General features: G+C 42.4%; 8 protein-coding genes across 41 annotated transcripts in view; 4 read left to right on the plus strand and 4 right to left on the minus strand.

The window, feature by feature from the left end:
• Positions 1–3,340: 3,340 nt before the first annotated feature.
• Positions 3,341–15,547, minus strand: LOC115345234. 21 transcript variants are annotated; one of them, XR_003924762.2, is made up of 6 exons: positions 15,066–15,188; positions 14,190–14,537; positions 13,998–14,107; positions 5,065–5,163; positions 4,511–4,571; positions 3,955–4,394 (listed from the first exon to the last, which is right to left on the minus strand). XR_003924762.2 is itself a non-coding variant. In XM_041125117.1 (5 exons), the coding sequence occupies exons 2-5, from the start codon at positions 14,352–14,354 to the stop codon at positions 3,591–3,593; spliced, it is 621 nt and encodes a 206-aa protein (XP_040981051.1). In that variant the 5' UTR covers positions 14,355–14,537; positions 15,422–15,547; the 3' UTR covers positions 3,341–3,590. The 21 variants fall into 21 exon arrangements, 14 of the variants coding, with proteins under 14 accessions (XP_040981051.1, XP_029879565.1, XP_040981050.1 ...); XR_003924763.2 differs by having other exon boundaries at positions 14,241–14,537; positions 15,066–15,186; XR_003924761.2 differs by having other exon boundaries at positions 14,211–14,537; positions 15,066–15,186.
• A 2,418-nt stretch (positions 15,548–17,965) lies between these two features.
• On the minus strand, positions 17,966–36,983 carry LOC115345230 (G protein-activated inward rectifier potassium channel 1-like). Of its 5 annotated transcripts, XM_030023696.2 has the most exons (5): positions 36,595–36,983; positions 35,601–35,772; positions 29,101–29,307; positions 22,385–22,601; positions 17,966–20,542 (listed from the first exon to the last, which is right to left on the minus strand). In XM_030023696.2, the coding sequence occupies exons 1-5, from the start codon at positions 36,855–36,857 to the stop codon at positions 19,941–19,943; spliced, it is 1,461 nt and encodes a 486-aa protein (XP_029879556.1). In that variant the 5' UTR covers positions 36,858–36,983; the 3' UTR covers positions 17,966–19,940. The 5 variants fall into 5 exon arrangements, 4 of the variants coding, with proteins under 4 accessions (XP_029879556.1, XP_029879558.1, XP_029879555.1 ...); XM_030023698.2 differs by lacking the exon at positions 35,601–35,772 and having other exon boundaries at positions 36,465–36,983; XM_030023695.2 differs by lacking the exons at positions 35,601–35,772; positions 36,595–36,983 and having other exon boundaries at positions 29,101–29,779.
• On the plus strand, positions 29,929–64,947 carry MPP3 (membrane palmitoylated protein 3). 8 transcript variants are annotated; one of them, XM_030023690.2, is made up of 19 exons: positions 29,929–29,995; positions 40,253–40,367; positions 41,607–41,725; positions 42,204–42,281; positions 44,841–44,921; positions 45,459–45,596; positions 46,566–46,647; positions 48,133–48,218; positions 49,667–49,741; positions 50,788–50,984; positions 52,788–52,852; positions 54,012–54,032; positions 55,744–55,785; positions 56,228–56,392; positions 57,094–57,174; positions 58,545–58,638; positions 59,440–59,548; positions 60,443–60,565; positions 61,509–64,947. In XM_030023690.2, the coding sequence occupies exons 2-19, from the start codon at positions 40,343–40,345 to the stop codon at positions 61,689–61,691; spliced, it is 1,764 nt and encodes a 587-aa protein (XP_029879550.1). In that variant the 5' UTR covers positions 29,929–29,995; positions 40,253–40,342; the 3' UTR covers positions 61,692–64,947. The 8 variants fall into 8 exon arrangements, with proteins under 8 accessions (XP_029879550.1, XP_029879549.1, XP_040981046.1 ...); XM_030023689.1 differs by lacking the exon at positions 29,929–29,995 and adding an exon at positions 35,612–35,720; XM_041125112.1 differs by lacking the exon at positions 29,929–29,995 and adding an exon at positions 35,612–35,720 and having other exon boundaries at positions 61,512–64,947.
• A 210-nt stretch (positions 64,948–65,157) lies between these two features.
• CFAP97D1 (CFAP97 domain containing 1) lies at positions 65,158–71,803 on the minus strand. The gene is made up of 5 exons (XM_041125098.1): positions 71,762–71,803; positions 70,648–70,765; positions 67,670–67,820; positions 66,625–66,646; positions 65,158–66,313 (listed from the first exon to the last, which is right to left on the minus strand). The coding sequence occupies exons 1-5, from the start codon at positions 71,801–71,803 to the stop codon at positions 66,059–66,061; spliced, it is 588 nt and encodes a 195-aa protein (XP_040981032.1). The 3' UTR covers positions 65,158–66,058.
• On the minus strand, positions 69,242–78,587 carry LOC115345235 (ras-related protein Rab-18-B-like). 2 transcript variants are annotated; one of them, XR_003924767.2, is made up of 8 exons: positions 78,401–78,587; positions 78,272–78,327; positions 77,970–78,031; positions 75,791–75,863; positions 74,700–74,815; positions 73,750–73,816; positions 70,223–72,821; positions 69,242–69,541 (listed from the first exon to the last, which is right to left on the minus strand). XR_003924767.2 is itself a non-coding variant. In XM_030023716.2 (7 exons), the coding sequence occupies exons 1-7, from the start codon at positions 78,463–78,465 to the stop codon at positions 72,646–72,648; spliced, it is 615 nt and encodes a 204-aa protein (XP_029879576.1). In that variant the 5' UTR covers positions 78,466–78,587; the 3' UTR covers positions 69,242–72,645. The 2 variants fall into 2 exon arrangements, 1 of the variants encoding a protein (XP_029879576.1); XM_030023716.2 differs by having other exon boundaries at positions 69,242–72,821.
• A 57-nt stretch (positions 78,588–78,644) lies between these two features.
• DUSP3 (dual specificity phosphatase 3) lies at positions 78,645–90,434 on the plus strand. 2 transcript variants are annotated; one of them, XM_030023718.2, is made up of 3 exons: positions 78,645–78,853; positions 85,294–85,520; positions 89,133–90,434. In XM_030023718.2, exons 1-3 carry the CDS (start codon positions 78,732–78,734, stop codon positions 89,336–89,338), a joined length of 555 nt encoding a protein of 184 aa, XP_029879578.1. In that variant the 5' UTR covers positions 78,645–78,731; the 3' UTR covers positions 89,339–90,434. The 2 variants fall into 2 exon arrangements, with proteins under 2 accessions (XP_029879578.1, XP_029879579.1); XM_030023719.2 differs by having other exon boundaries at positions 78,666–78,824.
• A 1,011-nt stretch (positions 90,435–91,445) lies between these two features.
• Positions 91,446–101,684, plus strand: SOST (sclerostin). The gene is made up of 2 exons (XM_030023704.2): positions 91,446–96,836; positions 99,731–101,684. Exons 1-2 carry the CDS (start codon positions 96,617–96,619, stop codon positions 100,150–100,152), a joined length of 642 nt encoding a protein of 213 aa, XP_029879564.1. The 5' UTR covers positions 91,446–96,616; the 3' UTR covers positions 100,153–101,684.
• A 16,802-nt stretch (positions 101,685–118,486) lies between these two features.
• The window catches only part of MEOX1 (mesenchyme homeobox 1), a 23,189-nt gene continuing 32 nt past the window's right edge, over positions 118,487–141,643 (plus strand). Inside the window, exons 1-4 of the mRNA XM_030023703.1 lie at positions 118,487–118,770; positions 133,815–134,317; positions 140,038–140,210; positions 141,075–141,643. The exon at positions 141,075–141,643 is cut by the window's right edge and continues 32 nt beyond it. Coding sequence (XP_029879563.1) covers positions 118,724–118,770; positions 133,815–134,317; positions 140,038–140,210; positions 141,075–141,197 — 846 coding nt within the window. The 5' untranslated portion in view covers positions 118,487–118,723 and the 3' untranslated portion in view covers positions 141,198–141,643. The remainder of the gene's footprint in view (positions 118,771–133,814; positions 134,318–140,037; positions 140,211–141,074) is intronic.

Genomic DNA, 141,643 nt, shown 5'->3' on the forward strand with positions numbered 1-141,643 from the left:
CGTACGGACCCTGCAGTGCACCTCGGCAGTCTGACCTGCTGCGGACTACGAGGAGGGATCCTTCCACACCCGGAGAGGCAGGCTCTCTCTTGCCTGCAGCGGGAGGCAGCTGCCGGCTGGCCGGCCTTCCATTTCTTCTTCTCTACCTTTCTCTGGCCTCTCCAGCTTCAGCCGCAGCAGCTCCTGCCCACAGCCGGTAAGTGCCCCACCTGTCCCTTTGTGCTCCGGCGCCCGCGCAGAGAGGGAGGCCAGGCAGAGACAGCCCACGCAAGCCTGAGGCTGCTGCAGTCGACGGCATCCCCAAGGGAGGAAGAGACAACCATGCCCTCAGCGCAGCCTCTGCGAAAGAGAAGCATCGACTCATTACCGCAGATCGCCCCTGGCCAGAGCCCCTCCTTCTGCAGAGGCTTCTGGAGATGCAGTGAGGGCCAGCTTGCTGCCCTCACAACAGGGCTCGGGGGCTGCCTGCGGCCACAGCACAGGCTCCAGGGGAGGGGCTGGAGCTGGGGGCAGCCGCACGGGCCGAGCGGGGCCGGGGGCGGCACCGGGGGAGCTCTGGCGACTCGGGGAGGCGCCCGCTGGCCGCGCCTGGGGGGTGCGCGCCTCCGTCCCCTCTTCCCTTCTACCGGCGGCTCTCGGGGAACTCCCCGGCCCGGCTCGCCTCCGGCGGAACCGGGAGCCTGCCGCGGGGCGGCCGCTTCGCAGCTTCCCTGCCCGGCAGCCCCGGGCGGCCAGCGGCAGGAAAGGCACCCCCCGCCCCCGCCCTCGCCCTCGCCCCCCGCCGGAGGGGATCGCTCGCCTCACCGCGGTCCCGGCCCTCGCCCGCTGCCACGCTGCTCCCGGGGAGCGCGCGTGCGCCGGAGGGGCGGGAGCCGGCGCGCGACCGCCGGCCTGCAGTACCGCGCTTTGGCCACAAGGCGGGGCAGCAGCTGAGGCGGCGGCGGCGCCTGCTGCTGCGCAACCTGGGCCGTGCCCGGTCGCTGCAGTTCCGCCGTCTTCGGCCACGAGAGCGTGCAGCAGCAGCGAGCGGAACTGGCGCGACGCGCGTGCCCAGGGGCGGCGCCCCGGTGGCTGGCGGTTCCGCGCTTGCGCGCCGAGCAGCCCGCCGACAACCGCGCGCCTTGTGGGCGTGCAGCGGCGTTTCCTTACCGGGAGGAAGCAACGAGCGCGGCGGCACCTCCCGCCGGTGCCGCATTGCCGTTACCGTCGGACGGCACGTGCAGGACAGGGGCAGCCCCGCGCACTCGCAGCCTCCGAGCTGCAGTACCGAACGTTGGTCGCAGGGTGGCAACTGCCAGGGCTTGGCGCGGCGCACCAGCGCGCATGCGCGGCTCCCAGCTGCAGTACCGAACTTTGGTCAATAGGGGGCGGAAGAGAGCGCTGGCGAAACGCGCCGCCACCGCGCATGCGCGGCTCCCGAGCAGCTGCACGGCGTCGTGGTTGCCAGGCAACAGCAGGAGGGCAGCCGAAACGCGCCACCGCGCATGCGCGGCTCCCGACCGCCAGTGCCGCGTTTTGGTTGCCAGGCAACAGCAGCAGCGCCGTAAAGCGCGCGGCCGCGCATGCGCGGTTGCCGAGACGCCGTGTCGCGCTGTGGCTGCTAGGCAACAGCGGCGAGGGCCGTAAAAGGCGCATCGCGCACGCGCCCCTCCCCAGCTGCCGTACAGCACCTTGGTTGCCAGGCAACAGCAGCAGCGCCGTAAAGCGCGCCACCGCGCATGCGCGGTTGCCGAGACGCCGTGTCGCGCTGTGGTTGCTAGGCAACAGCGGCGAGCGCCGTAAAAGGCGCACCGCGCATGCGCGCCTCTCCAGCTGCCCTACACCGTTTTGGCTGCTAGGCAACAGCGGGGGCCCAGCCACGCGTGCCACCGCGCATGCGCGCCTCCAGAACGCAGTTCCCGCCTTCGCTCGCCGCGCAGCAGCATCCGCATCCCTGCAACGATCCTCTTCTGAGCATCAGCTGCAGGAGAGATGACTGACAGCTCAACCCAGTACAGACCAGCCACAGGCGGTAACTACTTACTGGGGGCACGGGGCTTACATTGCCCTGCCCTTTCCCCGCTCACAGCCCGGGCAGTCACCTTCATTGCCTCCCTTCCAAAAAGCACCCGAGGGGCCGGAGCGGTTACAGCAGTCAAGCACAAAGAACAGACAATTCGGGCGGTCGCTTCTGTCCCTGCCCCCCCACCCCATTATCTAGACAGGAGAAGCAGCACAGGGAACCTGCAAGGGCAGGGGGGACGGGGGGTTCCCCTGGACCAAGCCCCAGGGACTGCTGTATCCGTCTGCACGTGCAGCATCAGGGTTGTGGGAGGGACAGTAGCCAGTCAACAGATGCTGGCGAGAGATTAAAAAAAAAAAAAAATATAACGCCTGGTGCAGGTGACAGCCTGAAGGCAGGCCACAAGAGACCCAAAGCTGCTTCGTGCCGGGGGGCAGCTCTGTTCAGCAGGAAACGGCGCATCCCAGCGGACCAGATGCGAGCGGCCCACCTGCAAGCGAGCGATACCCTGGCGATCCTGGGGCTCTGTTGGGGTGGGGCGCACCTTTCCTCACCTCTGTGCTATCACAACTCTGCTCTCCTAATCCTGCACGCACGCAAGGCTTCTTGTGCGGGGCTTGTCTCTTATCGAAGAGATGCTGCACGGTGTTACTTACCGCCCCGCCCTCCGGCGTGCAAAGTAATTAGACGTGAAGCAGGGAAAGCAAAGCGGCGCGTCGGGATAGCAGATGTTCTCGGCAGATGACCGCAGAGCCCTCGAGGTTCCATCTTTGCTCCCTACAGGAGCGTGGCTCCGCACCCCTTGCCGCTCCCCCCAGCAAGCGTCACGATTGCCCTTTGCTGTCTGCAACGTGCAGCACCCGCACGGCCCGAGTACTGCTGCTTACGGAGCAAGAGGCGCTCGCTATAAAGCGGCAATGAAGAACAAGGACGGCCCGTCAAGATGGCAGGAGGAACGCAGAGAGCCTCCAGCATTAGCCAGGCAGGGCTTGCGACTCACCTCGTGTCGTGGTCTAACGCCAGCCGGCAACGAAGCCCCACGCGACCGCTCACTCGCTCCCCCACCCCCAGTGGGACGGGGAGACAATCGGAAGGGTAGAAGTGAGAAAACTCGTGGCTGGAAACGAAAACCAGTTTAATCATTAAAAAGAAACAACAGCAACAACTTGTAAGGAAAAGAAGAAAAAAAATGACAGAGAATGGGGGTGCAGGCAGCATGCCAGGGGTCTGGAGCCTGACAGATGATGGGGGGGGGGTGGTGTGGCATATGGAGGAGGGAAAGGGGGGGGGGGGGGCGAGGGCAGGAGATAGGAGAGCAGGGCACGCGGGGGGGGAAACAACTCGCACGGGTTAAAAACTCGCGTGGGTGAAGGGGGCGGGCCGGAGCAACGGGGGGCACATGGGGGAGAAACACACAAGGGGGGAGGGTAGGTGAGGGTACAAAGGTGCATGGGGGGACACGGGCAGGGATGACCTACCCCAGGGAGTCCACCCAGGATGATCCACAGCAGGTAACTCACCTGGGATAACGCGCAACAGAGAATCCACACCAGATCATCCACACTGGGAGGACCCCCAGCAATGCCCCTCAAACTGCCTGTGCTTCACCCCCCATCTTCCCCAAACTGGGGAGCTTTTGCTTTTTCAAAATGCTCAGTTTGGGGTGTGTTTCAGTGCTTTTCCACAACATAAAAAGGGGTGATCTTTTGGTTGTGGTTTTGCGCATGAAAATGGAGTGGGTTTTTTCCTTTCCAGCTGCACAGATCCAGGCGGATTTGCCTTTCCCAGGAGTCCCAAATTCGTTTGTTTTTTTCCGTTGCAGACCCAGAATCAGGGGGTTTGGGGTTGTCCTGGTTTCGGCTCAAATAAAGTTAATTTTCTTCTGAGTAGCTGGTACAGGGCCATTTTGGATTTAGGATGAGAATAATGTTGACAACACACCGATGCTTTAGTTGTTGCTAAGCAGTGTTTATACTAAGTCAAGGACCTTCCAGCTTCTCATACCACCCTGCCAGCGGAGGCTGGGGGTGCACAAGAAGAGTAGCTGAGCTAAAGGAGGATTCCAGGTAAACAGGTCAGCTCGAAATACACCACCTCCTTTAAAAGTTAAGAGTGATTTGAACACTTAAAATCAGCGTTTAGGCTAATTGATACCATTTTCAACACCTTCTTAGCATACAAGTAAACACTCTTGCCGGCGTTGGAAAACGTCTCTGCCCTTCCTTACAGCACTGCTGCAGGGAGAGAACCCCGGGAGGCTGCGGGACGAGGTTGTACGCAATCAGAATCTACGCTTACGGATCCACCACAACAGCTACAGTCCTTGCGCTGCTGCTGCTGCTGCTTTGCATCTTGCTCGTTTGGTGAATAAAGCTGAAAGTGAAGTGGAAAACTTCAGAGAGCAAAATGAAACTAAAGAATAAATCTCAATAATTCACTTTATACTAAAAAGGTGCGCCCATGTTTATATAAATCCAACAAAAATACATTATTGAAGCAGTAACTCACCAAAACCACCTCAGGACTCACTGTCACTAGTTACAAGGCTGCTAATGCTTCCTGGGAAAACCTGTAAAACACACGGAAGCGACGCCAGTTTGTCCTGTTTTGTCCACGTCTCTTCTTTGACCTTGATTGCTTTTAGTACAGGTGCTAGTTATCTCAGTAAGGTTTTCAATACTCTTATAAGATATTTTTAAAAAACTCATTGACTGCAAAAGCATAAAGCTTTTATTGTGAAAACAAAGCCCGTTTCATCTGAACAGCTGAATTCTTACGAACAGTTTCCTCCCTCTTTTAGTACAAAATTATTTTCATGGTATCATTTACTAGTAAGCACACAGAAACAGAAGATTATATGCTTTCAGGAAAAGGAAACAGACGGAGGGAAGTAAACTTTGCACAGGCATAACATGCTCCAGAACAGACCTTAGTTTTAGTATTCGTATTAAAATATTTCACAGAAAAAATGTGGAAGGAGAGTTGGCACATTCTTAATGTTACCTTTAAAGTCCATACTACAAGTACCTCCGGAAAAATGCAGACACACATCATAGGCGTACCTTGTACTTGCAGACCACTACGGAATCTTTCCATCTGTCTTGTACTTTCACGGCAGAAGAAAGGGCAACCACAGTGAAATGGTGGCAGCTGACATCCACCTGAGGGAGGGTAAAAAAAAAAAAAAAAAAGAAAACCACTTTAGCATAAAACTGGGTAGGAATCCAAAGCTGCCTTTTTTTGTGAAGGTTTGTGAAGACAGTACAACGGAGCAGAGCAAAAAGTATTTTTGCATCATCTTCGGTACAGTTCTTGACACAGGCCACTAGAGCTTTTGCGTTTTTTAGACAACCATGCCTTTTTTTTTTTTCCTTATTGACTCATTAGCAGGTTTAGTTTTAGACTAGAACTCACTTTCCTAGATACACGCAGGTGACAGACAGAGAGACCTACGTACATTTTCTCAAGCCTTAGTATAGCCAAGACTTCCTCACCCTATACATCACAAGTTGAGTATTTTTGCTAAAGAGCACAGCAACACATCTGTCCTTGCGAACTGCCTCGTTGCAAAAAAGGAATGATTTTTTCCAGGCCGTTGCTCCAAACGGTCAAGATCTTTTAAAACCGCAGTTGCGCCACCAAACCCGCTCAGGGTCCCTGCTAGCTTTTGACTGCCCTGACATTTGACAGGCACACGCTCCATTCCATCTTCCCACAGCAAAAATACGTTAACGCTCTCGGACCCAGAGCGCAACCCTACAGATGTCCACACACACACACGCACCTTGCCGTTTTGATGAGGAGCCACCGAGCATCCCTGCGAGCACAGCCGCACGCGCCAGATTGGTTTCACCTCCGCCGCGACTTACCGGTTTCGGTGAATGTAGTTTCTGACGCTTTACACCGAAAACCGCATCTCGATGCTTCGCCCCAGTAGAAACGACCCATCGCTAGAACGCTACAAAAATGCAGTAACACAAATTGCAAACCCACAGCAGCAACAGCTCCAGAATTATTTAGACCAGGAACAAGGGAGAAAAATAAAACAGCTTCATCTCACGCTCAGGGGAGCGGCAGACAGAGAAAAGGGTTGGCACTCTGAGCCCTTACAGAAAACGGGCATTCTCCTTCCATTCCTCAGCCCGTCCGTTAAGGTCTCAATACCGCAACACTGCTCTGGCAACGTCGAGAGTAGGGAACAACAGCCCTGCCGCTGGACTTGCCACTGACCCATGCTATTTACCGTAGCAGGACGCGTACGCAGAGGGACACCTTTTGCCACACACAACCCTGAACTTCCTAAAAATTTACGTTTACCAAAAAAAGCCATTTGGAACATATTGCCAAACAACATTTGGCAATAAAGCTTTGATGCGTTTGACGCACGCAAATTTTTGGTCACTCGCTATTTGCTTCCTGTTGCTGCTGCTGTTCTTCCTTCAGAAATTCTACTTGTAGCCAAGTTATTCACTACTGGTTCAAGCATTTGCCTTCCTGGTATTACCAGCACATTCACAGAGGCAAGTAACTTAATTGCTCTTCTACAATTATCCAAACGACAATTACAGCCATGAAAGAGGAGGAGAGGTCAGGCAGCAGAAGAGCTCTGCAGGCTGGCACCAGTCAATATTGCACTCTTTTAAAAACAAACAACAACAAAAGAAAACCGTGACCCTGTAGCTTTTTTTTTTTTTTTTTTCCCTCTTTCAGAGCTCATCCCTGCCTCAGCATTTTGTCTCGTCAGAGCATGAAGCGCAGGTGATCCGCACCCTGACAACTTTTGTGTGTGATGAATGCCTGTTCAGAAAGAGTCCAGATCTGCAAGACTGGTGTCATTTTTACGGTTTTAATCATCATAACTCAAATTTGATTTACTCACGCATTTGTGAGGAAACTAATTAACTTTTAGACATTGCCTCTCCTTTTTGGGGGTTGGGGGAAATGTGTTAGAGACTGAAAAAAAATGTGATTCAGAGCTCCCAACCATGACGGAGTGGTGGAGAAATCAATGAAAGCAAAGACCAACAGCAGCAACATCAACTGAAAGTTGGCTTTAATTCCGGTCACGTACTTAAGCGACTCTCCAAGTCTATGCCTCGGTCCTATGAATGACTAGTCCTTTTTTGGAAGGACAAACTTTTTTTACTTAAAAGTCCTAGACTGAAGACGCCACTGAACAGACTGGGGATTGTGCCATGGTACAACATGCCATCAACACTCTAATGGAAAGAAAAAAAAAATCAAATAAAAATCAAGTTTAAGTACCAGTTTCCATCATGTTTCACTCATTACACTTCTACTGGCATCTAGGTGCTCAAAAATGAACTACAGGGACACCACATATTCCTAAAAATTCAGTTATACGTAAAAAAATAAAAGGCTATTTCCAACTTGCCCATAAAATCAGTATGAACAGGGAGAAGAGAAACACTTGACCCTAAAGAAGCTAACAGGCAGCTCTGAATTTACCAGACACGAAATTTCGTTCTTTCACCTGAAACAAAAACATATCAAGGGACCAGTTCAGGAACAGGACATGATCTGTTAACAGCAATTTCTCCATCAGCTTTTCTGCACTAGCAGCAAATTTGCCTTTTCTGTGCGTTTGATGTGGAGCATCTGTAGTGCCCTTGAACTTGCAAATGTTTATCTCCATTCCCCCAGCCCGATACATGCTATTACCTGAGCAGCAAACGGAATTAAACCATGCAGAATTTTCTTCATGTGACACGGAAGGTGACACGTGGAAAAGAGGAGACAAAAAAATGAACCTGTTTGTCACACCCAGCCAACGGTGAAAAGACAGGGGAGGATTCTGCCGGAAGGGCTCTCCGCACCCCAGGAGCTCCCACCGGCCCGTTTCTCTCCCCTTTGCCCGGTACCGAGGGGACGACGACACCTCGCCCGCACCCCCTCGCAGCGGGGGCTGCCCCAGCAAAGCCGGGGGACCCCCACCTTGCTTCTGCCCGCGGGAATGGACCAGGAGAGACCCTCCACGCAGAGAGAGGAGCGTGGCGTGGATTGCATCCCCGAGGGAAGAGGCCGGGCTCCCCGCTGGCAGAAGGACGGCTTGCCTCCCTGCTGCTCGGAGCTGCTTGCTGCGGACAGCCCTGCCTGCGCCCGGCCGCTCTTCGGCCGTGACGGGAGCACAGTCCGACCAACGGATGCTCCAGCAAAAAGACGCTCCAGGTAATCGCGGCTCCTGCTCGTTACAGCCGCAGGTAATTCTGCCTCTGGCTAATGCACACTCCAGACAGCAGACACCCCACCTCGTTCCAGCTCCCACTTGCTACAGTTCTGGCTCGCTGAAGCCCCAGCTCCGCGCTGAAGCTCCGGCTGATTTCAGCTGTTTCTCCTTACAACCTCCAGCTATGTGCAATGGTCTGGGCTTTCGATATGGTTGTGTATCAACTGCTGTCAAAACTTGACCATTAGGATTAAACATCAAAGTTATACGCTGTATAAATATTCATTAGTTTGTGCAATTAATTACTTAACAACTATTCTAAGCAGCATAGAAAGAAGAGCTGGACTCAAAGAGAGCACGTGGGGTCTGAAAAGCGCCTTTCCTCCCAGAGACCATCGCAGATGTTGAGTTCAGCCTGCTGCGCGCCGGCCTCCTGAACTTTGGCGTCCGACACAACCAGACCCCCATCTCCGGGGAGGGTCCACACACCCTGCCCAGCCCCTGCTTTCCCCCGCAGCCCCCAACACCTTCCCACCCGCCTGCCTCTCACCCGCCTGCCAAACCAGCCAAGCCAGCTTCCGCTTTTGGCCCCCACACCAGCGGACTCGGGGCCCGTTTGGGAGCCAAAAACCCCAGCTGCCGAGCCTGTTCTCAAGGCCCAAAAACGCAGGGCCGGACCTCTGTTTCTGGGCCCAAAGCCGCGCAGCTCGGTCTGTTTCCGAGCCCCAAAATCAGCCGCACGGGCCTGTCGTCAAGCCCCGGGAACAGAAAACTTGTTCTCCATTTCTGACCCTGCAGCGCCCACGGGTGACACCGAGCGTAGCCACCCCACAGCCCCGCACCCCCGGGGCCCCACGCGCAGTTTTGGGGAGTGCCCGCGACCTGCGGAGGGCCCGGCCCCACGCCTCTGCGGGGCAGCCCCAGCACAGGCAGGGCGTCACTTCATTACTGCCGTTTCAGGCTTTATTTCCCCGGCGTCACCGCCAGCGCCGGGCGTGCACCCCAAACGCCCCAGGCGAAGCACCCCCGCGGGTAGCCACGCCCAGCCACCCCCAGCCCGGACCCGCTCCAGGACCCCCCGCCGGCAGCAGCCGGGGCCCTTCCCCGCCCCTGCGGGCACAGGGACCCGCCCGCCGCCGCATGAGCCCCCCCCCCCCGGGCCGCCGCTGCCCGACCCCGCCGGGAGCGGCAGGGGCCGCCCGGCCCCAGCGAGGAGCAGCTGGGGACGGGATGGGGCCGCCCCTGCCCCTGCTCCCCCCCGGCCGGCCCCGGGCTCGGCCCCGAACCCCCCCCGCAACGACCCCGGGGCAGCTTCCGCCCCCGCCGGCCCCGGGAGAGCAGAGCCCGGACCCGCCCGCGGAGGCTCCGGCCGGGGATCCCACCTCCGCGACCCGCCGCGCCTCCCCCGGCCCGAGGCGGCTCCCGCTCCCTCACGGAGCGGAGCGGAGCGGAACGGAACCTGGGGCAGCCGCTGCCGCTCTGCTGGGCCCGCCCAGGCGTCTCGGCTCCGCCCGTGTTCAATACAGCGACGGGGAGCAGGACGGAGGGCTGGGAAGCGAAAAATAAAACAAGGGAACAGAGAGGGAAAGAAAGAACAAACAGGGTCAGGGAGAGAGAGGCAAAGAGAGGGCGGGGACCAGGACAGCGGGGAATATATACACAGAGAAGGACAAGGAGTGGGACACAAGTTTGCAGAGAGAGGTACAGGGAAGCGGAAAGAATGACAGAGAAAATGAGGCGAGTGGGGAGCAGGTCAGAGAGCTGGAGAAAGACAAAATACTGCTGGGGAGCAGCACAGGAGGAGAGAGCCAAAAGGGATGAACGGAAAGCAGGGCAGTGGGATGCAGACAGCAAAAATAATGATCCGCAACAAGACAGAGGGATTGACAGAGAAGTAAGGGAGAGGGAACAGGACAGAGGAATGGAAGGAAAAAACACTGATGAGCAACAGGACAAATGGATGTAGAGAAAAGGGAGGAGGGGAAAGGAAGGAGGGAGAGAGAAAAAAAAGATGGGGATAGAGCGTGGGACATGGAAAGACAAGAAGCTGGATAAGGAACAGGACAGAGGGACTGAGGGTGGTGGCGAGGAGGGAACCAGATGTACATTAAGACAAGAGATGGAGAAGGGGAAAAAAACAGTGATGGGCTGCTGGACAGAGACAGATGAAGAAAAAGCAGGGCCAGAGTAGGGAAGAGAGAAAGGAAAAAAGGGACAGCTGGCTGGACAGGGGGTTATAACTAGAAACAATGAGACAGGCAGCAGGACAGAGGCATAAAGGCAGAAAAACCAGGGAGAGGAAGCAGGACAGATGGTGAGAAAAAAACCAAAAAGGGCCAGGGAACAGGACTGAGAGATGGAGAAAGCAGCATTACAGGCAGAGGGATAGAGAGAGGAAAGCACAGGCTGGAAGGACGGGGCAGGGGGGAACAATGGATACAGATTAAGATAGAGTGACAGAACCCAGACAGACAGCAAGAGAAAGAAAAAACCAGTGGCAAGCAGCAGGCCAGAGAGGGGGGCAGGAGGAAGGACAGAGGGAAGGAGAGAGGGATACAGAAGACAAGTGAGGGACAGGGAGCAAGAAAATGGGATACAGAGAAAAAAAAAAAAAGAGGGATGGGGAGCACGACACTGGGATAGAGAACAAGAAAGAGCAACGGGGAGAATGACAGGGAGATGGAGCCAGAGGAAGAAGAGGGACCGAGAGCAGGACAGAGAAATGGAAAAGGAAAATTAGGGATGGGAAACAGGACAGACGGGTCCTGGAGAGACAACGAGGGACCCAAGTATAATGACAGAGAAGGAGGGAGGGAGGGAGGGAAGGACGGATGGCGAGCAGCACAGCAGGATGCAAAAAGAAAGAGAGGAGTGGGCAGTGGAGCAGAGAAATGGAGAAAGAAAATAGTGGTGGAGAGCTGGAGAGAGAACTAGAAAGAAAAATAAGACAAGGGAGAAGACTGAGGAGCAGAGAGAGAAAGGAAGGTAGAAGGATAAGGTCAGAAAGGTAGAAAAATCAAGAAAAATAATAAGGACGAGAAGCCCTGCAAAGAGATGGCACAAGAAAACATAGGGTCAGTGAGCAGGACAGAGGGATAGAGATGGAGGGGGAAAGGAGAGGAGGGAGGAAGGAGGACAGGGACAGAGTGCAGAACACACAGACAGAGAGAGAAAAAGCACAGGGAACAGCAAAAAGGGATTGAGAAAGAAAGAAAGGGTCAGATCTGTACAAAAAGACCAAGAAGGGAAAATTAAAAAAACAGCAATGGGCTAGAGGACAGAGGCAGAGGAAGATAAAGGGCCAGGTAGCAAGAAAGAGGAGGAGATAAAGGGAAAAAGTCAGAGCTGGTTGGACAGGGAGGTATAGCAACAAATGACCAGACAGGCAGTGGGACAGGGAAATAAAGACAGAAAAACCAGGGACAGGAAGCAGAACAGAGGGACAGTGAGAGGAAACAAGGGGCAGGGAGCAGGACAGAGGTGGAGAAAGAAGCATTGGGGCAGAAGGATAGAAAGAGAGAAGACACAGGAAGAGGGATGGGAGCCAGGGGTGGGTGGGGACAAGGAGCAGGACACAGATTGTCAGAGGAAGACAGGGAGCAAGACAAGGCGATACAGAGAGAGAAAAAAGGGACAGGGAGGCAGGACAAAGTGGAAGACAGGCAAAAAGAAGAGACGTGGACTAGGACAGAGATGGAAGAGAAAAAGCCTAAGATGGGCAGCAGGACAGATAGCTGGAGAAGGGAAAAAAGCACGGAGCTGCAGGACAGAGATGGATTGAGAAAACACAGTGACAGGGAGCAGGACAGTGACAGAAAACAAAAAAAAAACAAAGAGGGAACAAGACAGAGAATGGGGGGAAAGGCAAGGAGGAGGACAGAGAAACAGAAAGAGAGTGAGAGGGATAGGGAGCAGGACAGAGAGATGGAGCAAGAAAGGAAAGAAGGATGGGAGGCAGAACCAAGGACGAACCAAAGAGAGACAAGGACGGGGAGCAGGACAATGGGATGGAAGAGGAGAAAAAAATAGTGATGGGCTGCAGGACAGAGATGAAGGAATTAAAAAACAGACACAGGGAGCATGACAGAAGGACAGAGAGAGACAAAAGGGACAGAGAGCAGGCCAGCATTAGAGGGGAAAAAAACAACAGTGATGGGCAGCGGGAGAGAGATACAGAGAAAGTAAAAAAAAAACTGAGGAAGACAGAAGGGAGAGAAGGGACAGCTAGCTGGACGGGGGGATACAGTTAGACAGGATAGGAGAGGGAATGGGACAGAGAGAGAAAGACAGAAAAGATAGTGAGAGGAAGCAGGGCAGAGGGACAACAAGGGGGGAAAAAAGGGACAGGGATGTGGACAGAGATGGAGAAATAGGCAGCAGGGACAGAGGAAAAGAGACAGAAGGAGGGACAGGGAGCTGGGCAGAGAAAGAAGAATCAGGACAGGGGCAGGACGGAGATAAAAAACTGGGATGGTCAACAGGACAGAGAGGAATATGAATATAGGCAGGGAGCAGGACAAACGGACAAAGCAAGAAACGACAGGACAGGAAGCAAGACAGAGTGACAGACAAGAATAATGACAAGAGACAGAGAAAGACAGAGACCGTGAGAAGCATAGGGGGTTGGAGAAAGAGAGACAGGTATTAGGAGCCCTGCAGAGAGAGGGAGGGTGAATTAAAAAGGGCCAGGGAGCAGCACAAAGGGTCAGAGAGAGTAAGAGATGAACAGGAAGGACGGGGACAGTGAAATACAGAATAAAAAAACAAAACAAAAAAACCAAAAAAACCCAGCAACAGCGAGCAAGACAAAGGGATAGAGAGAAAAAAAGAAGGAAGGAGAGAGAGATAGGAAGGCAGGGACAGAGCAGCATGTACAGGCACAGAGAGGAAAAGAATGCCAAGGAACAGGCCAGAGAAATCGTGGGGGAAAAAGAGACGGATGCAGATCAGGACAAACAGATGGTGTCATGGTTTAACCCCAGCCAGCAACTAAGCACCACACAGCTGCTCACTCACTCCCCCTGACCCAGCGGGATGGGGGATAGAATCAGGAAAAAGAAGTAAAACTTGTGGGTTGAGATAAGAATGGTTTAATAGAACAGAAAAGAAGAAACTAATAATGATAACACTAATAAAATGACAATAGTAATAATAAAAGGATTGGAATATACAAGTGATGCACAATGCGATTGCTCACCACCCACCGACCGATGCCCAGTTAGCCCGAGCGGCGATTCCCCCAGCCCCACCCCCCCCAGTTTATATACTGGGCATGATGTCACATGGTATGGGATACCCTGTTGGCCACTTTTAGTCAGCTGCCCTGCCTGTCCCCCCTCCCAACCTCTTGTGCCCCTCCAGCCTTCTTGTTGGCTGGGCATCAGAAGATGAAAAATCCTTGACTTTAGACTAAACATTACATAGAACAACTGAAAACATCGGTGTGTCATCAACATTCTTCTCATACCAAACTCAAAAACATAGCACTATACCAGCTTCTGGGAAGACAATTAACTATCCCAGCTGAAACCAGGACAGATGGGAAAGGAAAAAAAAACACCTATGGGCTGCAGGAGAGAGACAGAGGATGAAAAAAAGGAGGGAGAGGGAGCAGGACAAGAACCCAGAGAGAGAAAAAAAAAAGGGAGCAGTCAAACAAGAAATAAAGGGAGAGAGGAAGAAAGAGCAGGACAAGAGAATAGGCAGAAGAGGAGAGGTACATGGAAGCAAAAAAAAAAAAAAAAAAAAAATCACAGCAGCTTGAGAAAAAAAGGGCCAGGAGAGGGGCAGGGAGGGACTGGGACTCACCACAGCTCTTGCTCTCAGCACTGCCAGAAGCCTTTGCCAGTTCAGATGTTTCTTTCTCCTTCTCTCCTCCCTTCCTCTCCTGTAAATCCTGTTGCTTGACTGTCCTCCACCTAAAAGAATACATGGATGTATCACAGCTCTCATAAGACGAGGCTTCTTAGACACGTAGCCTCGCACACTACGTGGCCGTACCGTGCTGTTGGTGATGCTTACCGACCCTGTGGTGCACGTTGATGGTCTGACCTGCTGTGGACTATGAAGAGGGATCCTTCCGCACGCAGAGAGGCAAGGTCTCTCTTGCCTGCAGTGGGAGGCAGCTGCCAGCCGGATGGCCTTCTGTGTCTTCTTCTTTAACATTCTCTAGCCTCTCCAGCTTCAGCAGCTCCTGCCCACAGCCAGTAAGCGCTCCGCCTGTCCCTCTGCGCTCCCGCGCCGCGAGGAGAGGGAGGCCAGGCAGAGACAGCCCACGCAAGCCTGAGGCTGCTGCAGTCAACGGCATCCCCGGGGGACGAACGGACAACCGCACCCACAGCGTGGCCTCTGGGAGAGGGAAAGAGGCAGCAGTGACCGTTATTACCGCAGCTCGACCCTGGCCGGAGCCCCCTCCTTCCGCAGGGGCTTCCCCAGACGCCGCTCGTTCCCCGCGCCGCTGCTAGCGGCACCCACGTTGAGGGAGACTCGAGAACACCGCAGGGCCGGCTTGCTGCCCTCACGACAGGGGTCGGGGGCTGCCTGCGGCCACAGCACAGGCTCCAGGGGAGGGGCTGGAGCTGGGGGCAGCCGCACGGGCCGAGCGGGGCCGGCGGAGGCTGCGGGGGAGCCCTGGCGACTCGGGGAGGCGCCCGCTGGCCGCGCCTGGGGGGTGCCCGCCTCCGTCCCCTCTTCCCTTCCACCGGCTCTCGGGGAACTCCCCGGCGCTGCCCTGGCCCGGCTCGCCTCCGGCGGACCGGGAGCCTGCCGCACCGGCCGCTTCGCAGCTTCCCGGCCCGCCGGCCCCGGGCAGCCAGCGGGCAGGAGGCACCCCTCGCCCTCGCCCTCGCCCCCGCCGGAGGGGATCGCTCGCCTCACCCGCGGTCCCGGCGCTCGCCCGCTGCCGCCGAGACCCGCGGCCTGCGCGCCGCCACGCTGCTCCTGGGGACCGCCCATGCACCGCCCTCCGACGGCGCGCCGGAGGGGCCAGAGCCGGCGCGCGAACGCCGGGCTGCACTTCCACATTTCGGCTACGAGGCGGCGGCGGCGCTGCTGCTGCGCACCTGTGCCGTGCCGGCGCTGCAGTTCCGCCCTTCGGCCACGAGGCGGCAGCAGCAGCGAGCGGACGGCGGGACGCGCGTGCCCAGGGGCGGCCCCGGCGCTGCGGTTCCGCGCTTTGCGCGCCGAGCGCCCGCCGACACCGCGCGCCTGGGGCGGCAGCGGCGTTTCCTTACCGGGAGGAAGCAACGAGCGCGGCGGCACCTCCCGCCGGTGCCGCATTGCCGTTACCGTCGGACGGCACGTGCAGGACAGGGGCAGCCCCGCGCACTCGCAGCCTCCGAGCTGCAGTACCGAACATTGGTCGCCAGCAGGCAGCAGCGAGTACGGGAAAAACCCGCCACCGCACATGCGCGCCTCCCCAGCTGCAGTACGGACCTTTGGCCGCCGGGCAGCAGCATCCCCGTAACGATCCTCTTCTGAGCATCAGCTGGATGAGACATGACTGACAGCTCAGCCCAGTATAGACCAGCCAAAGGTGGTAACTACTTACTGGGGGCACAGGGCTTACATTGCCCTGCCCTTTCCCCACTCGCAGCCCGGGCAGTCATCTTCATTGCCTCCCTTCCAAAAAGCACCCGAGTGGCTGCTCCTGTCCACGCCCCCCACCCCATTAGCTGTGGAGGAGAAGCAGCACAGGGAACCTGCAAACGGCAGGGGGCAGGGGTTGCCCTGGAGCAAGCCCCAGGGACTGCTGCATCGGTCTGCATGTGGCATCGGGGGTGTGGGAGTGACAACAGCGAGTCAACAGATGCTGGAGAGAGATTTTTAAAAAAACAACACAACACAGGTGACAGCCTGAAGGCAGGCAGAAGAGACCCAAGCTGCTTTGTGCCAGAGGGACAGCTCTGTTCAGCAGGAAACGACACGTCCGAACAGACCAGATGCAAGCAGCCGACCTGCAACTGAGCGATACCCTGGTGATCCTGGGGCTCTGTTGGGGCGGGCGCACCTTTCCTCACCTCTGTGCTATCACAACTCTGCTCTCCTAATCCTGCATACAAGGCTTCTTGTGCAGAGCTTGTCTCTTACCTAAGAGACGCTGCACGGTGTTACTTACTGCCCTGCCCTCCAGCGTGCAAAGTAACTAGACATGAAGCAGGGAAAGCAGAGAGGCATGTTAGTATATTAGATGTCCTTAGCAGATGACCACAGAGCCCTGGAGGTTCCATCTTTGCTCTGTACAGGAGCATAGCTCTGCACTCCTTGTTGCTCCCTGCCAGCAAGCATCACAGTTGCACTTTCCTGCCTGCAACACACAATACTTAGTAGGCTGGATGGGCCATTCTGCCAATGTGTCATGTGAGCATCTCAGTTCCTTTGGCTGCCTAATTTGCCTCCTTAAAACAAACACTTCAACACTCGGTTTCTTTAATTCAGACCCCTCTAAAGATCTCCTGGCCTGCAAGCCATTTTCAGCTAACACCACAGCTGAAATACAGCACTGGTAGAAATCTAGCTGTCGTCTTGCTTTGATGGCAAAAGGCTTCTGTAACTTGAATCCCTGATTGTTTTGGCATCAAGACTGCAAGGCAAGAAATATGCCTCCACTTGAACAAGACACCTGCCAAACAGCTGTGCAGTGATACGTGGCTGCCTGTGACTGACACCTTTTTCTGCTAAAACCAGAGCATGGTTCCATTGTGAAGAGCCACGGGCAGTGCAGAAAGTACCTCAGCTTTCCCTGCACCGGGTCCCCAGAGAACAGCATCTTACTCTGACTGGAGCATGCAGCAGCCTGTTTTCATCCCAGCCCCTTGCCCTTGAGAAAGCGGCTGCCTGTAGGAGCGGCAGAACCGCTGCGGCCCAAGGGGAAAGGAATGACACGGTGTAAAGCTCTCCAGGGTGCCTGTGTCCCGTGCAGAGTCGATGACCTCAGCAGCCTGTACACAGGGCCACGCTAACAACCTGAGAAGGAGTCACTGGTGGCACCACTGACCCCGCAGTCACACACGACTCTGCAGTCAGTATAGGCCCCTTGGTGTCCCACTGGGGCCACGCAAAGCTGGCTATGTTCTTTCTCCTTGCCCTCCTGTATCTCTGGGCACCCTGTTGAGTCATTTTGCTTGTAAGAGTTTGCTTTCCTACTCCTTCATCCTTACTCTCTTCCAGAGCAAATACACCCCTCCAGGAGTAAGAGTAATAGTAATACTGTTATGAGAGATGCACTCTGGAGCCCTCAGTCTCAGGAAGACATCTTTCTGCTTCATGCAGTAGGAACAGAATCACCATACAGCTCCCAGAAGTACTTCGACAGTTTTTTGTCACAGACAACACTGCAGAAAACCACCATACAGCTTGCAAGCTCTCATATAATACATTTAGAGCATGAAGATTCTGCTTAGCGCTGAGACTGGTCTACAGGAAAGTCACGGGAGGCCACAACTAAAGCTACTCTGCAGCTATAGGAGAGCAGCCCAGAACTGGGAAAACTAAAAATAGCTTAGGACCATCCTCTAGAATGCATAGCACATAATACTACTGCCTTACATCTCTGACAGTTGCATAACATGTGCAGAACAGCCTTTCACTTAACTACTTGGAAAAGAAGATACAGGGTACTTTCGCTCATTGTTTCTGTGTCTGTTAGAAATGCACTGAGCTGACTGACTCACAAGAATGCTTGAGACCCAAGGTGGATGTAATTCTACTTTATACTAATTTTGGCTGTTCTGAAGAGTGGGGAGAGTCATCATCCATCAAGACTTCATGCTGTCATCTAAATAGCCCATACTAATACATTTAATAAATGAAAATACAGATTTCAGCACATATATAATGTTGAAATTGATGTTGAAAAACAAGAACAACAACAAGCAAATCTGACTCCTGTGTAAAATACCACCTTCCAGTTTCACACCGTAGGCAGGAAATCAAAAGCAAGAAATAGCGATTTATGCAAGCCAAGCCATCCCTGGCTTGGATATATCACTTTACCTCTCTGTTCTAGTCATCGAGGCATGTGTTGCCAATTGGTATGGCCACAGCAACCCCTTTTAAATTTGACTGAATTCTGTCCCTGTAACAAGAGCAGAATTTGATCCTTCTGTTGGGGAGTGCTCTGCTGGTGATAAGCACCGTATATGCTAAGGTACTGAACATTGCATTTTACAGAATAGCAAGTTCTGATTATGCTTGCTCACTACCAACCAGAAAAAGATGACCTCTTTCACAGACTGAGATGGACAGCAGAATAGCTGAGTAGTAACGCAGTTATTCTGAAGTGTAGAACCCCAGGAAATCTAAGAAAGTCCAAGTCTAGTTCTCACCATTTCCTGATGATCAGTAAGGCAAACAGTAGTTTCAGTTATGCAAGATTTGTTTCAAAACCAGAAAAGCATTTTTCCCTCTTGTTCAAGGCCAGTCCCTAGAAAAAGCTATATGACACTTTAAAGAGATACCGAATACCAAAACACCAACACCTCTGTGCAAATCTTCACTGACATCTTTTTGGTCATTTCCACGGATACAGTTGCCATATTCCAGGGATGATCTTCTAAAATATTCATTCAGGCATTGAAAGTAAATCACCATTATTAGCAGAAGCACTTTGAAAGAATGCTCCATTACATTCAAAAACATGAAAGCCCTCTCCCAGCTGCACAATTAACATGTTACAGACCTGTGCTGCTTTTTCTTTCAGTGTATTAATATAACTATGTTAAAAGAGTTCTACCCTGCAATAAACTGCATAATATTATAAATGTCAGATCTACAAAATTAATGAGAATCATACATAAATGGAGAAGGCAAATGTAACCAAAAAAAAGAGCAATATCAAAGACCCTATCATTCATTAGTAAAACTCTGAGATGTGCACATACCATTGTCCATTCCTGTAATGACTGAGCATTATCTAGCACTTTGTTTTTATTTACTTAGGAGATGTCTCCAAACTAAAATTTCATGAACTTGAGATATGAGACATACCATTAAGTTGAGCTACTGACCTCAAGTTCCTTTCACAGTTGAGTGGTGATACGGTCATTAAAATTCAACATTTGATCCACCTGATCGAATGCTGGGGTCTAATTTTGGACAGGATAAATGATCCTCGTGTTTATGAGAGCTCATTTGAGTCAACTGACACAAATGGCTATTGCAAATTGCTTCCTTTACCTGAATGACAATGAACGGAATTCTGGGGGCACAGAGCTGGCACACCACAATCATTGAGAAAGAAGGATGCATGCCACTAGGCTGCACAGGAAGGCCACCTTCCAACAGGGTCATTGAGAGAGAACTGGGCTATGACCAAGCAGCATCACAGATTCTTCCTGTGTTCTGCTGTTCTATACATCAGCAACAGTCCAAGATCTGAGCTGCACAAAATTGTGTTCCAGCTGGTTTTACACCCTTTTTGGCTTGATGTCTGAACATTTCACTCTGCAACTAAGGATCTGGTCCTTGCTTCGTGAAAAAGCATCTGCATATGTGGAAGACAACGTAGATTTGCAACGAGCATGTGGATAAACATCGTTAGGGCAGCAATCTCTTTGGCACAACAGTCTAACCCTACTGCCCCTCAAAGTCCTATTATGCTACCTAAGCTGGATCTGTACAGAACAATTATACAAAAAGGATCGTTGTTCCTGAAAGTGGCAAAACCAAATTATCACTTCACTGTAAGACAACTCTTTCAGGTCAGCAGTCTCGAACGCAGTTCATTAGCAACAACTCCTGTTGCTTCTGCTCTTAAGAGAGGCGATCAGAGTTCATTTTTTGAAGTTTGGCAGGAAAATTATCTTCCAATTTCATCTCTAAAGCGCACATACTTGGAGGGTTCTTCTGTAACTTGAGGTCGACAGTAGACTGAGTCAAAGCCTTGGCATTTATTTTTAAGGCTTTCAGCTGTATCCTCTCATCACTGTCTTCACCATCAGAAATGGGACTTATTTCTTGAATTTTCAAGAGATCTCCAGTACTGCAAGTCTTCTCTGTGTTACTGGAACTCATTCTCAGGGTTCTTGTTGGAAGGTCTTCCTTTCTTGAGCTAATCTTCTGAAGTTTAAAAGGGAGCCTGTTTTTCTCTCCTGCAGTATCAATACAGTCAAGTGAACAAACCTGTTCTCTTCTGGTTTTGTTATTATTGACAGGACTATTCAAAGGAGATGATAGGGACAGGTTTTCTTCTTGCTCTTTAACACTGTAAGGAGGAGTGGGGACTTCAAACGTAGCATGAAACTGCGAATAGTCAACACGGAAAAAGCCATCTTCTAGGGACATTACTGGGAGGAATCTGTGACCCCAAAGAACTTCATCTTCTGTATATGAGGTCCTAGCTTGACACGTCATTCCTACGGAAACAGAGACAAGAGCATGACATTCAAATGTAAGTAGACTGGCATATGAAACAAAAAATAGAAGGCAAGGCTGACGGACAAAAATCTATTGTAGCCTGCAAGCTAACAAATTTATAGATTATAAAATGGAACAATTGTTCCTAGTCAATCTCCCAACAGTCAATAGAGTCCCTCTAATTGATTGACTAGATTTTTATGCAAATATTGCATTAAATATTGCAGAGTCACACTGAGCAAGCAGCTTTTGATAAAAGCGAAAAATAAAATTAAGACAGGATTAGCTTGCTAGCAACAACAATCTTACAGCTTGTATGTAATGCTGTTTCTTGGAAGTCACCCTGGGAGAAAGAACCATCGCTTGGCAGAGGCTTACAGAATTCTCTGGCAAAGATCGGGCACGGGGGGAGCCAAAGCGAAATGGAAAATTTAATCTTCCATTCCCACTTTTTCTCCAAATAGTATGTCAAGACAAAAGCTGTGCAGAGACACTGCAGCTCTCTTCCATGCTAAGACATAGGTACTGCTGTAAAGCTTGTAGAAGAATTTATTCCACTTAGCGCGAACATACATCATTGGCAGTATTTACATGTGTGAACTGACTAGCTAAAATGTGTTCTAACCAAGCCAACAAATCTGTTGCAATCTCAGCACAAGAGTGCTATCCCGTGTGAGTAGAACTGTAAGACTTCCTGTCATGATACTCTTCAGAGGCAGAATTAGCAGTCAGTAAGCCCAAACTGTGATTTGCTCTCCCATTACTGCTACATTAACTCTCAGACAAGTGTAAAATGTTGCCCTTGCGATACCCGGTTAGGTAAGTGCATTAAGTGCAGTTATGATGCACGCTTATCTAAGATACATGGTTCAGCTGCAGGATGAGAAGAGGCCTCTGTGGGGATCTAAAGACTGCCGCACTCGACCTGAAAGAGTGTTCTGCCCTGGTGGATTGTGTATTTGTTTAGGGCTTAGTCCAGCACGTGGACAGTAATCAGTTCTGTTTCCTGTCCAGCATGAGATGACTGCACTTGGCAGTGCCAAAAGGACATCACTGTTCCTAAGGCAGGAACCAAGCAACTGGTAATCTTGTTGAGAGAAGGATGAAAATGCTCCTTGATTAATCAAAGTTTAACAAATACTCAAAAGAAGGGAGAAGAAGATTAGAATATCAATGAACGTACTGAGTGCTGAATGATTTGGACTTTAACAGTGCACATGGATCCTCGACGCAGAGCTTCTTACATAACCACAGTGCATTGTCACAGGATTCATAAAATAATTAAGTCCTCAAAAGACAAGGCCACAAAGTCAGCTGTCATCTGAACAATGCCATAACAGAATTTAAAAAAAAAAAGAAAAAAAAGCCCTGCTCATATTTGCCTATAACCATGTGTTCCTACAATATTTGCGACTATGTGGTCTGTATTTGTACTGCAAAACTGGATTTGTTATTTTGCATTCAATTTAATGCAAGCTAGGGTGAAAGTGATTTTGCAACACTGGCAACTTTTAAAGTTCAATGTTCTTTCAGCGTGGTGGTCCTTAAAACAGGAGTCTCATAAGGGTGTTGTACTCTTTTACATGCCATACTCAGAATGGCAGGGTGCATCTCTTCTTGGATGTATCAGCCACTTTCGGCATCGGTCATACAGAACCCTATGGGGAGCCCTATGTCTCCTATTGGCTGGTAAAGGCCACTGAAGCTCTGTAGCATATGGCAGGATATTCTGGAGCATCCAGGATTAGCATCCTGAAAGGATTAACAGCTGCCTTGCTAAAAATATCAGGACTGAAAACAAAGACTAAAAATTAGAGCATGCATATTATTCTAAATCTTACCGGTAGTCTCAACGATTCCTTCAAGGATGACAACTATTTCAAATTGCTCACTTCTTAGTGATCTTTGTGAGAGACAAAAAAAGGGGCTCTTTGAGTTAATTTCATGACAGATGGTTAATGGGGAAACTAAAAACAGCTGGTCAGCTCCAGTTCCAAATCCAACATCCAGTTCACACTGGTCTAGCGGCAGAAATTCTCCCTCCGGTGTCTGTCGGGACTAAAGATGAAAAGATGCTTTAGTAATCACCATGTAAGACGAAACATGAAATCAATGCAATGAAGTTTAAACCTGCCTCTTCCATGACACTATCATCTACATATGAGGTCTAAGGTCTTCATAATGGTGATATAAGTAATGCTAAATACTGTAAGGCTACTATATATGACCAATTTTGACTTTTCTTATCATGCCACTAGATCTCATCATCATCTACAAACTTTACTATGAGATAGATATATATATATATGTTTATTGACAAAAACATCAGGTACCACACTACACGCCTTATAACGGATGTTTGCCAAGAACATCCTGTGGCAAAAGTTCCCATTAATGAGCATAAAATCTACAAGCCAAGCACATTTTAACCCATTGCCTAAACTTATGTTTCATTATTGTTACATGTCACTAATTTTTGTTTGACAGACACTGTGACATACTACTCAAACATAAGCATCATAGTAATTGTACAGTACATCTGGTAAGTGACATTTCCACAAAACCATCCAAATCGACATTAATGATGCTATCATCCCTTGCCAATGTGCGTGTACCACCTACTGTACGTTGATCTTAATAATGAACTTGCAATCATTATTAAGCGAAGTGCCCCATTTTTATTCACGTCATTTCACAGGTCCAATAAAAATACTGATATGATAGCTTCCCCCCACTGCATACTGTCCCCCCCATTTTCCTGGTATTCAAACTATAACTGAAAATTACATCAGTTGGCCAGGCAGCTCCTCAGCTGATTGCTTTAAAGGTCTCTGGTGGAAATTGCCCATTAAAATTAAGAAGCTTTGCAGAGCCGATTTAAAATACTGTCTGCTTATTGCTTTATTAGAAAACACTTAACTCTTTAAGAAGCTGAATATTGATTATAAATGGTAGATTATTCTGTAGTTACTAAATAGTTTTAACTGTGTTGCATTTGTATTGACAAATGTATTGGTTCCACTGCTTGGAAACTCCATCCATTAGTCCTGAGCAAGCCAAAGCTAGCAGTTTTGCCGTTTACTTGGATCTGACTGGTACCCTTTTAAGAAAGTTTCTGTCTTTTAAAAAAACCCCTAAGCAACTAGTGTACCTTCATACTGTCTCTCCACTTCACCTGTATCTTAAAAATGCTGAATTTTTAACTGCCTCGTATTTACTGGTGATTACATAACCAATTAGGTAGCTGGTAGTGTACAGCTCCTTATTAAATACAATGCATTTTTTCATTTATGTGCTATGTGTCTGTTTTTCTGCTGAGGAAAAAAAAAAAAAAATCTTCCTATCTCCAAGTTCTCCCTTACACAAGAGTCAGTTTATCCACTACTGATGAGGACAGGGAAAATACCAGCTGATAGCTTGTAAAAGCATTCTCATGGATTATTTGTGCTTTGAAAGGTAAAAGACAGCGCTATAAAATAAAAGCAATCAAAATCACTACTACGTAGCAATCATGACAGTCTCTGTCATATGCAAAGGTGTAATCAAACTACTGCAAAAACATCCTTTCTCTTTTCCTGAGGGAACCCGCAGAACTAAGCTGCAGACTACACCACTGCTTTTGTCACCTGGCTGTTCTTTCAGCGGGTGCACAAACTGGTTGGCAACATATGATCTTTGTTCCAAGGTAACAAGGCTCAACACGAGCTGTATGAACCAACATCTAAACCTCAGAATTTCCCAAAGTTTTATCAAATACAATTACCTAGACCAACATGTGCGTATTTGCACAAACTGCTGCCTGAATGACTTAAGAACTGTTTCATCTACAAACCATTTTTCTCTGTGGAAGAGTCTTCGATCAAATCCACTCAATAGTAAACAAATCCAGCGAGGATGATTAGAGGTAACAGATCTGGGAGAAAGCAAAAGGTTGTTTGAGGTATTTGGTATCTTACATACAGGACTGATTTATGCAAGGCATGAAGAATTTTTTTTTTAGAATTGTTAAATAAGAAGAAATTAACCTGAATGAAGATAGCTTAATAGCTCTAATATGTTAAGACTCCTAGCTAGCGACCTTTGTTGCATATATATAGCTTTACTCAAAGGATCACAAAAGATGGCAGAGGACTATAAACTGTCAGCAGCAAGTTTGGAAGGAACACTCGTCATTCTTTATTTTGACCACCCACACAACACAAAGCCAAATAAATTCTGTGAATTAATACATGCTTGAACAAGGTCACAATTACTTAGAAACGCCCCAGCTTTCATTTTAAATGTGGCCAGAGATGGAGAATCCAAAGGTCTAGATGTGTTTCACTGAAGGTTAATTGCCTCACAGCTAAGAAAAAAAAGACCGCGTCTAGATTTTTCCACCTTTAACTTTCTGCCACTGGATCTTTGTTTTGTTTCTTATTACTAGGCAGACTTCCATTGCATCATCACTTAGTCTGTTTTTGTGTCTAACCAAGCATTTTATGCCCTTTGAGTCTTTGCTCCTATCCTTTATTTATTCTCGGCACTTTTCTAAACCCTGTTGTTTATGCACATCCTTCTTTAACTGGACACGATGCAGTTTTATTATTATTAACCCTATTTCAGTTCACTCATTTACAGAATTCACATAATTATGTTTTGATACCCTGGTGGACTAATTAAGCATTGGAGTAGAAAACACGGGACACAAAAGACAGATGACTGTCGAGCTTAATATTGCAGTACATTGTAGAGAAACTCAGGAATCAAGAAAATGCTAAACTGGTACGTGCTAATTTGCCATACAGTACTATGACATTTTCAGTTCTGGTATTTGAGAGGAAAAACCCTGATCTCACCTATCTGTACTTCTGCCCCACCCTTAGACTAGCAGCTTGCAACAACATTTATTATATATTACATTACTGAAATAGTATGAACTTGTTACTTTGATACGGCTGTTAAAGAATTGTATGGGTTTTTGGTAGTGACACTATACCTGGAGCTCTGGCTTGGATAATTCCCAGGGTGACTGCTACTTTTTAATATAGTCTAGTTGTCCCAAGCTGTAACTACGATCTGAGTGAGCTGGGCATGTTCAGACTGGAAAAGAGAAGGCATAGAGGGGGATCTAATAGCAACCTTCTAAAACCTGAGAGGAACGTAATCAAGAAGATGGAGCCAGGCTCTTCATAGCAGTGCATAGCAGGAGCAAGAGAGACAACAGGTGTGAGGTGAAACAAGACAAGTTCGGACTGGATTGAAGAAAAACTTTTCCATTGTGAGGACAGTTAAGCAGTGGAAGAGCTTGCCCAGCAGGGCTGTGCAGTCTTTGTCCTTAGAGGTTTCCAAAACCAGATTGGAAAAAGCCCAGAGCAACCTGGTCTGACCTCCTAGCTCACCATGCTTTGAGCAGGTGAACCACAGATCTCCCAAGGTCCCATCCAATCTGAATGATTCTGTGACATTAAAAAAACATATCGTTTGCACTTTCTGCACGTGCCCTCCTTATCAAGTTATTGACATGACAATACAATGGGTCTTCTTACTTATTTGGAATGCCTGTCATCTGCCATCTGCGAACTTTTCGTTACAGTTTTGTTTGCTTTCAGCTTATTCAAAGCTATTAATTAGTACAGTTCAAAGAATAGGTGCCCGCTGGTCATAACCCAAAGAGCACTGGCTCTATGGCTACTATGCTTCACAATTGTATTTTTCTAACTATCGCTTAGCACGTGTTGAAAACAGGCTACAATAAGGTTACATTCCTCAGCTTTCTGAATCAAAATGTCCTACACTACTGGCTGAAACACTTTACAGACCACTTAACACACAAACACTATCATGTTTATCAGTGACACCTGTAGTCCCATCAAGAGAAGATAAAAATAGGTATCGTAACTAATTTTAAAAAAATCAATACTGATCGCCATATGGTGGATGCTGGTTGCTGCTGCTATCACCAGATCCCTCAGGCACACTAGTGAGGCTCAGGAATTAACAGGCAGAAAAATACAGCTCACTGTGACACTGAAAAGACCAGGACCTGGAACTGCACATTTTCAGCAGCTAGGTCCAACCAGCTTCTTTCTATTTCTTGCCCAGAATTTTGCTTTTTCCTGCTTCTAGAGCACTCAATGTAAATTAGAAAGACTTGGATTTCTGGAAAAGTTTTTGCTGAAACATACACACTTAGTCTTGTAACTGTTTTCCAAACTCTCCACAACTCAGCCCAAAAAGGGCCCCCAACTTTTCCATTACATCGCTACGCCACACTGCTAGGCAGTCCCCTGGACCAAAAAAAATGCCAGCACAGTGTGGTGACACCACTGCAATCTACCAAATATCCTAGGGCATATATCACACCTTCAGTAAATGCCATTCAGACAGATTTAGATTGGTGTAATTTCTTTACAAAGGTAAATCCTCAGGGCTTCATTGGTCCAACCGAAACACTATGTTCACTACTAAATATGTCTCCTATCTCAAGTACAAAAGTGTGATAAGACATATTTTTTCACATTCTTTCAATGTGACACCAGTAAAAAAAATTCTACCTATCTAATCGGGTGCGGGAGAAGTGTAGCAAGATCAGCTGTCAACAGCACTGCACGAAGCACTGTGGAAAGAGCACAAATCACAAGAAGGCAGAACTCGCTAAAGATAAATGTTAAGCGAGTTCTGGCACATTCACTGTAAGTTTACAGGACACACAAAGCTACTTCAAAGCAGCTGATGTAAATTCACATACTGCCAGAACGGCTGCTATGACTGCTGGAACGGTGTGTCTGCTTCAAGAGGCACCTCAACGAACTGAGGACTTACAGAAAGACATGGGAACTAATACCATGCCTTGTAATGACTGAAGGGACAGCTAGTACACAAACATTCACTTTTAAACTTTGCTGTGCCCATAGCTTATATTTGCCAAAGGTCGCAAAGCAGCTTCAAGATGAAGTCATGGGCATGATGATTGTTTGAAAGAAATCAAATATTACTCACTGATTCATCGTCTAGTCTATGAAACAGCTATCATAAGACGAATCGGTCAAGCAGGTCCATCAAATATCCTTGTGTTTTCTGTCCCAATCACCTGCATCGCAGCATTGTGCAGCAGTAGAATTATCAGCAGAAAGTGCACCAGGTTGTGTGTTTTGTGTCTTATTTCAAAAGCAAGTTTATAGCGAATTACTATCACTGTAAAAACACAACTGTGACAATGCTTTTATTCCACTTTGACTTACATTCCATCTCGGATGATAGACAGAATTAAGTATTTTAGAGGAGGCCTTCTGCTAATTTTTAACAGTTAGAGATCAATAAAAATAATGGTTTAGCTGGCTCCAATTCCTACAAAAATTGCTCCATTGTAACTCCTGACAGCTTGTTCCCATATATATATATATATATCTCCAACCTCTTTTTGAATCTTAGCAGATTCTCCATTTTAAATGGTATTCTGCAGCAAGAAAAATTAACAGCTCAGTCAAGCATTCTGCACAGAACAGAAGCAAAACAGCCTTTTGCATTTACCATTGTCCTGTCACCTACTGGATCATGCCTGTTTCTGTAGAATATTAAAATGGCCAAACAGTTGCTCCAAAGAGAGGATTATCGTAGAGAATATAGAACCTTTACAACATTCAAATATGGTATTCTGAAACTGACATCATCACTGGGATCCAGCTTCTGATGCTCCCGTGACAAGACGTAGCTGCTATGAGCTGCTACGTTGCTTCATCTCGGCATGCTGCATGCAGTGTTCTCCTTCCATTCTACTCCTGCCCGATGTATCTTCCGGACTTCCATGCCTGCCAAACTCTACTGTCTCCTGATGCTTTCTTTATTTTTTTGGTTATGATCTCCTTTGGATTCCAGTTTTCTTGCCTTCTGAATTACACTGACCATCGTCACTGATTAATAAATAGGTATTGGTGACAATCAAAGGGCCTTTCCACTAAAGAACCTGCACAATCCCTCTGAAATGCTGGGACGCCACTGGCTGGAACCATGGGGTAAGAAACTGCAAGTTAAAGCTTCCCAAGTTTCCCCAAGTGGAGGAGGAGGTCAAGGTTGATCTTTGTCCTAATTTAATGTCACCACAAATCAATTTCTTTTTCCCAGCTGTCAGCTCCTACGGGGCATGCCTTAGTATCCCTCCCTGCAGCTATCCTGTATCCTGACACATCCATCCTTCCTGACCAAATTGGCTTCCTGCCAGCCTCGCAATCCACTGGAATGCCTCTAGGAGGTCTCTGATGAGACTGTCTTCTCCCCTGTGCCTGCCTGGCTCTTTCGTGGCTCCTACTATGGGCAGCCGCAGCAAATTTTTCTGAAGCCATTCATACCGCCCCAGTCACATCCTCTCACCCACATGCCAAGGGACAGGGCAGCTGCCCCGGGGCAGGGCAGTTGCCCCAGGGCAGGGCAGGGCAGAGCCCACCAGCAGGCAGCAGCAGGGACTGCACCAGGGAAGCCCCACACTATGGGCACATGGTTGCACTTGGCCCGCGCCCTGCCCGCCTCGCCCACCGCAACCCAGGCGCCCCATCCCGCCCGCTGTCACGCCAGGCCTCACCTTGATCAGCTTGCAGCGGATCTGGGCAGACACCATGTGGCTGTTGCGGAGGTTGCCGACACGGAACATGAGGCAAAGCTTGCCATCCCGCTGTGAGACAACTGCAGCACGGCTGAACATGAGGGTCTCAGCTCGCTTCTTGGGCTGGGACATCTTGATGAACATGCAGCCAATGAGGAATGCATCAACGATGGAGCCCAGCAGTGACTGGAAGAGGAAGAGGACAATGCCCTCAGGGCAGCGCTCAGTAATGTAGCGGTGCCCATAGCCAATGGTGGCCTCTGTCTCTATGAAGAAGAGGAAGGCGGAAGGAAAGTTGTACACGTTGGCCACGCACGGACTGTAGGTGTCGTCATGCACCTGGTGCAGGTCACCTCGCAGGTAGGCAATGCCCCACCACATCGAGGCCATAACCAGCCAGGCGACTGTGTAGGTCAGCAGGAAGATAAGCAGGTTCCAGCGCCACTTGAGGTCCACCAGAGTGGTGAAGAGGTCAGAGAGGTAGCGGCTGCTCTCACCACCCAGGTTCCCGTGTTGCACGTTGCAGCGCCCGTTCTTGTCCACGAAGCGCTGCCGCTCTCTGTGGGCGCTGCTGCGAGCTGGGCCCACCGCCTGGTACTCGTCCCCAAACTTCCTGCGCACAGCAGACATGCTGCCGGCAGCCGAGGCCCTCCACGGCCGCGGTGAGGATGCGGCGAGGCGGCGGCGGGGGGGGGGCGGCGGCACCTCGCTGTCTGCGCAGCAGCAGCCGCCGGCCGCGGCGCTGGCCGCCGGGCAACGAGGGGCACCCGGATGCCCGCGGAGCGGGAGCCGGCCGCCGCCGGCGCTGCCCGCTGGTGGGCAGAGCAGCGGCGAGGAGACCGAGCACAGGCCGGCGGGACCGCGCAGCCGGCGGGTGAGCGGGGCCGGTGGGCGGGGCGGAGCTCGCCGGGGACAGGGGCGGGGGCAGAGCCGGCTGGCTGAGCCCCGCGGGGCGGCCGGCGGCTGCGCGGGCGGTCAGGGCGGCGGACCGCGGCGGAAGCAGAGCGGCGAGTCCTGCCCCTGAGCTGGGCGGCAAGTCGTCGGCGTCTTTTTGCTCCAAGCCGTTTGCAGTCAGCGCCTTCTTCCGCGCTCAGAGACCCTCGGGCGAGGACGAATGATTACTTTACAGATGTCGTTTTACCGTAACACCCTGGTAGCGGAGTTCAGGCTGCCTGAAATTAGAATAATAACGTGAGCGACACCAAGTCATCCGCTGAGAGGCCGTGCTGCCGGCAGCACTGGAGATTTTAGAAGGAAATCGTAAGATAGGTCAGCTCTTAGACAAAGGAATGCGAAGATGCTACTCCTCAATCCGCATGTGAAAGAAAACTATTCCAAGTAAACCAGGCCTAGTCCATCGGAGTTAGGCCATAATTATGTCTATGCATTCCTGCTTACCGCCGAACTAGCAGAGAAGCTGTTCCAAAGACAGTTCCCTAGAAGCTTAAGCGGTTTCAATGCAGGTCTCGTGTTTTTGATGGACAGAAAAGATCTGAAATCAGCAGTGTTAATTACTAAGGGCATTAGAAGCTCAAAGTGGGGCTACGCTACTGACTTCCCTTCCCCCTTAGTATTTTTACTATTGTTTCTCAAAAATAATCGGTATTTGAATTTCATTCGCAGTTATAGAAGAACACTATTATCATTCAGGTCAGTCATTTCAACACCTAATTTTCAGCAATGTATTGCCATTACAAAACTGTAGCCCACAGTTGCTGAGTGTTTAGAAAGTAAGTCTGTAGTAACTGGCAATTGCATTTTGCTTCAGCTCTAGACTGGGAACTGAATAAACTATTGGTCTGTCTGATGTTTAATTTCAGTATTTTCACCAAATGCTAAGGCATAAGCAAGTATTTTTAAAATGTTCACACTATCAGTCTTGACATTACTTCATGAATACTTTCCAAGAAGTCTCCGTGCCTAGCTGCAGTAGGTGCTTTGTGGTATTTCAGGAGCCATACTTTCCAGAACTAAAGAGGATCACAGTTCTCTTCCCTCTAATTTCCTCCCAAATCGAGCACATCATTTTCACCACAAATATGGAATGCAAATATCAGATGGGCTGAACAATTTGAGATTAATTTCACTGGTCAGCCAAACATTATAAAAATATTTCCTTGTCCCTAAGTATCCATTACCAAAAGAGAACTGTACTTTTGATATTTCTTGCAAAAGAAGGCCTGCAGCAGTGGAGTCAGTGAGAAGGCATCATCCAAAATATGGATAAAACCCTTTCATTTATTTTTCAACGGTCCAACAATAATCATTTATCTCTAGGCAAGTGCCCGCTGGTTGAACAGTTTCTTAATATTGAGAAAGGGGAGACAGTAACTGAAGAGTCTACCTTCTAACTCTACATTAATTTTAAGCATATATTGTGTCTTTTGGAGAGAGGTTTGCTATCTAACACATACTGAAGAGAAATTTGATTACCTAGCTGTACAGGACAGAAATATCCAGGTTTAGTAATTCCACACTCCTTCTTCCTTGCAGGTTAAGTGGATGATGCCAAGCCTTACCACCAATTGAGAAGTGCTTGATGGCTTTTGTCATGTGATCTCACAAGTATCTATGCTACACAGGGCAGTAAGGTGGAAAGAATACACATCTCACATCAGTGTTTCAGCACGTCCCAGTTCAGCACCGTACAGATAGATGCTGCAGCTTGTTGGCTCTCAGCAGGGCTCATTAGTCTGTATATTATACCACAGTTAACACAGTTATGCTCCCATTCTGGAGCCAGTTCTGACTTTGCTAGTTGCACAGCATATGCCTGATTTTTAAATCCTACTCCACTCCTGGGGAATAATGTCTGCATTTCTTTTATTGTTCTCTAACTGTGCAACATTTTTCACTGCCTTGTTCTCACCAATCTCCTTAAAGTTAAAAAAAAAAGCCTCAAAACCTCTCAAATGCCCTCAACCAATCATTTCCAGAATAATCCACAAGAACTAAACATGTCAGCCTTAACGGTTTAATGATTCTTAAGACATACACTTGGCTGTATCAGTATGCACTGGACATTACTGATGTAACTCCTCTTCCTTGCCATCCATTCTTTAACTCTTTCCTAATTCTTTGCACGCTACATCTAAAATTGGAGTACAAATACATGGGGAGGGCACAATATTTTGGGTTTTATTTGCTCTCTGTTAGTGGCATGAAATTCAGCTTAACTAGACTTCTTGCAGACATGCTGAACAGAGAGCTGATGGGGTTTACCTAGAGATTATAGGTTACATTCATAAAAGGCCATAGGTACCAAAGTTGAAACTTGGATCCTTAAAAACTCCTGCATAGCTCCCTGCCCTTTCTGGAGGCTCTCAGGTTTCTGAAGAATGCTCCTGCATTTTGCCTCCTGAATAGACAGGTGCCGTGCTGCCATTGCAGGCTGCACATCCCATGGTCACTCGCCAAACCTGATGTAACAGCCTCAGTCACACAGGAGGGAAGATGAAACAGGAGTGCTGTGTTTCTTCCAAGGGCTCAGCCAGGGCAGAAATGTACAGTTAGAATTCCCTTTAACATAAATCTTCAGCTTGCTAGGGAAGTGCACTGTTCAGCAAACTGGCTACTTGCACTATACAAATATAGCACATCTTAGCCTATCCAAACAATAATATGCTCATTATGAATTTCTGTTTACCACTACAGGTAGTAGCACTACTGCTGCCTGCAGTGGTGAAGCTGTATTCCAGAACAGCAGGAGTTGTCTGTAGTGCTGTGTAAACAGTACCTCAGGGTACGTTGGAGGTTCATTAGCAGAAGACCCATACTGCTTGCCTGCAGACACCATCTTCAGTTGTGTGGTGATCTGATGCTCTTTTGTTCACAGGAAGAATACTGGGTATGCCCATCATGGGAGCCTCTTCCTATGATTTCCCCCTCCTGATCCCCCTCGCAGGTTGCACATATTAATCATATGGACACATCCTGACCTTCAACTATATTAGCTGTTTTTCATAATGCCAGGTAGAAAGTAGGAGCCTGGGTCTTCCTGGACAAACTCTGTGTTTCTTACTGCCAGGGCAGATGGAATTTGTAGATAAAATACAAGGCTAGCAGCGACATGCACAGTTGCGTCTTGGAATAACGTAGATGCGTACCACGAGGCTTGAGTATACATTACTAATGTGCTGGTCTTTCAGAACAGAGGGAGCAGTGTTCCTATTGAAAGACCAAACTTGCTAAACTCAGTCTGACTGAGAAAAGCCCCACTGCCTGGAAATACCTCTTTCATGACATATAAAAAAAACCAAACCCTATTCCTGACAGTCAGTAGAATCATTTCCATTCATTGATCTGCTGCAACCAAGTTATCGATTTATGCCTCAGGTGTTAGTGAGGATGGTTTGTACCTAAGAATTCCAGTTGGTAGCCTTCATTTGTCAAAAAATAAATAATCTTATAGAATGTTTTTCTTCCTTTGTTAACTGAGTATCAATGTACTTCACAAGCAGTGAGAAACTTAAAGTCTTTCAAGGCTAGACTAGACATAAAAAAATTTCTACAAATGACTGTTCACAAACTGGATAACCAACCCTGACTGCATTTTCCAAGTCATTTTGATTTTGAACGCATTTTGATGGGACACATAGGAAAAGATGTTACCCATAGCTAAAGCGAGTATGATGGAGGCCAGTTCTGTGGACTCCATAGCAACATTCCAATCTGACTCAGCTGCTGCTGAAAAAAGCAAAATAGCCGATCTCCTCCTCCCTTCTATTCTAATTCTAGCCAAAGGAAAATCTGATTGCAAACTTTGGATCTTTTTCAGCCTGTTTTCAGCCTGACACTAGTAGTTTGAAAACATAATCATCTGACCTTCAGAGATTTTTATCTCCTAGATTTTAGGCAGGCTTTTCTTCAGAAACTGGAATTTGTCACTTCATTATTTTATTAAGAGCAGACAAAAGACATACTTTCACCTTGGAAATAATTGCTTACTTTCTGCTTGAAAGGCTAGCTGTTGGGAGAAAGAGCAGTCTTTAAAAGGGCAACACGTCCACCTTCAAAATTTTAAGTTCTCCATTTTTGTAAGAAAATAGAATTATTCTGCGTGATGGACAAATCACAGAAACAGTACCCCACTAGCGAGATGTTTTTTAATAGAGGTTTCTTATGCCCCTGCACAATGCTTCCCTCCAAAAAAAAGTAGTTACTAAATCCATAAAATCTCTGCAAAATACAGCGTTGTTTAAAAAAAACCCCTCCACCTGTCATGCAATAGTCTACAGTATTTCAGAATCACGTTTGCATTCCATGATGCAATCACAGCACAGTAGTGTAAGTTTAAATCTCCTATAACTGCACAGAACTGAAAACTGATTCGTAGGTTTTCACATTTCATGGGATTCTCTTTCTTTTTGTTTTCCTTTTCTCTTGCAAAAATAGTAAATGAAAGTTGCTTTAATAAAAAAAAGACCAAGGATACAAGAAACAGCAATTTGATTTTTTTTTCTCCTGGTAACTGCAGCAGACTGGTAAAGTAGTATTAGCTGTTCTTGCAATGATTAACTTATATTTGAATATACCAGCTGATCCTGTTTGCATTTAGTAATATTGCTGCCATCATATCTGAAAAACCACACCAAGTAAATCCTTAAACCATCTGCAGTGAAGAACTGTAAAGAAGTAGAACACATTTGACAATTACTTGTGTAACTGTGACTTGACTAAAGAAACTGTATTAATGTATGCATTTTTACAAGTTAAATAAAAATTTATTTAACAATTATCAGTGGCCTGCTGCCAAGTCTCCGCATGCCTTTCCCACTCTATTTTGACAAATTTTAAGTCTCCTATACTTTTACAATCACAGCAGTAATTGCTGCAGATGGAAGCACTGCTGTTTGTACCCTGGCTCGGAAGAAGGAAAATGTTATTTTCTTTCGTATTATTCTTTGTTCAGGTGAACCTTAGGAGAATATTGGGAAGAATTTCTACTTTGTCTTAATGCCATTTGTCACCATAACAACATATCACTAATGAACAGCTTTGGAGAAATTATAAAGCATAAAATTATCATGAATGTTTAGTAAATACTTTGATAAATAGCTTGTTTATTCTTTCCAGAGTAATGTTCTGTGCTGCAGACTAGCCTTCATATGCATATATATTTTAAAAGGATGTTTTACTCCTAAGAGCTTGACTGACCAAAGTAGCTATACTCCTAAATTATTGTTTAGTATTGCATCTGATAAGTGGCTAATAAATTGTCCTATCCTTACTGCTGAGGACTTTTAAGAATTGAAGAGCTAGAGAGAGTACTCTGCAAGCTAAAACTCATCTGTTCCTAGCCTCTCTATCTCCCAAATACTACCATTTTTTCTAGGGTAAAAAAAAAAAAAAAAAAAAAAGATGCTACCTCCATAAAGCCTAGCAAATCTTCTTCCATATTGCTGTGATTTTTACCGACTCTTTTAGTCTCTCCATTGGCTACCCATTTTACTTCACTGAATACAGCTTTTTGTCTTTACCTTTAAGACCCGGATTGCTTCTTGTGCATACCCTGCCAGCTGTCCTATGCGATCAGCCTGTGAGCTTCTGCTCCCTCGATGCCTGGCCACCAAACAGCCACCAGCACGATCTGCCCCCAGGTATTTTTGTGCATGCTCCAATGCCGTGTCCCCCCTCCTGGGATGAATGCCCCTATAAAAAAAATCCAGAAAGCCACTGCAGCGTCCTCCCAAGTCTTCCCATGCCACAGCACACCTCACAGCTGCTCGCTAGCTAGAGGCCTAGACGGCTGCGCTAACCACCATCGACACTCACTCCCCAAGGCTGGCTTCAGAAAAGGGGACTCTGGAGCCCGGATGGCACAGAGCGGGGCTAGGTCGCGGCAACGGCCCAGCTCCGCACGGCGCCCCAGAGGCCTGCCAAGCTCCCCTGGAGGCGCGTGGGGCCCCTCACGGAAAAGCCGCGCCCGGCGCCGCCACCACCACCTCTGGGGCGAAACCCCGGGCCGGAGCTCGCAGCCGCTAGGCTTGACGGTGCGCTGCCGCCCCGACTCTACGCTGCGGTTTCGCGGCGAATCCCCAGCGGTGCACGACGAGCCAGGCGGGCCGCAGCCGCCCCCGGCCCTGGCGCGTCCGCCCGCCCGGCCCCGAGCAGGTTGGGGGAGGGAGGGAGGGGGGGAGGGAGGCGGCGCGTAGAACGGCTCTGAGGGCGCATGAGCGAGGCGCGCAGAGGGCTACAGGGACGCCGGGGAGCGGCTCTGCGGCCTGCCGGGGCAGGCAGCCAGCACCACACGGGCCCGGACCCGCGCCCGGGCCCGCACCCGCAGGTAACGGTCGCCCGGCGGCAGCATTGCTCCCGAAGCGTGGCGCGGCTCGGCTCCGTACCTGCACAGGCGGCCAGGGCGACGCCATTTTGGAGCTGAGCGGGGCGGGGCCGGGCCGGGCCGGGCTCTGACGCTGCGTTCGAGGCGCGGGCCCCGGCGTGGTGGGAACCGGCGGGTTCGCTGGGGTTTGCCTGGCGGGCTCTGGCCGAGGTCGAGGACTCGGGGCCGTGCCTGGCGGAAGCCCTGCGGAGTCCTCCGTGTGGCGGAGATGGGGCCGGAGAGGTGCTCGCAGAGCCCGTACTCGCGGCTGGAGAAGGAGATCTGCAAGAGGACGTCTCGCTGCCGGCGTGCAGGAAGCCCGGTCCGGGGCAAAACCTCGCCCCATACCCGTTGGGCCCACGACTGGGGCCGTGAGTAGGCTCGGCCGCGCTAGCCTTGCTGTCGGCAGAGCCATCGGTGCCCGAGCTCAGTGGAGCGCATGGAAAGCGCTCTCCGGGGCGGGAGAGTCCTGCCCGGCGCTGCCGGGCGAGCTGGTCCGCCTCGCCGTGCTCCGCCCCTGGGGTTCCCGCCAAGGCCCTGGGTCACCTGAGCCGCGCCGGGCCGAGTCCAGGCTGCCGCCGCCCGGTCCCGAGCGCGGGACCTCGGACGAGGAGCCTGTCCCCGTGGTGCCGAACTGGGCACGATGCGCGGTTTTCTCTGTGCCTCGCTTAGCCATCACAGCAGTAGCTCTTTTAGCGCTAAAGTGGGTAGAGGACCCAGCAAAAGACTAGTTCAGATTTGGATGGGTTTTGCACACAAAAGCAAGGTGAGAAGAAATCATGTGTCACAGCTATGGGCTATGATCTTACTAGCATGCAGATCACTGGGGTGATCTTCCAGAAAGATGCTAGAATGCAACTGCTTTCCAAAATGAGATCTACCACTTAGACTGATACATCTGGATTACAGAAGCTTTATGTTGTATTAGGCTGGGAACCACACTAGGTTTATTTTCCAAGGTAATAGGGATATGCCAAAGTGTATTATGCTTCTATTTAATCCCCTTCTTTGAACCCATGTAGCGCATCAGTTCAGTTTATTTAACCCTTTCCAAATATCAACGGTCCTTTTCCTAGGCAAGGAAGGTGGCTCAAACATTCTGTCTTGGGTGCAGCTGGGCAAGGGTATGTGTGAAAAATGTATTATGGTTTGGGGTAGATATTTTTTAAAGATGAAAAGTGTATTTGAGCCTATTCATACTACAATGATGAAAGGACAGATTTATGCTTTCGAGCCCCCCTTGCAAAAAATATCACATGGTGAGGCTGAGTTTAGTACTTTGAAGCCAGCCCTGAGTATTGACATGGAGCATGCTGCTGAGAAATTACTGGATATGGAATGCTTTTCATTATTCTGAGTGTTCATTCTGATCAGTCCTGGCTAACAGGATTTTTACAGAGCATGGGTAATGCCTCTAGGGGAAGCCTCCATTTTGATTGCTGATAACTCATCTAATTCCAGTGTTCCTGAGTTTGCTGTCAGGTTCTTGAGGTGTTAAAACACCTATTTTCCAGATTCCTCTGTGGGATGCTTTTTGCCCTAAGAGTCTGGAAAAATAACTGGGGTTTTCTTGGGTTTTGGTGCTAAATAAGTTTGGCTGTGGGAAGCTGTCATGGTTTAAGCCCAGCTGGTAACAAAGCACCACAAGGCCGCTTGCTCACTCCTGTCCCCATCCCCGTGAGATGAGGAGGAGAAAATATAAAGAAAAGCTCGTGGGTCAAGACAAGGACAGGGAGGGATCACTCACCAATTATGGTCACGAGCAAAAGACAGACTCAACTTGGGGAAAAAACAACATCAGTTTCATTTACTACCAGTCAAATCAAAACAAAGATAATGAGAAGGAAAACCAAATCTTAGAACACCTTCCCCCCACCCCTCCCTCCTTCCCGGCTCAACTCCACTCCTGATTTTCTCCACCTTCTCCCCCCCAGCGGCGCAGGGGGACAGGGAATGGGGGTTGGGGTCTGTTCATCCCACCTTGTCTCTGCCGCTCCTTCCTCCTCAGGGGAGGACTCCTCACTTCCCCTGCTCCAGTGTGGGCTCCTCCGTGGGCTGCAGGTGGGCATCTGCTCCCCTGCTCACCTCCATGGGCTGTAGGAAGACAGGCTGCCATTTCACCAGGGACTGCAGGGGCATCACCTCCGCCCCCTCCTTCTTCACTGGCCTTGCTGTCTGCATAGGGGTTTCTCTCACATCCCACTCCCCTCCCCTACTACAGGTTTCCCCTCTTAAATACATTCTCCCAGAGGCACTACCACTGTTGCTGATGGGTTCAGCCTTGGCCAGAGGCAGGTGCAAATTGGAGCCTGGGAAGCTTCTAGCAGCTTCTCACAGGAGCCACCCCTGCAGCCCCTCCATGGCTACCCAAACCCTGCCACACAAACCCAAAACAGAAGCACACATTGTTACAAAGAAAGAGCATGCAATTAAAGTTCCCTTTCTTGATGATTAAAGATTTTAAATACATGTCAGATGAAATGCAATAGTTAAGGAACCACAGTGGTTAAATGAATTGCCTATGCATTTCTTTTGGCATGAAGTGGGGGGAGGGGGGTGAAATGTTTAGTTCTTCAAAGCAATAGACAATAAAAATCCTTTTGAAAGTTAATTAAATAAATGTGTAGTATATGTAATACACTCAAGTATGATCCATGGATTAGAGTGAAATCTCAACACTGAGTTCACTTGTTTAGAGAAATCACTTGTGTTTTGATACCGAGGTGGACTGATTAAGCATAGCAGTAGAAAATATGGGGTGCAAAACACGGGTGACTATTGAGCTTAACATTGCAGTATGTTGTAGAGAAACTCGGGAATCTAGAAAATGCTAGACAGGTATATGGTAATTTGCCATGCAGTACTACGGTATTTTCAGGCAGCTAATCAAAATGAATCAGAAAACCATCAAACTTGTGTCATGCGATCACAATATCAGAGGTTTATCTACACATAGAAACACAAGGAGCATCCTTTATTGCATTTAGCAAAGAGTTGGAGTATCCCACATTTCTTTCTAATCCTTTTTGCATGCTGTTATGGCTGTTTATTTTTCTGCAAGCATTAGCCTGATGAATTTTATGCCCATGAACAAGGTTTTAAATGCCCTAGAATACACAAAGTGTTTCATCTTGGACTGCTGATTATAAGCATGGATTTAGTTTTGCAGTTTGAAATTAAATTGCTCTCGAGTCATTTGCTCTCAGTGACCAGAAAAATCTGCAATAAAAGCATCTAATGGAATTTCTGAGCAATGGAAGTAGCCTTATTTGTTGTGGCATCCTTAGTACCCATGACCAAGGTTGATGGAGTGACACTCGTACTAGCTTTAATGAGTTGCATGTAATTGTAGCGTGCTGCATCAGAATGCCAGAGGGATGTAAATTCCTTTGGGGTGTGCTTTTAGGAAGCCCCAGAACATCTTGTCGTGACAGCATCTTCCTGCATGCTCTTTCTATTTCTGTGCATATGGTGTTTGTTGGTGCTTTTAGACATCCATTCTGCAGCATGCTTTTTTCTCTTCTGTCTTTTCAAACAGTTACTTAGCCCTTCTAAAACTGTCTATCTTGAGAATAGAATAGGGAACCACCTGCTCTCTTCAGCATCAGCTTTATCCAAGACACCATATGGTTATTATATAACATAATCTTTTTCATGTTGTTACTTGCATAGCAGAATAACTGCAGGACTCTGCCTGATTCAGGTCAAACTGAACACTTGAGAGAAAGATGTACTAGGAATTTACTATTTTTACATGATTGCCATTTTTCTCGCATGCTTGAGCTTAGGTATTATCTTTGCTCATTTCAGGACTGCCTCTGAATCACAGTCCAGAAAGAAGAAACTATCATCGTGTTGATTTAAGTTGAACATTTGTCTCTTAGGATTAAGAACAAAGCCATGCCAGTGCTTTCAGAAGACTCGGGTAACTAATCTGCATGCTTTCAACAGACCAGTGACTGAAGTCTTACTGTATGTGTTTCACAGAGGAAATTAATTCAAATTGGAGTTAAATAAAATAGAACTAAGATAGTTCAACCAGATTTCTTAGCAATGCCCTAAAAGAACACAAGGAAGGTAGAGTATAAAAGGTGGAAATGAATAAAGTTAGTCAGATTTCAGGAAACACCTAGTTTCATAAGAACCCTAGAGCCCCTGAATATATGCTGTTAGACAGGCTCCTATGGACAAGCTTGGACCTCTCAGTATAACACTGGCTTCTATGCATGCTTATTAAAGCTCAGCTCTTATATCTCTGCTGCTTGCTGTGCCACTTTGTAATATTTTTCTGAACAGGTGTTGGTAAGCTTTGTTAATATTCTTCCTTTTGACTTAAAAAACAGCGATTCCATTTGAGGCTTGCTAACCAGCTTCTCCAGTATGCTACCCAGGGTGAAGTCATATACTGAGTTTTAAAGCAGAAGTGAGTTTGAGTCTCCCAGATCCAAATGCACTCTAAAGTTCATGGAGAGAATAGCCAAAGGAGCAGATTTTAGCCCCCCCTGCCCTTTTTTCTTTTTTTTATTTTGTTTTTTGTTTTCCCAGTCATGGTCCACCAGGAAGAACCTAACGTTTGTCTGGCCCTGTGCACTGCAAAATTGGCATATTGATGATTTAAGCACTTTTTAGAAAACTAGCCACGAGCTTTGCTTCCACTGCAGTGGAAACCTACACCAGTCCTTTCCTCCTCTGGTCAGACCTGACTTCTAACAGGTGCCTCAAAGGTAGCAAGAGCAGGATAACACTTGTAAACAAAGTTGCTCAGGAAGTAGAGCTGGTAGCTGTGCAACAAAGAAGGTAGTTCAGTCATTTTGCAAGTCTGCTGTGGCACTCTAATAACTCAAAGTTTGTTAGAGGGCTGGCTGTTCTAGAAACAAAGGGTAATTAACATGAAGAGGGTAACTTCAAAAGTAATGTCTTTAAAAATGTATGTTGCTTTGGTAGCTTTTGCTTAATATGTTATATCTTAAGCTGCGTTTGCCGCTTAACTGCTTAAGAAGGGAGCATTACAAAACGAGTGGAAGATAAGCATAAATCTCTCTGCAAACTTAATGATCACCAAGATGGCACCCAAGTAAATGTAGTTGATGTTAAGTCTGCAATAGAAGGTCCCATGAGACATGCTGTCTACAAAGCTTTTGTTCTATCTTGAATTTAAATTTAGGATTGCATGAAACTTTGGCCCTTTTGACATCTCAGTTAAGACCTGATTCAAATCATAAAGAGGAAATGGGATTCCTTAAGGATGTCTTCAGTGAAAAGAGTCTCAGCTACCTGATGAAGGTAAAAGTTCATTTACGATAGTACATTTTCCTTACAGGTTACTTATTCTCTGTTCCCTTGATTTATCAACTGTTTACTTTGCCAAAGTTTGGCGTTTTGTTTTTTGTTTTTTTGGGGTAGAATTCTATAGTGACCAAAGCATGTATTTATTTAAGCACAAACATTAAGGACATTTGCTGACAATTAACATATTTTGTTCAGAAAAACCATTTCTGTCTTGATTGCCAAAATGCAGATACAGTGCCCCGCAGCTAAAAAGCAGTGTGAAATGGCTTCATTTTTTCCCTTATGCTTCTGAAGTCTTAACAGATTTTCTGGCTGTCTGCGAAACTAGCATGAGCAAAAAGAAAACTAAAAGACTCCAAAACAAAAATAACGCTAAAAACATTATTTTTCTGACACTTCTCAGAAAAATTATATTCCTTAAATATAAAAATATTCCAGTGTAGGTATATTTAGGAAGTTTTGTCTTTTTCAGATTCATGAAAAACTCCGTCATTATGAAAGACAAAGTCCAACTCCTGTTTTACATAGTGCAGCAGGATTAGTTGAAGATGTGAGTAAAAATTCTTGTCTCATTTTCCTATTATTTAAGCCTGCTTTTCCAACAAATGAAAGCTTTGCAATTGTGCTGTATGTGTACTATTTCTCATCTTCCCCAACTGTCTTTGGAATCTGTTGGCTAGTTTCAGTCATGATTGATCACAGAAATGAGAGCTGAAAAATACCATGTCATTAAGTGTCCAGTGAAGACAGACACAGGCAGGTAGACCAGAAGGATGTTATTAGTGGCCTTCATAAGGGAGAGGCTGCAAAAAGCATTCAGTCCTTTCCTGACAATAGACTATCCTAGCTAAGCATTTGGTCTTAAGGACTTAAATCCATTACAAGCCAAGCAGCATTGCTGTTCACATAGAATGGTTTGGGTTGGAAGGGACCTTGAAAGATCATCTAGTCTCACTGCCCTGCCATGGGCAGGGCCACCTTTCACTAGATCAGGTTGCTCAAAGCCCTGCCCAATCTGACTTTGAACATTTCCAGTGGTGGGGCATCCACAACTTCTCTGGGCAACCTGTTCCAGCATCTTGCCACCCTCATGGTGTTACCGATGCATGCATAACCAAATCCAACAGGTGTTAAAACTCAGATTTATTCTTCAGCAAAAGTTAGTTAGAAGTCCGGTAACATTTTATAAAACCACAGGCTCAATGATGTAAAGAGAATTAATACTATATGACTGACTTAAGAATCCCCAAGATTTAAAGTGATGGCTCAAAACGCGCGTATCACTCACCTAAAACTGAGGGCTCTCTCCCTCAAGGAGTTACCTCGTGCGGTGCCCCGACCTGAGGGGGAGTCCCTGACTGCAGACCCACTGCTCCGAGGAGGGCTGGTTCCAACATGTCCTCCAGCAGGACCCCGTTTATACCCCTGTCGAATCTGACCGGTGGACATTTAACCCCTATTGGCCAAGAGGGTCACCTCGGTGTACCTGGCACGTCTCGATTGGCCAGTTCAAATGTCAACCTGCGGCCTCCGGGGTTTCCTTCCCCTTCTCCCTGCCTGGAGAAGTTTCATTTGCTGCTGGCGGGATGGGGGGGGGGGGGTGTTGGAGTGTACTGCCACACATGGTAAAAAAATTCTTCCTTATGTCCAATCTGAATCTGCCCTGTTTCACTTTAAAACTGCTGCCTCTTGTCCTGTCACTACAGGCCTCGGTAAAGAGCTTTTCTCCATCTTGCTTTTAAGCCCCCTTTTATATATTGAAAGGCAGCAATAAGGTCTCCCCAGAGCCTTTTCTTCTCCAGGCTGAACAACCCCAACTCTCTCAGCCTTTCTTCATAGGAGAGGTGTTCCAGCCCTCGGATCATTTTCGTGATCCTCCTCTGGACATGCTCTAACAGGTCCGTGTCTGTCTTGTACTGGGAACCCTGGAACTGGATGCCATACTCCAGGTGGGGGATCTCATGAGAGCAGAGTAGAGGGGGAGAGTCACCTCCCTCGACCTGCTGGCCATCCTTCTCTTTATGCTGCCTGGGATATGATTGGCTTTCTGGACTGCAAGTGCACATTGCCACCGCGTATCTGATTTTTCATCCACCGGTATCACCAAGTCCTTCTCCACAGTGCTGCTCTCAGTCAATTTAGCCCCCAGTCTGTCACAGAGCAAAGTTGTATCTTAGATGTGTTTGTAACATGCCACGTGCCTGAAAAAGTGAAATTTATACTGCATTTGACAGCTCTTTACAAGTAGCTTGCACCTGTTTCCTTCCAAAGTGTAGCAAAGGGCTGTGGAAGGTTTGGGAGCTAGAATTCCTTCCTCTGCAAAGCCAGGAGATCCCACTGCTCCATCTTAACCTGCAGCATACCCCACCTCCTCTTTCCCACAAATAGCCTGCTGCCTCCATAAAAGTTTTGTCATTGCTGCCTGTCAAGTCATAAAAATTTACCATCTTCTAAACAGCAGAGAAGTTTTATATGGGACTCTATGACTTCCCTATCAAGAACCCTTTACAGTGAAAGGAAATCCCTCTTGCCTCAACCCCTTCTCTCTTCCTCCTCCCTCTCTCTTCCCACCCAGCCAGTCGAGTGCAAAAGTGCTTCCATTATTTCTCTAATCTTTTGTTTGGAAGGCCTGAGACTCCAGGGCATATTTTGGTATTGAGGCTTTGCAGGGGAACAAGGGATCTTCTGTTGCATATTCCACACGGGTAATGCTACTTAGTTATGGGGAGGATTAAACTCCTTTATCATAGTACAAGCACAAGAGTGTTGTTTCACATATCACTTATGGATTCCATATAGAATTTAAAATTTCAGAACTCATTCCCGAAATTATATTGGTGGAATCACTCTTAAAATGTATGTTTAGCGGCTAGGATCCTGATTTCTGATGATGTCTTCCTGCACTATCTAATAAAAATAAAATAGATGAAGAAGCTTCTATTTCTTTTAGGATTCATGCACTATTGATTGGGATTGTTTTTGATCTGTTCACACTACTTTGAAGGAAGATGGAAGCTTGCAAACACTCACCAGAAGCACTCACTTGCAAATATATGATCTTGTTTGGTGGACTCCTTTAATTTTGAGGTTGTTAATTTTTATTTTAAAGGTAATAGAAGAATTGCAGACCACACCAGTGAATAATGAAGAAAAAGAGCTACTTCAGCTGTTGTCAACACCACATCTCAGGGTAAAAAACACACCAGAGACCTTAACGAAATTCCTTTGCAGAATTCCAATGGAACATTTTGTAATGGAAAAGTTACACTGGAGACTCCCTAAGAGAAAGGAAAACCCTCCTACAAACTGTAGCTCTATTCCACTGTGATTTCCTGCACAGGCTTTAGGATGCAAAGGGGATTGAGAAGACACAGATTAGGCCTTTCATGTATAATGCACCATGTTGTCCTCCCTCCCCTCCTTAATATTTTCTGAGGGAGAAGAAAAGAGAAGAATACCATTTCTCAAATTTTTGCTTTCCATAGTTGACCTCCATTCTGTAAGTTTATTTAGGCTGAGCTTTGTTATTGCCTGGATTTACTTTAAATGTCAACATGTACAAATAAATCATTTACATGATGTGTAAGATAATTGGTAAACCTTTTGGGGGAGGATTTATGGTGAGGGTGGGAAGGGGGCGGTTTAAGTTTGCTGTAATATTGGAAACACGAGAACTGGAAACTAATATTACCCCATTACATTACTGTTTCTTATTTCCTTTGCACAGGCAATGCTTGTAGTACATGACACGGTAGCACAGAAGAACTTTGACCCAGTTCTTCCACCTCTACCTGATAACTTTGATGATGATTTTGATGAGGAATCAGTGAAAATTGTTCGGCTAGTGAAAAATAAAGAACCCTTGGTACATATAAAATAACCTATCTCTAGTCATAAAACTCTGTAATGCAAAAACGTTATTGTGAGTATGGAGGAGATACTTGAAGATGTCATCAAGTAGTCTGCAAAAACTAAGAGTGTTCTGAAGCTAGTAAAGTAACATAAAAAGAAAACTTTGGTAAATACACCTTCACAATTTTGTGTGAGACATCTTATAGTCATGGGTTTATAACGCCAGTTAACACAGGGAACACGCTCTCTGAGGAAACTATATGTTGAAGCAATTATGCTTTTATTAATATTAATTCTTTTCATATTGTAGCTAACATTCAATTAATTAATACCCTCATTTGCATGAAAGTCAGTGATGTATGATAAGAGTATGTTTGATAGCTGTATGTAAACATTATATTGACAAGGTACTAATTTTATACAAATGGAAATGGAAGAATTGATTTCCTAAGAAAAAAACAGTTGCATCAGGGAAGAAATCTGCTAAAGTGCTTTTTGTATATGACAGTAGGTAGTAGAAGCGAGCAGTGACTTGCTTAATTCCCGATTAAAGCTTTATATTGCTGGCAGAGGTGGGAGAAGAAAAAAACCCAAAAACTAGTTACTTGGCTTTCCTTGCTTTTTGTATGTAAAAGTGCTGGCTGTATTGTATAAAGATTCAGAAGACACATAGAGAAAGCTTGTTGTAAGAAATTCTGTTTTGCACACTTGAGTGACTTTGATCACCACAATAATGTAGATAGTGTAAGCACTTGGCAAAGTCGGCAGAAAGGAAGGTGTGTGCGTTTCCCACAATCACATGACATTGGCACAGGCAAAAGTTGAGTAACAGTGAAAATTGTCGAGGAGGAAGAAAAAATTATAGAACAAATTAATTCCAGTTTAAAAGACACATCAGCTTACATGTTGTTTCACTGCTCAGTGTATTCTAAGCAGATTTCTTATAATGGTTTCTTGGGGGGGGGGGTATGTTTTATTTCAGGGAGCTACCATCAGAAGAGATGAACATACAGGAGCTGTGATTGTAGCAAGGATCATGAGAGGTGGTGCAGCTGATCGCAGTGGTAAATTTCTGAAGAAACAGGGATTTAAAATTGCATTTGTAAATGGTTTTAAAATTTCCAAAATTATGCATGCACACACATACTGTATACACACCCCTAGAGCAATAATCTGTAACTAAATCTGATGGTTTATTCATTCCAAAACCAGTCCTTCGGACATGGGTGTTTAATATATGTATAGACTATTTTGTAGAAAAAAGATAACAGCCTATTGAAATCTTAATAGGCAACTGTTAGATGTCAAGTCTGAACTAGTGTGTAGTCAGTGGAGGGAGATGGACATTGCTGGAGAACAAATCATCCCAACGAGATTTAGAACGGGATGGGTCACTGCTGGAATTGCCTTTCTTCCTTATTGACTATAAAGGGAGCCTACATGGTGAGCTCACTTGACAACTGAATTTCTGGTGTCTAGTGGCAGGAGAGACTTCCGTGTGTAGGCTGTCATTCAGCATGCTTGCAGGATCTACAGGGTTAATTCATGCAGTATTTGACCTTCCATTTTCTAGAAGGTGATCATCCAGATTTTATTAAATAAGCTGAATTGGCCTTATATGAGATTTATAGACTCTGAGCCTCATGCATGTTTTTTAGTACACAAGTAATGCAATCCCCAATTTAATTAATTACTGTGATGAAAAAATATTAGCTAATTACAGCTTTCTTCTTTTTCATTATCATTCTTCAAATTAGTGTAATCTGATAAATGTCATGTGAAATGACTAGAATGTGCGCTTAGCATTTCTGTATTTCATCAGTAATCTATTCATTTAGATACGTTTTTCTCTAAAATAGCCACTAGGTAAAAATACCAACAGAGGTAGGAGAAGTAGGTCTAAGCTTTAGGAAAAAGAAAAGAAAGTAATGGTTTTTTACCTTAAATACACTATTTTGGTTTATTCAGTGTATCATGTGTTATTTCTGTTTGCTTTACTGAGAAATTCTTTTATGTCAGTTAACAGTGGTTATATAACACAAGTACATTTCTTACTGAACTGGATAAACAAACCTAAAACTTGTAAGGGCCTCTTCATAGCTTGTTAAAAAAAAAACAGTCCAACGTTCTTTCTGGGACTGCGTAGTGTTGATCTGTCAGTTGACGGCCATGTCATTCCTGCCTTTATAGTCAGCAGCATGTGTCCTTACACTACAAGATTTGATCATCTTCATGAAACTATTCCAGTTTTGTATTCTTAGTGCTGATCCAAATATAGAGGCAGTGATTTTCCAGAGTATCTTGCCATGTGTTCTCTGTCTCCATGCTGGTCTCCTGTGAGACTGTGCTGCATGAAAAAAAATGCCAGATGGAATAAGGGCGAGAGACTTCAGAGCACATTGCCAACGAAGGCACTTCACTCTAGTAGGAAATCCATTAAGCTGGGGGAGGGAGGAGAGGAGGTACATGCTATTGACTTAGGTCGGACACCAGAGGAGTGGTGTTTTCCAGTCTGTAGACTTATTTTAATTTACTTACCGTCTTTTCAGGTCTTGTCCATGTTGGAGATGAACTAAGAGAAGTCAATGGTATTACCGTGCTTCACAAACGACCGGAAGAAATAAGTCAGATTTTGGTCTGCACTGATTTTAATTTCAAGATCTTTTCTGTTGGGTGATGTAGTAATTAAAATAGATGATGAAATTTAACCATGAGTTTAAAATATGTATAGAGCTAAAAGACACAATCGCTGCTTGTCTTTGCATTAAGTTTTTCTTCTCCCAGTGGCTTAGTGTTCTCCTTTTGACTTCAAAAACTTCTGCAAACTGAATCAGTACCAAGTAAGATACAAATATAAAGTTACATGTTGCTCTGTCAAGAACGTTCCTTTCATGCTTTGTTTATGACAAACGGATTACAAATTAAAAGTGCATTCCTAGAACATAAGCAGTTTATTCATAATACGGTATGTTAGGAAGCTGAAAAAAGTCTCGGCTGTGTGTCCAATAGAGCTATCAATCTGTTCGTTACCAGCAGATTCCTTGTGACATTAGCAAATTCTTGCTTCAAGCTTCTCTAACATTAATGCCCACAAATCTTGGTAGAAAGTGTCATAGTTCTTACGGTTATTTGTCTCTTGACTCCCCTCCTGTGGCTTGGTTCCCCCTTGTCTTGGTGTGGAGTGGAGTCAGGGACACAGTAACAAGAACGGCAACACTAGGAGACTGAAGTATCTGGCATTGGTTCCATCACCTAATTTAAATTTAGATCAAAATAATCCTGCATAAGGAGAATGACTGCTTTTAACTTGGGGGAGGGAAGATCAAAAATCGTATTTTGAAATACTGTGTAAAGTTTTATTTGTGGGGACTCTGGGATGCTATTCATCTGTCCTGTTTTAAGTGCCTGCAATGTAATAGTTTCCTTTTCACAGTTTATTTTTTGAGGAAGAGCTATAAATGTTTGTCCAAGCTGATTGTCCAGGTTTCCTTTTTAATCTGTGCAGAATAGCAGGCTTCTCTAGGACACAGTTCATCTCATCCAAAATAAGGCATCTAAAATAGATTAGAGAAACCTATTCTAGACTTCCAAAGCACCTAACTAATAATTGAAATTTACTAGCAAAGATTTTTAGAGTGAAAGTAGATGTTTACTTTGTAGATGTTTACCGGTTAGTCACTATGCGGGAAAATACAGCAATATTTTTCAAAGGAGCACTTTAAAATGGTTAGTCTGCAAAAACTTAAGTTAATGTCATACTAAAAGCCACAGAATTATTTAATGCCCTGTGAACTGTAATCCAGAAATTAATGCAGTTGCTAAAAGCAAATGAAGGAATTTTAATGCAGGTCTTAATGTGTTCTAGCCAAGTAGTTACTGTGGATGTTTCCATGGGGACTGTTGTGAAGGATTCATGGAACATCATGATAGTCTTTGTAATGAAGTTAGGCAGTGGATTAGCTTGGCCTATTAAAGTTCTGAGAAGAAGAGACAGATGCTAGCTCCTAAACTGGAACTTGAATAGTCTGCATTGTGTCCTTGTCCTGCTTTCAAAGTAAAAAAAAACATTACTGTCTTTCTCAGGCTCAGTCTCAGGGATCAATAACACTAAAAATAATTCCAGCCATCAAAGAAGAAGATCGTCTAAAAGACAGCAAGGTATGCAACTTAGTGAAATACTGAAGCATGTGTTTTCATATTTACACAATTCTGGCATCTCTGTAAATACAAGATTCCTGCTGTTTCAGTGAGGAGTGTCACAGACCCACCCATAATTGAACTAAAAAGATTGTAGAGCAGTTTCTTGTTGTAAAATGCAGTGCCCTTTTATTCAGTAGAACTACTCAGATGACTTCTCTCTTCTTTATCATCTTGGCACATGTTCTTTCACAGCATTTCTGAAATCTAGCCTCTTCCTTTTGTTCACATAATTAAAATTGATGCTCCTGCCAGTCGCCTCTTACCATGACAGCTGCTATCTCTCCATTATCTCTGGGCATTTTGCCACTCGCTTGAGTCAAAACAGACCTATTGGCAAACGGAGCTGCATTCATCATTTGACCCCATTAGCCCACTGCAAACATCAACACACCTCTCAGAGTGCTTCATTTGCCCTCCTTGATCAGCAACAACTTCCTGTTCAACTGGTCCCTTACAGGATTCCTCTGTCAACCTCTATTTCTGCTTCCCTGCTCTCAGTTGCCAAATTTTTCCTTGAAGCCTTCCGCAAATCACTTTTAAAAGTAGTTCTATTGTGATCTGTTAAATAGTGGTAAGATACAAATCCAAAGTTGAATAGTAGATTTTGATGCATTAAAAGAACATTTTATGGACAGTCTTTATAATTGGGCAACTTTGCCATAAATCCCTTTTTATTGTTTTCTCCCTCCCCTTCATTATTTTTTTCCTTTGTTGCATTTTGTACTTACGTAGACTGTGAACTGTGTTTCTTGGGACTTTGGTCTTTGAGTCCCATGTTCCACAATACCAATACATAATGACTGGGTATCTGCTTGAAAGTTATTTTTTGTAAGTCAAAATACAGATGCAGCTTGCTAGTTTTCAATATTTTTCAGTACCGTAAAGCATAAAGGAGACATGAAGATTATATATAGATAGCAGTGTAAGTGCTGGGGAAGCCTTTTAAAGGTAGTTTGAAATTCCAAATAGGACAAGAAGAAAGGATGTGTTACTTTCTTTTAAAGGTGTTTATGAGGGCGCTTTTCTGCTATAATCCCAAAGAAGACAGAGCCATTCCTTGCCAGGAGGCTGGGCTGCCATTTAAGAGACGACACGTCCTAGAAGTTGTAAGCCAAGATGATCCCACGTGGTGGCAAGCAAAGCGTGTTGGAGATACCAACCTCAGAGCAGGCTTGATCCCCTCAAAACAGTTCCAAGAAAGGTTTGTCAATGAAGATTACAGACTTTTTTTCACACATACAGTGTCACACTGATTTTATGCTGCTTTTTTTCACAGGAAATGAAGGGCAGGATCATGCCAGGGTGAATACCAGATGCTTAGAGGAAAGTGCTAAAAAGCTCCATCTTCTCCAATTATATAATAAACTTCCTAGCTTTCCTTGGCTAGTTTGCCATTGACTTATGCTTTGTAGCATGAGGACAGAAGCACTTGCTAAACAAACACGACTGAAATGAAATGTGGAAGATCAGTCTCTTGACCCTCTTGGCTTATGGAGACACAGTATATCACAGACTTGTACTTTCATAGTATAAGAGGAAACGCTGATTTATTGTAACAGTTTTTAATTTATGCATGTTGTAGTAGTAAAAAAAAGTGTATCTGATCTTTCTTCTGGCTCCTAAGAGAGTATTTAGCTTGGACCTGGATACCTTCTAGAGCTTGAAGTTTCTCTGTTTTCACAGCAAGATATGTATATCTTCTAAAGCAAAAATATCCCTCATGTCTTGTATTTACAGTACAGAAGTCTTCTGTTTAAGAAGGAATCTGATTTAGGCCACTGGTCTCATTGTGTGATTCTTACTCCAAATTACTGGGTATGTCTTCTTTGGAGATTGTAGGTCTTACAAAGGTGGGGTGTCTAAGAATTAAACAGGTCTGATTCTGTTGCTGGCTTCCAAGATTTGCGTAAGGTTTCTAATGGAGGACTTCGCTCCACTATATGAATACTCTTTTGAAATACTAGGCAAATTCTGCCTGAACAGCTGTATCTCTCTTCCTGTGCATGCATATATGTCAACAGGTGCTGCTGCACTGCAGTCTTTTTTTTTCTTTGTCCTTTTTTTTAAGATGTTGTAAACTACATTTCAATGTATGCAAGAACACAGAAAGTGCTTCAGTGTCTGTTTCCCCTGAGTGACTGTGTAAATGCCTGAGCATCTTCTTTATTTAGTCTGTTATGAATGTTGGTCACTTGCAAAAAAACACTTGGGAAGAAAATGTGGTTTCCTTTGCCAACAGTGAGGGGTTTCTTGGGGGTTGGATTTTTGTGCTGGGTTGTTTGGAGGTTTGTTGGTGTTGGGTTTTTAGAGGCAGCGGTGGGGGGGAGTGGGTGTTGAGCAAATTCAAGACTGGGAGATGAGGAGTTGAACTCTGGATCATGATTTTAACGGTTCAGAAAATTTTGCTTGATACTCTGTTCTTACATTTTCACACAAGCTGGGTAACTTGGTTTGTTTACTACTAAATAACAGAAAACTCCAAACTGATCTGGAAGGCAATAGATAATTTCTAAGTATACATAGCTGCAGTGATCATTTTGCACAAATGTTACCTACTTTTGAGTACTCTTTGAGGTTAGTAGTTTTAGGATTGCAGCAGACAGGAATTTTGCCCATCCCTTGTAAAAGTGGCAAATAGAAGTTGGATTCTCAGCAGAATTAGAATAGAATAGTTGTTTTCTTAATCTTGCAAAAAAGATTGGGGGGGGTGGGGCAAATAGAAAAAAAATTACATTGATAAAAGTAACGTGCTGTTGATTTCTGTGCTCTGACGTATGAAAGCCTAAAATGTTTCGGAATCTTCTCTCTCAGTCACTTACCAGTAGCAATCTGGGACCGTCATAGTTTTAAAGAAAAAGTCTTTTAAAATGTTGAATCAGAGACATTTTCTATTTTTCAAGGAAAAGCACTACTTCATTCATTTTCAATGCTATACATATAACCTGCTATAAATTCTTTATAATTCTGAGCTTACAAGGCTAAAATATAATTATTTTCTATTTAGACGATTGGCTTACAGAAGAACAGTAGGCACTCTGCCGAATCCCAGAACTATGAAGAAACCATTATGTAAGTCTGTTCTGTTCATTCAGTAATGTCTTAGTTCATACGAACTTCTCAGTATTTTTCTGTTATTTCAATAATGATGTGTTTGAATGTGTTTTGTGTAATCTGTCATTGATTGATTTGCTTGGATACAAGCTGCCACATGAGAGGATTTGGGTTTGAGCTTTATCCAGTGTTGCTAGCGCCTATTTTCAAGAAACAGGGCTGTCCCTCTCTTCCTACTTTCAAGAACATGAGGCCTTACACATTGTTCAGATGCTTTAAAATTTGCTAGTGTTCACATTTTTTCTACGGTTTGAAACTTGAAAGCTGCAAAAGTAACCCAATGCACACTTCTTGAAATTTTTACATAAGTGCATGAAATGACTCTAAGCTTGGAGGAAAATAAACGGCAGCTTTAAGGAGGATAAAAACCACTGGAGCTGGCAATACCATCTGCATTTCAGGCTTAGCGTTACAGAGCCGGTCTTAAGTAGACGTTAAAGTGATTCTTGTTTACAGCTCTGAAGCCTCTGTCAGTGAATTATTCACACAAAAACTGCTACTTGTGATGAAATTGCTAGTCAGTGATGAAAGGCAGAAGACATTCTGTATTATCCCAGAATATAATGTTCCTGTTGCTGTTGGGTACTTCAGCACAGCTATTATTGATGTGTGGGGGCAGCCCTGTGACTGTGTGAAGCCAGACATTGTGCTAGGAGCGTCACTGTCATGCAGAATCTGGAAATTGTCCATCTTCAGTGATATAAGTGAACTTCTGACCCATGGTACATGGCATATCTCATGAAGAGATACAGGTATTCTTCTGATACAAAGAGGAGGGAAGATGATCAACCAAATTATAAAATAACAATACTGATTTAAATGAAGCTTTTCCAAATTAGTTTCCATTACATTCAATGTTAGGAGGCATGTAATGAGGATTGCTACTTAGGCTTTTTCTCAGACATTCTTGAGCTGGTAACTGGTTATAATACTAAATTTTAGCAAAAAAGTCTTTAATCAGTTGATAAGGGTACATTACTGCATTTTTTTTTAAGATAGAAAAGCCTGTTAAGCAAATCAGACCAGAAGAACCTTCCTTTCCATTCCCTCTAATTTTACTCAATCATTTGCCAGTCTTTTAATGTCATACCAACTCTGCCTTTCATGCTACCTACAGATGATCAGTCTTCTGATAAAGGTAGGTACTCTCCTAACTCATTTGCTGTCTCAATATAAACAACCAATGCATTTTTCTAAAATACTTGCTAAGCCCCCAAGCAAAGGGAATAGCAGATATAGCTCATTCCTACAGCAGTTTCTTCCAGAGTTATTATTTAAACTAATTCAATTTGGACTTGGGTCATGATAACTTCCAAATTTATTCCCGATTCAAGAGAAAAGATTTGTGCCTTCTGACATGCATTTATATGTTCTGTAGGTTTTTCAGTGAGGTTGAAAGAGTTGCAAGTTAAATGCAGTCTTTGTATCTGGTATTTTTAGAAAAAATAAAGAAATATTGGGGTTTAACATTTTAGAGCACCTGTATCAATCCAGATTGATTTTTCTTCACTGTTCATTTGGACTGTTTTGTTATTTTCATTATGAGCAACTGTGTTGGGCTTATGCAATTTATGTCACTGTACCACACACCTTTCCAAATACCAGGTATTTTCTGTTGAATTGTGCATGCTGTGCTTTTTTTACATTACACATGCTTCTTGAGAAGTATTGCTATTCCATTAACTTTGGTGAAGGTACTAATCATATACTATAATTAGCTGGCTGTGATTGGTATATCCTATCAAAGCACAAGTATGAAACTAGAGCCTACCTTCAACAACAGAAAATAGCTCTTAGCTATGGATAGGCATATATTGCTACTAGTATCTTCTGTTAATGCAGGCATAATGTTTTATAAGTACACATTGGCATTGCTTGATTACATACCTGCATGCACCTATTCATTAAAAAACAAAGCTCCTTCTCTGGATTGGTGCATTTTGTTAAACATCTAAGCTGCATATATTTTTGCCTATGGTTGGGCTTGTCCCAGAACCATACACCTCCTTCTTAAAATGAGTTCTGTGGGTATTGCAGGGCACAGGTACCTAAATTTTAACAAGCCAGGTAGCTCTCTTTCAGGAAGTATGAGAACTCGGTATTTGTCTTAGGATTGCAGTATAGTGTTTTGCAGCCAAGTATCATGGCTTTATTTTGCATGCTTTTAGGGGCCTTGGGGGAGGTCATAGTTTGAGGAGGGGTGGATTGGCTTTTTTTAACATAGATTTGCATGTTATTTTACATACATGTGTATGACAAAAGCATCAAATCTTTACCTTTTTAATAAAGAATTAATAAGCAATGATAATTTAACTTAGCCAAAATGAAGAGGTTTAGAGCTCATATTTCAGTCATCTCTGATGCCCTTTTTCAAGCCCAGATGATACTGAAATGTCAGAAGAGGCAATATTCTTACACAATCATACCCATTTATAAAGTTGTACTTTAAAAAAAGAGCTCTGTGTTTGCAGAGTCGTCTTTTTTACTTAAGTCTGAATATTACACTTTTAGCAGCAGCACTGATCAAATGTAATGAATGCTAAAGAGCGTAAATTCTGGGAACTGTAAATACCGAGATGTAAAATTCTCTTGTGCAATATTGACATCAAGGATTTTTAAAAATATAAACCACTAGCCAAGGCAAATAATTTTTTTTTATCATTAATATTTGTGTTAGAAAAGCGTGTGCATAGAATGCGGGATATAAAACTCCTTCCCTTACCAATGAGCCAGACGCGTATTGCAGGCACTGTTTAATATATCTCACTCCTCCCCTCTCACTCTCCTTTCCCCTGTGCCCTTACCCTCCCTGTGTCCCCCCACCTCCCACCCCACTTTTTAATTTACAGAAGACTGTGACTGTGAAGGATATTTCAACGGACAGTACATAGGTGAGAAACCAAAATCCCTTTCCTCTTCCCTAACCCCCACCCTGGGAAAAAAAAAAACCACCAAACTGCACCACACCCACCCCAGAAAAACACCCCCACATTAAAAAAGAAAAACTAGCTTATTTACATTAGACTTAATTTTCCATACATTCATAAACTGGATTATCTCTGTGCAGAGGCATAATTGGACTTTTGCATAGCCAACACTTGGCAACTCAAGGTGATATGGGGCGGGGGGGGTATTATAGATTGGGTACTTGGTTTTCTACCTGATACGCAAGGTTTTAATCTATAAGATTAGCATATATGCACTGATTTGATTATAAAAAAAAATTTGTGAGAGTAGCTTGTATTCAAAGACAGAAGAACTTCTAGCTGAACAAGCCTGAAAATTTAGGTAAGTGGTGACATGGTTTAATATATCTTTTGTTTTCCTCTACAGCTGGCTTACGGAGGAGCTTTAGATTAAGTCGTAAAGAGAAGGAGAACAATACGAGTGAAGGAAAGCAAACAGAGCAGGCAGACGCAGCAGAGTTCCTAACGTATGAAGAAGTCACGAAATATCAGCAGCAGCCTGGTGAACAGCAGAGGCTGGTGGTTTTGATTGGTAAGATACACAATTGATTCCAAATTTTTCACATATCTCCCACTTACCTTACGACCTGCACTCCAAGAGGCTTTCTTTAGATGCTTGGTTTTGGTTTTTGTGGTTCTGGTGGTTTTTTTAAAGGTTTTTCTAATTTTGGTCAGAGGTTGTTCTTTTCTTTTAAATGACATTTAAAAAAAGAACCAAACCAAAAAAAAAACCCCAAAACAACCAAACTCACCAAATCCTTCTAAAAATAATGATGCAGGACTGTTTCTCATTTTTCTGATTCACTTTCCATTGGTCCTCACTCAAACATGTGCACACTTACACTGTCAGAACAATTGATGAAAAGGTAGATGTTAGAATTATCTAACAAAATTTTGCATGCAATTTTAATTCAGTGTGCTTAACAGCTTTGTGTTAAGCCAGTTTCCCAGGATGTCCTAGAAATCAAGGGTATCTCGTAAAACTGACTGCTAAGATTACAGATTTTCTGACTTAGTGCCTGACAAATGTTTGTCCAACAGCTGTTCAAGGATTCAGTTTGCTCCTGATGATGTTCTTCAAAGCAGAATGTGACAGGTGGTGAGGTCTCTCGTGTACAGGTTTCTTCAAGCACACTCCTGTATCACTATTATTTCTGCGAAATTGATATTATTTATTCTCTTTGCAGTATTTCATTCCACACAGAAATCTGTCAGTCAGTTCTATTTTATTAGGTTGTTTGGGGGCCAAATTAAGTGAGCTCAAGCAGAAGGTTGTGTCAGAAAACCCACAGGAGTACGGTGTTGCAGTTCCACGTGAGTAAAATTTACCAACTTTCACGTGTCGCCACTGTATTCCATAAATGCTGTGTAAAAGTATAGTGCTAGTTGCATTGATGAATGGTAATTTGTGTTTTGACTATTGATTATATCCATATTTTGGAAGTACTTCTAATTATTTTTCTTATTGTAATATAATATGTTTGCCCTTAATAGCTGAATAGATCACTATGTAACTTGGCACATATGCACTGTGGAATTCTGTCAACTCAGTTGATTTTTTTGAATTGTATTTTCCCAAGTGAACAGATTGCATTTTCTCAGTGTCCATTTAAAAAATGAGAAACTGAATACAGGAAGAAAAAATAAGATTGTAAAAATTGCAAAAAGAACTAGTGCAAAAAACTAGTATCTTAAGATTCAGCCAAAACATTATGTGTGTTTAAAAGAGGATGATTTTTCTTCGGAATATCATACCAGCTAAAGGTTAAAAAAAAAAGTAGACAGCAATAAACCAAGTCAAAATTCTTACAAGATTTTAAATTGTTGATTAGCATATCTAGGCTGTTCAAACAAGCCAGTCACAGTGACAGAGAAATTAGTGATTCTGCTGCATGGTTTTGTGGCTAGAGTTACACTGAAATTTTTTTGCTGAATTATTTTCTTAAAAAAAAAAAAAAAAAGAGACAAAAAAAAAAAATTCTTCCCCAACAAGCTACTTTTGCAATCCAGAAAATTAATACTGAGGGCACTGTTTATACGTTATTTAAGACTTTCAATAAATGTCTGTCAGGCAGACCTTTAATCGGTTAGCAGTAGAACCCATATGGGTAATTTTTACTTGAATTTAAACATGTACACAAAAAAATTGCAGACATCACTTTTATGGCCAGGCATAGATTTGTAGAATGATCACTGAAGCTTGTCCTACATAATAACAATTATTAGAAGAAATTACAACATCAAAAGGGACACACATAATTATGTAGGTTTCACAGTAGCGTGGGAAAACAGCCAGGGATATTTTTACTCTAAATTCAGAGGCAACATAATAGGACTTTATATATTTCCTATTTTTATTTTCTAAACTTCAAGGAAAATCAGAGTCCAATATTCCAAAGAGTTAAGAGATACTCTTTTCCATAGGACATACTCTACTGCTGTTACCAGGTGTGAGTATGCCTCCTAATAATGTGTTAGTTATACCACGCTTGGGAGCAAAACAACTTCATTTTTGGTCTTAAAATTTTTGAGATTGAGTTTATTTTATGTTAATTTGAATTTGCCAGTGTGTAACTAACTACCTTGTTTGAGGTCATGAAAACGTAACTGGAACTAAACTGAGAAAATACAGTTGTTTGCAAAGGCTGATCTGTCTCCTATGTCTTGCTTCCATTTTCTTCTAGATACAACCAGGTCAAAGAAAAGTCATGAGAAGGAGGGAGTAGAATACAACTTTGTCTCTAAGCAATCATTTGAGACAGATGTGCAGCAAAACAAGTGAGTTAATTTTAAAATACTGGCATAACTGACTATTTCAAAAATACTGCTAGTTACATCTTACATCATATAAATACCAAAAGCAGGTGTAAAGTTGGACGAGCTGTATTAGAAGGGTTCAGCTTCCCAAGTAAAAAGCTCTTTATTCAGTCAGGACTGTTAGCGTGAACTCAGAAATTTAGTAAGAAGCCATTTAGAAACAACATAGGACTAGTAGGAGAATCACAAGTTAGAATTTAAGCCTGCATATCATAAGTAGTATGACTGGTCAGAACTGAATCTAGTGAAAGTAACAGATATTTAGTTGGGCCTACTTATTCTCCGTTTAATATGATGGGTAACAAGTTTTATTCATAAGTCCACTTTAAAGTGTATTGTAGACTGAATCCGTGGATATAAGGGACTTTCTGTAAGATCGAGTGTGCTTCCTGAAAGTACAGATTTTTGGCTAGTCTCCCAGAAGACAGAAGAATTGGAGTCCCATTTCCTTGCCAGCTTTGTTCTATTTTCTGTGAAAAACATCCTCTTTCTTCTATTAGGCTTGAACATCACTCAACTTAATTAATGCAGCTTCTTCCCCTATTTGTCAGTAGTGCTGATTAGCTATTATTGACATATAAAGACGACTATCGGTACTAAGCAACCAGAAGGAAAAAAATAATCAGAAAAAAGAACCACCGCTGCCTCCTCCCCCTGCCCCCCCCCCCCCCCTTTGACCGCTGTGACTTCAGGAAACAGCTATCAATGTTGTAAGTTAAATATTGTTTGTGGATGGTACTTAAAAATGTACTGACTTTTTAGATTTGTGGAACATGGAGAATATAAAGAAAATCTGTACGGTACAAGTCTTGAGGCAATCCGGTCCGTGATGGCCAAAAAGAAGGTTTGTTTGGTGGATGTGGTACCTGAAGTAAGTTCTGCAGCTTATTTTAAAGAAAGCAAGTATTTAAGTTATTTCTTACTAGGCTGCCAGCCTAAGTAACTGATGTTGTTTCACCGTTTGTGGCTACTTGCCCTGCAAAGAACAATGATGCTCTCAGAACTTGTGTTTCTAACAGGTGGCCTGACTGGTAGTTAAGCAGAATAGGGCACTTCAGAAAGCAGTGCAGTGTTTACAGTTCCTAGATGTGTACTTGATACAGCCTAGATGACACTTTATCAGTTCTCACTGTGGTTATCCTTCTCTTGCTGTAGGAGAAATGTGCATCACTGTCGTAGCCTGCTCAAGTCCTAGAGAGAATACTTAAGAGCATGGATGGGTTTTTCATTCTTGTTCCTTCCTATTGCCTCTGAAGTGTTACTAGCATTGTAACCAGTGCCAGTATACCTGCTCTTCATCCCTCTATACTGGGAGTTAATCTTTGAAATTTTGATTCAGATTTTGTAACTGGGCTAGGAGAAGACTTTTATACTACTTCAGATAAATTCCAGGTTTAAAATTTCCAGTGTTTGGCCTCTTAAGCAAACCATAACTTGCCTGTCAAGTCAACTTTTTTTTATACTTTTTTCGGTATCTTTTGCCATGTTCTTGTTCCTGGTATCACAATGCATAGCAAGGCACGTGTGCGGTTAAGACCATGCTCCACGAAGCTATATACTCTTGTAAGCTAGCCAGGACACTGACATTAACCTTTCTTTTGAAGAGCAAGAGGTTACTGTGGTCAGATATATAGTACACAGGACTTCACACCACACTGCGTACTAGTAAAACTGTTGAACCCAGGTTGAGCAGATCATTGACATATAACAAAAACAAACACCAAAAAAATTTAAAATGGTGTAACAAAAAAACATCTGTTCACAGGCAGTAAAGCACTTGAGGACTCCTGAGTTTAAGCCTTATGTTATCTTTGTGAAGCCTCTCATTCCAGAAAAGAAAAAACATGTCCTAAAATCTCCCATGTCCGAAGAAATTTCAGCCACTCTTGTAAGTATTCTAACTTTAATCTCTTTCTTTTAGACATGAAAGAAGTATTTGGGCTAGCATTTCTATGATATGGAAGAGCTCCTCTTCCGTGACAGCGAGAGTCAGAGTGGGGCACTAAGTGGGTCCTGTGTACATATAGCCTTTCAGCTGGAACTTTAGAACTAGATTTTCGACTCCCTTAAAACTTGACTATGTAAGTAACATCAAGCAAAGTGCATGTCTTCCATGTGGATCTCTGTACATCACTCAAGGCTGCAGCAGTGAAGCTGCTACTGAACTCGGACAAACTAATAATAATTTTACATTTCTGATGAGCAGCCCCACCAAATGGTAAGGGTAGCCACCTATTCCTGATACCTCCAGGGTGATACCCACCCAGGTTATTAATCAGGTACCCACAAAATGCAGCATGTGGATGTCTTACAAGGACCAAACCTAGACCAACTGCAAACTGGTGATGTGTAAATGTGAACAGAAGTACTCGGAGTGCATAATGTCATTACGTTGGGTAACCTGAGCTTGAATTTATACATAACAGAACTTAGTTCACTTGGTAAGTTTCCATGTAAGCCCTTAAAAATACTGAATTTGGGTACAGTGGGTACAGCATTCCTTTTCAACTTTTGAGGAGTATGATTTCCAGGTGTTAGATTAGGCAGCAATTCTAACTTCCTAAAATGCACTGTCACCATCTTATGTCCATCCTGTAACATGTTTTCTCCCTGCTTCCCTATCACCTCTTGCATTTTTGAAAGAGCCTACCAAATTCCAGCAGTAGCATACGGCTCCTTGATCTCAGCTGTAATATCGAACATACCCTTTCCTAATGGTAGCAGCTCGTTTAATTTCCTTTCAAAGTAATGACTTGTGCTAATATACTTTAAAATGCTAGTAATTAAAAAGACATGCTGCAAATTTCATACCATCTTCTTGTGTTGATCAGCAGGATGAAGAACAGCAGGAAATTATTAATTCAGCAGCATTCATTGAAGAGCAGTATGGCCATTTAATTGACACTGTACTGGTGAAAGAAGATCTCCAGAGTGCATGTAATCAGCTGAAAACTGTGTTAGAGAAACTAAACAAGGATTCATTTTGGGTGCCAGTCAACTGGGTTAGGTCATAGCTTGTTATCATCTGTTTAAGGGAAAGATTGTATAAAAATGTCTTGTAAATACATGGATTAGAAAAGGGAAATATGTCAAATTCACTTCAAAACTGCTGGTCTATCTAGAAGGAAATACATAAAGACTGTATGAGAAAAACAAAGTCAGCAGCTGACACTGCCTTCCTGAATCAAAATATTGAGTAGCAGCTGTCATTTAATAGTGAATACTCAGACTAAACAGACCAGTAAAAGATTGGAGTGACTTTCAGAGTGTAAATAGTGCATATTGTACAGTAAAGTTTCACAGAGGGTCCCACACTTCCAAAGCACTTAAATAGTGCTAGGACACTAAGCAACTGGAATTTTCATCCTTTGGCTACAGATTTTGTGGCTAGAGTTAAGGCAGCTGAACAAGGTACTTTTCAGGAACCAGTATGCCTACAGAACAAGCTATTTCAGCTAGGTGGGAGGGCTTTCCTTTGGACAAAACATGTTTCCCTTCATTAGGGATCATTAGCAGCAAATCCTTTCCAATTAGGCACTAAAACTAGGCCAGTTATATAAATTGTAGGTATTTTAGTGGCTGAGAGATGGGGGTTTTTTTATGTCCATCCCACATTTCCTAATGCCTCCAAGTTGTCTTGCACAGGTATTAGTCTGCTCATCTATAGCTTATGCCCACTTTCCCAATCTCTTCCTACTGACAACAGGACAAACGTTAAACAACCTGTGAACACACCTGCATAACTAGCCAGCTCATAAACCAGAGACATTTTTTAGTCTACATGAAAATAACTGCATATGATTTAAAATAGGACTTAAGAAGCTTATTTTCTACAAGACATCTTTGCAAATGCCACCTGATGGGATACTACCTTGACACCAACATAGCAGCTCCAAAAAGGGTGCTAAAAGGAGGAGGCTGAAGTACCAAGAAGCTGAGCTACAGGTCCAAATCTTCATCCTTCCAGCATTTATGACTACCTTTGTTCCAAATCAGATAAAGGCTTCCAGAGCCTCTAATTGGCTACATCAAGTCCTGAAGAAGAAATCTTCAACTGTTAGAGGACTTTGTATATATTTCAGGAGACTTGAATATACAGGATTTTTAGATGGGTGTTAATAAGAAAATGCAGAGAGAAGATTCTGGAAACACCTATGCTTTATAATTATTTGAAAAAAATTCTGAGTAGTGTACAGGTGCATGTTAGCTGAAACTAGTTCCTGTTTTCTGTTGCCTGGTGAGGTCTAATCTTTCCTGTGTACTATGCCCTTTAACAAGACCTTTTGGCACACCACTCTCATTCTTTGCATCTTAACGGTATGATGTTATTCTTGTTCCACTGCATTTAGCAAAACTAACAACATTGCATATTAAAAGCACATTTCTTACATACCAGTGTCACTGAATCTACATTAACTCTAGCCCAAAAAGTTGTGTAGGACAGTCACCCCTACCCATCTTCTCCAAACGTGTACCCTGGCAACTTTCTTGTATTGTCCTGCCTATAGGCATTGAGGTTCCCATTCCTACAAGAATAAGCAATTTCCACAGTCAGATATCTGCTCTGGATTGTCAGAGCAGATATACTGCCAGACTGGTGGCCTCAGCAAATGTGCAAGGACTCCTTTGCATGCAGGTGGCCCATCAGCTCTGCCATTAACTCTCTGCAATCTTGTCCTAGCACAGCCACCAAAAGTAATACGGCTTACAAGAGAGACACATTGCCAAGTCAATTTTGTGACAGATGTACCTTCATCCTATGAAAAACTGAGTGTAATATTTTTAAAACTATTTAAGTAACAACATTTCAAACTAAGTCATTTTATGAAAATATGAAATGGGCAGATTGATCTCAGCATCGATCTATATTGCAGATTACAAGCAGGTTTTTACAGTCTGCAAGACATAAACATGTTTAGAGGATACAGATTTAAAGAACACTAGGTAAGATACTATCTAAAGGTCAGAATTCACTTAAAGCAGGTTGCTATCTAACATCTTAGAATATTCCAAATGACTAGCAGTAAATAAACTAATTTGTATGCTTTAGGATCTAGCAGTCTAGTAGTAGAAATACACATTAAGAGAAGCAAGGCAAATGACATACAGAGGTACACCTGAAGTTACAATAACTGAAAACTTAAGATATTAAGATACAATATTGCTATTAAAAGTGAACTTAAATATTCAGTATGAGTTAAATAATCTTTTTTTAAGTGTATGCAGATACTCTGTATTGATGTACAGTCACAGACACTAACTTGGGATACTCTCAGAAATGGTTGTTTCATTTTTTAAGGTTTGAAGTAAAGGATGGTGAGAGGCTATGTATTATATGCTAAAGTTTGCAGGTAGCTAAGAAGAGCTTCAGTTGTAGGGGGAAAAAAACCCTGAACACATTCAATGCTCCTATTTATTCTAAAATCCTAGGAAGTGGGTACATGCAGGTGCTTGTTATCAGGACAAGATTCCAATTCCAACAAGATACTGAGTCCCTGCTGCATTAGCCATGCCTGGTATATGCTCCTGCCAGTAAGGAGAAAAAAGGTGCAAAAAGATTCTAAAGAAAATCAGAATGCAAATTTACTTTAATTCGAAGTCCTGCTTTGTAAATAGTGCCAAAAACACTAAGTCAAAGTACTTCAGCAAACTGAAACTCCTCCTGCTTATCCCTCTCTTCATCTTGCTCACACCTAAAATTTATGTAGTCTTTCATATTTTTATGATTTGTAGTACTGAAGGATGAGCCTTGATTAACATCTACAGTTTTCACTTGGTCTTCCATACGCTGGCTGTATCTGAAACTGCCTCCCTTTCTAAAAATCAGTTGTGTACAGTACATCCAGGGCATGCTTCAGTCAGTGAGCTCAAACATACATTTAGATGTTTTTTGAAGAATCCATTTCTCCAACCAAATTTGCAATAGGATTAAGATGACAGTACCTTCGATATGACTATGAGAACCAAATTTGCAATAGGATTAAGATGACAGTACCTTCGATATGTCTATGAGATGTGCACAGATTAGAACCCTGATACCTCTAACCCAGCTTCTTATGATGTGTACATTGTTTTTATAAAGTGAAACCTGTGTTAAAACAGCATACCTAATTGTCTTGTGAGGAGATGGGGATCTTGTAGCAGTCTGCTTAAAGTGCCTGGTGTTCTGCCATGAAAAAAAAAATTGCTATGGGTTTTGTCATCAGGGCTAATGAGGCACTGTAAGAAAACTGTAATTAATTAAAGTATACTTCATCCTTTTTTCCCCTACTCTTACACATCCTGTTCCCTTTGTACACCAATGACTTACTAGCGTTCTCAGTCAAGTCTTCTGTAGGAGAATACATAACACTATTTGTTAATATGGACTGTACATTCTTCTTCCACCTCCTGCCTGAGAATATACCACAGGTTATCTTAGTGATACCTACAGATTTTTAATACATAGTATTTTAACGATCAGCCATCATTGCCTTTTTCTAAACAATAAAGATTAGCTGTTTTTTTGTTTTGGGTTTTTTTTTTTTTTGTAATAAACATATCTTAGTTTGTCTAGAATGGGAAACAAAGTATGTAAGTTCAAAAAGTGTCCATCATCAGCTACTTTTACAACCAGGTATTCCAGGTACCTCATATCTGAGGTATTAAGAATGCACTAAAATACTGCTTTGTTTTGCCCTTTCAGATAGTATAGAAAAACTTGTTGTAGACAATCTGAGGAGGAGCAAGGGGAATATGGGGGACAGTTAGAAAGATGCTTTCCCTTACAGTTGTACAACCCATCATATGCTGTGTCTCATGGGGGGAAAAAAAGGCTACAATTGTAAGTAGTAAAACCTGTGAGCTTCTCAAGCTCCTAAATAGCAAGTTGAAAAGACATAGCAAAAAAACCTGCCTAGGATTCAATGGCTTCCTAAACTTTCAGTGAAAAGTTGGCTGGGCCTGTTACAGAGATTAGGTTCCGCTTCTGCAATGTAAAAGCAATGTTCTTGTTCTGGTGATCTTTTTATAAAGAAACAGAACATTATGGTTTATTGCTGTGCCCTAACAAATTAGTATTTTTGCTTATGCATGTAAGTAGACAATAGAAAGATTTAAGTCTTGAATGTAATGTATTGGCACACTTTCTTTATACTAAAATACTGGCAATATTTATTGAGAATACCAGAATAAAATAGCAACAAAACACAACTTCAGCAAAGCAGCCATTAGCACTAACACCACACATTATTTTTTTCATATAGGCAGCCCTTCAACTCAAATTTTTAACTTAATTTTGTTCTACAAAATGCTTCCCTTGCTCCCTTTTCTAATTACTTAATGTTTTCTTATTACTTTCAGATTTAAGGTATAATTTTTTTCTTGTTCAATATACAGTTAACTAAATAGCTATAATTTTAAAAGCACCCCAACACAATTTATTTAGTTTGAAGTTACAATATTTATACAAAACAAAAACTAAAGTACATCCCTGCCAACCAGTCTCAGAATTCTTTTGATTGTTCGTAGGCTTACAGTCAACAAGCCTCTTCAAAATACCTTGATTTTCCACAGTGCTGTTCATTATTTTCCTGTTCTCCTTGCCTCTATTTGAGGTATAAACCAAAATGAACACATTTGAAAACACATTTTCTGGCTAATAAAATTCTATTTGTAAGGCATATATGTATATGTATACAGTTGCAAACGCCCATGGTCAAACAAACACATGTTATCTACCCCCATACACACACACACACAGAGCCTTTCAGTGAATCCTGTAATCAGACATAGGCTTTAGTCAGCACTTCCATAACAGCATGTTAAGGGCTGTTACCTTTATTGCAGCTCATTGTCATATCCTTTCCCTTCACAGTTCTGTCTTAAGTCAGACTTAGGCCTACATAACTTTACTCTTTTACAGCATTCATGAGTACAGGCACCACCAAATAGGTAAAGTGATCTCACTTGTGAAGATCTAAAAGTGTAACTGTATGCAGAAAGAAAGTAGCAACAGAACAGCTGTTGTGAATAGGTAAGGGGAGGCAATAATAATACACTGCAATTCAGTAATGTGTACTACATGTGTAGGCTCTTTCAGTGCAAATATCTATCTGCAAATATAGAACCAGATACCACCTTGCTGGCTCACCTTGGATGGCTGGTTGTAAAGTTAATCAAGTGTGGGGAAATCACAATGACAAAGCAAGTTTGGGGTTGTAGTCCATGCATTAGGGCAGTTTGGAAAAAAACTTGAGGAGAACTGAGGTTGGCAGAAAAAAAACCCAGGACAATAGCTAGTGAAAGATGCAGTCAAAGCCTAGCAAGGAGCAACATTTCTATGTCTGGATGGTGTAGGATGATACGCAGCATAAATCTGCACAAAATGACAGTGACTAGTGGAAGCTCTGGAAGAAGAAAGAATGCAACATAAAAGTGTTTCAGTAGACACATTTTATACACAATGAAAAGCGTTAAAATCTCCAAAAAGTGGTTCACTGACTGTTTGTTGCAGAGGGTGTGCATATGAAACAAATTTTGTATAGAGAATGGACTGAAGGCAGAACTCTATAAGGATGGGGATACAGGGAGCTTGAGGATGAGAATGCAGTTGAATTCTAAAAATAATAGCAGAACAGAACTCTCAAAAGGCATTTAACTCTCAAAAGGTATTTAACTCCTCAGGAGATGAGGCAGGAAGGTCCTGCCACCTAGTAGGTGCTAATTTAGCTCCCTCTATTATAGATGGCCCGTTCTGAGGCTGAAATGTTTCACCAAGCACTCTTTCTACAGGAGCTCTTCTGTGGAGATATAATTTGGGGGGGGGGGGGGGGGGGGGGGGGGGGGTGGCGGGGAGAACTGCAGCTTTTCAGAAACATTATAAGTGGAAATGAAAGGCTGACAGCTATAGTTCTACTTCTGTAAACTGTGGATCCATCCCCTAATATTATGCAACATCCTTCCTTTCTACATATGCGCACATACCTGCTCCCCTGGAACAAATGGAAGCAGCTAACTCCTCTGAAAGTGTTCATTCCAACAGCCCACCCTCCCTGTCCTTTGCTGTATCTCAGCTAGCCTTTCCAAGAGCTTCTTATTATCTCTTTCAATCTGGCCAGCCCACTTTTGATCCTCCTGTACAAGAGATAACAAGTTTGTATTATCTCATACGAATCTTTACTGGGCTGCCTCTCATAGTTGTTATGTTGCCCTATTCATTGACCATACATACATTTTAAAAACCCACCACCTTCTCATTTTCTGCAGTTGGTCACACGCAAAGTCACCACATTCTCTTGCTGTTCTCTGTCACTACTTCCTTGTTCTCCTTCTCCCAGCACTCCTATTTATATATGCATATAAACTAACAAGATAGGAAAGCAGGAACACATTCAATTTATTTTTTTTCCTGTCCTTACCCTTGCTATTGCTACTTTCATTTGGTGACTCAAAAGCCCCCTGCTCTACATTTACCTGAAGATTTCATTACCACCTGAGGCATTATCATGGCACAGACTTAGGGGTACCATTACCTAAATCTTGCCCAGGTTAAAATGCTGGGTCTGTGCATGTGGAGGCCTATTATCCACATGAGATCTTGCTTAAGGCAGGGTGAAGCCTTAAGTGAAAACAAGTCTTACAAAGTTATTCAGCCTCAAATCCCTTCACCCAGCTTTTCCTCTATCAGCATCCCCCAATAAACCTTGAAACAGCTTTTGTTGGGGAGAGCACTGCAAATCTGCACTACTTTGTAGAAGCAATAGAAATAGGAAAAATGTTTCAGACTTGCAGAGACAGGAAGGGGAGTCCTCTCATTTCAGAGCTACCTAACCACTGTGCAGCAATATTTTCCTATTTACCTGCCAAACTAGTCATATTGTGCCTCAACTCACAGGAAGTGAACAGCAATATTGTTTATGGGGTTTTCTGTTCACAAAAGCGTGAAGCTGGATCAAAATCTTCCTTCATCTATTTTAGCTCAAGCTTCATCAAAAGTCAAATTCATTTGAAAATACAGTAATTCAACAAGTTCACTTTCTATATTAACTAGCTACAGTTTTAAAACATCTAGTGATAAGGAGGGCTGGAATTTCCCCAACAGGATCTCTGCAAATGCTTCATGCTGATAGCAGCTCCCATTTCTCTTATTTTTGTTCAATTTATAGTTTAAATAGTTGAAGATGCTTATTAGCAGTTTTTCAGTTGAAAAAAAAAAAAATCCCATCTTGGTGTTAAAAAAAAAACCCACCACCAAAATTCTTGACTGAAGTGTGGGGGTGCAATAATTTTAAAAACGCATACCAAATTCTAGCTTGTTCTTGCAAATCAAATACTCAACAAGACCTATATTATCACAGCTCTTAGTTCACTGTTAGCAACTATGACAGTATAGGCTAAATACTGCACAGTCCCCATCTTTGCCAGAGCTATTTGTTCATGGTCACAGGACTTTCACCTTGTCAAAGACTAGCTTCTGATGTCATAGCAAGAGTATCTATGATAACTTCCAGTGATACCACCAGTCAAATTTGTAATATAGTTCATTTTCCTTCATATATGAGCTTAGAAAGGCAAAGACAGACAATCAGATGATACCTTTTTTACTGCATATAAGCATTCCATAACACGAATAGTTCACTTGGACCTAAACACTCAATTTTACATTTCATTTTGCAAACCTGGAACTGTAGACATGTTGCTTGTAGTTTCTGGTAAGAACGAGTGTATGTATTTACATTACTACTTTCAGATCTGACTATATTCAAAACTGAATGGAAGACTGATTCATTTAGCTCACCTCCCTCAAAAATTGTTATTACATTAAACAACAACAAAAAAATTCATAAATCAATCAAGGTGGATTTTGGTTCTGGGTGTTTTCCTCCTGCCAAATACAACAGAGGAAGCATTCAATCAGTAGGACTGCATTTGCAGCAAACTGAAGTATGATGCAAAGACAGACATTCTAAGGAAGGCAGATATCAACTGCAGCACAGACCAGCTAAGCAGTTTAGCCCACATTCAACAGGACAGCAACAGAACACAGTGTCCTCTCTCCAGTCTCTTCCTTAACCCCAGGAAATGTAGGAAAGAAGTGACTGCCTTGGTGACAGTCTTATTGTACAAAAGTCATGCCCATCACCGTTAAAAAAAAAAAACCTACACAAACAGCAGAGTATTGTCACGTCCCAATTTCTCAGGACGACGACTCAGGTTTGCCGATTCCCAGGTCAGCATTAAGGTGAAATGACACCAGGGACCCTCCAACTCACAGAACCCAACTTTTTGCTCACAACAAGAACTGGCATGAAACTATGTCAGTAAGCCGTGTAACACGTGTTAACGATACGACACCAAACACATACTACAGCCCTTGCTTACTTAGGGATCAATTCAGGGAAGAAAATAAGGAGAGCCCTCCCGTCGGGTCAGGAGGTTCGGAGTGGACCCCCTCGCTTTCCAGACTCCTTCTCAGAGAGGAGCCCGGGGGTGGCTGGATCTGCTCCTCGTCCCAGACTTGGCCAATGGTTTATGTCTAAGAGACCGGGGGGGAGGGGGGACTCACCACCGTTGGGTCCCACGATGATGGCGAACATCCTCCGGTGAGGGGCGCGCACCCCGCTCCTCAGGTGTGTGCCTCTCGCCGTCTACTTCCCGCCCTCGATCGCGCCAGTCACGTCCCTCGAGGGCTTATGTCACTTTTGATCTTGTGCGCAGGCGCCGTTGGAGGGCGGTAGTCGCGAAGGGTCCCCTCGGGCGCCCGTGCGCCCACTCCTCCAATCAATTTTGCCCGGCCTCTGGCCATATGTGGTGAGCAGCCCCGCCCAGCGTCTCAGAACATGGCCCGGCCCGGCTGAGCCGCTGCTGCCCGGCGGTGCGTCGTTGCTCTGCAGGGCCCGCGCCGCCACAGCGTTTGAGACGCGAACTCTTTCAGTCCGTCACAAGAACGCACCATTGCATGGCCTGCTGATCAGAAGTCATTCCTCTCTTAGCTTCCCACGATTGCCTCCTTCCTAGCCTTCGCAGCTGGTTTTATGGCTTCGTTACAGTTGCCACAGCCTCCCATCTTCTGAACTTGACTTCCTAGTCTTAATTTCTCGTGTCCATGCTGTGCTCACCGTTACACCTGGACATTCCAAACAATCTCAGATTGTGACATGCCTACATTTTGCTGATAGACGCTCAGTAGTTTAACAAACCATGCTGTCTGTGATCTGCTTACAGCATGCCTGTCCAGCTACTACCAGTCACACCAAGAGAAACTGCTTTCTCTTCTATTCTCTCACAAGCTGATATAAGTAAGTATTCCAAAAGGGACATCTTATAGACCAAAACCAAGATGAAAGTGTAAGAAGGTGTCCTTCAGCTGGCTGTAAGCACCTGTGTTTCCACTGCTAAAGACATTAAAAACTACTATAAGATCTGACATCTCCCTCAGACTGATTTCAGGAGAAGGAAATACACAGGAGTGATATTCCAACTATGCAACCACTTAAAATCCATTGCAAGGCAGACAGAAGCTGATGCAAAAACCCAGTACGGGTATTCCAGTCACTTTAGCAAAAATTATACAGATGGACTTTTCACAGAAGAAGACAGCTCCACAAAGAGCAACTTTGCAGAGAAGCTAGAACAGTTCCAAAGTGAGGTTGAAGTTTATATGCCTTGTCTTCAGCTGTGTTGTGGCAGCACTCATGACAAATCACTGGTGGTACTCAGGAAGGCACTCCCACTAACATAAATGAACTTGATAGCAATGAATCATCAAAACATGCATCTTAAAAAAAAAAAAAAAAAAAAAAAAAAAGGCAATTTTTCTGTTCTGACTTGACAATGTCCTGTAATGAAAGACTGTCTTTGGATTTGTCACTTGTTTACAAGCACTTCAGTTTATTTTTTAAATGCTTTTAATAGTCCCCAAAGTTGATACTTTTACAGTGTTCCAGGCAGCCAATCAGAAGTCTTCCAGAAGCAATACTACCAAGATCAGAGTCTAGGCTAACATCTTCCATGACTCAGCTTGTTTTCAAGAAAAGGCAGTGAGTTTAATGGGCGGGGGGGGGGGGGCGGTACGGAGGAGGAGGGTGTAAAAGGAGGCAGTTACCTGACAGAACTTCATAATGAGATTGGCAATAGACAGACTCATCCTAGTGGAAAGTCTTCCATAACCAGCACATTTTACATTAAACTTAGTTTTAGGCCTGCAGTTGCTGAATGAGGGCAGGAACATGGGTTTGCAGAAAGCCCTGTTAACTGCAAAAAGGACCCACGGTGTAAACCAGCCAAAAATGACGACTCCATTTCACCACTGATCCTCGGTACAAAGTATTTTAAGAGCAGCAAGGGGTAACCTGCAGTGTACTGCACAGGAAGCGGCGTTTTTTTTCCCTGCCAAATGTTAATAGATACGCCTCTTCACTACAACCCTAAAATTAAGTAATAACTGAACTTACTATCTGGGGACATGTAGCAATTTCAACTGCTTAAAATCATCTGAAATTGGGAAACAATGTCACTGCTCAGGGCGACTCCTGACTATTAACATTTAAGGAAACCTGGGTGCCTGAAAGACTCCTTTGCCATTGTGGGGAAAGAAGATTTTCAATAATATTCCAAAATGGAGTACTACCTTATTTTATGCTAAGGCAGCAATTTCAGAAAAAGTCCATGTTGAACGCCATGCAGCAAGAGCACAATACTCTAAGAAGCACTATGATTTAATAGTGAAAAATCTGACAGTTACCAGAAAAATATCTGGAGACATCAGCTGTGCATAAGGGAAAGAGAAACTGTATTTTGTTAATGAACAAAAATGTATTTTGCTAATCAGTTTCAGGTTTGGATCTACACAACTGGTGGCAGGTCAAACAAGGCACAGACTAGTGCTTGGAATTCCTGCCCCCCTTTTTTTTAAAAAAAAAAAAAAAAAAAAAAAAAAAAAAAAAAAAAGAGGTCCACTCCATTCAGACAGAACAGCCACCTGTAGATTTAAGAAAGTGGACAGTATGCACCACATAAGCTTTTATCCTGCTGTGCTGAAGATTCCATTAGCTGGACTCCCCACTTCTCTGTGCTTTTATCCCAAAGACCTGGTGTCTGCAGCATCTTTATGACTAGTTCCTCGAAGGCATGTTGCACTCCATCTTGTGTCTTGGCACTGGTCTCTGGTGGAGGGGGAAGAAAGGGGGGGGAAAGTATTTTATCTTATTTGCAGGGAGTATTCCACTTTGTAAGAAGTTCTTTTGGGACCAGAGAGAAGATATAATTTTTTTAATGAGTGAACCTCCTCTCCATTCTCCCTTAAAGGCACACCTAAGTTGAAAATGATAAACAGAAATGCATCCCAGTCTGAAGCACCTCATTTTTCCACCTAAAAAAATTCCACAGCTCCCCATTCTCTCCCTAATGGAGAAACAGAAATTGTTCTCAGGTTGTGATAGTAAATCTACAAGATAATTATTCCATAACTAAGCTGGGAAATAAAGACTGCAGAGGGAATTACATGTTTTCCCCTCTGAGTTTGTTCCAGTTCCTTCTAAAAATCTTTTCAAGAAGCTTCACTTAAAAGGAACTTTAAAAAAACCCAAAAAAACAAACAAAAAAAAAACCAAAAAACAAACCCTCAATTCGTTCCCCATCTTTCTCTCTTCACACTGTACATTTTATTGTTGGTCTAAGAATACTGTCTTTTATGTAGCTGCAACAGAAACTTGGAAACAAAAAAGAGATTACCCAAGGTCCTCGCTGACATCAGTCAGGAGAAAAATTCCAGTCTTCCCAGTTCTGAATTAAAAAATCCTGCTAGTTTCAAAAGAATATAAAATTCATGCCTACACATTATATGAAGTAAATCTCTTTCAGAGAAAAGTACTTCCAATTGCAGTCAATACAGAGCATCTGTGAAAAAAAAAAGTTAAAACCTACATCCATGCATATGAACTAATGCAGCAAAAGGAACCCATGTTAATTCGGTACTAAAAAAAAAAAGTACATCAACATATCAACCTGAAATACAATTGTACGCTTCATTCACACTCAGCAATACCAAAATAAAGATATGAATATACAAGTTTTTGGCACAGTGTTACATACCTATAAAAAGCAGAGAGCGTTTCCTAGCAAACTGGAGTCCTTCTCTTCTCTCTACTTCACGATCAGGCTGCAGAGATGAATGAAGAACATGACTAAAAAAAAACTACACTTGCCATTTCAGGAAGTCCCTGTAAAAGAACCACTGCAGAAGTGAAATTTTGCTGAAAAGAAAGAGGTCTATAAAACCATGTAGTAATCAGCAATTGGATTTTCCCACTCTACAGACAACTTACTGCTAAGCAGGCTGTTAGGGGGTCAAATTGAACAGTAGCAGTATCAAATCAGCAGGAAATGAATGTGTTGCTATCTTCTGAATCAACTAGGAGCAAGATATATGCCAGAAAGGAGGTTTCAGTAGTCAAATAGCTGAAAAGGCATATCAAAGGATCTGAAAATTGAGATTTGGAAGCGGGCAGAAGAGAACCTAGTTCAGGATAGCCACACTGGAAACCTCTTGTAGTAAAGCAAGAGTGAAACATGTCACTATGGAACAGGCATCTAAGATATGTCAAAACACTCCAGAAACGTACAGCAACCAGTGCACCTCACACCCACACAGATGCATACTCTATAGCCATCTGAAGAGCTGAATTCTCCTTCCCCACCACCTGTCCAAAACAGAGTCTGGTCAAAAAGAAAGCAGCAGTTGTGCTGCTGCACTGCAGTTAACATCAATGGCATACAACAGTTTTTAGGCAGAACCTCTCACTATCTTAAGAGAATCTCTCTCATCAATTGCATTTCTCCAGGAGAGTTTCCATTAAAATCTTTAACTCTGCTTCTAAAATGACATAGTAAGTGGAGCCTGCCCAACCTAGGTTCCTCAGTTACAAAGCATACCACCGCCTCAGACAACAGATGTGTTAGTTTCAGCACTTATCTCACATTTATACTCTATCATGACTGAGTAATCTGTGGAAGAGTGTAAGAAGATGCATTTCTAAACTGACCTTATCGGTTTTATTGCCAACTAACATCTTCACAGTGTTGCTTTTGGTATACATTTCCAGCTCATTCAGCCAGCTCTCTAGTCCTGCGAAAGTGTCTTTTCTTGTAACATCATACACTGGTAACAGAGGAAAAGGAGCTTAACAGCTGTAGAGTCTTGAACAATGTTTACTTCATTATGACAGAACTTAGTCCGTACTAGCTAACTGCTGCCCCCCCCCCACCCCCCCAAGCAGTATTAGGGAATTACACAAATACGCATCAACCATATCCTTTTCCCAGAGCTGGAACTCACTGGCTGTGCTCACTCAAAAGTCACTAGGGATTACAGAACACAAGCATCTCCGCAATAGATCTGCAATTGGAAATCAGACTTACCAGTTGAAATCTTATACCTGTTACTAGTTCTGAATTGGGCCACAGAGAATATTTTAAAATAGGTATTTTGTCACCTCATTTAACGTATAACTACATGCATGCACTGCTGCTAAAAACACAGATTCTGAGTAAAAAGTGACTTTTGGTCACTGGTAACTTCATAACTGCATTCACTTAATCACTAAGGTTTAAAAAGCAGCATCATAGTCAGAAAGAGTATTTTGTACAGCAAGGTGCTCAACCTTCACAAACCCCGAGAATGAGTCCCTTCTTTTTCTAATTGGTGTTGTCACGCAGAGAGGGACTAGCCACCTATTACTTGTGCTACAAACCTCATGTCTTAACAGTAATCACATCAATAGTTTCTGGAAAAAAAGGTAAAAACATCGGGGGCGGGGAACCAACACAAACAACCCCAATTTGCCTGATTACCAGAAACTCACCAAAGTAATAACTACAAAGCTAATAATTCATCTACTCAACAGCTTGCTGTGACATCTCTGTATTTTTTATTTAAAATATTTTGAAGCAGCATTATTTCCTGCCAGTGGTTTTGCACACTCAGCACTTGAGTTAATGATGCAGTAATGTTGTAAAAAACATAATTGTTCCTCTGATTCTCTCAGACAACCTCCTTTTGTAAAGACATGCACATTTAGATAGTAATAAAGACCACACTTTTTGTAATCATGTTTTTCTTCCATACACCTCCTACCTAAAACAACCCCTTGAGCTCCTCGGTAATAACTGGGAGTCAGTGTTCTAAAGCGCTCCTGTCCTGCTGTGTCCTACAGAGGAAAAAAAAACCAACAACAAAAAGACAAACAAAACCCAACACACACCACACACACAAAATCAAATATATTTAGAACAAAAAAGGTATTTTAAACTACACAAGATAAAGTTAAATTTTTCCTGACCAGTAAGTATATGTGAAACTGCAAGACAACAGAATGAGGGAAGCAGTCAGAAAACATTAGCAACAGAAAACAGATAAAGAGGGGTAGAAAAGCATGGAGAGGACTCGACTGAAGGTTAAAGCGGTAAGCACAGACACCTGTAACATGAGTGAAACAAGAAGAAAGTCAGTGGGACTCATGAGAAATACATAAAAGACAACTGCTGCAAGCCAAGCAGCTAGGCTTAATCAGTTAACAATCAGGTGAACTGAACGAGGTGAGGAATAACTGGTTTTCCAGTGAGAGACACTGCAGGAAAGGAGACGTAGTGGTTCCAAAAATCTCCCTTTGCTCCTCCACAGCAGGAAAGGAGAAACCAGTTAGAAAGAACTACTTCAAGTTTGCTAAGACTCTAAGCAGGTAAGAAATTTTAAATCAGTAGTTTCATTCAATTATTACTGCAGTATGTCACACTTATTCTCACAGATCTTTGAAATAGCTCCTAAACACAATATGAAATTCAAAACCCCTCAGAACAAATCATAAGGAGGCAAAAGAATTACACAAATACAATTTTTACCAAAAAAATTTATTTAAAGTTATGTACAGATTACAATAGACAGACTAACAGCTATGTTGTAATTTATTTCTTCTTTGTTAAAAAAAAAAAAGAAACTGAGATTGGCAATATATTAATTCAGGTCACAGTTACTAAAGAGATTGTACTCTTAGGCATCTATGCACACATGGACACTAAAGCAGAAGCCTCTTTTTGACCTTGATGCACGGTACCTGCATTAAAGCTTTTATTCAACATCATACAAGTACACTGGTTTTTACCCCCTAATTAGCAGTTTCTCCTGATACAGACTGCTGCAAAAGTGCCTTATCCAGCTATACAACTTGTGCAAGTTCTGGCCTTGCTTTTGATTTCACAGCAAGGAGACACACCCCTGTGTGATTATTAGTGCAAACATATCTTCGTTACTCTCAGCAAAGCTTCTGCTTTGTGTGCAGCATCTTCAGAATACAGCCAATACATATGCTCACTGGCTAGAGCAAGTGTGACTTTATCACTCTTGCTCTGCATTCTGTACACAGTGTGAATGAAAACAAGAAAATAATTCAAGTTTTGGCATTTATATTACTTCTGTTAATACCAGCCCAAGGCACATTTGTGCTGTCTTTCCAATAGTCCCAATTACTTACTTAGTAATGGCATGTTCTTTCTTGAATAGCTGTGACCACACACATAAAATCTGTTCCTTCTAGGGCCCTTTCATTCCATTTAGGAGAACAAATGTGGTGCTTTAATATTATAAATAATCCTTATCACACAGCTGCAAATCTGATTTCCCAGTTTGCAGGGGCTGGAAATAGAGCATCAGGAAGTTCAAGACAAATGCTCAAGTCTTCCAGTAACTCTGAACCAACTTTTAAATAGTTCAGGACCAAGTATATTTTTTTCCAATATTTTAACCACAATAAATCATCTGGACTGTTTCTGGTATAGTATACGCACAGAGTCGCTGCACAGCCCCTACAGGAAATCATGCTACTCATCACCCAGGACATAGCTTTTCTACGGTTTACTCAACTTCAGTGCTTGCCTGTCCTGGGAGTGCTTCTGGGTCATACAGGCATGAAATGCCTGCCTTTCTTGTAAGACCACATCTTCGCAAGTCTAACACTTTACAAAGGGTTTGAGAAACCCAGTTGTATAAGTGCAGGAAAGAGCAGTCAAAATCTCTACTAGAATTGAAGGAAGTCCCAAACCTAAAGCAATGAAGCATTTACCGGTGTTTTGAAAGAACCTTGTCTGCAACTACTGTTGTACGATCACGACAGACACTCATTCTATGTGCATTTGCATCATAAGTACACAATCTCAACATGCAGAAGACTTTAGCAAGGGGGAGGGGGGGAAGAAAGAGGGAAAAAAAAACACAAGAAGAAGCTCTTAAAGTTTTCACACCTGTCGAGAACAAAACCTACCCATATTGCGAGCTGTACTGCATGGCCGTCTACGACCATTTTCTTCACTTTAAAATCAACACCTAAGACGTAAGAAGGGAAGGCTTGTCAGAATGAACTGGCGAACGCCCCCCCCCATCCCCACCAGGGCGCGCCCGCCCCCCCTCGCAGCCGGCTGTTCCCCCCCCGCCCCGCAACAGCGCCCGCCCGCCCGCCAGGCGCCCCGCGATCCCGGCTCCCCGCCGCTGCCTCTCGCCGATGGGACCCAACCGAAAACAAGCGAAAAGGTCCCCAGCTCGGGGGCGGGCGAATTCCGGACTCACCGATGGTGGGCTTCAGGCACGGCTCAAACGCACCGTCGGTGAACCTTAGCAAGAGGCTGTGTGGAAAGCAACCGAGAACTCAGCCCAGTGTCGAGAGCACCCCGCCCGCACGGCCCGCGCGGCCCGCACCTGGACTTCCCCACGGCGCTGTCTCCGACCAGAAGCAGCTTCAGGGTGAGGCCTGCAGCATCCATCCCCCGCGCTGCACGGGTCCGGAGCCGCCCGTGGCGGAGGCCGCTGGGCCGGGCCGATCGAAGCGGAGAGGGGGCTCAGCGCAGCCCTGACAGAACGGCGCACTGCTCCAGACCTGACCCTGCCGGGCGCCGCCGGCAGAACCAGCTGACGCGACTCCGCCTATCAGGCGGCGGCCGGTGCCGGGCGGGGCGGGAGCGGGCCAGGCCCGAGCTGCTGCGCCAAGGGGCCCTCTGGCTGGCCGTCGGGGCTCGGCGCGGGCCTGGCCATGTCCGACTACCGGATCTCGGTGGAGGAGCTGAACGACCTTCTGGCTAATGGGAGCGGCTGCTACAGCCTCCCCAGCGCGCACAGCAACGAGGTGGTGCCGCGCATCCACGTGGGGAACGCGTGAGTGCGGCGGGCCGGGGCCGAGGCCGAGGCGGGCGGCTCGGTGGAGGAGGGGGTCCGCGTCTGTCAGCCTGCGAGCGGTGTTCCCCTCGGCACGGGAGTGCGGAGGCTGGGGGCAGGCCGTGCTGCAGGGTGGTGAGGCGCAGGGCGTTCGCCGGGTAGCCGCCTGACTGGGAGTTTGAGCCGGAGGAAGCGAGGCTGCGGGGCGGAATCTGCTGGATCGGTGCGGGCCCCGGGCGGCCCTCCGGAGCCCGGCCCCGGGTGTGCAGCCCGAGGGTCTCGAGCTCCGGGGAGCTGTCAGCCGGGAGGCCTGGGGCTGCAAGGTCCGAGCAGCCTGGCAGCAGGCTGCCCGGGGCTCCTGCTGGTGCCTGAGGCGGCAGTGACGAGGCACAGCTCGTAAATGGTATCTGCTGAAATGTTCAGTACCCTGGTGAAGTCCCAAATCTAACCTAAAACAGAGCTGAAACAAGGTTAAAACTAGTTAAGTTGCTTAAGAATGAAACACACCTGCTCAGTCGTCTCACCTCTGGGCTTTTTTTTCTGCTGATATTCCCTACTCTTGCTAACAAGTTGTGGTTGTCCTCACAGACGAGTGAGGAGCGACAAGGTGCCGTGAGGGGTATGTACAATACCATCTGTAGAAGCCCGATCACAACACCAGTGTAATAACCGTGTGTCAGATGAGTGGAATAAGCTGAAACATGAAGAACAAGCAAAGTAGCCATAATAGATCTTGGTTTAACCATGTGCAAAATGACCTAAAGGAAGCAAGACTTCAATAGGAGTCACCACCCCTGTCTGTGATTGGTCAGATTTATGTTTCTGCACTCTAAGCCCTAAAAAACCTCATTCTAATTAAGTATTCATGCACATGATGGGAGCCAGAGCGATACAGGTATGGCTATGATGAAAGCCCTTAAATGGGGAAAAGTGTTCAGGGTTCACCAATAGCACTTCTTTTCTCAGTTGTATGATGTTTATTCTTTGCACCAGGATTATGATTTCAGTTATCTGTTCCAATCCTGTCATATCCTGCTGATTCTCTTTCCCTTTTTTGTCCACCTTTGTACACTTCATCTCTGTGAAATTGGGGACTTTTTGATACATGTGTAGTATACTGGATCCCTGTTCTTATTTGCAGCTTTTAACTCCTAAAGAAATGTAAGTCAAACCCATAGGTTTTCATTAACTTTCTCCTAAGCCAAACCAAATGATGTTTGTCACTGCCTGTTGATGCAGGACATGCACGTCTAGAGATGGGACTGAAATTATTATCTCAATGGCCAAGCTGACATCTGACAGCCACCTTCTTCATATTTTTAGCAGTTACCTGGAAGAAATGAAGTCATAGCCAGCAAGGTGATTTGTGTAGTAAATAATTAAAAAATAACTTTGAAGATAGTTGGCTACTACAGAGTAGTTTTCATTGTTCAGTAATTGATTTTAATTATACAGTATGGACTTTAATACATTCAGATGCAAGGTTGTCTAGGAACAGAGAATGCATGTGTAAGTTGCAGGATGGAAAATGTCTGTCTTGTGGAAAGCTTTACCACTGAGAAGGGCTTTTAATGTAATGATTGACAACTGAAAATATCTGGAGCACCAGTGCAGTTTGTAGCATAAGAACAGTTTAACTGTTAGTTGAACTAACAGACAATGTGCGATTCTACTGTCAGTGTTTTTAAAAGGATGCTGAAAAATTGTGGAGGACAGCTAGAGGCAAGAAATAATTTTGTGGGCTGAAAAAGCTATTTCACAGTGGGAACAGACAACCTACTTAATTTATCAAGACTTAGTAGGCAATAATATCTTTGAAGCATCCACAGAGTGTTAAGATAATGCTGAGGTCTAGTTGAATGGATGAATGTCTATTAAGATTCCATAACTGCAGGGTGAACTTTGATATTCTCAAACTGGAAATAATACTAATTCTTAAGAGGATTTTTTGTATCAGGTGGGGTTGTGGTATACTGCATTGTAAGTAGTATTTGCTATATTAGTTGTCATTCTGAAAGAATTTGAAACTGTGCAGATCTGTTCTCATGCCATTTCCAGCTACATGTCCCTCTTTTGTACTCTCCTTGTGTAAAGGTAAGGCTGAAAAGAGACCTGTTTTTCTGACTTGACTGCTTCACCTACGAACCGCTGAGGAAATGAACCTCCTTTGCACTCAGCCACAGGCTTTGTGCATATGGGAGTCCAACCGTGTGCAAGGCATCAATAAAGCTTTTACTACTGTGTGCAAGAAATAATCCATAGCTTGCTTTGGGGCCTGTATTTGCAGTTCATTAGCCTGTCTTGGTCTGCTCTAGCATCTGCACACAGCTTGGTATACATCTCATGTTTGAAGCTGTCCTGGTGCAGTCCAGTGCATCTGATTGGTGCTCACCTCATATCTCAGTTTTGGCCTTTGTTGCAAAAATCTCCTTACTCAATCTCTGAAGAGTCGTTGGAAGCACTTTGCACTGGGCTACAGGGAAGTCCAGCAAGGCAATATAGCAGGAGAACAAAGTAACACGGTCATTTGATCTGACATTCAAATCTCTGCTTTGACTTGGATGGATCAAACCTTCCTGCAATATAGGGCCACAGTTACGACTACAAACAGCAGAGGTTTTATAAGAATAAGAATTCACAGACTAGCCACATCTGTAGAGTTTTAACGTGGGGGGATTGGAATCCCAATACATGGCATAAAAGCAGTAGAATTTGAACAGGAACTCACAGGAAAGAATTAGAACGTCCATGTGAGATTCAGAAACTTCAGTTGGAAACCTTTTAGAATATTTTGCCTGGGGTGCTGCTGTCTCTCCTTAAGAGTGACTCATCTTTAGATAGAAATGACAATGCAGAGACATTCAGGTGGATGAAATTAAATTGGGTCAGAGTGTAGAATAACAATTTATCTGTCAAATGACTTCAAGTTACAGGCAGAGCCAAAGTACTGGATCTTCCATGCAATACATGAAAGACATAAAACACAGAGGTAAAACGATAAAACAGAATATTTTAAAAATAATGGTTTTGCATATTACAGTAGACAGTTCTAACCTCTCAAGAAGATTAGACAAGATTTGTGAAGACGAGTAAAAATGTAATATCACTAAAACAAGAATCATCACATAGGTGACAGACTAGCACAATTATATATTTTTCAAGCAATAACAAAATAAAAATTCAGGATACACTGGGAGTACAAATCATTTTCTATTTCTGTACAAGTCAAGATGTGTTTCACTGGAAGTATAAATCATTTTCTATTTCTGTACAAGTCAAGATGTGTTTCAGTGTAACATCTTAATCAGTGACCAGGACAGTTGGACAGAATGCATCTTTATCAGGGTTGCAGATGACACCAAAATGGAGCAGTCAGCACACTGGAGGGTAGGGGTTTTATTCAGAGCAACTGTGTCTTGTCAAAACCAGTGTTTAGCAGGCTTAGCTTTCCAAACTACTGGCTAAGGGAATCTGTTTGTGGTTTTTTTCACAGGCTATTGGAAGCCTGTAACAATTGAAGCCGTGTCTCCAGAACTGTATTTGGTAAAAAGGTTCTGGTTATGAATGCCCAATGTGAGTTTTCTGTCTGCTTTAATGCGTGTGGGTAACCCAAGAAGCAATTCTTTGTTCTTAATGTGCTAGAAGTGCAGGCATGTTGTAAGGAGTTTGAAAGGCATTCTCCCAAAATTAAGTTTAAATTTAGTGACTGTAAGGGAAGAAGTGGTGATGAAACAATTTTGCATGAACATAACAGTGGAAATCAAAATGTGTTAATGTGCTGGCATTTTTTGCCATTAAGGACTTGGTTTATTTGCTTATAATCCCAGATGGCAATACTTTATAGCCTCATGTACCCTTAATTGCTGATGCATGGTTCTCTAAGACCTGTGTTTTGTGGCTGGTAAAATTGTTCACCTCTGTTCAAAAGAAACACTTCTTACTAGTGTTACTCACAGGACGAGGAATTCTCAATCTTCCATACTGAGAACAGGCAAGATTCTGTGATTTTTCTTAGGGAAATGGAAGAAGCTGATGTTAGCATCTCTCTGCTATTTGGAGGACCTAGCATTTCAACATTGAACATGATGCAGCTGGACCAAAATGTTAAGGATGGGAGAGATCCAAGGACTGTTTGGAAAGGGAGAAGAAAATGGCATACAAATACTCTCTTTTTCACCTCTAGCTGTGTTAAGAAAATCATCTATAAAATCTGCAAAAATCACTCACTGGGAATGAGTTTGCCTCCAGAGGAGCCAGTCTGTGTCGGCAGATTCAACCATGATTCCAGGACACAAGTTCCTATTGATCCTGACCACTATCAGATATATACTGATCTATATACTATATACTTAAACCATATACTCATTGCACTAAGCATAAGAACTCACAGCTGAATTAACACTTTTTCTTATAGCCTTGTAGTGTAGGATTTACTTTTGTGTTGCAAGCAGAATTCCCCAGGCACTGATACTTGTCCCCTGGCACAGATGATGTCCTGCCAGATGGAAAATCTGTCAACATTTGTTTGGGTAATGAGGTCTTTACAAATATTTGGCTCATTGCCATAGTTGTTTGGCACAGACAGCAGAAAATGTAGGCACTTTACTCATGCATGAGGATTCATCTGCTTACACTACGGTTTAAGGGGTAAACAGTCATTAGGAGAAAAGGAACGATCTAGGTGTTCATGTATAGCCTTGAGTTACGTGAAAATTGAGAGTGAATGCACTCAGAGATTCATACAGATATAAACCAACTAATTTGGGTATTTATTTTAACTTTTTTAGAATAGTTAAGTGTCCAACCAAAACCCTTAGGTACATTGCCATCTCTTAAACACTTGTCCAAAAAGATACTGTACAAATGCTTATCTGGAGCTCAGCTTAACATTAAGACTGCTCATATTTGCAATTTATGACTTGAGCCGTAGGGAGATTTTCCGAAAGATTTCTGTTTCCACATCCAGTTAGACACATAGTGAAAGCTGCCTTTAAAAACAATAAAGGGATTTATGTCTGGTTAGGCTACTTCTTTTCACAAAGTCTGCAGGAACTGAGTTATCTTTCAACTAAAGCCTTCTGTCACATTCTGCTAAAGTTGACCAGTGGGCTCAGATTTTACTAGGAGATCACATGGTGTGCTAAAACATATGTTTGGTTTTTTTCTTCCCAGGAAAGTGAGGCAAATATTGGGACTGACATATGGAAATAATCAGACTCAGAATGAAAAGTAGTGGGTTTATGACAAAAAGGAGTCAATGGTCTGTCTCCTCATATTATTTAATGGTTATCTCCTCTTGCTATAGATTGCATTCCAGTGCACAAGCAGAGATTTGTGCATGATCGGTTGTGTTACTAAGCAGATGGATTGTTTGTCATTGTACAACCTGGAGCTTTTATCAGAGCTTATGGCATTATTACTGGATCTAATTCATTGTCATCATCAAGCCTGAAATGCATGATTATTATGTATCATCCTGCTCAATTGTTCACTAATAGGGTAGGGTGCTCTTTTAGCCACTTAAAGATGGAAGCAAGTGGTTTTGCTACAATTATTTGATAGAACTGAGGAGCTGGAAAGGGCTTAGCTGACCTGAAAGTACTGAATACTTTCTTAAGCATTTAAACATCACTCATCTGGATTCTTTTCCATTCAGATACTGATTTCAACTAAGACACTAAAAATTATAATACTTGTGATGAAAACACTGAGTGGCAAAGACTGAATTATATTGCTATGTTGCTGGCCTTTGGATAGCCTTGCCAGATGTTTCCATGACTTCAAAGATGTTGAATAGCACAGGGGCAGAGGACTACAACTCATAGGTGTCTTCAGATGAGACCTTTGGAGATGCAGGAACATTTACTCATAGTTACTTTCTGTCTTCCTGCGGCCTGAGAAGAAGCCAGTGCTGTTTCACAGTGGTTAAAATTGCCCCCTAAAATGTCTGTCTGGACTGTCTGCTAGAGTAGCAAGTACTGCTTACCTAGCCCTGCAACACTGGTAGCTGACAGTAGAGGCTTTTTGTAACTGGTTTTTAAATTATCTTGTGTAGATAACGGTTAATCTTAGAAGTGACTATCCTGGGCTTTCTGGTATCTCCAGTATTTTCTTACTTTGGTCAGAATTTTATGTTCAGAAAGAGTTACAATTTTATGCCATAGTAGGGTCTAACAGATTAAGTTTCATTTGTTTCATGTCAACTCTGCTTGGTTGTGAGCCAAGAAAGTAGTGTTCTGTCATGCACAAGTAGTGACTATGGCTTTAAATATTTCTGTGAATTTATAATCTGTAGCTAAATCACTTCTGGGCACAGTATATTTAGCATCTATTAACAGAAAAATCAAAGGGTTTGGTTATCAATACCTTCTGGGGACATCATAAATACTGAGATGATTCACCAAGTTCTATTCATTTTCTTGACACTTTTTATCATACAGGTTCATAGCCAAGAACATTATGAGGCTGCAGCGTCTGGGGATAACCCATGTTCTGAATGCAGCAGAGGGGAAGTCATTCATGCATGTGAACACTAATGCAGAGTTCTATGAAGGCACAGGCATCAGATACCATGGCATTAAAGCTAATGATACACAAGAATTTAACCTCAGTCGCTATTTTGAGGAGGCAGCTGATTTTATTGAGAAAGCACTTTCCCAGAAGGATGGTAAGGCAAACTGGAATATCTTTCTACCATGTTTTCTGTGCATTACGCATGTTTCTTAGCAATTTATTTTACTGCTTAAAATGGTTCTTTGCTCAGATTATCAGCTGAACAACCAAGTCAGGCATTCAGATCAAGGCTCTGGATCAAAGACACCAGAATACACAATAAGATATCTTAATCATCTGTCTATACATGTAGTTCTCCAGCATATGGCAAATGGAACTCTGTCACTGTAGGGGTGACTTTGAAAAGTGAAACAGCTGCTGCATCCTGTAATAGTGCCTTTCTGGGAAGACGTGTTCTTATTTTTCCTTAGAAGTGGTAAATGATATAAAAAAGTCAAAAACATAAATTCAGGATCTAGAAGTTGTTCTAGGACACTACAAATTGTAAATTAAAGGCAGAAGTGATACAAGTAATGCATTGCTGAAGAGTACTCACATAACCTGCTATATGTTGGTTTTTTCCCAAATGTACAGTAATGATAGAGGCTGTGGCCTTACAATTTTTATTACTTTAAGTCATTAAATTATTTTATGTGATTATTACCTCTTTATTCCCTAGGTTTACAGGAAGGCTGGAGATGATATTTGCAATGTTGTTGATTGCCACATTTCTCTAGTGTGTTTCCTCAGAGCAGAAATCCTAGGACATAGTGCAGTGGGCCAGACAGTGTTTGTTGTTGTCTGGCTATTTCAGCATACCAGTTATTTATACAGATGCTTAATTTCTTTCTTGCTTCATGACTAAACATGAAAAAGGAGGAACGAGAACTCCCACAATTCTAGAAGTTCTTTCTTTGAAATGGGCAAAAGGGGTACTAGAGCTGTGATGTGCTTTTGACAGATGGAAAGAAATTTTACCTCCAGTTTGGTGGAGTATGACAAATTCTAAAAATGGAAATGCAGCTCTTCCAGTTAGCATTGTGACTCACTGAAACAGGTTGCAGTAGGAAAGAGTTTAACAGTGCCAGCTGTGCCATGATTGTCCCTACTCAGTTTGATCTAAACAGTTGCAGTCAATCTGAATTTACAGTAGCAGTTCTGTTTGCTGATTCTTTCAGTCTTAGTAGTTGTCTACCATGCCTGCCACTGTTTTCGTACTATGGTAAACAAAGAGGAACTTTGCAGCTGGGTGATGCTGGAGCCAGTTTTAAGACTAACTCGCTACCAAAATTTGATAGGTTTTTTTTTTTTTTACATTGAAGTGTAGAGTAAGGACAGTGAAGAGGGATGCAGTAGCATTTTCCTTCAGTTTCATTTGAGCTTGTAGTTGCATGAAATTCTGGAAGGCAGGTCTGGAAGGCAGCCCTTAAGACACTGCCTATCACAGTGGAAAGCTAGAAACCCTTTAGCTTCTGCTCATTTGCAGAGGGGAAGTCAATTCTCTTCCACATATATGATGAAGAATCTCTAAATCTTGCTAATTTATGGCTATGGGCTCTCAAGAAATGTTGAGAATTAATTGTTTTAGCTTTTAATTCACTACTGATTAGAGATCTGCCTTTAGCTGAGAAGCCTCTGCAGCTCAAGGCAAATGTGGTAACAGGCTTTCTGTTGCTGTGGTTCAAAGCACGTTGTGGTTATGATGAAAATGTGTGTGTATGGGTCATCTCTTGTCTCAGAAAAAAATTTACTCTGGAGAGTAGCCTGGGGCCATATCTCCCACTGCATTTGGGAAGGGGAAAACTTTTGTGTCTGGAAAAGCAGGTCAAAGAGGAAGCAGCTGAGAAGCAATAAAACCACATTAGATTTCTCAAAGAGACCAGTGGCCTGCTTTATTATCATTGGATACCTACCTACAGGATTTACCTATGTGGTGTGTTAACCTTGGCTGGACACCAGGTGCCCACCAAGCTGCTCTATCACTCCCCCTCCTCAGCTGAACAGGGGAAGAAGAATATGATGAAAGGCTCATGGGTCGAGTTAAGGACAGGGAGATCACTCAGCAATTACTGCCATGGGCAAAACAGACTCAACTTGGGGAAATTAATTTAATTTATTACCAATCAAATCAGAGTAGGGTAAGGAGAAATAAAACCAAATCTTAAAACACCTTCCCTCCACCCTCTCCCTTTTTCCTGGGCTCAACTCCACTCCTGGTTTTCTCCACCTTCTCCCCCCAGCGGCGCAGGGGTCGGGGAATGGGGGTTTGGGTGAGTTCATCCCACGTTGTCTCTGCCGCTCCTTCCTCCTCAGGGGGAGGACTCCTCACTCTTGCCCTGCTGCAGCGTGGGGTCCCTCCCACAGGAGGCAGTCCTCCACAAACTTCTCCAACGTGAGTCCTTCCCATGGGCTGCAGTTCTTCATGAACTGATCCAGCGTGGGTCTCTTCTTCGCGCTGCAGTCCTTCAGGCACAGACTGCTCCAGTGTGGGTCCCCCGCAGGGTTGCAAGTCCTGCCAGCAAACCTGCTCCAGCATGGACTCCTCTCTCCACGGGGCCACAGGTCCTGCCAGGAGCCTGCTGCAGCGTGTGCTTCCCATGGGGTCACAGCCTCCTTTGGGCATCCACCTGCTCCGCTGTGGGGTCCTCCACGGGCTGCAGGTGGATATCTGCTCCACCGTGGACCTCCCTGGGCTGCAGGGGGGCAGACTTCCTCACCATGGTCTTCCCCACGGGCTGCAGGGGAATCTCTGCTCTGGTGCCTGGAGTACCTCCTCCCCCTCCTTCTTCACTGACCTTGGGGTCTACAGAGTTGTTTCGCTCACATATTCTCACTCCCCTCTCCCAGCTGCTGTTGCGCAGCCCGTTTTTTTCCCCTTCTTAAATATGTTATCACAGAGGTGCTACTACCATCACTGATGGGCTCAGCTTTGGTCAGCAGCGGGTTCATCTTGGAGCCGGCTGGCACTGGCTCTGTTGGACAGGGGGGGAAGCTTCTGGCATCTTCTCACAGAGGCCACCCCTGTAGCCCCCCCCCCACTACCAAAACCTTGCCATGCAAACCCAGTACAACCCAACAATAAGTAGAATGAGTTCCCTAATGAGTTAGCTGGAAGCATTTTATTGGTGTAGGTGCGATTAGATGGTTCTGCTTCTTGCTGCTGTACAGTCAGCAGTTTCATTTACTTGAGTGTTAATGTGTCTTCATAAATAGCCAGAGATGTAGCCAGGTATAATCCAATGTGGAGTTAGCATAAGAATTGGCAGCAATGCAGTAAAAAGGCTGGATGTCTTTGAAGAGATGCAATATATGACAAACAGTATATTTCTCTGTCTTCAGTGTATTTTAAACTTTGCATCATTTATTTGTGCTCTTTGGTACTAGTCATCTTTAGGGGCAAGTCTTATTCTAAACCACAAAAGATTGGAGACGTGTAGTAAACAGACACAGTTTGACTTTTTGTAATATTGTAGCAAATATGCTTCAGTGTGAATGTTTGAGATATAACCTTTTTTTTTGTGCATTATCCTTGATGACAGACTGTGTAGCTACTAACAGCGTTAGCACCTTTCTTCCAAGTTCTACATGTCTTCTGTAGCATTCAGAATTTACAGTTCTCAAGCTGGTGAAGGACTAATATTATTATACTTTATATCCTAGATATTTCGTGTTGCTTTTCAAACATATATTCCAGTATAACCCAAAGTATGACCTGTCTTCCTTGCAGGACAAGTGTTTGTGCATTGCCGTGAGGGCTACAGCCGTTCTCCTACACTGGTCATCGCCTACCTCATGCTTCGCCAGAATATGGATGTCAAGTCTGCATTGAGCACTGTCCGGCAGAAGCGAGAGATTGGCCCCAATGATGGCTTTCTAAGGCAGCTTTGCCAGCTCAATGAGCAATTAGTGAAGGAGGGCAAACTGAAGCCTTAGAACAGAGCACCGTAGTATTTTTTGAAGTTTCTCAAACCATCAGAGGACATCTTAGGTGCTTTAGATTCCCAAACCCCAACCACCAAGCTAAATCACATAATGTGAGGGAGACAGAATTCCTGCTCTTGTCTAATGAAAGTATCTGTCTTTCTCGAACTCTGGGCCTGTCTTTCAAGATGGCACAAAATTGTGTCACTGTTTGGAGCTGTTGCAATAAAGAGGTGTTTTTAGAGGGGTAACTCCAGCGATAACAGCTGTCTTCACATGTATTTCAGAGCCCCCTGCAGGCTCTGCAAGCATATGTGGTTTGCGTTGACATTGAGCGTGATTCATTCAAGCCTTTTCTTGTATCCCACCAGAGCACCATTTTCTGAGAGCCCCAACACATCTCTTCACTCACTCTTAATTGAAGTACTGTATTTTCTAAAGCTTCTTTTTCGTGCACACAGGTGCCTAAAGTTAGTGTAGGAGCTTCAAGGAATGGAGAAGCATATATACAAATGCACAGATGCACTTGCTTGTACAATGAAGTGTATGCAGTGTTGTGTTTAGTGTGGATTTATGCAATACACAGTGTGTGGTAGTAAAGCCATTCAGAGCCCAATCTTGATGCACACTGTATTTCCAAGAGAATTTGTACCTCTTGCTGTTGTGATTGACACAAAATAGTCTGATATTAAATGCTCTTTTATTTTTGTTTTGAAGTCATACTAGAAAAAAATGCCAAGAGCAAATGTCGAGGAAAAAACTTGAACAAGGAAGAAATAATGTCTGTATTTAGGAGTGCTTGTACTGGATGTATGATAAAGTCCTAAGTATCAGAATATAATGGCTCCCAAGGCTTATATTGAATTACAGCGTCTCTCCCTTCTTTACTATCACTGTTTAGTAACACAGAATGGAATGAGCACATATACAGATTACTTCCAGTAGGGCAGCACAGGTGTGCTTACAAAGCAGTTTGCAGACATGCGCTCCTGACTTCTTGGATTGCTTGCATGGTGTTCATTAAATAGAAATGAGCATTGTTATGTACCACTTGGAATAGGAAACATTTCCTTTCTATTAAAATAAATGAGGTCTTGATTCTGTTTGACATACAGATGAAATGAGTCATTGCAATGTTGAGAAAGGGAGCTTTGTTTACAGTATGCCTGGCTAGTGTGTAAACGTGTACCTGTCAGTTATAGCACTGTATTAACGCACTGCAAACTCGGAATTGTTGGTTAAACTAACAGAACCTGAGATGTATGTGTTCCCTTTTTATCTGTGCTTTAATGTAGTTGTAGATTGAAAATCTTAACACTATTTTAAACAGAAACACTGTTGTATTCATAACACATGTAAGCCCAGATCTAGTTTTGTATATTCAGTTCACTAGTCAAAAATCACAAAGGACATACATTGGTTTACTTCTAGTTGTTGGGGTTGTGTGGTTTGAGGGGGTGGGAGTGGTGGTGGGTAATTCTGTATAGCTGGATAAGACAATGCTATAAACTGATTTTAAAAATTGAGCTCTAAGACAGTATATCCTCTATTTTGAGTTACTGATAGGTGACTCAGTAATGAAACCATTTCCAGCTCTGCTTTTAGGGTAAGCTAAAAATAGAATCTCAGACCGCTGCTCCGTTAATGGATTATACCCTTCCTCTTTTAGTCTTATCTTGCTGTTTAAGTACAGTAATGTTGCAAATTCCTCTGCCTATTTTAGCTGGACAAGAAGAGCTTGTATGCCTCTAATCCATAATGATACACCGTGTACTTCTAAATTTCTCTTTCTGATTGTAGAAGGAATGATCATATAAAAACAGGAATGAGAGCTTTCTTTCCATGTAATATGAAATTGAGAAAGTATTGGAAGAAATACATCTTTTTATTCTCCTGAAGTTGCTGCATAGTTGCCATTTGCTGTGAGATGTTCCTTCCAAGCATGTTAATTGGGGAAGATATTTTTTAACACAACTATTTGTTGCAAATAGCAACACTACATTTTTGGAGTTGAATCCTGTTTATTATAACTAAAATAATGTGATCTGGATTTACATTAATATATTTATTCTGAATAGCAGTGTGGTACTTTTTGTGTAGATAGCACTCTGGAGAAGGGATGGGGTGTCTCTAAAATATGGATCTATCATAGAACAAAGATATCTACCATGTCAAATCCAGCACAATGAAAGAAAAAGCAATAGCTCGGGGGTTTTGTACTTGAGAGTTAGTGAAGTTGGAGAGGTGGGGAAGAGTGGAGTCAAGAAGGTATTAGCATTTTATAGCAGGGAACAAAGAAGAAAGCCCAGATAGATAAAATGATGATACATGTAAAACTAAATTCACCTTCTACTCATGTTGAACTAAATCTTTCTCAGCTGTGGCATAAGCACAGGAGATAAGTTTGTAACCAAAAATTAAGATTCAAAACAAAACTTTGACAGTAAGTGTTGTGTCTAGCATGGTGCTCTGAACTATAGGTACTGCCAGAAAATACTTCGTGAGAGAACGTTGCAATATGTCACTGCTGAAAAGTGAACAATTCATGAAGTGAGTTCAAACTTACAATTAATAGCTTCTGAAGGCAGGACTAGCAGCTGCAATATGTTGTATTATAATGCCATTTTTGGATGTTGAGCCTGTGTTAGTATTGGACACGTTTTTCACCTACAACATGAGTATGCCTGGCTTACCTCTCTTGGCCATGTAAGAATTAATTAATCTTCATTAAAGGCTTTGAAGATGAAAAGCACTGTGGATAAGAACACTACGTGCTCTCTGAGCTGAAAAACAAACTTGTGTCAAATACATCTTCCTCTTGCTGCGCAGAGGAGAACAGCAGAAAGGATGTTTGCAATGTTTGTTTTCATCATTTAAATATTTTCATTGAGCTGTCTTCTGTTGTCCAGAACTAGTTAAATCTAGAACTAGAACTAAAAGCAGGTTTTTCCTCTCTTTTTTTAAATTAGTTCTGCTACTTTACTGTAATGTTTTTAGCACAGAGGGACTATGTAATGGAATCTCACTTAGTATAGCACAGAGGTTTTTTCTAAAATTACTTTCTGGGCTTTGCCAATGAGTAAAACTGAAAATAGAACAGGCCTGAGAGGTATCTTCTAAAGATTTATTCGTGAGAATTAGTGTCCTATTCATTTCTTCTATTCTGCAAATAAAACCTGGAAATCAGTTAAGTGTTGGGGTTTGGGGTTTTTTATTTTAATTCCAGTATGCCAAGGTTGCTGGCTAGCTGACTCACCAGATGGAGCTGTAGGCTTGTTATTCTTCACTAGATAGTCATCATTCCATACCTGCACAATGCTGTTGTATGAATCTCATGTATTCTTATCTTACCACTGAAAAAGGCAAGCCACCAGAATGATTTATCAGTGCATTTGCTGGTCTCTGGTGGGAGAGTACTAAGATTCCATTTATTCTTGGCTACTTGGAGGAGATCACATCATAGCATTCAGACTGATAAATTCACAAGGTAGTATGTGACTCAGCAAAATTCTTATGAGACAGATAAAAGTTGCTTTTAGAAAAAGAACTGTTTGAGAAGCAAACAAGTTCTTGAACGTTAGAAACTGAATTCCTGGGCAGTGTGTAAATTATGAGCCATTGTCCACAGATAAGCCTAAATTGCACACATATATCTTAGGGCCTGGATACCTAACAGAACACCACTTGGCCCAGGCGTGGGCAGAGTGGGGTGCATAGTGAGCACCAGAAGTTACAAGTGATAGAACTGATGGCAGAAACTGTTTTATATGTGCATGCCTTCACAGTACAGTCTCGCAATGCAAGCACATCAGGACAGAAGTCTGAGTCCAGAAAGCAGCAGCAACAGATTCAGGTTAAGTATATGATGCCAATTTACTCCTTGTACCTGCTCCCCTAATATGTCTGATGCCTTCTTAGCATGGCTAAGGGTGGTGTTTTTTCAGCTCAGAAAATAGCATCCCAGTTCTGAATGTAGAGGATCCAAACTCAGTTCCACCCTGATGGGTGAGGATTCCTTCTGAAAGCGTCCTTGATACCTCTCTCATTTTTTCCTGTGCTTCATTAACAGTGCAAAAATCATTTGTAGGGGGCTGCAGCCCAGACCATGTCTGCTTTGTTGCAGGAAGTACTGTGAGCAGGCAAGCAGCTACAGGATGAGGAAGAATGTTTTTGTAGTTAGGGAATCTGAATGTCTATGGGATTTGGATTTTTTTCTTGCCTCTATTAGGCTGCCCTCCCAGCTTGTGGACAAGAAGTTTTAAGCTGGAGGCTAAACATAGCTTCTGATTTATACTTTCATAGATTTTTTTTTAAATTATTATTTCTCCCAGTGGGTAATACAGATAAATGTTAAGACAGTTAATAGAGGGGATTGTTTAAGTACTTAGAGAAGCTACATCAAGAAATGTTTATGTTTTATGTGACTATTACTGTAAATGTGGTTCTCTGTAGTAGGCCTACTACTCGACAATGATAGCTTTTGGAAATATTGTCTAGGCAGACATTACATGAAAAGAAATTAACAGAAACTGAGCTTTGATAGATGCATACAATTCTGAAGGCATTTAAATAGGGGAGTGAATCGGTAACAATGGTTCAGTGATTACCAGTACTCAATTTTTTTCTGCTCTCTTGTTCTGCTTTTCAGCTGCACTCCATTGTGCCACAAGCTATGATGTCACTTTGGACAAGGTCACAATTGGTGAATACCAATACAAGGTGGTATTCCTATCTGACAAAAACAATACCAGGTTAACAATACAAGTTAAAAATGTTTGTTTAGTTCCTGGTCATCCTTCCCAACTTGTTCAGTTAACTAAAAAACCAAAACAAAACCCCACACCTTTTTATTCCTTTGAGGGCCATTAGAAGATCGCAAGTCAGTATTTCCAAAGAAAAGAAAAAACAGCGGTATTGTAAGGCCTGAAAGCAAAGCTTGAGATCATTGTATGCAATATCAAGTATAACATAATCATGGTAGTCTAGCCTGTTCTTTGAAGGAAAAAAAACCTAACCCCTAAATAAACCAACCGATCAACCGACCAACCAACCAACCACAATCTGCAAGGAAGGTTGTTGCACAGCTTTCCAAGCTGGTGTCTGTCTTTTCTCCAGAATCATTTTTATTTAGTCGGCAATCATGTGATCCCCCTGTGAAGTTGTGTATCCCTTGCTGTTGAATAGATTTCACCTGTATCTCTAAGACAAAAATAGACTTACTCATAAGTGGGAAAAATTATGCTTGGAAAAATGTTTGCAATGGCTCAGTGTTTGGGTTTCCTGTATTTGTGAGATGATCATTAACTGCTTTGAGTAAAGCAGGCAGTTATTAATGAAAGATAGTGCTGCTGCTGCTGCTGATTATAGGGAAAAAGGAATCAGCGCATCTGAGGCAACAGCCCGTATTAAAGAATAATATCCTGACTGACTGTGGAGAAGAAAAAAATATTGTAAAAAGAAAATAGTAAGTTGTAGCCCTCCATAAAACCAGAATAATTTCTGAGATGGTAGGATGCATAAGATGTGGGCTGGAGGAAAGGAGGAAGGGGAGCAGACAGTAAGGGCACACAGTTGTATGCAACACAATGCATGGTTGCTTTTAGAGATTCTTGGAAAAGAGGGCTCTTCTGAGAATGCTATTCTCTATAATTTTGGGCAGAGAGAAAGGGTAGGAGAGAAAGCAAGTCGTAATATATTTCAGATGCTATTATTTTAGGAAAGGACCATTGTACAGAGCAGGTATGCTAAAGCTCATCAAACTCACTAGTGCATCTTGCTGTGTGTGTCTGTATGTGTAAGGCTGAAGAGGCAAAATGTCCTCAGGTCATTGCTGTTGTTTAAATCTATTATTTATCATCAAGGTCACACCAAGGGAGAATACACCTCCACTTTAAATTTGGTGACATCTATTTTCCGTGCCAGGTCAGGGGAATTGTCAGAATGGAATGCAAGCCTTAGGTAATGAGTCTTATAGTAGTAGGGAAAAGTCAGACAGTGAATCACTTTTGAATCTCTTCTACGTGAAATATTTTCATGAGGATGTATGCAACAAACATTGCAGTAACACACATGGATGTCCCTCTACTGCTTTAAGCAAACATTTTGCTTCCAGTGGCTATGATGAGCTCAATGTAGTATCTAACCTTAGTAAAAGCTGAGATGCTTTCCGATTAATGTATTTAGCCTCACATCATTTGCAAATAACTTGAAAGTGTACGTGGTCTTGAGACAAAGAAATGATGCAGCTATCACCACTATCATCTTATTTTTGCAAGGAAGAAGAATACTATAGATGAGATTTTAAAACATGACACATTAATACATCTCAGGCATCGGTGCCCTAGGCATAAGGCCATCAATTCTCTCTGTTGGTTGCATCATGAATGGAAATCAGTCTGGTCATGTTCTTGTGTTTAAAATAAGCAAATGTCCTATGTTCAACATTTGCACAGAATGTCAGCAGAAGTAGTAGTATGCAATGTATTTAAAGCAAACGTGAATGCTTTTTTTTTAAGTGATACAAAGGTGAGAAAGAGCACAACAAAAAGCATGATGTACAACATCCTGGCTGTTTACCCTAACTAACGTATTCCAAGTAGCTTATTTTTTAAGGAAAACTAAACAAAACAACTTCTCATTTTGAAAAGAAGCTCTTTCCTGTTTCTTCCGGTACATTTGTGAAACAAAATGTGGAGTTCCTTGTTTTGTAAAGGAAAAAAAAAGCTACACCCCCCCACCCCCCAGTCATTTGCCTTCAGAGACTGAAAAGTGTAACTACTGAGCTACAGTTTCTAGATTTGCTTACTTTATACCAGGGGTCGGGGTGGGGGTGGGGTGGGCAGGGAGTAGCTCAGGGAGGAAGAACAGTAAAAATAAAAAGTCTGAAAAACCTTTGGAAAAAACAATAGCCAAAGATTCAAATATGGAGGTAGAAGCAAGTTTTAATTCTACCATTGTCAGAAAAAACTGCAGAAAGACTTGTCAGGTTGCAATTCATTGCATTATAGTGATTGCAGTCAATCACTATAATTTCCAGGCATAAAAATGAAGCACATGTGAGAAGTTTTTACACAGAAGGTGTAGAATATTGTCACTAACCCACTCCCACACACCCATTTTATTTCACACTGACAAAAGCTGAGATGAATGAGTTGTTGTCTGGCCCTTCCCACTTTGTATAGTCATTGGCTGGCTTGGTTCTAAAAAGGATTTAAAAAAGGGGAATAATGTGCCTTTGCCTGGGATCTGAGACTGTCAGGGTGCTGAAAAGCTAATCTGTGAGCTGCCACCATGCAGATCGCTTGGGCTGTGTGCTCTTTCTGTGTCTTAATACAAATTGCATTTCGATCTGTGGAAGGGTGGCAAATGTTTAAAAATGATGCCACAGAAATCATTCCTGAGATCACTGAAAATACAGAAACACCGATGGAGCAGGCTTTCAGCAACAACAACACAATGAACCAGGCAAAGCATGGAGGAAGACACATACAACAAGCTCCAGACCCTAACGGTAAGAAAAATAACGTTATTATTACTGTTTTGGACCTAACAGACAGTTTGTAAAAGAATACTTGTTACCATATATGTTTATTTATTAAAAACTTTAGGTGTGGAGCTAACACTGTAAAGTGATACAGAGTTACAGCTACTGTTGAAGTATCAATGTAAATGTTAGAAGGGATATACAGGAGTTTACTGATGAAAAATGTGGTCTATGTATTGAACAATCCTTAGGTACTACAACATGCATTCCTATTCTGCCCAGCTGCTCCCTGCAGACACAAATCCAATACATAAAACCTGTAGAAGATATTACTTAAATTTCTCTGTGTTTTGTGCTTGCAAGCAGTGTGAGGAAATACCACAAGTGATCTTCCTTTCTCCGATGTTAAGATGGGGCAATGGCTTGACAGTGAAGATAATATAAATTCTTAATATTAAGAAAGAGTCACACTAGTGATGTCTAAGATCACACAGCAAAAATGGCACATGGAGGTTGCAATTCAGCTAGATGAGAGAAGCGTGCTGCTCACTGCCCTTTGCCAACAGCCAGCTTTTCAGCCAGATTCCAGCAGCCAAAAAAACTGTTATGAACAGTTAAAGCAGTCCCCAGGGGAATTCATGCCCAAAGGAATTGGAGGGGACTTTATTTTGCAGAAGTGTGCAATCTTGGAATCAGTTTGGCTACTTTACAGCACTGACATACTTCATAAGATATTGTTACTGCATTTGGCCAAATGTCTAACATTAGCAATGATGGAAAACACAAGCTTTGTGAGCAGAGATGGAAGATGGGTAGTTAGCACCAAACAGAGAAAGGTAGTTTTAAAGAAGTGTTCTGCTGGCAAACAGGGCGAACTTGGTCCTCCGGACTGATGCATTTGGCTACCAAATGCACATAGCAACAAGTCAAACTTACACTTTCCACTATTGTGCATTGCAGATCTGAGTTGGCTGCCTTTCTCTGGGGACAACTGGAAGGGAATTCTGTTTTCCTGCTGCAGCTGTCAGTTAAGGTGTTTAAAACCATAGCATTAACAATATTTTAAAAGGAAAAAAAAAAGAATGGTTTTGAGAGTGCAACTTTATATGGGTCTTAAATCCCTAAAAGGGGGAGCACTCTGCTTCTCGCAGGCAGCCCCACCAACCACCAGGTCAAGGCAGGTTGGTTTCATTGTTACATCTGAATACCTTCATTTTTTAGCCTCTTACTACTCTGACATCAACTGGGGGGAATCTGTACCTCTGATATGTGCATATTTTTTGAAGTGGAAAGGACATTTACTTGTGAAAGAGAGAATGAAGGAGACTGGACAGTTATTCAAGATGTGCAATGGTGTTGCATACTTATTTTAACATCTTTAACACAAGGAATCAAAATGATAATCCAAAGTGGCCAGACCTTCCCAGGACACATGACGTTGCACCAGACCATGAATAATTTTGCAGTACGTGGAACCTGCACACATACAGAACAGGAAATATATGCACAGAAAATAAACCTATATAGCTGAGGCAAATGCCTGTATATTTAACTGTATCTGCCTATGTGCTACGGTGGTACAATACACCTGATTCAGACCATTATTTACATAGACAGACATTATTTTCTTAAATGCTTAGGGAACTTGGTGGGATTAGACTAAGTGCACATGGAGTTTAGTTGTCAGCATTTTTGTCACAGTATTATGACATGGATCATTTCATTAATGCAGTCCTTAAAACTTCTAAAAAATGAAATCTTGCTAGCTGTACTTTGATAAATATAAACCTGAGCACTAAAAATCATGTTTCTGTACTTCACAGGAAAAACAAAAATTAAAATGTCTGTACAAATATTGTTCTATCACTAATGACTCAGGGTCAGAGTTCTCTTCCAATGTACTAGGGAGGGAATCACCTTGTGCACAGCAAGGAGAATGGGCCTAACAGACACAGCCTTCTATTTGTAATCTGACCTTCGAGGATTTCCACCCCAAGTAGCATTCCTGAGTTAAAACTATCTTTTTGACTGAGAGAAGAACATTAACATGTGTTTATCTAGATGAAGTTCTTTGATAAACACCTTCAAAAATCAAATTCTGTGTCCTCCAAACAAGTCAATTAGCCAAGCATGTCACTTGGCAAAAGAGACACCTTTGGAAAAAGTCTGTTCCTAGAGTTGGAAAGTTTTTCTAAATCCTTAATGCTAAAAAATCTTGTATTTCCTAATGTTTCATTTGCCTATAGCTATCCATTGAGAAGAAGGGGGGAAAAAACCACAGTTAAGGTTCCTAATCAGCCAGAAGATGCCTCTAGCTGTCTGAAGGAAATTATGTGGGACATGTGGGATTATCACAGAGAGCAGTAAACTTGGAAAATCTAATGCCTGAAGAGTGGGAATTCCTTAGCACTGTTGTTACCTGCTATTTCCCTAACCTGGAACACATAATGCTGGTTAAAAATCACTTAAGTAACACTTTCTTTGTCGCAAAAGAATTTAAATCTGGAGTCAACCTCTGAAGTCAATAGAGTTAAACTAGAGCAATGGGAGAAGGTTTTGCCCACAGGTGAATGAAGCCAGGAGAATCCCATCAAAATTTCCCATGAAGTAACTGCTGCTGCTGGGGTTACACTTCAGAAGCTCCCCTGCCCACCTGCACAACCCTGACATGGAATTTACCTAGTGGCAAGAGAAGGATTTTATTCATCAATTTGTACACTGTTATTCAAGGGTCTCATAACTAGAGTAACCAACTATTTAGAAGCTGCATGAGTGAGTCTTTGGAGATACTCTTCCCAAAATCTGCCATTCAAGATGTCCAGCTTGTATCTAGCTCAGAGCTAGATATCTACTACAGAAACAAAAAGTGCTTTCTCAAGGATGGTGAGGAAAGCAGTAATTAATGTGTTTCTTTTTTGCAGATGCTTCTGGCTTTAGCTGCAGAGAAATGCGAACCACCCGCTATGTCACAGAGGGGCCTTGCCGCAGCATCAAGCCTGTCAAGGAACTGGTCTGCTCTGGTCAGTGTGTCCCCTCGCATCTCCTTCCCAACTCTATTGGTAGAGGGAAGTGGTGGCGTCAGAATGCCCTGGATTATCGCTGCATTCCTGCTCATACTCGCACGCAGCGCATCCAGATGGCTTGTCCCGAGGAAGAGACTCGGACTTACAAATTTCGAGCTGTCACATCCTGCAAATGCAAGCGTTACACTCGCTACCACAACCAGTCTGAGCTGAAGGACTTTGGAAAGGAAACTGTCAGGCCTCAGAAGAACAAGAAGCCCCGTCTCTCCAGAGCCAGGAGCAGCAAATCTAACCAGCATGAGTTAGAAAATGCTTATTAGAAGGTGGCTCTGAGTGATACAGCCTAGCAGCTCTGGATATTTTACAAAACATCAAATGGCACTCACAGGCCACAGCATGACATTCTGACTGCAGTAGGTTCCAATTCCTTCTGCTAAGCTGGGTCAAAGGCTCACATAGTCAAAAATCTATCAGATTATAGCAGTTATGGTCTGATAAGAGAATGAGATAAACCAAGCTGGAGGTGGCAACACCTAAATTCAGTCTGAGAGGAGAGGTACACCTTGGAGATTCATGTGAAGTCATGTGGCTTGTACAAGTAGAAAGGCAGAAGAAAGTGAAGCTGTTATGGTGACAATCACACTTTGTTAGAAGTCATTCTAACTCACTTTATGTGAAAAGAACACTGAGATCCTTTTCCCAATTTTGTAAGTGCCATGATGCAGGACAAGCATGCAATTAGGGAAATACCTGGAGAGTTGCCACTCTCTGAATGACTTGTAGAAAGTTAGTGATAGCAGGGATTTCAATAGTTATGGTGACTGAAGTCAAATTGTTTGGAAATTAACATCTTGTCAGATGTCCTCATGCCCCAGTTGTTTCCTCTAAAACACAAAACATTATATTTATGTTCTCAAAACAAAAGTGAAAGTGTGATAAATCTATTTCATACTTTTAATTAAAAGACTGTAGGATCAACAGATTCAAAACTGAGATTTGAAAACTAAAACCATATTTGGTTTAGGGACAATGATTTGTTTTAGGAACAGTTAAAAAAATTCTAAGTGGAGCAGATTTATGAAATGGATGCTCCTCTCAAACCAGATAACCTCACTGATGTTTGTCCTGTAAACAGCTAATGATGTGCATAATTTAACATAAAAGGTACTGATTATGCCTTATTTCCTAGAACACAACTGACTTTAGTATCAGCTTAGATATCTCAATGTACATTTTCTATTCTGTAGAGTTTGGATTATCTGGCCACACACTTCGTAGCGCTGACTGTGCAAGCCAAGTTCTGGGAGTAAGGTGATGGTTCTGCATTAAAAGTGAGCCTCTGCTAATTTTAAAGTCATGATTTCCTCTAGAAAAGTCTTTGGTATGTGCAACTTTGGTAAGTCTTTAGTTTGACAGCAACTTTCCTTTACTTAGCTTCTCAACATTCAGACTAATGTTTGTGTTTTTACATTAAAGAATATTGTTAGAAAGTGAATCGTCACATGCTGTATATATCCTGTAGAAGTGCTAAGCCTAGTATCAGATGAACACAGTTTGGGATGAAAACAGTTCCTCACTGTTCTTGTTTTCTATGTAGAGTTTATGCTGAAATCATATAAACCATGGAAATTTGTGATGTTGATAGATTTTGCAATTATTTTATGCGGGACCAGAACCTAGAGAGAAAAGGTATTGTTTCAGAGAGTGAATTACGTATTTATTTTTTTCTCAGAAATTATTTATGCAATGTTTTTCCGTGTAGAGAATGAAAAGTAATACTGCTTTAAAAATATTAGTCTGTTATTTTTAATTTTAAATACATTGTTAATAAAGTAGAAACAATGATTAATTATAGGAAGACTCATTGATTTTCAGCTATATTATAAAGCTGATTTGCTGCAAAGCCAGTGAATTAGAACAGTCAGGGTGTTAACTCCCATTTCTGTGATAGAGAGTGTCAAGGTCCTTAATTCTCAATCAATAACCCACATATCTCTAAAGAAGCTCTATCCTAGAGCTTCGTGCTCCAATGCATGACATTTCTCATGGAAAAAGTCTTCCTGGGCAGATGTGGAGCTCAGAACTTCCCCTGAGGAAGAAAAACTCAGCCAATTTCAGTTTCCCTCCTACTCCCAGTGACATTTCCCAATTCATATGTTCACAACCTGATAAAGCCACCAAAGAAAACAAGAAGTCTGTGAACTGCCAGTCAAGATTTCTTGATTGAAATCTGATTGCTTCAGATTTCTCTCGTTGGAAAAAAAAGAAGTGTGGAATCCTCTTGCAAGTGCTGCCAAGCAACAGTTAAACTTTTTAACAATTTGATATTGTAGACCTATGCTTATTTTCATTTATAAGGCCATGTTCTTTAAGAAACAAAGACATTTTCCAATGAAGTCAGGGAAATCTGGGGTTGGACTGCACATAGCGTGCAGCTCTTTCAATACAGCTGTAAAGATTAACAGCTTTTTCAAGACAGCCAGTAGATGAAGTGTCCTATCACTACTATTATTTGATACCTCATATAGAAACCTAATACAAACAGTTGTCATACCTGTGACAACGTTTTCCAGACTTATCTTTGACTTTATGAATTTGGCACTTGGGGCTTAATTTTCGGAAATCAGCATGAACACTTGCAAGTGCTTCTTAAATGAGAAAAGAAGTTCAGTTCGTCTGCAAAGCTATTCCACAGTCTCACTGGCATCTAAAGTTACTGGAATGTTCATTTTAAAATGTTGACTGTGATAAGCCAGTGAAAGAGACTTACTCTACTTTATCTGAGACTTCATGCTGGATTCCAGGCAGTTCAGAAATATAGGGCCTGCTGCAGGTGAACCAGTAATATCTTTCTCCCAAATGTTTCACCTTAAAGATGTCCTCTTCCAAAAAAAACCCCAGTCCTCCCACACAATTCCCTTCTACCAAAAGTGCAAAAGTTTCCTGCTGCTAAGCTGCCATTCAGAATCTTGCAGTTTTCTGACTTACAATGTAATGATTGGTTCTTTGCATGTTATAAAAGCTCTTAAAAGAATACCAATGGACAGGGAGTCCTGAGGCACTTACACTACTATATTTCCTCTCAACGCCCATCCTGTTTACAGTTGCTTCTCACTGGTTTCTTACCACACATTAAAAGTGGATTAGATGAGCAGTCCGCAGATATGCTTAGTCTTCTGTAATCTTACTCCTGAAACAGTCCCGTCTAACCACCTCTTTTGCAATTTATATTATCAGGAGAAGAACAGGAAATAGTAGTATTCTGCAAACAGCTGGAAAACCCAAAATGTGGGATGTTTCACAGAGGTAGACTGCTACGTTTCCCCCACCCCCACCCCCACGTGGGTTCTTTTCAAACTGAGCATTTGGGTTTATTTATTTATTTATTTATTTATTTATTTATTTTCACACACTCTTTTTTTTTTTAATCTCTAATAAAGGTGTACATGATTATAGCCTCACATTAGTACATATTACTTACAGCTGTTAGTAGGGTTCTAGAACAAGACAGAAATTTAGAGAGTGACTTACTGGTCTAATAATCTGTGTCAGTGTTTGCTGGAAGCATTATTTATGACTCAAGGGACATGTTGTACATAGGAGATGCCATCTCTAACTGGGGGTTTGAGAGTGAGCATCTGCTGGAAATTTCAGTTTGTCTTTCACACCAAATCCATACACTTCCAGTCCTTTCCAAAGAAAAAGGCTTGATACCGTACACAGAGGAAATAAGTGAAAGCAGAGCGACTTTATAGATTGTCCTTACATCAATGAAACATTACTGGACACAAGGCATGCATGGGACAGGCTCTTTCAGAGTAACAAATACTCCAAAGGGGCTTCATAATGGGCAGAGAACTGCTGCACACTCCTTATACAGAAGCATTAAATAGTTTTTCTTCGGGACTATAAACTCTTCAGGCAAGAGTAAATTTCTTCATTGTAATTTTTGCAATAAAATAGCACAATGGTATGTAATTTAAGTGCTCCTGAACTATAAGTAGTAACGGGTCACTGAATTTACCTTCACTTGGCTAGAGACAGCTGCCTGTCAGAAACTGAACAACTGTCATAATGGGTAGTTCACAGAAAAAAAATCAAGTTTATTTTTTCAGGCAGGATTCATGATTTCTCCAAATCAGCTTTGAACATTCATTTGTCCCCCAGTTTTATTTCCAGCTTGTGTAGACAACGAATCACAGTGCATTCTCTACAATATACTCACTGACTTACAATAAATAGTCAGTGTGCCTACTTTATTTCTTTTTCTGGCAAAAATACAATTCTGCTATTATTCAGTGAAAGATAAATTTACAGGCAGCACAAACAGCCTGCTGGTATCCACAAAGTCCCAAAGATTTTGCATGAGGTTCAACTTTTTAATTACAAAGAACATAACTTCATCCAGTGAGGCCCTAGGCCCAGAAAACATATTATGCATGTGTTCTGCAAATGTGGTTGAGAAAGTCAGCATTGTGAAATACGGAAGGAATAAACATGTATTTTTTTAGCCATATGACATCAACTTATAATTAGCTTGTTTCACTCAAATTAGTACAGTATATGGGCGCACAGAACAACTTTTCTATAGTAAACAGGCTCAAAAGTCTTAAATTAACATAGAACATATTTATATGTAGCTTGAGTTTGGACTGAACATACTGTGCAGCTGTAACCTGAAATTTGAATAAACTGAAACTCCCCTTGATAGGCAAGTAAAGGAAGTCCCCCTTTAAAATAACTCACAGTTTAAAATAAAGCCAGTATAGGCTGCAGAACTTGCAACAAACACAGCTGATGTTACTCAGTTACACAAAACAGTACAACTGCTCCCGTTTCAGTCTTAGAGTCATCAAAGGACAATTCTGCACAAAGTATTCTCCACTTATATACAAAGGGGTGGACATTTCTCTTCTGTTCCCAGAATTGTGGGAACAGTTTTTACACTGTTGGAGAGTTGTAATGTCAAGCTGCAGTGTTTCATGGACTAGGCTCATGATGCCTTGTTGTCTTTTCATTGAATTAGGAATATGGTGCTTTTCTCTATGTTTTGATGCCAACATGAATTTTTTTCTCACCAGAGTATAATAAACATACTGTGACTGAAGCCCAAAGGAAAGGAAGTAATGATTCTTCTGTCTCTGTTAACCATTCCTGACACTGTATCATGAACTAGCTATTTCTTTCAATCCTAAAAGCTCTCACTGCTCTTTTATAAGGACAAGTTATTATTCTGAAAAGATAATAAAACTAATCACTAAAACCTGAGTAGAGGTAAAACTCATCAGCACAAGCCCTGCTAATTCTGAAGTAAAAGTATAAGGAACACAAAGACAATCATCAAAACTTTCTCACCTCTACTGCATCACAATGTATGGCTAAATTGAACACTGCCAGGGATGGGGCATCCACAACTTCTCTGGGCAACCTGTTCCAGTGCCTCACCACCCTCACAGTGAAGAACTTCTTCCTTACACCTAATCTAAATCTACCCTCTTTCGGTTTAAAGCCATTACCCCTTGTCCTATCACTACATGCCCTTGTAAAAAATCCCTCTCGGCTTTCCTGTAGGCCCCCTTTAAGTGCTGGAAGGCCACTACAAGGTCTCCCCGGAGTCTTCTCTTCTCCAGGCTGAACAACCCCAACCCTGTCAGCCTGTCCTCATATGGGAGGTGCTCCAGCCCCCTGACCATCTTTGTGGCCTCCTCTGGACTCGCTCCAACAGGTCCATGTCTTTCTGGTGTTGGGGGCCCCAGAGTGGAACACAGTACTGCAGGTGGGGTCTCACGAGAGCGGAGTAGAGGGGGAGAACCACCTCCCTTGACCTGGAGGGGTCACGCTTCTTTTCATGCAGCCCAGGGTGCAATTGGCTTTCTGCGCTGCAAGCACACATTGCTGGCTCATATTCAGTTTTTCATCCACCAGTACCCCCAAGTCCTTCTTCACAGGGCTGCTCTCAAGCCCTTCATCCCCCAGCCTGTACTGATACTGGGGGTTGCCCCAACCCATGTGCAGGACCTTGTACTTGGCCTTGTTGAACTTCATGAGGTTTGCATGGGCCCAACTCTCAAGCCTGTCAAGGTCCCTCTGGACGGCATCCCTTCCCTCTAGAGTATCAGCCACACCACTCAGCTTGGTGTCATTTTGAACACTTTAGTATCTATGCTTGTAATCCATCCCAGCCCTGCTTCTCCCTGGTGCTACCAGGGGCTGACTGGTTCACGCTGATGCCATGAACACCCATTTTGGCCATCCCAGGTGAGGCAGTGTGTGACATGAATCACTTTTTTGCCACATATTGGCTACTCAGATTCTAACTGATACAGGTGGGGCTGTCATGACACTTCAGCACTAGCACTTTAGACTGAAATTGTTCTTTCTTATGAATTTGTACAGCACTCAGGATGTGGAAACATTGGCCTGTGCTTGGTGTCCATAAGGGTAATACCATCGTTTTCATCTCAAAGGGAAGCAGCCTCAACTCCTTGACTGAGTTACACATCCAAAGTCATGCATCTCCCTACTGAAGACTGCCACATCAGGCTGTTTGTAGCATCAACCTTCAGACTCGAGCTTTCTTGTTCATGGCTTTCCAGGCAATTCAAATATACTCTCAAACCAAGAAATAAAAGTGTATTTATTTTGTGGTTATCAAGTCCCTAAATTAAACAGACATCTTTATCACTTCACCAACAGTTTAATGCTTGTGGCATGAGGTTATTTCAATGTCTTAAGAAAACAGCTCAGCTCTGGCTAAATAAATAAGTGATGTCATTCTTCATTCAGGCTACCAGATTCTTTGGTGTAAAAACTTCCCTTAGGAGAGGCCTTGGGACATAGTGGCTCCTCTGAGACTATTTACATCTGTCAGATTCTCTAATCTCTTCTTCCTTCCTTCCTCCTGTCTATTTCCTTCCCTTTCACTATAAAATGGCCAGTATTTAACTCTAATGCTTCCAGTCTGCACAACATGCTTTTAGAATTGGGTGGTTGTTGGTTTGTTTTGGTGTTTTTTTTTTTTATAACCAGAAATAAGGCTTAATTGAAGGTAATTACTCTCCCATTTGGATGGTTTTGCTATTTGCAGAGCCTTATTTTTTTCTAGTCAAATTAGCAGGAGAAGTCAGTTTTAAAAGTGATAGTTTTCTTCTAAAATTGTTCTTCAGATTAAGGGTGGTGCTCAGAACCAGAAACTTTTCACTCATGATGAATTTCTGCATGTCTAGAAACAAAAGTAGCACTATCAGAAAATCATTATTGAGGGGAAAGAGAGGACAGACAATTGCATAGACTTCCAATGAATTGAGAAAATGTATGTGAAATTTCAGCCAGCTCATTAGTATGGGCCTCTGAATAAATTAATGTTCAAATCAGAGGTGTCTGGGCTCCTCCTAGGAGCCAAAAATAGGCCCAGTCATTTTAAAAGACACTTTTTTCTAGAACTAGTTTTGTCATTAACATCTCTAATATGGCATCAAGAGCTAACAATGAGTCATAAGGATTATTCTTTGGGCTTCCACTTACAACAAGAACAGAACAATAGTACTTCATGGAGTGAAAAGGGTTAATATATGCGATCATTCAATGGAGCATAGTTCAGTGGCAGGAATTAGTGAATAGGATATCCTTACTGGGAAAACTGGCATAATTTCAGAATTTAAGCATCATATCCTCAAACATGTCCCTTTCTTCTAGTTGGAAATGCTGTCTGTCTAGAATTTAAGGATTTTAGCTAGTTTTTCATTATTTTGGGATGCCTGGAACCTCAAAGTGGCCATCAGATGTGTATGCAACTGATTTGTAGCATAGTCTGAACAGTCTGCATATGAGCAATAAACTCAGTCCATGACCAATTTACTTTTAAGCTACATAGCTCTCAAATATGTAATTCTGTCTTGGTCAGCAGTACCATCACCCTATATTTACTGAAATACATCACTACTATTTTGAAGTACGTGTTACAGACGTTATAGCCAGTGACTTTGAACTTACTTGTATTTCTCTGCAAACAGTGAAAATATAACTTTTAATATATATAGAATGCTCTGCTATTTAGAAGGCAAATAGAAGGCCCAAAAGCAGTGGACGTGACACATCTCTAAGGGCATTCACATAAATTTATAGAAAGTTTATGGGTGGTCTTTGGGGCAATGGCAGGTATACTAAAAACATACTTGGAACTGGCTGTTCAGTGAGACCTCACACACAAGTCTGATGAGAAGCTGGTCCAGGAAATTTTTTGTTTTTTAAAAACAAAACATAACTGAGAAGAAAATCATATTCAAGTGAAAACTGCAACCAATATGGGTTTCAGTGGAACTGTACTGATTTTTGACATTTGGATCCTAAGACAATATTTAAAGGACAATCACCCAGATTACATTTATGCAGTTTAAAAAAAAAGATCTTTCTACTTATGAAAGGCCAAAAAAGCCATACTAATCAGCAAAAAGAAACACATTTAGCAGCAATAATGGAAGGATTCTTCACATCTGCAACACTTGACAATTTAAAATGAGTTAACATTCAAGAAATTCACTTAGAAAAAAAAAATTCAGATAATTTCTTGAGTTGTGGGCTATGAACACCTAGACTCTGGGGACTACTTCAAAGGCAGGGATGGTCTGGAATCTGACCGAGAAAAATGACTCTATGTCAAATATGTTCACTACGCATGAGAGTACACCACCACTGGAAATTTCCAGGTGTCTGCAAATTTAAAAAGCTTGAAAAAGCTTTCTTCTGATTACTTAGGTATCAAAAAAATCTTAAATATAATTACATCATGTTCCCAAATAAAATTTTAAAATCTTGCAAAATGCTTCATCAGTGAGGGACTCTTTGGACCATTATTCCATAGTTGCCAAAGAGAAGCCTTTCTTGTTACAGCTATGCCTAACCTTCTCCATGCTAGCTTACATTGTCACTCCCTTCATATCAGAAATATGGTGGAGAATCACATTTTAAACTCAATGTTCTTGAAAATCTTCCGTTGTACTCTCAGAACTCTTTCTACTCACACTCTGTTCTTTCTAGTTTATAAAATGGACTACTGTGCAGTTCACAGGATGTATAGGGTAAGCAAGACCCGTGTTCTTAAGAAGACAAAAGCTGTCTGTTAGAGTCAGCTGTATGTCTGCATGCTGCACTCCTGGAGAGATAGCTTTCTCAGTACCAGTGAAAGTAGAATTAGTGATGGTTTGCAGAATCAAGCATCAACCATTTTAGTCTGGTTACATACATAGGCATGAGTTACATCTCTTGAGAGCCAAAACTGAGAATTCTCAGTAACATTTAATCTCTCAAAAATAATCCTGACATACATAGCAGGTAAGAATATTTGGATTTAATGCTTAAGCTTAATAACCTCTCAGAATATAAATAAACAAGGATTAAATTGTCAGTTGGTTTAAGCTGAGCTCTCTCCTTTGACTTCATTTCAATTACATTTTTTGCAAACAGTTGAGGACAAGGCCTAGTACACGGTTTACCTTAAAAAACTCATGCATATCCTTTTGGACATACTTTGTAGTAAATCAGCACGTAGCAGTGTTATTTCAAAATATTTTTACTCAGATGCGATATTAAACTCTATACAGGTACCAGATAGGATGTTTCTTTAGTCTTTTTTTATTATTATATTAGTAAATACAGCTCTCTTCCTTAACATGTCCAGGATTTTACATTTTAATATTCAGCAGGAAAAGAGTGTAGACATTTTCTGACACATTTTTCTGATTGTAACTGCAGGAAGAAAATTATAGCATGCTTTCCTACCCACAGTTAAGAATCACAGAGAATATGAGGATATTAAAAGGTGTATCAACAACCATAAAACAGATTTATGCTTTCTAACTGAGGAAAAGAGGAAAAAAGGAAAAAAGAAAAAAAAAAAATTGAACCTGCTGGCCTGATTCATTTGACTGTTTCCAAAGAAAAGAAGAAAGAGCACCTGATCATGCTTTGGTTGAGAAGCTGAACAATCTGTTATTGCCTTACAGGAGTGCATTGAATAAATGTATTTTAAATTCTAAATAATACAGCAGTGTGATTTACCCTTAGACTGAAAAAAAAAAAAAAAGAAAAAAAGACCCATACGTACAGTGTTGCTATGTATTCTTTTTCATACTGTCACACGCATCAATATGTTGCCACTGTTAAAAGTTAAATTTAATTCTAGTCAGGTAGACGAATTTGAAAGGACTAAAACCAGCTGGAACATTTAAAGTAGTTCTAGTCATGGAGGTCATAGCACTCATCTGTTACAAATAACAGATATTTAAAGCAGTCCCTTCGCTGTAGATAAATTATACTAAATGCAAGACATGGTAAAATATAGTCAGCAGGTACATTGTAAAAACTTTCAGGCTGCAAGCTCTTCATGTATGGGACTAAAAAATCCCAGACCAGTGAAGGCAGTTAAGACTGTACAGTATAAATATGAAATAACAGAATAAAATAACAAAAGAAAAGCAGGTTAAACATTCTGGCACTTCCAAGAAAAAACAAAGCCTCACATTGTGAAAGGCACTTAGTGCCCTTAAAGAGGGTATTTTGTGCTGCTACCAACTTGAGGGCTTTACAAGATTTAATTGTAGAGTAAGTTGAGTCAGGAGACTGACACTGGAAGGAGAGAAGATGTAGTTAGCATCTACTTTTTTTTTTTCCGAGAACATAAAATTTTTTGCTTGCTATTTAATTACATGGGAGAAGGTTTGCTTTTTTATAGTGCCTTTTTTTTTTTTTTTTTTTTGCATTTAAGAATACTGGAAAGTGTTTTTAACAACTGTGAAAATGATTAAGCTGTGTATATATTTCTAAAAGACCCTCTTTGTTTGTGTAAGTGCCATGGTGACTTCGGAAAGGCTGCCGCTCTAAGCGAAGTAATTATTTAGCTGCCACTTTCTTCTCACTCTTTTCTTTATATCACAATACTGGGTTTTTGCTTTGTCTACTGTAGATCTCGTTTCATTTTTCATGCAGTGACTGACTCCAAGCCTCCTTAGTCAGCCATTGTATTTTTCCTATTGGAAATGCATATCTTGATGTGCTATCTCATTGCTGCTTTTTGAAAATGCTCAGACACAAAACCTCATGGTAGCTGCCAAGGCTTCCACACATATGGCTCCTCCTGTGTTTCCTGGCAGCTACCTCAGACTGCACAGATACATGTGGTTTAGTTCATATCTGCTATATATTTATGGAAAAGTAAAGTCTACACATCTGTTAAAGTTAATTTGGAAAAACATTCCCTGATTTCAGAATGCACAAGGTGCATAACTAGGGAAGACAAAACAGGTGAATTACCAAGCTCCAGTACTGCAGGAGGCATTGCAGCAGGAATAGGATGTACAAGGCAGTCCCTAGTCACTAACACCTGCTCTCCTGGCATGTGAGTGCCACACCTAAATCATTGCTTAAAATCTACTGTTAAGCATCATGGACCAGATTCCCCTTTATATTCTGCCACGGTAAAATGACATCAAAATAAGGTTCCTCTCCTTAAGGCAAAAACTGACTTCATGATAATCAGGCTCTTTTTCATTTGTATGCATATATACACATAAAGGCGCGCGCACATGAATTTTTACCATTTTTGCAAATGTAGAAATAGACCTCTGTAGGAAATACTGTATTATATCATAATTCTATTATATGGATCTGCTGGTTTTGGCTGGGATAGAGTTAATTTTCATCACAGTAGATAGTATGAGGCTATGTTTTGGATATGTGCTGAAAACAGTTTTGATAACACTGGGATGTGTTAGTTATTGCTAAGCAGTGCTTGCAGAGTCAAGGGCTGTTCTGCTTCTCACCCCACCCCACCAGCAAGGAGGCTGGGGGGACACAAGAAGTTGGGAGGGGACACAGCTCACCCCAACTGACCCAAGGGATATTCCAGACCATATGACATCATGCTCAGTATGTAAAGCTGGGGGAAGGATAAGGAAGTGGGGGGACATTCAGAGTTATGGCATTTTGTTTTCCCAAGTAACCGTTACACAGTACTCCTGCTTTCTTGGAGATGGCTGAACACCTGCTTGCCAATGGGAAGTAGTAAATTAATTCCTTGGTTTGCTTTGTTTGCGTGCACAGCTTTTGCTTTACCTGTTAAACTACCTTTATCTCGGCCCACGAGTTTTCTCACTTTTACCCTTCTGATTCTCTCCCCTATCCCCCTGTGAGGGAGGTGAGTGAGCGGCTGCGTGGGGCTTAGTTGCCGGCTGGGGTTAAACCACGACAATGGAAATGCACGTGAAGAGTAGAAAAGCTGTTAGATATTCACTTTCAAAAGTGGATCAGGATTTCCAGATGCTAAGATCACCAGATGCTGGTGTCACACCCCAGATTCCTGAGAGGTGGCTGTCAGTGTGAGCCGCCTGGCTAGGAGCTGCAGGAGCATAACGGTGAGTAATGTTTGTGGCCCATGCTACTCTCAGAGCCCTCGAGGCTAAATGCAGGAAACAAAGCTCGTCTACCAAATCTTCAAATCAGGCCTCTCGATGCTTTTAATTTTTCATCATCTCTGACATTCTTTACTCTGATTCTTTACTCTTTGCATAATCAAAATGACCAATCACAATATTTAAAAATGAGCTTTCTTCACATAACTTACTATTCATGGGAACTTCAGGCCTTATAAACAAATAAATGGCTGACAACAGACTTTCAAACATAACAATAAGTTTAGGTAATATCCCAGGAAGATGGAAATTTTATGCTCCATAAAAATAATGATCTAGTGAGAGGCCTGAAGCTATATATCAGGTCTTCACAAGAAAAGAAAAGGGCACATGTATGTTAATTTTGAACTTAACATATGGCTTGAAGAAGACCTACAGTGAATCATGTAATAATTTAAAATGTATAAACTTCCAGTTCAGAATATTTCTTTTTGACTACAGAAGCCAAGTTAAGCAAGTCAGATCAAATCCTCTGAGGAACAATATTTTCCAGGGGTTGCAAAAAGTCGTAGCATTTGCTCTGCTGGAATTGCCTAGTGGCTTGTCACTACTGCTTGCAGCGTCAGGATGGTAGAAGTGGGGCATCTGGGTCCTCAGCACTAGCCCGCAAGTCCTGGCAAAGGAACAGGCTATAGTCAACTGCTATTAGACACCTTTTCACCACTACCATGACCCAGCACGCCCAGACACCAAGAATCCCAGTGCTTCAGTTTTGGCTCTTGAGGATAAAGACAATTTTATAGGCAGACACTCCAACCCTCTTCACTGTGCTGGGCAGGGGTCGAAACCCATGTGTCTCTAGTTAGTATGGATCTGATTCTATGCCTAAGCCACATTATAATTTAAATAATTCAGTCTTGAACAACAGGCTCCTGATTACGAGATATAGTATAGCTATAAGCTTTCCTTGTCCTTCATTTTGGGTCCACAGTTGGCAATAATGGGAGGGTGGTCAAACACTGGAACAGATTATCCAGAGAGGTTGTAGAATCATGGAACCGTTTGGGTTCGAAGGGACCTTAAAGATCATCTAGTTCCAAGCCCCCTGCCAAGGACAGGGACACCTTCCGCTAGACCAGGTTGCTCAAAGCCCCATCCAACCTGGCCTTCAACACTGCCAGGGATGGGGCACCCACAATCTGGGCAACCTGTTCCAGTGCCTCACCACCCTCACAGTGAAGAACTTCTTCCTTACACCTAATCTAAATCTACCCTCTTTCGGTTTAAAGCCATTACCCCTTGTCCTATCACTACATGCCCTTGTAAAAAATCCCTCTCGGCTTTCCTGTAGGCCCCCTTTAAGTGCTGGAAGGCCACTACAAGGTCTCCCCGGAGTCTTCTCTTCTCCAGGCTGAACAACCCCAACCCTGTCAGCCTGTCCTCATATGGGAGGTGCTCCAGCCCCCTGACCATCTTTGTGGCCTCCTCTGGACTCGCTCCAACAGGTCCATGTCTTTCTGGTGTTGGGGGCCCCAGAGTGGAACACAGTACTGCAGGTGGGGTCTCACGAGAGCGGAGTAGAGGGGGAGAACCACCTCCCTTGACCTGGAGGGGTCACGCTTCTTTTCATGCAGCCCAGGGTGCAATTGGCTTTCTGCGCTGCAAGCACACATTGCTGGCTCATATTCAGTTTTTCATCCACCAGTACCCCCAAGTCCTTCTTCACAGGGCTGCTCTCAAGCCCTTCATCCCCCAGCCTGTACTGATACTGGGGGTTGCCCCAACCCATGTGCAGGACCTTGTACTTGGCCTTGTTGAACTTCATGATGTTTGCATGGGCCCAACTCTCAAGCCTGTCAAGGTCCCTCTGGACGGCATCCCTTCCCTCTAGAGTATCAGCCACACCACTCAGCTTGGTGTCATTTTGAACACTTTAGTATCTATGCTTGTAATCCATCCCAGCCCTGCTTCTCCCTGGTGCTACCAGGGGCTGACTGGTTCACGCTGATGCCATGAACACCCATTTTGGCCATCCCAGGTGAGGCAGTGTGTGACATGAATCACTTTTTTGCCACATATTGGCTACTCAGATTCTAACTGATACAGGTGGGGCTGTCATGACACTTCAGCACTAGCACAGTCTTCTCCACAGGGCTCCCAAGTCTTTCTCCACAGGGCTCCCAAGTCTTTCTCCACAGGGCTGCTCTCAATCTACTCATCGCCCAGCCTGTATTTGTGCTTCGGATTGCCCTGACCCACATGCAGGACCTTGTACTTGGCCTTGTTTAACTTCATGAGAATCTCTGTCCATAGAAATACTCAAAACCTGACTGGACACAGTCCTGGGCAACCTTCTCTGGCTGACTCTGCCTGAGCAAGGTGGTTGGACTAGATGGCTTCAAGAGATCCTTTCCAACCTCAACAATTCTGTGATACTGTGGCTGTGTGTTGAGCAGATAGTTTGCTTGCACCATGACTGGTTTTGTCCTCTTTGGGACAAAACTGGGAAGCTCTAGGACCTACAGTGCTAATTCAAAGAACTTCCCTTAACTCACATGCTTAACACCAATGTTATTTTAAGACCACTTCGGTTCTTTGCCAGTCCTTTGTACAGTGTTCTAAACTCACTGAAACATAAAGCTTGAAGAGAGTCTCCTGGTCCATTTTAAATAATAATGATTAATAAATATTATGTACAGCACCGAGGGTTTATTTACTGCTTTATGCAGCAAATACAGACAAAAATCATCACAGTCTGTATTAGCTAACCAAATTAGCTCAGCATGCTATTCTTACACAACATAAAATTCAAAAGGGACTCTAAAAAGAAAACTTAGGCTTCATTAGGCAAGTAAGCTGGTGAGAAATTGGGTATGTATTAAATTCTGAGTAATTGAGCAGTATATAAACATAATTAGCTCCAAGTAGCACATACATAAAGGATATAGATATGAAAGGTATAAACAAAAGTAGAATAGGATAAATGCATTGCAGTTGTGGGGCAATGGATATTTTTAAGGAAGGAAAGCACTGGAATATTGGCAAGTCAAATCAGAAAAGCTGAAATGGGGTGGGAGTTACTCCCCTGCCCCGAGTCCATTCTGTTCAGCTGACCAAACCCTTGAGTCCTGTGTACACTTGGTGTTTTGTATCCTAAATTACAATATCTGGCAAGAAAAGAAAAAAAAAATCATTTTTGCCTTTGATCCTCAGTTAAAGCAGACTGAGAAAATCCCATTATAATTGGTTAACAGTTCATGGGGCTAAAATTGTTGTTGTAGCACAATCTGTGGGAACAACACAGGAGAAACATTTCCTGCAGAAAGAATGCTGAAGTTTAATTACTACACATCGCATGAGAGAGGATTTCAATTTTTAGGGCCCTGTGTTCAGGCAGTTACTAGGTAGCCAGCTTGTACTGGAATATTGATGCTTTAGCCTAATCTCTGCTGTGCCAGAGAACAGTGGAGGGGCCTCATTCTCATGATGGGGTAGAAGGAATGCTACACATTTCTTAGGTCTTATCATCATGTACATTGCTATGCCAGGCAGTTTAATTAATAACTGTCAACATCTTGTCATTTATCATTACCAAAACGGGAGGTGAGGACCCTTCATATGCATGCTGTACAAATAAATTAAAGTTGTCTCAACCACTCTCATGGGTTTGCTGCTGTCAGTCACTCATGTTGTCCTTCCTGCAGTTCAAAGACTTGCATCTTATCTTGCTCTCAGGGCTGAGCAGCTATTTATATAATGTAAAAGAAAAACACATGCACACACAAGCCTGGTGGATAATCAACCTCAGTCAATACTGTTGTAGAGAGTTCAGTTACTGAGTTCATGATAAGACATTTACTACTAGATTTGAAATGTACATCAAGGAAGAATGTTCCAGGAGCACAGACATGTATAGAAATGGGTCCCTGAGATAGTGGCAAAATGCTGCAGTCAGATAATGACGTCAATATAAGCTTTTTCACAGACTTCAGATGTCATTAGAGCAATATCTTATTTTCATATCATATAGCTAAATACTAAGTAGTTCAGTATATGTAAATTTTTCACCTTTCTTTGAAATCAGATTATCATTCTGCACGTGCCTTAAGAATACTCAGAATGGCTCCGGATACTAGACAGGATTTCGTTTCTAACAGTCAAGCAGAAAAACTTCCTCTCTGTGAATGCTTTGATTCTTGGTAGCTTTTTACAGGAAAGATCAATTCCAACTGAAATGAGAAGGTGGACATAGCTAGAGTAGTAGTGTGAGTAACACACTTCCAAACACAATCCATTTTGGTAAATAAACTGTTCATTAGAGGTACTGCTCTACAGGGGCACACTATGCCAGGGGCTGTACACAAAGAAACAAGAGCCCCACAGATCCTATTATTTAAGATAAAAAACAATAAACTAAACTCTGTTTACTCTGTACAATAAACTGAATTGTGAGAAACATTCATGTTAATTTGTGGATGCAGAGAGAGCTTCCTGTGCCTGTTGAAGACAAAAAATGGAGCGTCTCTGTTTTGGTTTTGCAGGTGTGTTTGACTGACTCTGAAGGACCTGCATCATTCTTAGCTATTGAAGGCCAGTAGGAAGTGCTGGATTCCTGCAAGGACTGCCAGAACCTTCCTTCCAGAAGGAGGGTGCTGGCTACCTTTAAAGAATCATATTAAGCTGTGACTTACTAAAGTACTTATGATAGCCAATAGCATGATTCAGGTCACAGTTTCACTTTCACTAGGAAAATAATTAAACAAATTGTGGGATATGGCAGTTTGGCCATACTGAGTGTCCTAGCTCTGTTCCTTGAACTGCTTTCATGTGGGGGGTGACCCTAGCTGCAGAAGAGTGTGTAGCACTGGATAATATCTGTTTCTCACGGACAAACAATACATTACATTAAGATTTCATGAAGCGAACATGATCAAACAGACCCTAGCATACAGATAAGTGCAAACAAGAAAACCCTGCACCAAAGCTTGTGTATTTCCCATATTTTAATTGTCAGAGGGACAAAAAGTGACAGGCATAAGATAGACCAAAAAGAAAGAGACCTTTCACATGCCATCCTTAGCAGAAGCCCATGGTAGACCTAATACTCGGAGGTCAAATGGCTGAACTATGAGACCATTTTAATAATGTGATATGGTAGTAATTCTGGCCCCTTCTGGCCACAGTAAATTGCCCTGTTTGGATGGAGCCAGGCTGAAATAGCACGTTGCGCACGCATCAGGAAATGATCTCATAATATATGAAGCCTCAGTCTGTAGGTGATAAGTAAGGGCCCAACAAATTAATCTCATCAGCTGCATTCATCTTTGGATGCTACTCTGTGCCAGGCCACAATGTGTGGGCTGGAGTCTATTTTTTTCATTTGTCTAACTTAAACAGGTAGTTTGAATTGCTATGATACAAATGTTCTATTCTGTGCTGTCTGCGTCCTAGATTGTTCTTACTGAAATGGGAAGAAGTATCATGTCATATTTTACAGACAGGGAGACAATTTATTATGCTGACAGCTTGCTTTTGTCAATATATTTCGAATTACACATTCTGTAAATCTAATGAAGTGAATTTATTGTTTTCCTTAGTCTTTTCCTCTTTAACGGCAAGCATCTTTGTTAATAATTGTAATTTAGTTATTTATGATGCCATTCAGAATGCACTAGGGTCTACAGTCTATCTTTTAATTGCATTCCTCACTATATTATTAAGTCCTTGCAGGATCAGAAATCACATCTAAGTGAAATGGAAAGAAAGAGTTGCCTTAGGCTCAGGATTGGAATTTAGGAGATGGTATGCTATTAAAAAAAAGGAAAAAAATAACACATTAATTTATAGAGAACAACCCCACCCTCCATTTTAAAGAAGCAGATTTATTTTTCCAACATATGTCAGTAAATTTTGCTGTCATATGAATGTTTTGGCAGGAGAAAGAACAAAATCTTTACAACACTCTCCCTTTTTTCCCTGACACACACAGTGACTCTACTGCAGACATAAGGAAGGCAGGCAAACCTTTAGTTGCCTGCAGTCTGTCTTTCTGGTGTTCATTTCAGAGTTAGCGAAGAGAAAATTTTGGAGTTTTTCTCCAAACCTATTATTTGTTCTCAAAACAAACCATTTTTAGGAACATGAAGACCAAGTTTGTGTGCAGAGTCTTCAGACTCTTTAGATAAATTTATGAATATGTGCTCAAGACTTGAAAAGACCACACATTACTGTGAGAAATAACCATTTTACTGCAATATCAGAGTCCTTTCTAATGAATCCTTGGCAGATGATAAAAAACCATGACAGTAACCAGAGAAGAATATCTGTAATATAATTAATTTTGCCAGCTCCGATTCTTTGTTATGCAAACAGTAGCTAACAACATATTTAACAAGTCCTCCCCTAATGGTGGTTACACAATAGATGTAGCAAAAGTTAATTTTCAGTTTCTCTCTACTTTCTAGAAAAGGGAAATTATTCCCTTTGGATGAAATCTAAGGCATGCAGAGATGGGAGTACCAGCAGTGTATACAGGTAAGAACATGTGAATATTTCTACTGTAAGATTCTATTTTTTTAGTTTCTTGTATCTTTTATATTGTGTTTTAGGTTCTTACTCTACAAAACCATTGGAACAATTCTCTTCTAGACAAGAACACCTTGCTGGCATAAGTCCATGGGAGGAGGTTCCCAGGCACCAGCCTATGGCAGATGACATGGAGGAAAAAGAGGGGTTTTCTTGTGCTGGTGGGTTGTATTGTAGGAGAGACAGTTTCTGGAAGGATACTTTTTCAACCATTCCTCAATAACTAATTTCAGTTGTATAAGCCATAATACCTTGTATAAATTTGCTTTGGCCAAATCCAGAATTACCTAGCTTCCAAACTGACCTGAAGTTCTTAGATGTGCTAACTGCCTAAGTACAAATAATATCAGAGAGTTTGAGCAAAATCTGTAAGAGAAAGACCCTGTGTAGCATTAACTGTGCTGGAAACCTAGGAGATTGGAAAATATACCATTATCTATCATCATTTATGAAAAACCCCAACCTCCCAGGTATCTGAAGGCCTAGGACAGACTCCTTTGCTGAGAAGATGGCCTTTGGGGAGAGGTAATTCTTAGTCTTACAAACACTGATCTAAAGATGATCAAGATGTGAGAATTTATAAATCAAAGATTTTTTTCTTTGCTTGCTTAAAAGCAATTTAACACTTTGACTCTAAGCTAGGAACAATTCGTAGTGTTCTAAAGGAAATTCATAATGTTTATGAGTATTTGGATGGCTAAACCAGTTGAAAAATAAAACGTTCAGCATTTCTGCACATTGGGTGAGGCAAAGCTACTTCCTCAAAAGTAAAAATAAAAAAATGGAAAGTGACTGTTAAAATGTATACACAATATTTAGTCCATGAACCCTTACTGATCATACACATAAACAGCTGTACCAGGCAACCTCCAAGGTAGTAAATGTAAAAGCGATAATGAAGTGGGATAATTATTCCATCTACAAAAGTCAAAAGCTCTGTGGTACAGCATTCTACACTTTGGCTATTAGACCAGAGACAATTGCATTTATGCAACTCTAAGAGGAAAGGGGAGAGAAAAGGTCAGAAGCTGATTTATTCATTAGCCAGTACAACAGCATGACACTTGGAAATTATCACTGAAATAACAGACTGCAACTATAGGGACTAGAAGTTGAATATTAGGACAAGAAGTTTGTTTTTAATTCTCTGGGCAAGGAAAAATAATTTAGGTTTAGTTTATGCTTGCTATCCTTTTGTTTACACTTTTGTCTGCTGAAATACACTGCATCAGCCTTGTATTGGTCTGTGACCTGCCCGTTACCCACTGGGGTCACTGTAACATCTCGGAAAACACTAAACTGGTGAATTCACAAAGTCTGCTCCTTACTACAGGATTATATTGGGAGAACACTCTATTGTCTGCATAGCTCCTTCTGCTGGGTCTGTTCCTGCGAGGGGACCAGGAGAGCCAGTGACTGGATCTGCACCCTCAGAGGTGCTTGCTGAAGACACTTGCAGCTCCTCTTGCATGACAACCCAGCCAATTTGGCTTCAGCAAAAATTCCTGCCTTCAAACCCTAATTACTGTGCTGGCACAGTAATCTGAGTGGTTTTCTAATTGTTTGTATTTATTTGCAAAGTCTCTGCTGCACAGGGTCCTGTGATAAATATAATTCCACTCATGGCTAACTTGATGGTTTTTGGGGGGGAGAGGGGAGAAGGGAGGGTAATTTAATGGTAAACCATAATTACTAGTACAAGTATTACCTTAATTGCCAATCCAATCTGACGGGGTAGCTGAGGCTCAAATGAGCCTAATTAGAATTTCTACTTGTTCATAATAAATAAGTGGTAACTGCTAATTGGATCTAGCCTACATTATTTTCAAATGGCAGCCATCTGAAAGTGTGAATTTAATGTCAGTTTGTGTTTAATTTTGTCCATTTCCTACTTGCATTAGGCTAAGAGTCTAGCACAGAACTGAACAGAGTAGACATCTAAGTGCTCCGAGTATTAGCTTCTAGTGGCATAGACCCCTGGCAAAACAGAGGACTTGATAAAGCAACCTATAACTCTATGTTGAGCGTTGAGATCTTTTGAAAATCTAGAAAATTGGTCCTAAATGAATTGCCTACAGCTATATGGTAACTCAATCACCATGTGGAAATACACTTTTGACTTTCAGGTCCCTGTTACTCACATTTTCTAATTAAACCACACTCCCCCCCAAGTTAAAAATTTCATATTTTATTATTTGGGTAATTCCTGGGTAGAAACCATGATTTCTGATTGATGCCAAGTAAAAAGAGGAACTACCGTTATGATATACTGATAACTTGACTCCAGCTGTATATCCAAAATTTATTTAATCATAGGCATAACACAAGTATATTTTCCACACTTCTTCCCCACAGTTTACTGACCTAAATACCTGAGATATTCTTGCAGGCCTGAAACAACACTAGCAAGCATAAAGAAAGCATTATGAAAGTATTTCTTCTGTCATTTTCCCTTCTTTTTACTCTCTAGGAACTCCACTAGTTGGTAATGGGAATACTATGTTAGACCTATAAACACAGTCTGACTTCTGATTGATACACGTTCAGCTGATTTGAGAATTAGACCATTATACTCATGAAAATTCAGTCAAAGATTTTTCATTTCCAGTTAACCTTACCATTCTATTGTTGTCTGTTGACTACCTACAAGGAACAGAAGGTTAATTACAGCAGGTATAATAGCAGTAGCTTTGTATCTTATGAGTCCCCTAAAAAGCATATGAGTAAGTACCAGCTGTGGGAATTAGAACAAACAGCACTTTGTGGCAGCAACCTGAAGTCTTGTAGCTCTTATTAAAAAGGGTAATGTTAACTGCAAGACTGACTGGCCGAAAGAAAAATATCCTCTCCAAATCCTATCCAAAAAGTTTGTCCTTAGTATAGTCTAGAATCTTTAATATATTAACATGCTACTCTTTACAAAAGTAAGAGAGTTCTCTAACTTCTAAGCATATCCAAATATATGGTAGATACAGGAAAAAACAAGCGTCAAGGTGTTTAAACCTGCCAGTAACAGTATATACTCCTAGCTGCAGCTAGTCACAGTATAATACATACTTTGGAATGGATGGATCAGTAGCTCCTCCTTGCCCCACTTTTAGCTCTTTTTTGCAATTTGGAATCCTTCAGAGGGAAATGGAAGAATTCCTTGGGTTTTTTAGACAAGCTTCTGTTCTCATAGCTTCTGGGCAAATACCTCCTTATTTGCAAGAGGGCTTAGGGCCCTGGGAACCCAGCGAGGGGCAAGTGGAGGAGCTGCTCACACTCTTTCTTACCAAGCTAAAAATCACTTTTTCTATCAATCAAACCCTACATGAGGCCTCCTTCAACTTACAGGCTCCTTCCTCACCTTTGTATTATGATCCTGCTAGTCACTGTCATGGCAACCACAGAGGCTATTCCAGCAGAGAAAACTGCCTTGGCGATTAGGAGGGAGCCTGTGGACTGGGAATCCCTGCTCCAGAGTTACGGTGCCATGGAGGGGACAGCAGGGCAAGAGTGAGGAAGGAGTCAGTACAATGGGAACTTTGCATGATAACTCCCAATAACTTTTCTGTAAGTAAAAAACAAAACAAAACAAAACAAAAAACCCAATCTGGAAAAGATAGTGGTTTCCTCAAAGACAAATCTGGGTGCAGAGAGCCCTTCTGGCTGCAACTAATGGGAAAGACTGCACAAAGATCCAGTCCCTACCTTTCCAGAAATGCTACCCTTCTTATTATACAAGCCTCCCTTAGCACCTGCTGCTGATGTTCCCCACATATACTTTGGAGCATCCTCAGAGACATTTGTGCCCTTCACCACATTCCTCCAACTGCCTATGAAGGAGTGTAACAGTTCTAGGAAAACAAACATTATCATCCTAGAAAGCTCACGCACCTTACTGGGAGTTTATTCAAAGTTCTGATTCAGATTAGGCTTTTATCAAACTGTTTCTGATACTATGGAAGATGGCTGCACTTTGATTTCTTGCATCTTCTTTTCACTACCCAAACTTGTATTTACTTGTCCTTCTCTTATGACGTTCCTAAGAATCAAAGATAGCTTTAAACCATAGAAAATACATATTCCCCAATGTCTGGGGACTTTCATGTCAAAATGTCTTCAGGAAAAGAGAGAATTTCCTGCATGAGTAAACTCTTCACAGCACTCTATAGGTAATGTTGCCTCATTTATCTTCATTTTTATAGCCAGCCTTAAATACTTCTGTCCTTTTGCTCAAAGAGGACTGATAGCAGCAACCATAAAGTAACTGATTAAACAACCCAGTCCCCTACAGAAAAAGCTTATTTCATCTTTTGGAACATATTAACTGCATTTTCTTGTTGTTTGCTTGCAGAAATCACTGCCAACAGGAGGAGAGTGTCCATAATGTCTCATTTCGATATTCTGCAGCGTTAGGACTGATCAAAGTCTCCCAAGAGCTTTACAGCTTCTGATACAGATACATCTACTAGATGGTCCTTTATATATGATATTAAACTTGGAGCATTTTGGCAACATCTAATGCAATTTACCTGTGGCAAATTCTGAAGGAATAAAAAAACAACTCAGTTCCACTCTAAGCTTTTCAAAGTTTTTGCTTTTATTGCTTATTTAAATATTTTTACTTAGGGAAGGTTGTTTACCCTTCTGTAGAAGTCCCAAGTTTACTTCCTTAGGTGTACGCTTCTTAACATTGCTGGCTCGCTCTCCTGGATGGAGGAAAAGGGTTCTGTGCATTAATGCGCCTTAGCACCTCAGGCTTGATTTCTAGTTTACAGACACTTCTGCTACTAAGAATTCTGCCACAAACGCCAACAGCCATTTTTTTGACATGAACCCTGGCTAACTGATGGGATTGATACATAGATGTCAAGTCTGAGCAGGTAGTGGTTGACACTATGCAATGGCTGTTGAGTAACCTGTACAAAATGGGTTGGCTGGTCACGACACAGTTCCGCACATGGACTCTGTCAGCTGCCTTGTTAGAGGAGGGAATGTTTGAAGTAGTAGCCAAGGGCAGAGGTGAAACTTTAAACCCCAGAGTGTAGTTGATTTTGTCTTCCCAGATGAAGGCTAAAGCTTATGATTCTGGAAAATGATAATTTATCTTGAACTAAATGTTTATTCAGCCTGAGGTGGATCCTCCTCTCTCTGTCAATTTTAATATTGAATCATTCCTTAGTGGCTGATTTCAACACACTCTCCCTTGGTCATTCCTTGTTCTGGCCCATCTCCTGCAATTGCTTAGTAGCCCTACTCTGGTATAACAGTTTCTTTGCTCCAAACTATCCTGTAGCATCATTATCCTATGTACTTCTGCTTATTCAGCATGTCAGGCTCTGCACATAAGTGGTTACCGTGTGTATTAACGAATTGCACCTCAGCTTCCCTGATCTTAATATTTACAAGGTTTTTTGGGGAGCCAGTTGCTTGACACTTGAAAAAATAAGGCATCCGCTAGAAACATTTTACGTTTTTTCATGCATGGAACCAAAAAGAGCAAGACACGTAGTACTCAAGAAAATGTGCAAATCAAATTTTTTCTCCATAAACAATAACAGTTATGTCCTGAGTCACAGCAGGAACCATGGTGCCTCACTGTCTTCAAGCAACGAACCACAGGAGTGACTGTCATGGTCACCTTCTAGCAAACAATTTTGTTCCTCAGACACATTTCTCCCACAATAGCAACAGTCCAATGACAAGAAAAAGATAGCTTCTTCCGTTACTTCCAGACAACAATCTGGCAAACACTTATAATTTGCTGAAGGGGCCTGGACTGTATAAGTTATAAACATAAAATAAAACCAAATGACAATAGAGCCACGAGATGAAGGTTGTAGCTAGGGAGAGGGGAGCACGAATTAAGCAAATCTGTGGAGAGCCTTACCCCTGGACCCAACAGCCACACAAGACTCAAGGACCCTGAAAGCGCACCAGCTCCTGAGCTTGCCCTTGTTTTGCTGTTGCAAAAACAAGTCTTCACTTTTTTTTTTTTGAGTAACCCAGAATAATTGTCCTACCTGAAGCTGTGATTTCCCTCACCCTTTGCCATTAGTTGTAGTGTAGGTTGTCTGAACTTGTTTGAACACTAAGGCATTGGCCTTTCCTAAAACAATTCGTCCAGCTGGGAATTTATTAACTATTTCATGTGCTTAGGTGTGGAATTCTTTCATGCAAAGGAGTTCCTCACTGTTTTTCCTTGCTACTCAGCTTGAAAGCATGCTCCCTGGCTCTCAACTGAAGCTTGGAGGTTGTGCAAGCAAAACTTGCCAGTGGGTCTATGGAGCAGACACTGCAAAAGTACATGGAAATGCTCACATCCGCCCAGCAGTGTACAGCTGCCACAATTCAGTGATTTTCTTAAAATGCAAAACAAACGAATAATGGATCTTCTTCATAAAGCATCTGCATACTTTTATTCTATTTTATTTATTTATTTTTAAGTGGAAGGAAGGGAGGAGCGAGACAGCATTTTATTTAAACCTTAGCTGCAACTTTACAGTTAAAAACTAGTTATTTTACCACGAATTGCAGGTAGACATCTCCACCTTGTGGTGTGAAATTGAAGTAGCTTTAGAAAAATTCTGAAATGTTACTTTATGCAAAGGCAACATGTTAAATTCACCTTTGCAAATTATTGTCCAAGGCAAACTGTGCTTGTCAGCAGCATGCTTATGCAAAAAGGCGGGGAGGAAAAATGTTTTATGGAAAATTGACCACATATATATATATATGATGGTGCATCATATAACATATGCATGTTGCACTCAGTTACCCTTTCTGTATACAATGATCCATATCCTGCACAGCATTAGTAGTTTTCTTATGCCACGTTTAAAACATTCTTGTCTTTTGACTATTTCATTTGTTTATTAAAAAAAAGTGTTTAGGACAGTTCTGTGTAATTTAATACAGAAAATAAGGCCTAAACCCTCAATTTTTCCTCAAGTAACTTCAGTTGCTTAAGTATTTAGGCTTTTTAAAAGTATTTATAGGTATAGTCTGATTAACTCTGAGCAATTCTGGAATGTATATGATTTTTCGTAACCGTATTCTGGACAGCTCACAGTCATCTTAGAATTAGCTTATATACCCAGGTCCTCTCTCCGTGCTCCGTCCCATTTATTGTTTCCAGCTGGTAAGCTCCCAGTTTATAATAGAAATTCTTGTTTGGCAAATTCATTTGCCTGATCGATAAATTGTTATCTGATTTTTGTAACTGTAATTCTCATGATAAAGTAATAATCATCAAAAGAAATAAAATGAGTCAAAGATCAGAATGGCTCTGTTTTCTCAGGCTATTAAGCAAGCATCCACCACTTGCTGAAGGCACACACATGCTTTGACCTAGAGGATAACTAAAATCAGGCTTTCCAGAGCACAGGAATTGCTGGTCGCAGAAATGGATTGTAACATGGGATTGATCATACATCCTACTGGTTATTAAGCCTTCCTTCGTACTATGTTTCCTAACTTTACATCAGCATCCTTTGTTCTTACTTTTGGCATTTAATAAGGTCTTAGTGTCACATTAGTCAAATACATAATAAAGCATCCATTTATATTGTGTGCATAAATACACCAAAAAAGGAGAAAAGAGGATACAGAAAATAGAAGCACTATAAAGATGATTTACATAAAGTAACACAGCAGATCAGTGGCCAAATCAAGATGACAATACAGGTCTTAGTGCCAATTCATGAACCACATTGTTTCTATAGAAACAAAAAAATCTAGCAGGTGATATGAGGACTTTGTGGTTTTATATGCTTCTAATTAGTTATTAAGCAGTGGATGTGGGAGGCTTTAGACTACACCCAGTCTCCAGGTGTGTGGATAATCATTGCATTTTGTTTCCACTTACATTGATGGGATGGTGACTTGCAAATACTACTGGAAGACAGATAATTCGAAACTAATTATCAAAAAAACATCAAAAATCCATTTTTCTCAGTCATAGTCTCTTTCAAAACATACTTTTCCCATGTAAGATGTCAGGCTGTAGAAGGGTCCCGCAATATCTCCTAATTTTCTACCTGATACTCTAAAAATATGAAGAATAAACCAGCCTTTTCATTATATATACCCGAGAAATTTCCTCTGAATTTCCTTTAGAAATCACTTATTTGGAAAGAACCTCTTGGAGGATAGATTATCAGGCAGTGGAACAAAGAAAGTACAGTTTAAGACTTTGGCTACAGAAAAAAATACCACGAGGAAGAGCAGTACATAATCTCTGCTCTCACAAGCAGACACGATCTGCATCCATCAGGGACTTTAGTTTCAGTACACGTGCTGAAGCGCTGATTAGTGTAAATTTTTTTTCAGTGGCTACATAACTTCCAATGTTTCGAAAACAGTGGAACTGGTGCGCAATTAAATGGAAGCCACAGTTACACTGCATTTACAAAGGCTACCAATAGAGGGAGATACTCAACCACTAACAATTCCTTCGCAGCAGAAATTATGGGGAGAGTTTGAACAGAAATAGGTCCTCATTGCTCTAGCCCTAAGGTGTAAGACAATACAATACAATAGCTGTAATGGGTTCTATGGTTTCAGCAGAATTCCCTAACGAAATGATAAATGGTAACTGACTGAACTTTAATTACTATATAGGATTTCATAGGACATCTTTAATACCAGAATTTATGCTGATCTCTTCAAAATTATAAATGTCCTGTGACTATATTCCAAATAATTAAGAATTTAAAGAATACTTTTTTATTTTAGGCAAATTTTAAAAAATAAATAATTTCATTGTCCATAACAGTCAATCAGCATAGGAATGAATTCTGGCTCTTCCAAAAATTTTTTCCAGAAATTTCCATTAATTGTATTTAGTTCAGCTGGCTCAAGTGACAGAGATCATACAGCACAATGACAAAAGCAGCAGCAAAGGATGGTCTCAAGAAAAGTAGTGCAGAAGTCTTAGCACTGAAGAAATTTAAAAGCTTATCACTTGGAAGATAATCCTATAGATTTATTTATTAGGAACTCCAGAAACATATGGGATTCTTATTACAACAAAACTCAAAATGAAAATGTTGCACTCTGTCCCAGCTCAAAATGCATGAACCATGCACTAAAGTATAAGTGTAGATTTGTTAATCTATACCCACAAAAAATGGTTTTAAAAGGTTGACTGTTCTGTTCCTATCTGTTCCTTGGGGATGCCATGGTTCCTGTTTCTTTTGTGTGGTCTGATGAAAACAACAGATGAGTTTTGCAATCTGCCAAAAGCTGAGCTAATTTTGTGTTTTTCAAAATATTTGCCCGTCAAACTCTTTAACTGTTCCTTTGCTGATCCTAAAAAATATTCTTGATTTAATAGAAAGCTTCTGGTGCCTTGGACCTTGTTCAGGACATTCAGCTCTTCATGAAATAGCCACAACAGCATACACAACATAAAGACAGGACTCATTATGTTAAAAAAGATGATTTATCAGAGTTCTTGGCAAATGGTCTTTCCTGTCTTAAGGATTAATTTTGTAGCTGAGACACTGCTTGCTTTTATGACCTTTCAAGGAAAGTATATTCCTCATTTTTACACGGCACTGGGCCTCAAATCCAGAAAAAAAAAATGAAAGAGGAGAGACAAGCAAGGAATACAGAAGTTGGTGTCTAGACTTGCAAGCAGAGATCTTTGGTCCCTCAGCACAGCTTAGCACACAGCTGCTGAAATGACTGAACATACTTTGCTTCCTGTAATTGCTAAGTCTCAAGACATGGGTATATATTTACCTGTTTTCTTTCATATTAATTTCTTAATAGTAGAGAGAACACAAAAGACAATGTTTTAAACAAATTGCACAAGAAAATCCCAATTAGGTGGGAACAGATCCAAGGTACAAGGACAATGTGTACACATCTACTCATCCTAAAATTTACTGCATCAAATTTCCCAGTTTCAATGACAGCAGCACCACTAATTTTTTTGGGGGTTTCATGTCAATTTTTTTTAGGAACAAGACGTTGTCAATGTCTGTCTGCCAGAGGTTCTTTCTCCAGAGCTCAAATAATACTGCTAGCTGCTCACTCATCTTCTGCAGACTTCAGTTTTTTGATCATCGGGTTTCTTATCTACTTACACAGTCAGATGAGGTAGCGACTGCTTCAGTGAGAAGAGCTGGGATACTGTTTTTACCCAGGTACAAGAGAATTACCAGGGAAAAACAAACTGAGAAATGGTAAGACAAAGATAGAGCTCCTTTATTTGATATAATTATTGCAGATGCAACTGAGTTTTTCCTGCAAGTGAGCCCACTGAATCCAGTTAACCCAAGTTTGGCACCATTTGCATGTAACTCCTATCACACCTTTCATTTCTAAAACTCAAACCCCTTGTTGTAGTAAACATAGTAATAAAACCAGCTAAAAAACAAAACAAAAAAAGTGATCTTTCAAACAAAAAGTGTTAAAACTGACAGATAATGCATTGTGTAACGTGATTAAGCAGTTTCCAGCTAGTGTTTTTTCCTTTTAATATTTCTGCAAACTTACAGCTGGCCATTTCTTACTTCTGCTTTTTGCTTCTACTGCTCTCTGTCCTAAGATAAATTATCATGTAAGTGTCTCTGAACACATCTTGATGTTTCCTGTACCTGAGGCAGATTTTTTTTTTTCACTACTGTGAAGCCATCAAATTTAATTAATACCGGAAATATTAACTTAGTACTAAGAGAAACATTATCATTAAATTAGAAATGCTTGTGGTAGTGATGCCAGCTCCCCATCTGCAGAGCAAGTCAGACACTGAATCTCAGTAAAAGTATCAGACGAGACTGTGGAAGGAAAAAAGCCATGCCAACGAGTGTAATCTTGTATCAGTACCTGTGCATTTATTACTGGGTCTTTGTTGATTCAGCAGCTTCAGGCAGCAGTGTAATTTTTTTTTCTATCTATTTCTGAGCATCTTGCTGCAATGGCTTTTAGCCTAACATCACATGCATTCTTTAGGGAAATGCTGCTATTCAGCAGATATACAAGCTTTGGGAGCATTTGGAAGTTCTAGGCATAGGGGAGCACAACATCTCACACATAATCCCTTGGAAACTGAGCTTCATGATACTGCAGCACTGCAGTTTCCTTCAGAAATTATTCTCCCTTCTTCACAGAGAAAAACTGTACCAACAATCTCAGCTTGGTGCTAGTGAATGTTCATTCCTAGCACTGCAACTTGGAGATAATTCAAAGCACCAGAAACATGACTAAGAGTCTATAGTGATTGACTTAGAGGAAAGACTAGAGTCTGAAATACATCTGGCTTGTGTTTTAAGATAGCTTATCATAGATATTACAAAATTTTAAAACTCGCTTGTATAATTGTTCTCCACCTGCACAGTGCCAACAGGCTGTTACTCAGAATAATGAGGAGTCAGTAAAAGCAAGAACTGGGTCTAGACACTAGGAAGGAGTGAAGAATTGTCTTCCCAAGGGAAAGTGGAAGACTGAAACTATGACAGTTACTTGGGTCTGGGCAATATCCTAGAAAATGACACTGGAACAGGTTGTCCAGAGAAGTTGTGGATGCCTCCTCCTTGGAAGTGTTCAAGGCCAGGTTGGATGGGGTGAAACTAGATGATCTTTAAGGTCCCTTCCAACCCAATCCATTCTATGATCTAGTAGAGAACAATAAAACTACCTGTAGGTTCCATCTTTAACTTCTGCAACTAAGCAGCAGCTTCCTGAATCTAGTATTTGCTATTGGCTATTTGTTGCTCTCCAGCTTTCTTTCATCAGTGCTAAAATGCACAATGGAGTTAATAACAAGGGTTCTTCTACACATGAGGAATTCCCCAGTCTTGGTCCAGTACCTGCACGGAGGAAAACTTTCCCGGTTACTACAGTTGCACACATGGCAGGTCATAGCATGACATTGTTTAGGATTTATTTTAAAAAAAGAAAAAAAAAATTTGGAAAGCACTATTTTTTAATGAAAGCTGTTATTAACTTGCAATTTAGTAGCTCATAAAATTTCAAGAGTAGACCTTGGTGCCTAGAGTTTTCTCCATGACAAGGCTGTAAACTTATCTTAAACTTCTGACAAGATAAGCATCAAGCCAGTGTCCCTCTTGCAAAGCTAAATCTTCCTTTGCCTTGCGATCAGAGTAAAATCCGTAACCTAAGAAATCACTTTCAATTTCAGGTGCAAAAGCACCAGACACAATTGTACTGGGTCAGGTGCAGGAAAAGCAGAGTAGGACCAGGCTCCTGCCCCAGAGAACTCAGGTGTTCCAAGAAATGGCACAAGCGTGAAGGTGATTTAGAAGAGGGCTACATTAAAGTAGCACGAGATGGCGCAGGTCTTTCTTTACTGAGAAAGAAAATTGCTTTGCCAGAAAAAAGAGGTGAAGACATGGCACAACTTTTGTCATTTCACCTTCATGAAGTTAGGCAAATTACTGTGCAAGGTCTCAGGGTGAGCCAGAGCTCAGAGACTTCTTGGTCTGTGAGATGGCTGAGAAATGCTTTCCTGGGGGAGTCACAGAATGAACTGATAGAAAGCTCAAAGATAAACCCCCACTTTCCAGCCTTCAGCTTGTTATGGGAGCATTTGTTACAAAAACTGATCTCCATCCATGCCATTTTTTTCTACCCAACACAGTGCTTGACTGAAGACATGTTGACTTTACAAAGGTTAAAGGTGGCTACCTCAACCAACAAATGGGATTTAGCAAGAGGGGAGGATTGTTGTTCTTTCTTCTTTCAGGAATGAAGTGTCAGGAAGATGTAGAGGTCAAACAGGCCCCTGCTGAGCCACGGAGTGACAGCACCAGCTGCAGAGGGGGCTGGAGCAATGCAAGACCTGAGGGCTCTCACGTTTGGGAAGGGGATGCCATCCCCTTTTCCCACATCTGAAGTTAGAAGAACAACAGTGAGAGCTCCATTGGGAAAACAGGGTCCAAGCAATTTAACTCAGAAGGCAAAGTTATGTGCAGGAGTGGAGTCCTGCCCTACAGATAGACCTCTGCTCGGGCCTTGTGGGGGTTCCTGAATGGGAGCCCAAAGCTGCTCCTGGCTGAAGAGAATACTAGACTGACGGAAAATCCTCCATTCCCTTCTATCCCCCCAAGTATACATGCAAGGACATAAATGTCTGCATAATTAGCTAGATCATTTTGTAGACTGAAAGTAGGACTGAAAAAACAATAGACCTAGGCTTGAATTCATACAAACACCTAATAACCTGTGTGATTGAAGTGAGTGGGTGTTATACTTATGTCAAAACACACTGAGAATGTAAATTAAATACTTTGCATTGGCAAAAAGTTCTGGACTCTGACTTAGATTCTGCCAGTGCTTGGAACATGTGCAGCATTCATAAATTCATTATAACCTGGCCTTTCAGAAAAGAGCGGTCTGGGGGTTTTCCTCCTGCCAGTGGGTAGGAAATATGTTTTAATGTTTATTTTCTAATACAACACAGCGACAGATATAAATATTTAGGAGAGTTCTTCCTAGAGAATGAATTAGGTATCACATATTTAGTATTTTGCAAGAAAGTCAAGATTCATGTCATAGAACAGAATTTGATGCTCTTGTTCAGAAAGATCTGGACTAAATCCACTTGATTTCTTGGAAAAGGCCAACCTCTAAGAACCAACAGATATATCAGGATAAGTACACCTTTTTCTTATTTTTCTTTTTTTTTTTCCTTGATTCCTTGAAATGTTACAATTCTGAATTATACAGAAGCCAAATAAAAGTATCACTTAAGCCTCTGTGAAAAATGAAAGCTCCGTGTCCATCTGCTAAATCTCTGTCTATGAGAGAACACAAAACCCAGCATGAATGGTGGGAGAAGGGAAAGAGGCACACAAAACATATAGCAAGGCCTAGGGGAATGAGTATTGCAAATGGCTGCAAGCAGATTATGGAAACATGGAACACATGCACACGTAAATTGTCGTTAAAAACACGGAGAATAACCTTGAGAGAAGTTGCAGTAACCCTAGCATAGCAGGGTTTTGGGCATTCCCAGCTGCCACACTTCTGTGAAAAAGGGATTGAGAACAGATTCCCTGTTAATGTCTTTTCAACTGTGATGGCTCTAGGGTCTAAGAATCTGCTTTCTGTTAGGAAAAACTATAAAACTTTCAACAAAAGATGAAAAACATGTCTTCCATTGGCATAAAAGCAGGAGATTTCCTTGCAGGAAGGAGTGGCATATTGAAAATTCCCTGGAAAGTAGAATACAGAAAGAATAACTGCCACTGGCAGCAAACTCCAACTCTCAGCAAATACAGGTTACAAAGCTAACAAAGCAAACAAACAAAAATCACTCAAAACTTTGCATGTGTGCACAAGCCAGGTTTAACACTTTTTTTAAACTTAGGATTGGGCCTTAAATTATATATAATCAGTGAAGTCCTTTCTTACTTTTCTTTCCCACTTTAGTTCTTGAAATTTGTTGTCTGTTGAATTCTGTGTTAGAGCTTTATCCAAATCCAAGACTTGGGGTATTTTGTTAACAGTGTAATAAAAATAACTTCATAGTGTTACAGGGAAACATTAAAGCCTTTTTTGTGTGCTACTCTTTCCCTTTTAAAAAAAAAAAAAAATACAGACATTGTTTCTTTAAAAGGCTCCATCTGCAAATCCCATTAGATGTGCATATAAGGTTTCGGATGATTAATAGTTGCCTGCTTTGCTTTGGTTGGAGGGCCTGAGTGTATGTATGTACGTTAACCCCTCCCTCCCCTCTCTCACATTTCACTTCACAAACTTGTCACTCTCTCCCCAGCACAGTATTTAAAAAGTGTTTCACTCATGGCCAGCACTTCACAAGGAAGCAAGCTTCAGGCCTTGGGAAGCAATTCAGGGCAATCACTGCATAGATCTGGTTACTGTTTTCCAGTCAGGACAATGAAGATGTTTAAACGAGTTCCCAAAGTAACAAATCTGCAACAGCATAAAACCCACAAACAAACTGTTGTTTAGGGAGGAAATCCATTCTGTAAAATTTGGAAGATTTCCCATCTGCTTCTCTTCTGATTTTGAAGCCTGAGCTATAACCAGTCACGAACACTGGAGTGCGGACAGGATTGGAAGCAAATGGATCCCACCAGCAGCAGCTGCATGCGCAGTCCACAACCTCCTGCCCCACTTTGGGGGTGCCTGCGGAACACCCATGCGGATGTCACCACAGCTTCAGGGCTGAACCACTACCCACCAGCACCATTCTCCTTCCATCAAAAATCAGATTTTGCTACATACTCTGATTTCTCAACCTCCTGCCTGGTGACTGCTCCCCATAGCTTCCCACGTGAGGAGCGGGCATTTGTGGAGCAGCACCCCTCTTTCCAACACTCTGAATGGCATTTGGCAGCAACTGAGGCCAGAAGACGACTAAATCCAGGACTGGCCTTGGGTTCTGGGGAGTCAGAAGGCAGCAGCCCAAATCTAGTGAGTGCGGCAGTGGATATGAATGAAGATGATGAGGTACCAGTAAATACTACAAATGAGACTGAGAAAAAGTCGTCCAAAAGAAAAAAGGAAAACTCAGGTAGGTGATATAAAATCAGGGTTGTGGGATAGTAGAGGCTATAGAATGAGAGCACCTGTAAGATTAGGAATTAAGAAATAAAGCTGATGAGGAAAACATTTTGTAATTCTTCACTGGGGAAACTTACACAATAACAACACTGAAACTAAATGGCTTATTCTTTGATGACCTCTGGTGTTTGTACTTCACTTCTGCAGATCTTGTTTACTGAACCAGTACAATGCACATTTGCTGTAACTAAACAGGAATCACATGGCATGTATACACTGAGCTGAAAGTCCTACTATATGGAGTTATACATTGCATGCCTGCCATTTGTCCAAGCCTAAACGAATGGCAGTCAAACAGCAAAGATCCCTCATCTTGAGCTGCCTGTGCTAGTTGGAAATATTATGTTGGAAATGTGTGCTTTTTCCCACAGCACTGCTATGAAGTGGGGAATATTTTCCAGTATCCCCATTTTACAGGTAGAGAACACAGCGATAAAAATATTTATTTATTTATTTATTGGTTTGACAGGTTGACTACAGAAGAGCCACCTCTAATCCAACTTTCATTTCTCAATTTTGCAGTTTAAACATCAAGCTTGTATTTGTGCTTTCTCTGTCACACAATTAGTCCTAATCTCTGTTCTCTTCCAGTATGAATAGCCTGTCAGGGAACACATGAAATAACTAATATTCCAAACTTCTTTATGCCCAGAATCTAGTTTACTTCCTTTGGTTATCTGTTTTTCCTTTAGAAAGCCAGCTTTGTAGAATTTAAGTTCATTTCTATTGAAAAAGCACGTTTGGGGCAAAAATTTCCCCAAAACCAAAATGCAAAGAAGTTTAAAATAGAAAATTTAAAAGTGAACAATGCTTTTATTGAAATGTTTGCTAGTCATAGGTGAGCAGCAGAGTTCAGTATACTCAGATTGGAGGGATATCCTTAAAGAGACTGATTCCAAAGCACATCTCCCTGTTTTAAGTAGCAGACAAATGTTCCTTTTATTCTCTATTACCAGCACCCTTCACATTTTCTTTTCATACTTGCTGCTGTCCTATATACTTTTCCTTACAGGGGAGCTGTAAGTAATGACATCACTGAAAGCTATGGTGTTTCCTACCTTCTAGCAACTGTTGCTGTCTGTACAAGTTGTTACTCTAGCAAACGCAGAATAACACATCCCAAAGGCGATTCCATGGCTTTTCATTTCACTCCCTTCTTTGCTTACCAGACAGCAGATAGAATTACTTGATATCCCTCCTGCAAGCTTTTCTTTCCTTCTGTCCCCAGACAAAATAAAACAAATGAGAGGAAAGTCTCTGAGCAATTTTATTGTGATTTCCTTCACTTGTACAGCAGTTCCAGAAATACAGCTGGACATATCACATACTGATTGTTTATTCTAAGTGGAACATAAGACTTTTCTCTCCTCTTGAGAATTTTCCTTGACTTCTTTAGAAAAATCTAGGTACCCAGAGCCTTCTCTTCAGAGATTGGGCCAGTAAAGAAACATATATTGAAATCACTTGAAGACAAAACCTACGAAATAAAATATTTTTTTTTAGTTGGTGCCTTATCCATCACAATTTTACCTGCAATATTCATACAGCATTACCATGATCTGTACTAGTGCGTGCAAAAACCTTCTGTTCTTGAGAAGACCCTAGTTACTACAAGATACACAGTGAAGACCTTGGAACATGGCTCTTTGCAGAGTATTCTGTGAAAAGTCTAAAATAATCATGTTTCTCAGACAAATAAGCAGAATGGTGTAAAAATAATAAAAAAGCTTGTCAATCTTTAAAACTTTCTTTGAAGCATGGATATATTAAAAACCTTTAAAGAATGGCTTTGTTACGGATAGCAGCAGTGGCATCTATTACAAGTACACACCCTTCCCTTCCTCTACAGACTTCAGTTATTTAGATGCCATATTCAGTCTTGACTTCACAGGCTCACCAAATGACCTGAAGAAAGAAGTTAACCTTGTATTAGCTTTCACAGCTGCCTCTGCTGTCCATCGACAAGCCACAGCCATTAACATTTTCAAATACAATTTCAATACAGTTTCTGTCTGACCTGTCCTAAATTGTACTTGCATTATGACGCACTTGAAGTCCCCAGATCTCCAACAATAGTAATATAACACATAATAGAATTCAGACAGCTTTGTTTTATGTGAATGAAACAATACAGAATGTTAGTGAGGTTGCAGTAGAAACAGGAATGTGATAACAGTGCATAATGACTCCCTTAACAACATTAGGCATACAATGTCCTTGACTGAGGAATCCTGGAAAACTTTGTATTAAAATGCATAAAGCTGATCTGAATTCCCACCTGCCAGCCTTTCTCAATCTTGCCACTAACTGTAAAGAGGATTTTCTAAGCTTGCGATTCCCATTTACAGTCATGGTGGCATAAAAAGCAGTAGGTAAGAATAGATAGCAGCAGGTAGCAGCAGATACCCTGAGAAGGACTGAAAAGCAAAGTACAGGCAAGTCCCTGATCAGTTTAAAGTGGTCTGGTTGCAGAACATCATGTATAATAGCCCTCCGTATGCACCCTCCATTGAGCATTATTCCATGAGGCGCACATTGAAGTAATTTCTGGATACTTTATCATCAGCTGCCAAATGAATACACTATTTGTGAGGTCACTTTACTTGGCCAATGTTCCTGATATGCTTTTAGAATTTTATGTTCCATAACAGCAAAATCTATCAGTGTCTTACTACCTGATTTAACCATTTAGAATAAATATGCCTTCAAAGTCTTTAGTATGGGGAAAAAATAACATTGTGCAGATGCTTTGTATTTTTATTTTACTTTCTTCTACTGAGGGAAGAATTGCAGACATCAACAGTAATTTGCAGAACAAACACCAGGTGCATTGATCTGGGTTGTGGATCACCACAAACACCTAACAAGCAGGTAGGATCCTCCACATATAGGCATTAGCAATCCTCATACTTCTGTGCCTAAGCTGCTCTCTGAGCAATACAAGTACCCTCTGTGCTGCCAAAATCCTGTATCTGCACAGTGCAGAGTCCTTGTGCCTTCCTCCAAAGCATTGTTTACTGGCTATTGTTCGTAGACCAGTTCAACCCAGTGAGGGAGAGTGAGTACTGCTTCATGAGACCAGATTCTGATTCAGTTATGCTGGTTCTAAACACAAAGCAAAGCCAACTTCTGTTGACCAGCTCCAAATGCTGAATTTGGCCCATTGTTTTGCAGGGAATGGATTGCCTCTTCATACACATGTGTGTGTATTAGTGCCTGACACAGTTTTTGTTTTGGAAAATTTATAGCATAGGAACATGTACCATTTGTGTTCCTACACATATTTTGCTCCAGCCCTGGGGAAAGGCAGCTGTTCGGTTCAACCACACAATGAAACTGGTTGGGATCTTGGAAGTATGCATGCCTCATGGTAGAGACACAGATCTTCCTGTGATTCCTGAGCAGCATTCCCCCCCCCCCCCCCCCAAACTGGCAGTACAGTAGGAAAATCTTTCCAAGCCGATTTCTGCTTTCACACATTTGCCATTTTCCACGTTCTGTTGTCAAAACTCTGAAGCAACTAGGCCCAATTTCCACTTTTGGAATATCACAAAACCTCCAGCCATGAATAACCATATGTCTCTTTACAACACCATGTGGCACACAGCCTGGATGACAGGATCCAAACTACACATCCTGCTCTGTTCCCAGAAATACTTAGCTGTTTAAAATTATTCACATTGCTTTTTGGAGATGAAGACTGGTGAAACTGCCCCTTAGAAAGGATGTCCTTCACACAGTGCTAAGTGGTGAGCTCACATATAAATTCAGGTTGCATTAGCTATTTTTATCCCAGGTTAATTTGACAGAGGTGGCTTTAGTTCCTGCAGTGTGTTATTGGTATTGGAGAGCTACTTCACCCCTCCACATGTTTGCTAGGGGAGCAGAGACCCAAGGGGAAGCCCTGGAGACCAAGGCTCCCAGAAGCTGGTGGCAAAGTTCCCAGCAGGGGATCCACACTTCAAAACCCACTTCCCACCACTCTCTCGAAAGTTACATTTGTTAGCCTCTGGGAAACATGTAATTGTGTGTTTGTTCAGTAAGAGATAAGAATGAAGGGGATTGTACAACTATGGGCAAAAGCACAGGGAGAAACTTCTGGGGTTTTGTTTTCGTACTTTCCCCAACTTTATTTGGGGATTTTTGAAGTATAAGTAGCAAGAACAATGTTGATACAAACAAGACTAATTTCCTTGAAATGGAGAGCAGTACAGCTGCAGCATGTGATACACTGGTCCCTGTGCACATTATCTCTAATGGGAGCTATGTTTGATTTCTCTATTTCTGATGGACAGAGCTAAGATCAGGTCAATCATGAAGCCTACAGCCACACCTGACAGATTTTTCCAGCTTTGTTACTTTGGCAGCCAAAGAGACATCTAGAAGATAACGCTGCACGTCATGCTCATTGCTACCATTTTGTATATCATTTCTATGTAGAAGTATTATGCTTGGACACACAGAACTTCTTTGGACACTGGTTACAAACAAAAATTAAGTAATTAATCCTCAACATAACAAAAAACCTACTAGCATCTTCAGTTCAGGGAATCTAGCCAACCACAGGAGCAAGAGGGATGAAAGAGTCAAGGAACTTGTAAAAACTGACTCCCTGAAAGATTGGCAGTTTGGGCTTTGCTCGCTGAAACAAGTGCATTTTGGAGCATTCTTCACAAGCACCGATTTTAAAAACACGAGACAAAAAGGGGGGAAGAAAAAGGGGGGAGAAGGAAAAAGGTAAAAAAGAAAGAAAAGATAGAGGGGGAGGTAGGGGAAAGAAAAAGAGAAAGAAAAAAAGAGAGGAGAGGAGAGGAGAGGAGAGGAAAAAGAATTGCCACAGTCTCAAGCAAAGTCAGTTTGCGTTTGCTTTTTAGCATAATTTGTGCAGCATCCCTTTGGCTATGACTTGAAATTTGGCTTTGAAATATGACTCTTGACCACAATGCAGCCAAGTGCACAAAGAGCAAAATAGTTTTTCAGGGCAGCACAGTGACAAGGATGATACTGAGGCCAGTCATGCACACAGATACCAGATCTCCTTGTAGTTTTCATTTAGCAAGGATTAGAAGAAGCTCAAAGTCTGAAGTATCACGTGCCAATTCAAAGAACACTGGTTCTCTGGTGTTGCCTGTTTTAGCATGTTCCTCCCCCCCAATATTTCCAGGCCATACGCTAGCTTAGGGTGCTTACTAAGTGACTTTACCTTACGCCCTGCGCCAGAGGTCATCACCACGTACTCAGAACACATTACACATCATATACACAAAGTGCTAGCTTTGCTGCCTGTTGCTTGGTAGATCAGGGAGAGTGATAACACGTATGTAAGGAAAGAAAGTAAAGATGTGGAGAAGGAAACTATTTTGATGCAATGATAGCAAGAAATTACAGCTTCCTTCCCATAGGTGCTCATTTCTGACCTTGCAGACCCAGGTGTGAGCTTCTGCAGTTTGACAACACACCCTTCCCTGACTCTGAGCTGTCCCACCATTGTCCCATTGAACCCAAGACTGACAACGCTGATAAGCCATGCTGAGCTTGAGGGGGCATAAGACAAACTTAAAACTTCCACAGAGCACTTCAGTTAGTAGTTTATATCAGACCTCTGCAATGCACATGTTCACACAGATCAATGTAACTGCAAATTACGCAACATGTGTGCTTGCCTCTTAGAAAACCAGAACTCAAGCAACAAGGCAGAAACAAGCAGCAAATCACGGAAGGAAAGGACAGCCTTCACAAAGGAGCAGCTACGGGAGCTGGAAGCTGAATTTGCCCACCATAACTACTTGACAAGGCTCAGGAGATATGAGATAGCTGTGAACCTGGATCTCACCGAGAGACAAGTACTTCCTGAATCCCTGCCTCCCCAGATTCTTCTTCCTCCCCCACAACTTCTTCCTAAAGCTAAAAACCAGATATGTTACTCAAGGGTGTGCTTTTGCAATGGCACAGAGGTATTTTAATGCAAAGCCTCCACATTCTTTTAAAACACATTTGTTACAAATTTCTGTAGGTAGTTAATAAATGCAATTGTGTTTCTCTAAACTGAAGACAGATTTGGGAATAACTGATGTCTACTGAGCTGTTGTTTACCAGCACTCATTAATACATACTGATATGTCAAGGCTCACAGAGGGAAGACGGATATGACCTTAGGCTGTGATTACCAGGAAATTATTAGAATGATATATGTCTGATACATGCATTCTTCTTGGGTCAGGTAGTATTTTGAGGTGATAAGGAAGGACAAAAATGGTGAGTTCCGTGGAGAGAGATATTTCTGTTCTGTCATTGTGATCTCAGTCAGAGTTTCCTTATCAAAGCTTAGTGGACAATAGAGGAATTGCGCAATTAAGTGAAGCAAATTACAATTCCTGAAGCATTAGATTGGATGGACTAAATGTTAAAAGACACTAGATGCACTGTGCCCATTGGACTGACATGCTTAGTTGACATAAAGACAGATTCTGGGCAAAGCATTTGTACTACCTTTGTGGGTCTGAGAGAAACATCTGCCTGGAACAGTTTAGAAAGAATTGTTCCTGCCTTTGTTAGAGGAATGAATTACTTAAACTTGTGAGGTTCCTTTCACCTTTTCTTCTAGAATCCCACAAAATATCTGTCTGTTGATACACATATATATGCACAGGTCTGCTTATACAGCTCAGATTGAGGCAATAAGTAATTATTTCCTTTTTATCACCCAGGTCAAAGTATGGTTTCAAAACAGAAGGATGAAGTGGAAACGTGTTAAAGGTGGGCAACCTGTGTCCCCACATGAACATGACACAGAAGATGTGGACTCTGCTGCCTCCCCCAGCTCTGACTAGTCCTTGCAGCAATGGGAGAGGAGTATGGAGAAAGTAATTGATCAGAAAGTAGATGCAACACTGCTCTGGGTCAGCTACAGAATGAGATGATCCTGGCTGCAAAACCTGTAGCCCTGAGTCTGTAAAAGGTGTATAATGCTTTAGGTTACAGAGGCAATTAAAGAACGCAGGGGAAGAAAGCCAAAGCAGGTCGTGATTTTTATTTTTGTCTGAATGAATTGAACTCTGTCTAGAATTGTCTTACTACCACAGATGTGTCTTCAGAATAAAAGCTAACAAACGCTGAATATAAAACAGGAGTAATGTTGTCTAGGCTCTCAAACACTCAGAAAATACAGGTTGTCAGTCAGCAAGTGATAATGCAACTGTATTCTCACCCAGCCTTGCCCTGGTCACATCTATTTATTCTGTATTTGGACTTGACAAGGCACACTTTCCTTGTGCCT

Source organism: Aquila chrysaetos, chromosome 8, assembly GCF_900496995.4.
Source record: "Aquila chrysaetos chrysaetos chromosome 8, bAquChr1.4, whole genome shotgun sequence".
NCBI lineage: Eukaryota > Metazoa > Chordata > Aves > Accipitriformes > Accipitridae > Aquila > Aquila chrysaetos.

Coding starts and splice junctions, on each gene's coding strand:
- SOST (XM_030023704.2), top strand. CDS start 96,617: ATGCAGATCGCTTGGGCTGTGTGCTCTTTCTGTGTCTTAATACAAATT. Junction 96,837..99,730: donor ACAAGCTCCAGACCCTAACG/GTAAGAAAAATA, acceptor TCTTTTTTGCAG/ATGCTTCTGGCTTTAGCTGC.
- CFAP97D1 (XM_041125098.1), bottom strand. CDS start 71,803: ATGAGTCTGTCTATTGCCAATCTCATTATGAAGTTCTGTCAG. Junction 66,647..67,669: donor GAACACTTTCAGAGGAGTTA/GCTGCTTCCATT, acceptor TTCTGCATACAG/TTACACTTTTAGATCTTCAC. Junction 66,314..66,624: donor ACACTTTTAGATCTTCACAA/GTGAGATCACTT, acceptor GAATTTTATTAG/CCAGAAAATGTGTTTTCAAA.
- LOC115345230 (XM_030023695.2), bottom strand. CDS start 29,751: ATGTCTGCTGTGCGCAGGAAGTTTGGGGACGAGTACCAGGCGGTGGGC. Junction 22,602..29,100: donor TCCGCTGCAAGCTGATCAAG/GTGAGGCCTGGC, acceptor TTTCATCTTTAG/TCCCGACAGACACCGGAGGG. Junction 20,543..22,384: donor AGGAATCGTTGAGACTACCG/GTAAGATTTAGA, acceptor CTGTTTCCGTAG/GAATGACGTGTCAAGCTAGG.
- MPP3 (XM_030023690.2), top strand. CDS start 40,343: ATGCCAGTGCTTTCAGAAGACTCGG. Junction 41,726..42,203: donor GTCTCAGCTACCTGATGAAG/GTAAAAGTTCAT, acceptor TGTCTTTTTCAG/ATTCATGAAAAACTCCGTCA. Junction 49,742..50,787: donor ATCGTCTAAAAGACAGCAAG/GTATGCAACTTA, acceptor TTTCTTTTAAAG/GTGTTTATGAGGGCGCTTTT.
- LOC115345235 (XM_030023716.2), bottom strand. CDS start 78,465: ATGGATGCTGCAGGCCTCACCCTGAAGCTGCTTCTGGTCGGAGACAGC. Junction 78,328..78,400: donor AGCGCCGTGGGGAAGTCCAG/GTGCGGGCCGCG, acceptor CTTTCCACACAG/CCTCTTGCTAAGGTTCACCG. Junction 73,817..74,699: donor TTGGCAATAAAACCGATAAG/GTCAGTTTAGAA, acceptor TCATCTCTGCAG/CCTGATCGTGAAGTAGAGAG.
- LOC115345234 (XM_041125117.1), bottom strand. CDS start 14,354: ATGTTAAAGAAGAAGACACAGAAGGCCATCCGGCTGGCAGCTGCCTCC. Junction 5,164..13,997: donor TGCTGAGAGCAAGAGCTGTG/GTGAGTCCCAGT, acceptor ACCCTCCCTCAG/GTGGATGTCAGCTGCCACCA. Junction 3,863..5,064: donor TAGTGGTCTGCAAGTACAAG/GTACGCCTATGA, acceptor ACTTTATTTGAG/CCGAAACCAGGACAACCCCA.
- DUSP3 (XM_030023718.2), top strand. CDS start 78,732: ATGTCCGACTACCGGATCTCGGTGGAGGAGCTGAACGACCTTCTGGCT. Junction 78,854..85,293: donor CGCATCCACGTGGGGAACGC/GTGAGTGCGGCG, acceptor TTTATCATACAG/GTTCATAGCCAAGAACATTA. Junction 85,521..89,132: donor AGCACTTTCCCAGAAGGATG/GTAAGGCAAACT, acceptor TCTTCCTTGCAG/GACAAGTGTTTGTGCATTGC.